At 37.8% G+C, this 144,179-nt stretch overlaps 1 protein-coding gene across 6 annotated transcripts; it reads right to left on the reverse strand.

Moving 5' to 3' along the window:
- Positions 1–30,763: 30,763 nt before the first annotated feature.
- On the reverse strand, positions 30,764–112,349 carry RB1CC1 (RB1 inducible coiled-coil 1). 6 transcript variants are annotated; one of them, XM_049818648.1, is made up of 25 exons: positions 112,186–112,280; positions 102,838–102,925; positions 98,321–98,439; positions 96,208–96,335; positions 93,592–93,718; positions 93,160–93,330; positions 81,743–81,945; positions 80,172–80,607; positions 76,019–76,189; positions 69,122–69,306; positions 66,494–66,680; positions 66,336–66,417; positions 65,395–65,456; positions 64,212–64,315; positions 61,598–61,724; positions 53,324–55,239; positions 47,597–47,756; positions 45,779–45,887; positions 45,420–45,660; positions 41,595–41,646; positions 40,208–40,255; positions 36,931–36,989; positions 35,011–35,138; positions 32,085–32,155; positions 30,764–31,738 (listed from the first exon to the last, which is right to left on the reverse strand). In XM_049818648.1, the coding sequence occupies exons 4-25, from the start codon at positions 96,276–96,278 to the stop codon at positions 31,661–31,663; spliced, it is 4,788 nt and encodes a 1,595-aa protein (XP_049674605.1). In that variant the 5' UTR covers positions 96,279–96,335; positions 98,321–98,439; positions 102,838–102,925; positions 112,186–112,280; the 3' UTR covers positions 30,764–31,660. The 6 variants fall into 6 exon arrangements, with proteins under 6 accessions (XP_049674605.1, XP_049674576.1, XP_049674595.1 ...); XM_049818619.1 differs by having other exon boundaries at positions 35,002–35,138; XM_049818638.1 differs by lacking the exons at positions 102,838–102,925; positions 112,186–112,280 and adding an exon at positions 112,300–112,349 and having other exon boundaries at positions 35,002–35,138.
- Positions 112,350–144,179: the final 31,830 nt, after the last annotated feature.

Below are 144,179 nucleotides of genomic sequence, written 5' to 3' on the forward strand. Positions count from 1 at the left end.
GCATCCCTACAGTCCTTTGAGGCTAAGAGCTGTTTGCATTATGCTGGGCTTGAGCCACACTCCCAAGATCATCTGGAGGAAGCCTGCAAAACTCCTCTATGTTATACTTGTTCCCAGCTAGGTAGCAGCTTCCAGAATTTAAGGGTTCTTTGTTGTTATTTTTCCAGCAGAGATAAAATATGTTTTTACATTGAAAACAGGGAGCAGGGCAGAGTGTGGACACTTCTTGGAAGAGACTGGGTTGGTTTGCAAATATTGGAGAAGTTCAGACATTTGGCTACACTCTTGACTTATCTACAATAGCTAAGAAAAGGTCCTCAGCCTGTAAACAATTTCTTGTGGATCTTACAGCAGTCAGGTCAGGTATAACTATCATTTGGGAAATTAAGGCAGAAGGTAGCCTCCAAATATCTCTGTTCTATGTATTATATACCCCAACTGGGAAATTTTGCGGTTTCTCATTTCCAGACTGACCTCATCAACCAACGTGCCTTTTAAAGAGGCAACAAAACGTTAAATTAAAAATGGTGGGAATAAAAGGTAATTTTCTGATAAGAGGGCCAAACCAGAAATTTCACCTAAAATTCTGTGAAAAATGTCAAACGATATTTGAATAGTTGTTTTAAAACAAGAGTCTACTTACACAAAGTAAGTAGATTTCTGCAGCACCAAGCCAAATAACATTAGTGACAGGAATTAAACCCCCTTCTGTTTTCTGTTCATTTTTAATATGTGGAAAGGGACATTTTTTCCTATTGCAAAAAAATACAAGGTTTTGCATATTTCTGTTCTCTTGCTACTGTATTTATTCTAACAATTAGGATAAAGAGGGTCTTCAAAGAAGCATAACTTTAAGGACATCCTTATGATAAATAACTGAATGCCTCCCATATAAAAAAAAAACCCACTATTTTTTACATGTCAATTTAGTCAGTTCAGCCATTAATTGGAAGTGTCTAATTTCTTCAGTTAACAGTCAGAAACTCAGAAGCTTATACCAACCAAGAATATGGCAGGAAATTATGCAGTTTATTATGATTTCTAACAGAGATAAAGGAATTGAAACAACTGAAGGATTGCCTGGGAAAGTCTGTCTTTTCAATCAAGTGCAATTACACCGAGCTCAGCTGGAATCACTCCTACTAAACTTCCTTTAATCATTCACACTTTTTTTTTTTTTTTAAATCCTAAGTTCCTGTTTGAATATTTTTTTTTCACTTGTACATCAAACCAGCCAAAATTTCTGAAGAATTCTCCCCCCCCCCCCGCCCCATTTAACTGTAACAATTCTGGTTGCTGGTGGCAATTAATGTTTGAATTCCCCTAAAAGAATACTTCAAGGTTGTTGGGAGGGAGATATCTTCAACAGAAACCAAAAAAAATCCAATGAAACAAGAAAAGTTATTTTTATTCAGTTAAGAATATGTAGCTGAATTTTAGCCTGATCTGTCTGCTATTACTACAGCTGAAAAACATTTCAATCAAAACTAACAGAGGTTTAATTCTAGCCTTTGTATAAATACAAAAAGAGTCTTAAATCACTATTTAAAGGTGAGCAACAAACCCAGAAGCTTCTGAAACTCCACCTGCAGTGCCCAGAAGGTAATAATTAGAGGGTGTCTACTTTCTGTGTCGCCAGTCCATTTGTAAGTCATAAGACTTAAGCATCAGATCTGCACTGCATTTATGGAAGAGCTTGAACAGTTCCACAGAAAATGCTGTATCACATCAAGTAAGCAGCCAACCAGCTAAGGAAGGATATTACACACTTAATCAAACAGCGGAATAGGCTGTATTTCAGCTCTCAAACAATTACACGGTTACTTTCATCTGTGTTGGTTTTTCTAAAAAGTTGGGCTCACTCAGAGGGAGTGGTTTGCTCTGTGTTAAAGAGTGGAGGGAGCTTAAAAGACAGAATTTTTCTGAGCTCTTTTTTTTTTTTTCAAGTTACCATAAAGTTTAGGTTTATAATACTGGGAACACAGTATAAAAATTTGGGCATTCTTACAGATATCAGAAAAATTCTGTCTTTCTCGGCTGATGATCTGAGAACCTTTGGCTTATGTTGGTTTCACTGGATAGGCATAAACTCAGACCATCTCATTGCTGCCTGGAGCCTTACAGAATCAAACCTGCATTTGTCTGAAAGTCCCGAGTACACCACTGATGTGCCGTTGCTCTAACTGCCCCATGATTGACTCTGAAATAAAAGCAAGACATTTGATGATCATACAGACGCAGTAATTTTCACACCAAGAGTCATCTGAAAAATTCCATAAAAGCAATAAATCAGAGGAAAAAAAAAAGACAAAACACACCACCACTTTATCTTAATTTACTGTTTAAGCAATTTCTTTTTTTTTTTTTCCCCCTTTTTTTTTTTTTTAAAGGGATAAAAGTTTCCACTTTAAAATTCTTCAAACTGAATCGTTTCCAGATAAAGTGTGGCACCTGATTGGGTACCTGAGAAAAATTACATACTTTAGGTAGCCAGTTTTCACCTCTATTTGCAGATGCTTTCACAGTTTGAAAGCACCGTTGGATCCAGTACTGTCAGATGAGCAGAGCAGTTGCTTCTGTGCCCATAGTGTCACTGCAGCAGAAGCGAGAAGATATTTACTGTCCTGTTGCAACTGCAGGTTTGGAGGCCAGTTTTGGAGGGGCTGTGGGTGTTTGGTTTATACAGGACCACAGGCACTATCTGGTGGAACACTTGTGAGAAATTGGAGTAACCAATAATAATTATTGAACTGTTGCATGCTAAATAATTAAACTCCTGCAAACTTTCACCTGCTCAAGCTAAGAAAGTGGGAATGGCCATATGGTCTAGACAAAGGTCCTTAGCTCAGGTGCTCTGGCCCAGCTAGTTCTTGTGATAGCCAGTAACAAAAGCAAAGGGAAGGAGTTTAAGTGTGAACAGTCTCTGTGCTCAGTTTCCAGCACTCCAAGGTTTAGAGACTTCCTGAGCCAGCAACTATATTGGTACCTTCACGTACAGATCTATCTCATTGCAGTAAGCAACACAATTTTATTATGCTTTGTGTAAAAATCCATACTATCTTCTGCTTTACACTTGCTGCCTAGTAATTCCACTTGGTTGCCCCACTTTTTGTATCGAGAAAAACAGTGAATAATCATTCTCTGTGTATAGGTCTATGGCAGCCTTTGAGACAGGCTGCTCCCACACACAGGCACATCTCAGCATCACACAGCTGGACACCGAGTCACCCACCTGGCTGGTAACAACAGTTTGCAAAGCAATCAGCATCACAAAACAATTACCCTTGTTGGACAGACATAACTAGTGTTTCAGACACAGCAAATGGATTGTTGAGAATAGCTTTCTCCTTCTGTGAAAGAGTAAAGAAATCATTTAAAACAACTGGATACATTCTAAAAACTCTGTGAAAGAGTAAAGAAATCATTTAAAACAACTGGATACATTCTAAAAACCAGTTTCAGATATCCCCGGAACCCAGGTGTGATCCTTTGAAAGAGGGGAAAACACTGCCAGGCACATAACTGGCTCTTTAGCTGCAACCGTTATACAAAAATAAGCAGTACAGGCTTAACTGTGGTTGCAAATGGAGATCACAGCCCTGGGTGGTGCAGGAGCGCGTGTGGTTGTGCTGTGGCAGAATGACAGCAGGCTCTGCCCAGCCCAGCCCATACCTCACCCAACCTCCTCATCAGCTACCTCTGCATCAGCTGCCTCGGCATCCTCACGGGGAGCACCGGTGAGTGGCGTGGCTTGCCAGATGTCATGCTGGCTTCAGGTGGATCTTGCTGCTGCTGCGCCTGACCCCTGTCTCTCTCCCCACAGCCTTTCCCAAGGAAATATGGTCTCATCCACATCTCAGATTTTTTCACTCCTCTATTTCCCAGGTCTGCTTCCCTGTTCTGCAATCCAAAGCTTTGCTTAGTACCATGAATTTTGCCCCTGAACTTCTCTCCCCTGTCCCAGGCCCTCCTACATAGCTGGCCGCTGTGGTGAGTGTCTGAATGTCAATAAAAAATTTCAGTTAATTCAGTGGAGCAAAAGGATAGTAAAATCATGAATTAATACGTGGTTGCAGTAGGGCTACGGGTTAGACCAGGAATCTGTAGTCACTGTCAATTTTAACTGCTCTGAAAAATATGGGGTTTGATACACTTAAATGAAAAATTAATCTCAACCAACAAGAAGCATGACAAACCTGTGGCTATGTAGTCACACAGAAATGGAGCTGGCTGCATTGGAGTGAAGGTTTAAGCACTGATCAGTAGTTTATCAGCCACCAGGTCACTTGTGGTTCATTCGTGACCAGTGGGAAGTGAGGAAGGAGGAGAGCAGGAACTGCGGGAGAGAGACCTCCTTAATCCCAAACTGCAGGACACATTAAATTGTGCCCTCAAGTAAAAATAGCCAGACCAAGCACAAGTAATATGGACACCTGCCTATTTATGCCTCTGTCTTGCACAGACATTCAGGCTATCATGGTTTCAAAGCAAAAATTCTTGATATACCTATAGCATCAGCTGAAACAACAATAAAAGCATTGCCAAACAAACAGCACAGACACACTGTAGGATATCCAGAACCAGGGATGTTACTCTGTATCCCTAGCCAGCAATTCATAATCCCACAAACAGCTGCAGCAGTCCAAAACCTTTCCAGTTTACCAAGCCCAGTAAAACAAGATTGTTCCATTTAGTCTCCCAGGCAGTCATGATCCCTTCATGGTTTTAAGTTAACTGCTGCTTGTGTTTTGAAGCAGATAATAAAAACTCTTTTATACAACTTGGTCAACATAGATAGACTCGACAGACCAATGTGGAAATGCTCCCTGAAACACCACTGTTCTTCATAATGAAGATGCCATTTATCATTTCCTAATTGGATGCCTCCAAATCAATGAAAGGTGATTGCATCCTTTCAATACCATATTTAAAAACTATGTCTGTAAAGTTCATGCAGTAGTTTTAGAACAGGTTTTTTTCTGTAACTGGTGATCTGTAGTCATCTAACACTATGCTGATACTGTAGAACATTACACTACTTGTAGTGTTTATTGGCTCTTGGAAAACTAGGGGGTAAATTTTTCATTACAAAATTGGAAACCGTTACAGGAGGAGGAAAGGGAAGTATTATGAAAATCTATTTCAGCATCACACTTTATAATAGTTTCTTCTCAGACATTTCAGTATTTCATCCCGGATGGGGGGCCTGCAAACTTTCCTGCTTACTCTATCCCTCCGAGCACCTGAGAAATCCTTTCTCTGAGCTCTTCTCACTACTTTTGATAATGATGACATTGCCTCACACTCTCCCATCTCTCTCTCTTCAAGACTTTCTTTGCTGCTCTTCACCCTAATTAGCAAAAAAGCTCTTACTCTGCCTTTGAAATTTCTCCAAATTTACTATGGGCAGCATGTCTCACCTAACACGTTCCTCCTGCCATAGGCAGTCCTGAGCATCAGGGTCAGAGAGATGGGCAAACATAGGAAGTCTAAGAGATGCCCTGAGGATGATCAAACATGAAAAAAACCTCTCGATCATATGAAGTAAGATTGCAAAATTAGCCTGAAAAGGAGATGAAAACATGGTGCTGTGATAACAGCTTACAAAATAACTATCATGGAAATAACCAGTGCTCCAGAGAATGTAGACAAGAAATTTCTCTGCTCTTTCCCTGTTAACACAGGAACAAAGTAGCTTCCAAAGCTGTTTTCACCCTGAGTGCAATTAAAGGGTAGATAACATACTGCCATGAAAAGCTGTGAAGGTTAAGAATTCTGCAAAGTTTGAGGAGAGAGTGGTCATTTCTGTGGATGACAGGAACATCCACAGCATCATAATTCATTACAACTGATTCAGTGAAAGAGACATTAACCCACAACCTTCAGAATTTAAGGCAATTTCAAATGATTAAAACTCAGAATAAGCCTTCGAATGTCTGTGGAGGAACAAAGGCCACGTAATCCCATTTTCGTCTGAAGTATATGACACTAATCATTGCTGGAGACATGGTATGGGATTAGGTGGGTTTTGGACCTAATCCAGGAGGGTATTTCCCATATGTCTCCTCAGTTCTACTTTTAGCTTTTCTGCTACCCCCCCTTCAAGGTGCCCAGAAGCAAAACAACTGTTGCCTACATTTGTCTTAACTTGCAGCCTTGAGACTAAAACACTCTCAAAGACACCCAAAGACACAGTGTATCATATAAGGGTTAGGAAATTAATCCTTCTCTCCAAGGAAGAAACACTATTAAAATATCTCCCAATTTCCATAATTTTCAACACTGCAAAGGGAGAAGCAAACATTCAGGGAAAACACAGAACTGAGCAAAACTTTTTAGAAGTTCAAATGCATTGTCTGAACTATACTTTTCTATTTAATAATGGTTTCTTAACTATGCTTTTTCATGTGGACTTGGATGGAAAGGGCAAAGACCTCTAGCCAACTTTTGCAGAGCCAAGAAGGTTGTTTTGAAATGCATCAGGGTTTGAGAAACCTGGGGAGATCCAGGACTGGCTATTCCAAGCATTCCAGTACTACAGGTCAGATCCCAAAGCAACACTTCATAGGCCTAAAACCAGAAGAATTTTTAAAAAATAATTAACTTTCAATCTATTTGTCATCTGAAATTAGAATGTTTAAGTAAAGCTATTTTTCCAAGTGTACACATACACATAAAGCATTAAATTCTATGGTTCGAGGCTTTAAAAAAAAAAAAAAATCACAAGATTACAAGGCCTGGGAGTTCTCAGTTCTAATGCCACTACAAAACAGCCAGCATGCCAGCACTTTTTTCTTTTTTCCTCTGCTCTGATCAAGCTGTGAAAAAAAATGAAAAAACAGGGCAAAGTCCTGATATCAAATAAAAAACTTCTATTTGATCTCCTGGAGCCAGACTTTCATCTCATGAATTGTTATAACATGGCCAAGAATTATACCCAGCTATTGTTCAACTAATCCAAGATCCCCTTGATAGCAAACCCATGAAATTCAGTATAAATCAGCATTCAGAACTATGAAAGAATTCCTGGGAAACACCTAAGTCACCAATTCTGTTACAAATAAGAAATGTGATTAAAGAAAACAAAAGCATAAGCAGGCCCTCACAATATTGTACTTTTCTTCCTAGAGCTGTTCTTTATCATTCCAAATTAAACAATTCACATCTTTTTTCCTCTTTTGCATGCCCTGTTTGCAAGCATATACTGCATCTGTCTTCTCTTCCAATTTCCTTGCTGCCTCTGGAGCTGCTGAAGACTCATCTTCAGCTTTTTGATATTCCCCAACTGCTAGTATACTTCACACGTCTGTTCTTCCAGACTAACAGATGTTGTTGCTCAATGAAGACAACAGTCTGTATGTTTAGGGTAGGAAGTGCAGAAAAAGCATTTAGAGCTAGTTTCTGCTTTTTCTCAGTAGATGTTTCAACAATATAGTTTCTGTAAATAAAGTGTATTTCCAGTGCATGTGCCCAGGGTTTACAAAGCAGACCAAACTGCAATGGACCTAGATCATTCTTGCTGCTCAAGAGGAAAAAAGGCAGCTTCTTTCTCATATATATAAAAAATTAAGGCTTTAGCCCTCAAGTTGTCATTAATTGTATGCAATTAAATCCACTACAATTATTTGATTTTGAACAAGGTATTAATATATGATGTATTGATGCATACTAATGGCATTAATGCAATGCTGCTCTATTCTTTTGTGTTCTGGTTTTGGACCTTGTTGCTCACTGACATACCGCACCATTTAGCAACAAAATACCTCTGAACCTAGAGAGAGAAAATAGATTTCAACTGACGTCTAGCAACCCAGCCAGAAGTACTGAGAGATTATCATTCGGCTCATGATTGTTATTTCCTTTAATGACCGTTATTTTCATGTATTAAATGAGTGTTTCCTTTCCTGAGATTTTCAACACTGTTGTAACTTAATCCATGTCTTTAATGAAACCACAGGTTTGTCCTATATGTGCTTGCAATATAGCTTGAAAGTTACATGGCTCTGCAGAATAGTTCATAAGTTCTGCTAAAGTGACGTGATTCTGCTAGAAGTTGACATAGGCATTGCTACTCAGTCAGTAAGCCAGAGGTCTGTGAGGGCCAGCAGTTTCCCTCTCATTTAAAAACATGCATCTGATACATAACATGTCTGAGGAAGCAAATGCATCTCTAATCCTATGAGAATCCACTAATTTCTCTATTACTGATTGCTGACATGTTCTGAATGAGGAGGATTATAGTCTTCTTTTGGTTTGGGTTTGGTTTTGGGGTTTTTTTTCCTTCAGTTTTAACTGTGAAAACTATAGCTGCTATATAGCTGTACATATAAAGTATATCAATCCTCATCAAATTCATAGGATCATAGAAGTGCTGGTTGGAAGCCACCTCTGGAGGCCACCCAATCCAGCTCTCAGATTGAGTGGGAGGACCATCTTCAGCACTAGAGGAGGTCAGCCACGGCTTTGTCCAGCAGAGTCCTGAAAGCCTCCAAAAGCTCTTTGTGGCAACCCACTCCAGTGCTGCACCACTGTCCTAGCCAAGAAAGGCCACTCCAAACTTCTCAAGTTGTGATTTGTCCCATGATTTACCATCTTTCACTATCCAAAAAAGCCTGGCTTTACTGTGCTTGTAACTCCCCTTCAAGTAATCCGTGGCTGCCCACCAAGTCCCCCCTTAACCTGCTCTCCAGTAATTGCATGCTGCCATTAACAACGCCTCCCTGCCATAGTCCCTTAGCCCCCTTAGCCCCTCCGCACACGTCAAGTACCTCTGACTATCTTGGTAGCTCTCTGCTAGACCTTCTTTCAGTCCAACAACCTTGTTGAACCAGGGGACCCAGGAGAGGACACACTTACAGCAGCCTCCGCGGTGCCAAGCAGACAGAATAAAACCTTCCTGCTGGCCATGCTTCTTCCAAGGCAGCCCAGTATGGGTTTGCCTTACTAGTGATGAGACACCACTGTTGACTCATATTAGCCTGATTTCTGCTGTAACACCTGGTCCTTTTTTATTGGAGGTATTCAGCTGGTCATGCCACAGACTATGCTGATGCATGGAGTTATACCTCTGATGGAGCAGAGCTTTGCACATCTCCCTGCTGAAATTTATGAGGGGGGTTTTTTTAACCCAAATTTCAGTTTTCTCAAGGTCCATCCTAATTTGGCGTCATCCACAAATCTGCTGAGGCTATGCTCTGCCTCATCATGTGAGGCACATCGTTCATGATCTTTCCAGGAATGGGGGCAAGGCAGCCTAAAGCTCCTCTGATCCTCCGTTTACATTTCCCATCCACCTTCCATAGTCTCTCACCTGTTGCTCTCAGGGATGGCTCTCCCTCTTCCTCCCAAACCATGATGAATTTAGTTTTCCTGTGAAGACGAAGGCGGGGGGGGGGGGGGGTGGGGGCGGGTGGAGAGAAGAGGAAAAAAGCAAAAAAGAAAAAAAGAAAAAAGAAAAAAAGAAAAAAGAAAAAAAGAAAAAAGAAAAAAAGAAAAAAGAAAAAAGAAAAAAGAAAAAAGAAAAAAGAAAAAAGAAAAACAGAAAAAAAAGAAAAAAAGTGTTGAGTACTTCAGCCTTCTCTGTGTCATGCTTTTCTCAGTTGTCTCCCACCATTCACCCAAAGCCCATATTTTTTCTGAGCTTCTCGGTGAGCAAACTTGTAAAATGCTTCCCTTATGACTCTTACTACTCTTAGCTCCAGCTGGGCTTTGGCCTTCCCAATTTCATAACCTACATGTCCAAGCAAAGCTTTTATAGCACACCTCTGCAGCCTGTCATCATTTCCCTTTTTTACATGTTCCCCTTTTCCATTTTAGTTCATCAAAAAGCTCCTTGCTTGGCCAAGTAGGCCTTTTACCAGAATTATCTGTCTTCCTGTAAAACGGGATGATTTACTCCTGAGCTTTCAGGGCATTTTCTTTGAAAATCAGCTGCTTTCCTAGGCACCGTGGCAGCTCATTTTTGCCTGGCCAACCCCTTAACAAGCCAAAGTTTGCTCTCTTTTAAGGGGCATTGGAAGGACTGACAGATTGCCCCTGCTTTTGTGGTATCTTTCTGTAACATCAAATTTTCTGAGTTCTATGTTGACAGAGAAGTTCCTAGCATATCGCTCCACTCCACTTGCTGTTTTATGTGCGCATCTTCCGTTTACATACCTTCCTTCTACACCTTATTACACTTTCCCACTTCCTTCTTGGTCCCCCCCCCCCCAAAATGGAGCCCTTTTTTTCTTCCTGTTGTCTTGACTGTTCTCATAATATCATGTAGAGCTGCCCTCAAGTTCTACAGAAAAGTAAAATAAACTGCAAACATTCCCTCACTGGTACTTTATAAAAGTTATTGAGGGTAAAATATTGAGAAATTTATTATTTTGAAAGATATGGTATTTCTTGTAGTGAGCACCAGCTAGCATTTCCTGATATTCAGTAGTGTATGACACTGGATGTCTGGGAATCCTGGACAAACAGGCAGAATGTGGAGCCAGTGCAACAACACACTGCACAGCATATACATACCTGGTACCATGGATTCAGTCTGTAATGCAGCAGAGGGTCTGCCCCCCTGCATGTACCCCCAGCCCAGAGCATCAGGAAGGCACAGAACCCAGAGACTCCTTGCTTTCCCCAGTATGCTTTCAGGCATCGAAAGACATCGCTCACTATCTCACTCCAGATACGTCCTGGCTGCTTCTTGGACCACGATGCATGTTAAACAGAAGATTATATGGTCTACAGATGTAGGCCAGCTGTCTCTTAAGTAGAGACGTTAAAATACTATAAACAATATAAATGTAGTAAAATGCTTTTTAAGGCTTCCTTAGGAGTAAACGTCTGTGATCCCGTAACTTAATTATCTTATTTGCTTACAACTTTGCTGTTTGCCATTAGAACTTGCATGCGTTTGTAAAAAAACCCACCTGTTTGCCCATTTAGGTTTGTTCAACATCTATAATAAGAACTTCCTGAATTTCTGTACTCCTTCTGTGGAAAAGGTGTCACAGCACTCAACTGAAAATAAAAATATTTCTAGATGGTTGTGGATTTTTTTCCCTTTATAGAAACTTGCTGATTTCCTAATTATCACATTTTGAAGGCTGCAAGCCTTTTCCCACAATACATTTTGGAAAATATTGCTCCCGCCTATGTCATTCTGCTAAGTATCCACTTTTAAGAACATTGTTCCAACTTTAGCCTCACCACTCTCCTGCATTTACTATTAGGTCTACTTTCTCCTATGTCTTAGTTTCTGCAGACCTGCTGCAGCACTGTGGGTTTTTATTACCAATATTTGGGTGATATTCCTTTCAATTTCATTTGCCTATCCCTCCCAGTTTCAAAAGAAAGGAATAAAAAGGCTGAGAAAGGTACACGACAACGACCAAAATTATTCACAGCTTTCATTCTGGTAGAAGGCAATATAGCTTCAAATACTTGATAGTGCTGTTTCAAATCAGCTCAACATATAACTGTTTACACAAGACCTCAAAATCAGATTGTATTTAACTAATTCACATTCACTTATGAGGACTATGATTATCGTAGGAGAGAATTGTTTTTAAGCTTTTAAACAAGGCCAATAATTTCTGTGACATAGCTGAATTCAAAATGTATATACGCTACATGTTACTTCCTAATCTGTAATTTAATCTGTTACATTTATGAACAAACTTAAATGTCAGATAGTGACTTGATATAAATTCATTATGCCATCCTCTGAAAATAATGTCCTCACACCTGAAGCAGTGTAAAAGCAGCACCCTTCACCTGAAAAAACCCTACAAAATGGAAACACAATACTGCCCTCCACTTACAAACTCCCATTGCTCTCAGTGGAGCCCAGACCTGCACTGTTACAGCACAGATTTCTAATATAACAAAATGCTATATTAGTCAAAGATTTTTATAAAAATGGGTCATGTCTGTGCTATGATGCACTTCACAGCTGTGATGCACTTGTATCTAATGAAATAAAACTATCAAAGCTGAAAGTTTCTTGCAGACAGTTTACATTTTGTGATGACATTCCCTTGAATCCTAAATGTAGCAGCCTTTCTTGTTTGTGGGTTTAGAGCTCTCCTCTGGGAATGGAAACATTAGCAACTGATGAAAATATTCATGAACTCTTTGTCATGCTGTTTTTATGGAAGGAAATTCCATCTATATCATGATCATGAACTGACAAGTAAACTAATCTTTGCTCTTATGTATTAGTCATATTTTCCCTTATGTTCTTTGTAGAGCAAGTGGCACATGCGTATTTAATTTAATTCTGTATAAATATTCAACAGGGCCTTTATCATATCACCTTGATAGCTCATTTGGGCTAATAGCATTTAGCCTTAGAGCCAGAAAAACAATGAATTTTTTACACTTAATACAACAGCATGTGACGTTTATCAGCACTCAGCATTGCAGAAATGGATGTTGATTTAAGAACAACTAATCCTAAATCTGCACATCTTAAGAAACTAGCCAATGACAACTAGGATATCCACTTTATTGTTCACTTTCAGTTACAGTATTCATCGATTTATCTGCAGATTTTACTCATTATTGTGTGCAATCATTATTCAAAGACGCATTCAAGCGATGATGCACTTGAATTCTCCAGTAAGCATGTCCGTTGGTTTTCTGTACATTGTTAAATAGTTAATAGTGGAGAGTGTAGAATACATATACATCCTGCATATTATAGTGATTATTGTTTAATATTCAGAACAGCTTTCTGACACAAGAGAAATAAAAAAACACCCAAATCTAACATGCTTATTGCCCTCAGAACATGCCTGCAGCTTTTTGAAGGGATTTGTAGTTCCAGCTCACCAAAGACCTCCAAGAAAGTTTCCTATCTGTTCTGCTTTTTATACATTGCAGAGAGAACTTCTCATTTTCATCTTCATCAGTGGGACACATTTCTGCATCGCTATTAACATTACATTTGCCATTAAAGGTGCAGGGCAAGCATCTTCACTGCATGTAGCTGCACAGTTTTCCTAGGAAATGATGGGGGGGAAGCTTCCCACCTAGTTTACCTCTTCTTTAGAGGATATACCATCCAGTGCTCTGCCCCCTTAAAATGCAATAGCTAACGTGGGTGAGAGGGGAGGGAGTCACAACCATGCAGCTGCACTAATTGCATGTTGGATGGGGCACAGAGAAGCAGCCTAGGAGCTCTGTGCATGAACTTGAAATCCCTGGCTCTACTCCTGCTTACTATTGCCAATATTACATCATTCCACTAGGACAGCCAGACCAGTTTTCAAACTGCCATTGAACTGGAGGACAACTAAGTTCATGTTTCGCACCTGTACTATTTATATGTAAGATTTTCTGGAAAAGTATATTGCACACTGCTTTATTTCTGACCCAAACATATGCTTGCAAGACAGCCTACGATCATGTACAGCTTTGAAATACAGTGGGACGTAGGAAGGAAAAAATTCTTACGTAACCTCCAGCATCATTTACACTGTAATAGACATAAAATTTGCCCTACAGGCCAATGATAGGGAGTTCAGAGTTATCAAAAGTGAGTTCAGACATCTGAGGAACGTGCCTGGGCAGCCAATTTCCATGACTGCCCATTCCGCTCCCCGATGCCTTTCTTACGTCGGAAGACATTCTAGCTGTTTGTCTCCCTGGAATGTGTTTTGCAAATGTTTTAATAAGTTATGACCCTACTTGTCCATGCAATGCAGTTCCTCAAATACTTCAGCTGTGCTCCTCTCCTCTCAGCTGTTTAAGCTGCAAATTCCATAACGCCTGTGATGTTTAGGAAAAAGGGAAGTTTATACCTTGCTAAACAGGGCTGTTGCTACCCCAGTGACAAATCCTCTGACTGGATTAATATCAGATGACTTTTTTTTTTTTTTTTTTTTTTTAAAGCATGTTTTATTATCTTTCATGACTCCTGGGAAGCCTTCAGGCTGCCCTGGATGTTTTCCACCTCCCACAGTGCAAGTGTGGCAGGAGACATAACCTGCTTGCAGATCTCTCCACATCTGGCAGCAGCTGAAGAGATGCTCACAGAGAAAGAGCACACTACCTCCCGCTTAACTGCTCATTCCCAGCGTTGGCATCGTGTCCTGCTTAGGCACAAATCCTAAGGTGTGGGAAGCCTTGCTGTTCACTGGCTACTATCAAGGGGCCTCTGCCTCCAGGAGCAGCTGTCAGAGGGACATCATCTGTGTTTGAATGAATCCTGATATTACCTATACCATCAAAATTCTTTGGTAATCATTCTACTTAACAAAACCAGATCAGAGAAAGATCAAAAGGCTAAAGTGTCTTAAAACCGGGGGGGGGGACGACGACCGAAAAACAACAAACCCCACACATCATGCCCATCACATTTCAAGGCGGCCAACCTGAAGAGACTGTTAAATACTGTTTTGAAGGAGTCTGTAAAGTGGAAATCAAATCAGTTTTTGGTTTACTGAGCCAACAGAAACAAATGCCTTTGAAGATGTATTAAAACCATTACATCTACATGAATGCTAAAAGTGTAAGTTAAGTAGTGATACTTTTCATTAACTGTTACTGCCTTGATTGCTTTGATCCCTCTTGTGTTTTCCCCCTTGTTAAGGCCTTGAGAGACTGCATGAATTGCTTTTTATATGATTTTAAACATTATATTGTTCTGTCTTCTGAGCAACTCAGAGTCTCGTTCTCCAACAACCAGCCTGACCTTCGGTCTCTGCAGCTTTCAGGCAGTAGCAGCCAGTTAGAGACATACTCCTCACAGCACTTCACTACAAAGGAGATGCCAGTGTGGGATGTGGAAGCAAGATTTGTCAGTAGGACCTAGGTTCTCAAAAGGACTTTGTTGCAAGCTAGCACCTGGCAACCTAAATAAAGCTAAGGACAGCCAGCAACGTAGCTATAAGATAAAATACACTCACAGAAGCCAACTCACATAGTGGATGTCCACAGGCATTCAGAAGGAAAAGCAGAGGAAAAGCATGAGGAGTCTCAGGGAACTGGGTTTTCTTTAGGCAACACCCCAGCCACCCTGCTAGGCAAACCCGGGACCATTCCCAATGACTCGCATCTACCACCTATTTCCATTTCTGTGGAATTTAGGAGAACTAAAACCCAACTGTTCACAGAACAACTGTGAAAGTCCTACCCTCCCCCTGTAGAGAGGTTTAAATCCCAGGCCTGGCCAACAGGAGACCTGAAGTTGGCTCTTTCTGGTGCCTAAGGAGACCTGAACAATACTTTTTATAAACTACTTATTTACTGAAAATAACCTAGCATTCCTTTGAGAAGAAAGGCCATCACAGACCAGCAGCTGACAGCACATCAAATACCTCAAGGAAACCTTGGCCATGAACAAGCCTGGAGATAAAATCAAATGGTTGACCAATTTTGGCTGGAGGGAGAAGGGCACACAAAAAATGCATAATATAAAAATGCAGCCCCAAAGCCCTGTTTGTAACAGTTAAGCCATTAAACTCCAAAACAAAGGGGAAAAGCAAAATTCCTGCCCCTGCTTGAGGAGTTCTGACTCCACCTCTTCCACCATCTAACCTTTTTGCCATCACATCTAACAGGATGGACATGGAGGGAATTGTCTCGTGGGCGGTTTGTCAATCGCGTTTGTGTCTCTCAGTGCGCTGACACCCATAGTCACTTTTTATTGATAGTTAACTTGCTCAACACACTGGTTTTGGTTACTGCTTTTCAATGTAATAGGGACTGATTTTAAAAACATTTCTAATATTTCTAAAAAATTACTTCAGTATGATGTCTACATATCCAACACAATGAGTCCCTTCATCCATTTTCTCCCCTGGCAACAGAGCACTCAGCCAATGCAAATCTGCCCTAGAGATAATTTTATATCCACCCCCAGGATGATAGTCTGCTTTGGGATTTCTAGTAACAGAGCTGATGACTGGACAAACACCAACTAGCATGTGCACAGATATACACAATGGACACAGGAACTAGACCACATGTTCCCTCCTGAGATATGTGGAGTCTCTGCCCTTGGAGGCGTATCTGGTTTAGAGTGGTCAGTCTGGTTGGTAGATTTTTGTGAAGGTATCTTAGACCCCCTCCCCACCACAGGCAGAAAAAAAAACCCAACCCAAACTAAAACAAAATCAAACCTCTTACAGTCTTCTAGAGATCAATCTATGCAAGTCAGTCAAAAAGAAGATGACGACACAAGTATCTTCAGGAGAAAAAGATGCTTTCCTGCTTCCCATAGCCCAGTAGACACAGGGTCACTCAAGCATTTTTTGCGTGCAACACACCCCCTGGGCCCTGTCTCACATGCCCTGGGCCAGAGACCAGCAAAACAAGAACATGGGCTGGAAACTAAGCCACATGCATTAGATTTAGAAGTCAGGCACATTTTTTTGTTCTTATTTTTAGAAGGGTAGATTAATCACTGGAACAAATAGCTAGGAAGTAGTGGGAGTCTTGACACCAAGACCAAGTGTCCTTGTGGAAGACAGGCTCATGTTTAAGTTACTTTTATTTAGGGAGGTTGTGTTCATTTCAGTCTTAATGAAGAAAAATATAATGGTCTATAGCACGCCAAAATAAGGTCAAATTAAATGATCTAACCAGCTTACTTAAACACTATAAAATTAAAAAAAAAAAAAAAACAAAGCAGAAAACAAATGAAAACACTCAGTAGAACAGCAGCAAGAAAAATCATCCCCAGCTTTTCTGTCAGATGGAAAAATTGCTTATGCTGGCTGAATATGCAGTTATTCTAAAGACTTTCCTCAGCACTGTAGAAACAGATGAGTCTAAAGAAAAGCTCATTATTTACTTTTTAATATAAGGTCCTCTGTTGAATTACTTAAAAGAAATTCATATTTATCCATAATTGAGACACTTTCTCACCATGAAAATTGCTCTAAGAACATATTTGCTAGCTAAAGTTCACAGCTAAATGAAGTTTTTGTTTTTTAAGGCACTTCATCTAATTAGCTCGTAGTGGAAGACCATGCTAAAGAGCCAGCTCCAAAAATAGTTATGTAGATGTTTAAGCTCATTATAATGAATGTACATTTGCTTAGTGTCACAGCACAATGCCAAGAGATTTTTAACATTACTATTTTAGTTTTCCCAAGATAAATTAGCATCAACTTTTTTACACCCCCACCCCCTCCTTCCTCTTTTCAATACCTGTACTTTCCTCAAGTATCAGAGGTGCAGAATGATTTTTAAGGACACATTTGGCATAAACCTGTGAAGAAGTATTTTGAGTGAGATTAGATTTTTTTTTTTTTTTAAATTGTTGAAAACCCAAACATTAAATTAGATAGAACAGATATTGAGAGCTTTACCTTACACAGGATTAAAAAAAACCACCTTTAAATTGATATACCTTTAATAAAATCCCAGAAGGCAGCCTTTCTCATGAAGTGTATTTTTATTTTGGCACATGTATTTCTTTGTAGATTGTTGTTGGTTCCTTTTATTATTTTAAAGATGTTGGAGAAAGGCTCCAACAACATTTTTTCTGACAAAGCTGGCCACTGCGTGATCCTGCAACATCTCCCATGGTGTGTTTAATATCTAGGACTGCTTGAATTCTTGCAGAACACTCCGTATCAGTTAATAGACTACCTTGTCCATGTCATTGCAGATGTTAGAAGAGTCAAAGGTTCATCTCAGCAAGACACTAATAGAAACCATTCTTATTAAAGATAAGGCTTCTCATGAATAATGAAAAATATCAAAGGCAATTTCATCAGCTGTCTTTTGGCTCGTATTTCCTGTCACAGATGAGTTTTTCCTCATTTGGAAAAAAATAATATTGCAAAGCAACAGCAGGTTTTTTTATTAGTTTCATAACTTCATGGGAATTTCCCACTATCATGGCTGTGATATTCAGAGATTTAAAGTACCCCCCCCCTCAAAAAAAAAAAAAAGCCTCTGCTTTCCTCATAGATACCCATCCAGTTGCCACTGCTTTCCCTAGCAGAAAAATCTCTACCCCTTTCTCCTGCTAGTCAAGAAGTAGTTGTGTAAAGTTACAAATTCCTACTGCGGGGGGGGGGGGAGAGAAAAAGAAAAAGAAAAAAAAAGATAAATCTATGCCTCCTAAAAATTGTCAAAAACCATTCCAAACTCTGCATGGTTAGGACTGGTCCACTAAATTGTTTATAGGTGATGTTTTGCTGTTGCCTGCACTTGCAGGTCTTCCTTTAAATAGCACTGCTCTGCCATCAGGAGGCACTTACATTAATTTCATTTGGCATCACTAGGCCTCAAAGCAAGAGAGATGCTTTCCTCCAGCAGGATGGAAGATCTGGCATTTTTAATTCACTTTCTCATGTGTCTTGAAGTCACTTAATCCTCTATTTGCCTGTCTCTGAAGATACCTTCATTTTCTTACAAGATTATCTTATTTGTAAACACTGTTATCAGAAAGCACCACCTTTCTCCCTGCACACATCATGCTACTGCTGCAGTGTCAGCTGCTGGCATCCTAAATAGCCACAGATTTTTTATTTTTTTTTTTTATTTTTTTTTAAACCATTGTCTGTTTTGATACTTCAGTGTTAAAGGAACAGCAGATAGGTAGGTTTCTAACACAGTTATTCTGGGTTTTCTGTTAAATCGGAAAATGGCAACATAACTTGACAGTACAGACCCTAGATCTTTGACAGCTTTGGGCATCATCTTCCTCCCAGTGCTTTAGGATGAGGAAAACGAGCACCTGGAATCGCGTATCTAAGCCTGGACTTCTCTGCACAGCCCTGCATTTCATGCTCAAACTGTGGCTCATTACAAACATTAGACTACCAGGTATCCTTCATCTGAAGCCGCTGAGATGTTTCTCTGTAGTAGGTGTCTGTACTAGGTAACATTTCAGCAAAGCCTAAACAGGGATAATGGTACAAGAAATTAAGGGTAAAGGCATAAGGCAAGTGCCTATTTCCCCGCCCTGCCGTGTAACACAAACCAGTCAGGATAACTTTGATCTTCTCTAAGCCACCAGCTTGGGCTCTCCTACTTGTCTTGGCCTTTATTTTTAGCATGTACAGCAGAGCCTTGAGCATTTCTTCAGTATCTCTAGTCAAAGCAGTATGAAAAGGCCTTCTCAAATCTCTGAACTAGTCAGAGGCTTTCAAGTATTCTTTGAATATATCTTTATGCAACACATGAGGGATCGTCATTCTGCTCCGGAAATACAGCCCCATGCAGGATCAGATGTCTTTCATTAACTACTACATGTATTTGCATCTTACAAATAGCGAAGATTATTGGAACTTTTCTCCACGCTAGAAAACCAGAGATACCAGGGAAACCAGAGATCCATCAGAATATTTGGTGAAGCACATGGGAGCCTTCAGAAAACACCCATAATCTTCAGCACAAAACCAAAGCAGCACAGCTCACGTGAGCCACGCTATGGCTGCGTACACGGCTGATACTACCAGAGTGTAAACTTTTTGTTGGTGTGGAAACACACGTCAGCAGGCATCGCTCTGCAAATGTCACTGGGCCCCTGGTGCCCTGCTGACTTTCCTCGGGGTCACAGCCATCGCTGGCCTCGCTCCTCTGCACCCAGCAATCTTCCCTTGATTGTCCTTTTAGCTGTGCCAAAATATATCAAAATTTCCTTCGCCCTTCAAAGTTGATGGCTATTTCTGTCACAAGAATATCTAATCGGTGAACTTCCAGGATTATTCTAGAATCTGTATCGCATTGCTAATTTCCACCTCAAACCTGAATAACATCAATTCTACTCTGGTATTTCTTAGAAGTATTGAAGCTTTTTCAAGCAGCTAATACCATGAATTATCAATTTTCACTTTTACCCTCAAGACACTAAAATTTTTCTTGTCTCTTCATAGTTTTAATATCTTCCTGAAATGGAAGCAGCCATTTCCTCCTTAAAATTGCCATTAAAGAGGTACTTAAAGTGTGAAGTCTTCAGGTCAGAAGCAAACTATCAGCAGATGAGCTTTAGCTGCCTGGCATGGTACTGCTCCTTCTCTTCTTTCACAGTTCAGGACTTTGGGGTAGCAGATGATGCAATCTCCTCAAGGCAAACAAATCTATATATTCTCTCACAGTATCAAACAACAGAAATGAGAAATCAGGAGAAAAGGAAAAGAACAGAGGCTAAACATACAGTGTAGAAAGTGGGGAAAAAAATCACAAATGAGAGAAAGAAAAAAGATGCAGAGCAGCTGCACATTGTGAGGCTTAGTCTATGTGAAACATGGACCTGGAGAAGCAACTCAACTGAGACCCTTTTTTGCATCTATCAAAACGTTATACAGAGAAGTGAGTGGAATTAGGAGTAATAGCTATTACTACATGGAACTACAGTACAGTGAAATATTGTTACTTATCCTTAAGAAAGTATCCTCTAGTCCAATAGCCAGTGAGTTACTTTATCCATTAGCTGTAGCTCTCCTTGCATGATTTCTTCTAAAGCTCTGTTATTTCTCAGAAGTTTGTGGGTTTTGCTTCTTCCAAAGCAGAATTGTAGCCTGTATAGTCCCATGCTTTCCATATATTTTTTTCTTTGTAAACAGAAGATATGTTCACTCACAAATCAAAATTAGAACTTAGTGGAAAGAGGGGAAACACAGGCTACTTAAACTAATGCCTTGCAGGAAATTACTCTTTTTTTGATGTCTGTCTTCAACACATGCAACTTTTAAAAGCAGGTCTAGAGGAAGTTAGTCTAATGAAAAGACTGATCTCAAGTCAGACAGAAACAGGCGACAGGAATTACTAGCTTTACATGAAGCACATTCAAAACATCGCACAGCCATATAGCTATCCACACAGCAACACTGTATTGCAGTTTTCATGCTACAACCTATACAGAAACATGTGTTAGAGGAAGAGCACTAAACAGCTCAGGCATACTGCCTTAGAGTCACAATCATTTTCTGAAGGATGAAACACAGAAGAAAGCAAGTAATTCCACTATAGCTGTTACCACATTTATTGTCTACTTCTATTGTTCATCAAATAAACACACACAAAAATTGTCTTAAAACCACAAAGGAACTGTTTAACTACCCTGCAGACATAATTGGATGCAGTTCAATAAAAGAGAACCTTGATTTTTTTAACTCTGATTTTAAAATAAGAAAGCATCTAATTCTGTATCTTTAAAAATAGATTTAAACATTACCTATGTCAAAAAAATTTATGAGAATAATAGTTTGCTTTTTTCCTTTTCATTGAAGTAACCCACGGATTTTGTGTTATAAAAAGACTCCTGGATTCCTGGGACACACTTGAAATAGTAACTTATCAAGATCCATTTTATGTCTTCAAAAATTTAATAATAGACCTCCCCTGCATTGGAATTTCATCACTTTTTTTCACATCTAGGATGGATTTTAAGTGAAAATAACTACTAAATCAACTACTTCAACTTTCCTGTTATAATCACATGCTTGTTTGAAAAGGAATAATTAAACATGCAGAAATGGAAGTGCTACTATTGCTCTGTCATTTATCTAATAACTGTGTTCATAGACTTAATAAAAATATTCTCTCGGAAAGAACCCGAAGAAGGTTACACAACAGCGACAGACATCATCCTGTAGAAACTATTCATTAATTTTAAGGAGCTAAAAATATGGAGATTGTACTTTCTGGAGGTGTACTAAAGATACAGAAATGCCACAACTGCAAGAGGTTGGAACTCTGAATATTTGTGATTGGGAAGAGTTGGAGCTGGCAGAGCAATAGTCTGAATTTTTGAGGGGGCTTGTGAATCACTGCCTCTTGCAGCATCACACTTTGTATAAAAGGGGGTAAGCTTCAAACAGTGTCCTGGGTTTAGTTTCTTTGAGAACATGTGCAGAACTGCTTCACCACTGACCTGGCAGAGACACCCTTAGCACTCAGCTGAAGGGTTAAACTCAAGAACAGTTTCAGAAATTACTTTTTCTTCTGCTGGCCAAATAGGTAAAACCTGTGCTAAAATGCTTTGGACTGCCTGGGTACCAATTCCTAGGATTTATGTTAAGAGGAATCACAGGAAGCTTCTGGCAGAGCTTCTTCAACCCCTCACCGTCCTCCTCTTCCTCATACCCACATCCAGGGGTCAACACAGCCGCAGCAGCCTGGCTCGATGCAAGGAAAGGCACAAAGCAAACTAACATCCTAAAGAACCTGCCTGTCGATCCTGCGCCACGAGTACAGTCGCAAGCCAACGTCAGAGTCAGAGCTCTGGTCTCAGCGTGGTCTACTGCTCCTCAGCGCGTACTCAAACATCCACTCCCTCCCGCGATCCTTTAAACTGCTTCCATCACCTTCACCGAGAGCTCACAGCAACAGGGGTAGGGCTTGTAATATGGAAACAAACGAACTCCAGAACCCGCAAAGCACGATTTTGCAAGCAGGTCGGAGCACTAAAGCATCGTGTGGGAAAGAACATTTTCTAGAAACAAATATTTAATCCACCACAACGCTAACGCAAGCGATGGGATAATAATTACAGTATGAAGCAGGCAACCTCAACATCCGCCTGATAACCAGCTGTGAAAACACATCAAACGAGTCACCCGGGCAGCAGAACTGGCCATAAATGGCAGCTGCGTCGCTCCCCTGGAACGTGCACAAGGTGCCATTCACAAAGAAAGCTAGACCACTATAAAACCAGCACAGAACAGCTGGAGAGCCGAGACCATTATATGCTGGCGCTTTCCATTACAACTGTTACAACCCAGCCTGAAGCCAACGCACTTGGGTCTACAGCAAAGCAGTGCTGCCGCTAATTTCCGACCTGTAAATTCAGCAAGAGGATCACGAGTATAAACAGCGCATGCAGGGAGGCTGACGCCACGTTTACTGAAGGTGAGAAGGTATGGGCATGAAGGAAAATAGCATCCAGCCAGCAGCAAAGTGATTCAGCTTCTGCAGAAATCCCCCATGGAAAAAATAAAAATCCCACCAACCCAGGGAAATAATTAAACAAGTTAAACATAACGAATATGGAGCAACTGAAAACACGAAGCGCAGGTGAAGAGTATTTATGGAAGATGGTGTAAATACTATGACAAGTAGAAAGCAAAAGGATCGCCATTTCTTCCCTACTTTTCCTTTTTTGTGCTGGCATAAGTTTCTCCCCACTGGTCATAAAGCAGCGTTCTTGTACTCAGCACACGTGGGTACAAGCTTTCAGCCAAGTTCTTTAGGCTATGAAAATTCCATTTTATTTTTAAAGGTTTCCAATTAATTTGTCAGTACCGGTGAAGATGGTAACCATAAACTCCTAAGAATACTCTTCTCACACTCCTCAACATGTGAAGTTCAGCAGAAGAGGAATGTAGCCATTAGTACAACATAGCAGGCTTGTCATTTTTCTCTTCTCATCTCTTAAATCTGGTTTCCAAGAACATAAACTGGGCAATGACTGAACAGCCTCATCATGAGATTTATTTAGATTATGCTTAAAAGTACAAGATGTATTTTACAGATTTCTTTCCTTAATAAAATACTAATAATACTTATTAGTATAACTTCGGTTCTCTTTATCTGTATTGAGGATGCTTGAACAAAAATTTCTATGAAGTTGGGAAAAAAATCAAATTCTCCACTGAACACTTGAATAGGTTTACAATTTCATCTTCTATATGTCACAGAAGCAAGGAGATGCACTCATTTGAAGAATTACCAAATAGACAATACTATCTTTAAAATGGATTTTTGCCTCAAAATTTGAATGCCAGTGAAATGACAACAAAATCACCTAAGCTAGGCTGAGATTCAGCGACATCTGAAGATGTTTCTGCAGAATAAACTGCTATGTAGCCTCTTGTTTAAAAAAAAGGTGCAAAACAGATGCATTGATTTCAGTTGTCTGAGAAACACAAAAATAAGTCATTGCCTGACAGGTAAAGGAGCACATTACAAAATTAAGGTGATAGAAAAGTTTAAAAAACAAACACTTTGTCTAATGGATACAGGAAACAAAATTATTTTAACGTCTTTTCCTTCTCACAGTTTCTTAATGTATCTATTTTAATAATTGGTTATAAGAATGCTTTGCAGGTAGGAAAGAGACTGGTGCCACTGATGGCTACTAAACAGCTGTTCTATTGCATAGAAAGTGTTGCAGTTTTGATATCTATTTCTTGTAATTAAGGAAAAAACCCTACCTGTGGGAGAAAGCTATTTAATCAGTGGCCTAGTAGTTAGACAGCAAGATGTCTCCTCTTAACAGCAGATGACTCCCTTCATGCCAGACTATACTGTCGCATGTCTGCTCATGAGAAGATTCCTAAATGTTAGATGTACTTCTATGGGACAATTCAAGTTTGTAAGAGCAAGACCAAAGTGAGATAAAAAGACAGAAAGATTATCATGACAGTCAAAAGGCACCATATACAAATCATAGCTCATCCTAAGTTCCCTACGCAGCGTTAGGTCGTAAGTTTAAGAAAAATTCTCAAGATGATTCCTAAGGAACTACACCCACAGAAAGACTGAAAGTTCAAAATTACACTTGTAGATTAGGGAAGAAGTAAATTGGCTGATGGAGAAACACTAAGATTGATTTTTCCTTCCTTTTTCCAAATATGCATGTTATGGAAGTCTAATATAAAGCTGAAAAATGCACAAGATCGCTACAGATAGAAATCGAAACCTACAAAACTCAGCTGAAAATAAATAACAGCTTTTTGAATCAAGCACTGTAAAATTTTTTTTTTTTATTATTGTATTAGGTCTTACTCAAAGAAAAATTCTAAAAAGGGGTACGTGATTTGATACACAGCACAGTACAACTGCATGCCTTGTATTAATACAGGAAACTGGCTTAAAGAGTAAGAACTGACCCGTGCAGACTACCAACATAGTTTCCAGAGGTACCCGAGAGGAGACTCAAAAGTGTCAAATGGGGCATAGATGCAAGGCTGTAATTTTTCCTCCTGGCACCATGTGCCTCTGCACACATTGTTTTACTTTGTAATAGCAGTTTCCTGCTTACGTAATGCAGAGAGCACAAACTGTGAGAGCACAGTATTTGAAGATACAAACTGCTGCTCTCTGAAACAGCAGTCCAAGTCACCCTGGTTTTCAGGTACAAAAAATAAGTGGATAATCTGGAGACTCCCATGTCTTACCTAAGAGGCGCATAGCAAGCATTCTGCTTGGAAATTATCATCACAAAACGGACAAGAATGTAATCGTACGTTCAAGGCAAGGTTTTAATGTGTAACTGTGAGAACAGATGTGGAAGAGACAAGAGCAGGAAAAGAACACCTGATTAGCAAATTGAAAAGTGCACCCCCATGCACACGAAAGCAAAGTTTGACAAGCAGTCATAAGTGGACATTTCCTAATTTTTCAGTGCTTAAAAACTTGATAACTGCAAAAATTGAGGCATATGCCATCACAGTGTATACACACAACACAATCACACAAAATCACAGAATACTTTGGGTCGGAAGGGACCTTTCAAGGTCATCTAGTCCAACCCCCCTGCAATGAGCAGGGACATCTTCAACTAGATCAGGCTGCTCTGAGCCCCATCCAACCTGACCTTGAATGTTCCCTGGGATGGGGCATCTACCACCTTCTCTGGGGAACCTGTTCCAGTGTTTCACCACCCTCATTGTAAAAAATTTCTTCCTTATATCTAGTCTGAATTTACCCTCTTTTAGTTTCAAGCATTACCCCTTGTCATATCCCATACATAGGTTCAAAGGTTCTGTTATTCTGGACTAGCCACAAATCAAGCATAACACTATATACGTACTTACACTTTACTGTTAATTTGGAAATTTTTTGCAAACTCTACAGTGTATTGTTAGAAAGTCAACAGAAGCATATTTAAACTGCATGCATCATACCTGTGGCAAATTGTGCTTACAAAAGTTCACTTACACATAAGAGCTACAAACATAAGGATTATAAATGAGTATTACAAGGTCTAAAATTAAAAGAGGGTATTTTACTGCTTAGCTGTTTTGTTGATTAAATACTTTTAAAGGTACAGTCTCTGAAAAATTACTTCGGTCCAATTCAAGAAAGCTTACTATATAACCAGGAAAAGGTTATTTCCAATTTACAGCCTTTTTAAAAGCAGACAGTTGATATTAGTCAGTTGGTTTCAACTGAAACTAAGTACCTTTTTTCTGTGTGTAGAGTAGTTACACAAAATAAAGCTCCTTCTGAAGTTTAAAAAATTATCTGGTTTCTGTATTATCAGGAACTTCTTTGCCAAGTTCAGTATACATCATGAACTTTTTCTATTTCAACCACTGTGCTAAAAATATACCCCACCATTCACAAGAAGCATGGTAGTCAATTAATACTGACCAGCACCCTGGGAGAGGCATGGCTCAGCAGTCTCCCGATTACCAGTGCAATTACATTAGAAGTTAAGTGCTAACATTTCAATTGCTTAAATTAATAGAGGCTCAGAGATGCATTGGTACTTAAAACTGACTCTTCCTTTAGTACCCAGGATCTTCAGGCTACTTTATTTGTTCTTTCTTGGTATTTTTCCTACAATGACTATAGAATGGGTAAGCTTATAAATGTTAAACTCTAACAAAACAGAAATGCTTTGGTTATACAAATACACAGGTACTAGTCCCATAGCTAATCCTCGCAAACACACACACACACACACACAAAATTATTGAGGTATTACTTACTGTGGACCTCTAATACTCCCAGCACAGGTAAACAGGACGAAAACATAGCAGCTTTGGCTACAAATATTGGTCTTTGTTAAAGGTGTATATACAAGCATACATCCATGTGTTTAGAATAGGTAGATCATGTCTAGAGATCTGGGGCAGAAACCGTATTTATTAATCTATGTGAGTGTGATGACAAAGGTTCTCTATTAACACCCTTTGGCGAATGGTACAAATTCTTGATTAGCAGGTAAGATAGAAGCAATGCTCCTCCCACCTCAGGAAAATCTGCTCCTTACTCAGTAATTTTGCCTAAAAGTAAAATACACAGTGAAAACTAGCTGTTAAGAAAGTCCCAAGACAAATATGTTTAAGGCAAATTTCAGTCCAACAAGCAAGAGTTAGGGAAAGTAAGGCTGCTACCCACAATCAATTTCAAAGAAGTGAGACAAAAATACGGAGCAACTATTCAGCAGTGCAGTAATATACCATAAAGTCACGGTACATGAAACATTCTATTACAACTATGAAACAGAATTAATATACAGAACAAAAATTTGGTGTGTTTGCTGGGAATAGCCATAGAAATAATTTGGCAGCTGTCACGTTTCTTGCATTTAAAATTGAAAAAACATTTTATAGTGAAAGCATGTTAGAAGCTAGCATCTACCGAAGAGAATGAATTTTCTGAGGGGAAAAATATTAAACTTACTCAAATTATACCATCAGTTTCAACCCAGGCTTCAAAACAAAGGACTAAATTTGCCAAATAGTTGTAAACTCAAGACCTTTAGTGAAAAAGTCACAGCAATTCAGCTTGAGCAGGGGGTTGGACAAGACAACTGTGGGAGGTCCCTTCCGACCTCAACCGTTCTGTGAATCCGAGACTGCTTGAGTGAGTGCATCAACACTGAACTCGGTTCTTAGCCAGTATTTGGAGTCTGGGGACGAGACTTTCCTGTGTTCCTCAGCATTGTATGTGGATGTTGTTAATACGAGTGAGTGTTAATGCAGTGAGTGCTAAAGGAAGTAACTGTTTACCCTTTATCATTTATCATCACTGATCTAGGACTGCAGAATGGTTTGTAAAGTGATCTAAAACCATCGGTGACCTTAAAACGCAGCACTAAGATAGCTCATTTAAGTTTAACAGGCAAATGTAGCTTGAAAAGGCAACAGAGTTCTCATATGGTGAATGCTCCATTTCTAGAAGTATCAATTTGGCACTAAGTAATTCCCTGCATTACAAATTATTAATGAGAAATTTATAGGAATAGGCACTACAAAGTACTATTTAATTTTTGCTATAAGTGTTTACAGCCAATCTGGCTTCTAGATGAAACTCCACAAAACAAGAAAGGATGCAATATTAGGTCGTGGAGAAAACTTGCACTGCAAAAAGGTACAGAATAATTTGCAGAGCAGAGGACAGACTTTCCAGTCCTGCTATGCACCGTATGTAAATGACAACTGTATTTAGAGAAAAGTGTATACTTAAGTGTAAACTGGTCCTACTCATAGACCATCTTAAGATTCAAGTGAACCACAGCTGAATTTAAACAGCACAAGCTCCTGACTTGAGACCTACTGCAGAGCAGTGCAAAATGCCATGTGCTTCTCAGTATTCACATGGATATAGCCTTCCAAGAACACTGGGGGAAAAAAAATCCCTTTTAAATTATGACATCCTTTTTTGTGTTAAGTCTGCAGGATAACATTTGCTTTCAATCAGCTTTCTCTACCATTCATGTTCCTTTTTATGCTTCAAATATATATAGCTGCCTTTGACTAAAGTCAGACTTACAGAATAAACAGATATTAGCAGTAGCCCAAGAGGCTTTCCTAGCAATCAGTAAGTTTCCAACATGCAGCTGCACAAAAGAATTAGAGAAATCTCAGATTATCAAATTTATCCTCCAGCTTCCCCCCATCCCCTCTGAATATACTCCTCATCCAAACTATATAGCTATATATAAAGTTTTATTACGGAGCAAGATGAAACACATAGGTGGTGCATAACAAGCATAGTTTCAAGAACTTGTAAAGCTGTGACATACAAAAGTATGTAAACTACATTTTTTTCAATGACTGTTCAGAATCATCACTGAGTATGTTAGGAGTTTGTTTGACATAATTTCCATTTTGAATATACATACAGATTATAAAATGAAACACATGACAAATATTCCTAAAAACCAAAGTCATTGCTGGTTATTTATATTTAAAAAATATGAAGTCATGTAACAATAACAGATACATCCTGGTATTCTTTTAAGTGGCAGATATCAGCAGGGAAGGACTTTTTCTTCCCTCAGTTTGCATTACAGTACTTTATTTTAATCAATTTATTTAGGTGCTTCACAAGTTCACTTTCATATATTGCGCGTGTGTTTCTAAGTTATATAAACGTCAGTCACGCCTTTGTTCTATCTTAAGCTAGAAATCAAGCCAACTTTCATAGCATTACAGATCATCGCTGCTACCGTCCACATATAAGCTTAAATATATGTATTTTTTAATCTGGGCAACAATAAACTGAGACTAGAAAGATCAGGTTTTTTACAAAGATGAAAGAATTTCTGACTCTTTTTTTTCCTCAGCATTGAGTTCTGTACTCACCTCACTTCTACGCTCATGACACCATCCCAGAGCTTGCAACGAACTTCATGGCATGTCATCCACACAGAGGAGCAAGACACACAGGTCTCAGTGCTTAATGAGATTAGAGTATCAGAAAAAAAAAAAAAAAAGCAGTGCTGCTGGTAGGTACACAGTCCTGTAGGGCCATCATCAAATCTGCAGTTTTATCCACCTTGGAAGAACCTGACACACGCATCCTTTCCTCCATGGAGAAAGTTCTGGGGGACCTTTCACTTATCTTTGAAGTAGACTAGCCATAACAGAAGGGGGGGGGGGGGGGTGTGTCTTACACTGTAGTGCTGGATTGCTACACAGATCCCTTGCTGCTACTCAAGGAGTAACTGTCCTCCCAGAAATGGAAAGACTCTGTGCCTCTTAGCAAAGCCTGGTGGCTTCTGGGAGACAATTAGTCCCTGAAGGACAAAAAAGTATTCACAGAAGCAGGAAGATTACCTGAGGCTGGAAAAGGTTTGTCAGTGCGGTATAAGATATCAAGGCTTCTAAACACTCGGCATATTAGAAAGAATAAATTGTGCTACATCTGCACCTTCTTAAACCACTGACTCGGCTGACTAAAGGAACAAGACCGCACCAAATTGCAGACAGAACTGAATTCCCATTTAGTTGAAGGTCAAAAACTCAGTGATAAAAAAATACTGCATTGCGTTTTTTTGCTTTAAACCTGTTGTATAGATCTGTTATGCACATATTTAACACTGGGCAGTACTCAACTTTGGTAATATTGTTCTTGAAGAACAAGGCACATTTTTTGATAAGTAATTTTAAAAAGTCAGTACATCAACTAGCAAATTTAACCATCAGGTAAGAATGCAACTTGACAAAATGACATTCTGTTTTCCAGAGATCAGCTGTCTTAGATTTATTTCATCAAAGGTGTGATACAATTACAAGCCCATGCATTCCATAAAAATATGAACTTAGAATTGTCATGGAACAAAATTTTAAATAACACACATACAGAAGTTTCTGGGTATTCAAGTGGACTGGTTAGTCTGAAGGAATATTATTTGCAACATATGGGCAGAAGCACTGACACTTCCATGTGATCAGTTCTTTATCTCTTCTCCTCCTCCACTCCACACCTTCTGAAGATAGATCACAGTTGAGTAACTCCATGGATTAAATCCTAGACATAAGCTCATAGTTGAATCCAGAATTTCACTTTCTATTGGCTACACGTTTATATTACATCTTTTTATACTGTTATTAAAAAAATAAATCAGACTACATTTTTAAAATGTAGCCAGTATAACTATTTTGAAAAATGTAATTTATCCATTTAAGATGCTGACAAAATTAATTTCTGTCTACTTAAATTCTTTATCATTACAAGGTAATTCTTGTAATTCCTGAACATTGTTGAATATTAATGCCACCTGTAGAAAATTTAGGTATTTCTATGTAATGAAACTGCTGGAGTAATCGGAGACAAGCTGCAACAGATTAACATGAAATAAGTATTATAGATAGTATTTAAAAGGCACACAAATACTTCAAACACATACAGTTTCAAATCTTTATTGTTTTAAAATTCTACATGTCTTTTACAATTACAATAATTTGTTACTTAAATGACTCTTGTATGGTTAATGTACAATGAGTTTTTTCCTGAAACTCAACCATGAAATACAATTTCATCAATATGATTTTTCTAAATAGATTAATACAAGATTTCTGTTTTGTTGGGAAGAACAAGTGCTTCACTTTGAACAAACGGCACAGGTGACTTCCCTTCAGAATCTGTGATCAATCCATCGAAAGTGCTTTTGAAGATTGCAGATCTAACTGTGGCTGATTTTCAAAATCAGCCTATCAAATTACAAGGGTTTTTTTTAACATTAAAGAGCATTTTCATGTAATGAAACAAGTTGCAGTAGTTATTTTTATTCATCTACTGAGGCAAACTCATGTTGAAGAAAAATTATATGATTATCTGCATGCAATGAACACTCCTCTTTAAATAGCTGATGAATTTTACACATATAAAGAACCTGTTAAAGAGTGCAAGTACTTTGATAATGATTTCACAAAAGGACGTATGCTGGTAATAATGGTAACTAACATTTAACATCTAAATACAAGCTAATGTATATTTAACAGGCAATTAACATGGCTTACAAGCCATGTTTCATGTGGTTGCCCTTTGAGAAAATGAACTCATTTGGTCCACACTCCTAAAGTTATCTGGGTAAAAAAATTGGAACAGTTAGGGCCAGAGTTTTTGATGAAATTCTTGTTTCTAAAATGTGACCTGTTAAAAAGTAAAAGCAGTACATCAATGACATATCTTGTCACATGACCTCAGTATAAAAAGATGGCCTGGTATTTGGAGCGATGAACGAGCACTGAAGGACAAGTCAAAAAAGAATGGAGACAGAACGAACTAAAATTTTGTTGTGTTATACTTTCTTGTTCCATGGTACTGCTTTCACTCTGTAGAATTTTGTACCCAAAGGAACTTTAAATCTGTTTTGTGCCTACAAAAAAAAAATCAGATTATATTAGAAATGTGGGATTATTCCTCTGATTTTTATATTTTTAAGCAGAAACTGATTCCCACCCCTCAGCATTTATGAGACCCTTTGGAATCTGGCATGGTTCTGGGCAATATGGACACATCTACCCATGCCACTGCTCACTTACTCTTTTTTCTAGTTCCCCTTCTCTTGCTATTCACTGACTGAAAAACAGAGGAGGAATGGCAGAACCTGGGGCAATTTTCATCTCACTTATTATGCAGAGATAACTTCACAATTGTTACAAACATTAAAACTATCTTGTCTGTTAAATTTATCAGATGATTTTCCATTACTATTCCCTTACCTTTTTTGCCTGGCAATATTCCTTTTCCATCACTTTTCCTAGCACCCAAGGTCTCCTAGATGCACCTGAAGCTAAGAGACAGTAAATTTATTATTTTAGATAATCAGCTACAGGGTATTACATTCAATATGGTTAAAGATTATTTGCTAAAATGATTTCATTGAAAGCAGAAAGTCTTCAAAAAACCCCCTTTTTTAATAAATTAACAAAAATTAAATAAACTTCAGACATCGAGACAGGTCACTGGCATTTTCAAACAAAAAGCTTATTTTTCAGTTTAAATTTTGTTTTAAAAGTTAACATTAGAGGAGACAAAAGCAATCAAAACTGAAATTCATTTAATGATTCAAAATTATTCTCATTAACCAAGCTTGACCTTTTTGGTCTGATTTAAGGCGAGAATTTCTTGAAGTATTTCAAAGGATAGAAGCTCTTCTGTACTCAGCTATTATTATTGCCCTTACTGAAACATTTGATTATTTTTCTTTTAGTGATGGAAATTAATTCCTCACAAATAATAATTTTAAAGCCCTACAAGTCTGCTAGTTTTGGTTGCAGTCTTCTGAGTACCCAATACTGTTCAGAAAGGAGAAAAATGAAAGACCTCAATAATAAACTGACAGGTCAAGCAAGCAACAGTGGACAAACTTTCAGCTTCTATCCATTCCTGTAACAGTAAGGAAATGCATATTTGTCTTGAATTCCAAGAAACTCTATCCATTTTACTTGCTTTGCTCTTTTCTATCACTAATCACGGCATGAAGAAAACATCAAAACAGACAGAAGGAACAGCTCACATATGCTCTGCATAATACTAAAATCAATGCTTTTCTAAGCATAACTATTTATGAGATACTGTATCTAGTGACTAGAACATGAGTCACACAAGAGCCAGAGTTTGAAATTTTAATCTTACCCTTCAAGATTAATCTGGCTATTGATAATGGAGCAGATTCAGTTCTACTCCACACTCGTACAAATCAGTAGTATTCATGTCTGGCCTGAATGCTCTACAACTAATATCAAAATTACAAAAAAACTTCAGTTTTTTTGAATTTGCTTGGCTGACAGACTTCATTGATGTAACAAAGATAGTGAGAAAGATGCAAGTTTTGTTTTCCCTTAGATTTGCAGATGAAAACTTCCATATCCCGAAGATAAGGGACAACACAGAAACCATGCAGTCCTCAACCAATTTCAGTGCTGTCATACCATTCTAAGCACTCTTAATGTAGGCAGAGACAACCTACAATAGCCTAGATCTCCGACACTTAATACTGTAGGTAGATCTATATGGAATTATTAACTTCATATGTACATGTTGGTACAAAAGGACAGGTTTAGATGCAACATTTTGGCAGCCCTTAAAACAATAATTTGCAGTACCTAGCTCCATGCCAATTTAAATCTACACAAATAATACTAGTGTTCTGGGGTTTATTCTCCCCACTTCCCTGATGCGGAAATAGAATCAAGACACGGTTTCCTGAAGTACTAAGCTAGAAACAAATGTGTTCCTAAAGCAAATGGTAAGTCTTCATGTTAGTTTTATATGCAGTTTTCTCAAATTTGAGACCAATTCTGGTTAGCAAGTGGTAAGGAACGGAGCAAGCTAAGTCCATTTGAAAACAGACAGGTCAGTGAACTGTGTACTCAGCAATGTACAAACTAACATGGCTTTTACCTTATATATGTAAACCAACAGTAAGAAAATCAATTACATTTCACATACTTATGTATGCACTAGTAATGCCATAGTTCAGAATATATTACATCTGTAAGAAATATAAGAGTTCTTCCCACATGTTTCGCAGAACCCACATGGCACAGATCCTTCAGCAGTCTTGGAATTCAGTTAGAGCTTGGTGGTCTTCTGGAGACTACATGAATTTTTTAAGAGCCATCATCTTTCATCATAACTGAAATCTACAATGAGTCTGCTCATTGAAAGTAAGCTGACAGCTTCTGACATGCAATAACGTATAGAAACTCTTACTGATAAATTAGAATTAATACAAAATTTCCTCTTAAAGCATGTTCTTAGACATTTCAGCAAAGTTGGGAGTGTGGCTGGGTTTGTAGAACATACTACATGTGATAGTCTAAAGACGTTTACGTGAATCTATCTCATGTAGCACATAGTTTAGTGCAAAGCATTGTTATTTTTCCTCATTTAAAAAAAAGAATTAACACTTCAATTTAAGTAAGTTTACATAGCTGCCAAAAACCAGCCAACAAATAACCTAATGATTAAGGGAGGAAAAAAGCAAATGTGCCATCAACCTGAACATAAGCAAAACATACAGAAACTGTTCTCTGAAAACTTATGAGCCCTTCTAAACACCATTTAAATTGGGTGGAAAAATTCTGCCAGAAAAAAAAACCATTGCTTGCAAATCCCCATATACTGTGGTCTACATTCTGTTATTTCAGACATATATTTGGGTTCATAAATTTCAGTCACTTTGCAGAAGATGAGCTACAGAGAACAAATTTTATCCAAAGATAATCTTCAAAAGCCATCATAGAATCAGTTATGATCAGTTATGCATTATTATTCATGCTACTGAATAGCTAAGTAGCCTGATGGGAATGGTTTCCCCATAGACATGTTAACCTACTCTGTGTATATACAAAATCGGCATTTTCTCTCCCCTCTTTTTTTTACAGCTTACTTTGAAGATGCACATATTTTTCCCTATTTTTCAAAGATATTAACATTTATATCAGTTTTTTTATTTAAAATGTTCTGCCTCGAAAGATGTTTAGCATCAAAAAAAAAGCAAAATCTATAAAAATAGCTGACAGCTATCTGTATCACATTCTTCTCATATTTATCACATATATTTATAAAATCACTTACTAAGGAGTGTTATTTGTAAGAGTAGATAATAATTGAAAGTAATCTGACACTTACCACACTCACCTGGTTTGAGATCCAGGGCAGCAAGAGATTCTGAGTGCAAGAAATACAAGGTTGGACTAACAGTGAATAATACATAGTTGTCATGCCTTTCATCCAAGATAATGAGAACCAAATCGCCAACCTGAAAACTGGAAAAAAAAAAAAATCAAGGAACTGAACTAAAAAAAGCATAGAAGCTTAAAACTACATTAATTACAGTACAATTTTTTTCCCAAGTATTGCACAGACTGAGACTTAGTTGAACAGCAGCTTAGATATTTCTACTTGTTATGCCAAATCATTATACATTTTATATTTTCTGGTCAACAAAACACTCTACTTTTTGCAGTGTTCTTCTACATTGATCAGCTCAAATTATTATTTAAAGCAAAACTGTCCTTTTGAAAAAAATAAATAGAAGTATCTAACAAAATACTAATGTTTCAATTCTGTATTATTTTTATTCACCAATACTTATGGTAATGATCACTGTACCAATGTTAACACTCTTTTGATGTTTTAAACTGAAGTCAATTAGAACACAGAAAAATACAGCAAAACATTTATGTAGCTATTCAATCTTAAAATTTTAAGCACACAGGACAAAGAAGGGATGAAGTGTTCATCTTTGATCAAAGGGTTAAAAATAAAAGAAACACCATGGTGACTTTACATAAGAAGTTCCAAAAATCTGTTTCTTCCTGACACCAGGATAAAACACAAGAAGCCACCAAGTTCTCATGCCAAGTTTCAGTAACAGAATTCAGAGAACTTTTTCTGGCTCCAACTTCTGTTTTGCAGTACAAATGTGTTGAAAGTAAATTATTTACCCATTAATGAAATGAAGTCTAAAATAGCTACAAATTAAGCATTAGACCATGAGAGGGCTGTAAGAATGAATATTACTACTACTTTGGGTATGGGGGAGCAAGTGGCAAAGAAAGGGGAAAACTCTTTTCCATAAAAGGAGACTGCAGATACATAGTCATAGATAAATAGGTAAATCTAGAGAGAAATTTAGCTTATCTTCTTTAAAGTTCACTTTCAGATTAAATAAACAATACTCCAAGCTTTTCTGCCTGGATTTATTATGATGACAGACTATGCTGACTTAAATAAAGACATCTCTGTTGTACAGATGAATTCTTCTTTCACGACGTTTTCCTCACCAAAGACTACCAAGAGAATTGCCAGAATATTCAGGTGCTCACAGGAAAACCTGATTCTGTAGATATTGACCTTGTTACAATAAAAATGCAATTTGGTGTAATTCAGAAAACATTAAAGGAATAATCTGTGTTGGATTTCTTTCCAAAAACATTTTTTTATATTACTCTATTATCAGACTGATAAATTACTGAAGAACAGTTGTCGATAGCTTTCATGTTTTGCAAGAATTACTATTTCTTTTTCCAGCAACAATTCTACACGCAGCTGCTAACAAGATTGATAATATCTAACAAAATATTTGAGTTAATTTCATTTCAGTCTGTCAAGGTAAGCCAAAAATTTTGAAGACTTCAGGAAGGTAAAACTTCTCTTGAAATATAATGGAGCACTATGCATACTCAGGATAAACAAGATTCCTTCTGATTTTTCTCAGCATGATTTCAAGAAGGTCACAGATAAGCAAAAAGTAATCTAAAAGAAAGGAAGGATTTAGAAGTCCCATGAGGTATTATCCTTATGAACCATGGAAGAAAGGTAGAGAATTCAAGAAAGCCACCACTACACAGAATTCATAAAGGCCTTTTTTTTTGTTTAAAATAAAGGGTTTATAAAATTTATGCCCAACCGACAATAACTGACAGCTACATGTATAGAGTTGACCTACATATCTTTCCACTACAGATCAAGAACAGAAGAATTGTGACACTATAATTACATACTTATTATTGAAGGCATATCCATCTGTTTATATGAACATTAACATGTACTTACTCTCTAATTGCTATTTTTTCAGAATGTCTTGAGGATACTGATGACATGCTCTGGGACATCTATTAAAAAAGAGAAAAGCTATAAAGTATTGGCAAGCTATAATGACATGTACGTTGCAGGTAACAATATGTTTAAGATAAATAATTTATTATTGATTTCAAACAGTGTCTATTTTTGCAGATCTTATATTCACTCAAGAAAACACACAATTCTGTCATCCTGTTCTGTAGCAGGTTTGGTTGTTGGTTGCAGTTTTGGTGGTTTGTGGGATTTTTGTTTGTCTGTTTTTTAAATAGCTACCTTTGAGTATTAAATTTCTTGCACAACTGACTTCTCCCTCATTATTTAAAACTGAGAAGTGCTTTCCAGATCAGTGCCAGTGAAGATTTGTTCTGAGCATACACAAGACCTATTTTATAGCTGTGCACTCTAACACAGAAGCCACTGGCATTCTACAAAAGGCTGATGGTAAAATACTGGAGGGCAAACATGTTTATTGCAGTTAAAATCTGGATGTTGAACTCGATATAGTCTCTCAGTTTTACTAAGGACTGTCACTCAATCTAAAGTTTACTGTAATTGATAGAGCAGCACTCCCTGGCATAAAACTGCAGTCAAATTTACTAAGACCAAACAAAATCTCAGTTATGTAAGGTTTTGGACATAATTCTCATCTCTATATGCACGATATTTGCCTTTAAATCTGTTTAATACTGGCACATGAACCAACTTCAAGAGAATAAACTAGATGTAAAAATGAATATAAGTGTACATACACTTTCTACAGTAACTGTGATAAGAAATGGAAATGGTCAACGCTACTTTTATCTACAAAGGGATTATACAGCCTACCATAAATGCAAGTAGACAGAGGAGCTGATCTGATGTCAATGTATCCATTTCATCACCTTTTGGTAACTTCCTTAGAGGAGACAATTTGTAATTGCCCTGTAGAAACTATGACTAGAGGTCCTGCAGTTTTTCTATAGGTTCCTACTTCCTGGACCATTTATACATGCTATTCAACCCTAGATTACTCATACTTGAAGTTTAGCACATGATTTTTCATCTGTAACTCAAACATTGGTACCTATAGCGTATTTCCTACTGTCAGTCTTCCTCCCCACTTCCCCGGAAACAGTATCAGCCTGTCTTAATATGAGCTTGAAGCCTATTCCCAGCTCGTTTTCTTAATTTCTTCAAAGAAAATGAGCCCAAACTGAATGCAGTACAACACAAAAAGCTCTCAACTTCTGATGACATTTTCAGCAGTTTTCTTTACGGGGCCCAACTTCATATCAATTTTTTGTTGTTGTTGTAGACTACGTTTCTTTGACTTATTCTCATTGTACTTCTCTTTCTTGAAAAAGTTGCAGCTAACATGAAAGTTGTCAAATGTGTATAATTTGCTTAGATTGCTCCCAAAAGTGTTTGAGAGTTCTCTTCACACGCTAGAACCAAAAATTTTCTCACTGTTTTTTAAAAGCGGAATGTTAAATTAAAATGCAAACTAGCTTGATTTCTGTATTTTTCATTCATTTCTAAGTTTTAAGAAAAACACAACAAATTAGAATGTTAAAAATATTTCCATTAAAACGCCATACAGAAATTTTTATGAGTAGAGTTCTAATAGCCTTTACACAGAAAAAAGGTTCCCTTTCTCAGTAATTCATATAAAGTAACAAAAATCCTGTAATAACACTCCCGGTATTAAAGTGAGCTCCTTTTAATTTTTTTATTGCTTGCAGAGGTAACCCACAAGTTTTGCTGAAAAGGCCAGGGATCCGAAAAGATTTTCTTTTATTGTGCAGCACCACTTCTCGGTTGCTTATCTGAAGTAGCTCTATAGAAATAAATATTGGTATTTAAGTGCTGATGTGTATTTCAGCTTTAGAAGTGTATTGGGAAGGAGGGGGAGGAGAAAGAAGGATGAAGAGAAAAAAATAAAAATAATTTATTTCATCTATGATATAACTAATTTATAAGTAAGGAATTGAAAAGATATTATGTTCTTATGCCCATTTAGAAACCAATTTTCAATTGCTTTAGACACCAATGAGCTGCCAATTTCTCCTACATGGCTTGGTATTAATCATAGCAACAAAAAGAATTTTATATTTGTCTTGTACGACACCATGTTTTCTTCAATTTCATTTTACTCTGAGATGGCAAGAGATCAAGAGTTTAATTCGGGAGATCTACAGAGAGGTTTAGGAGACTGTCCAGTATGGTTTGAGTTGTATTGTAAAAACTACACTGAAATACCTTTTGTGCACTTCATTGACATTCTAAATAAAAAAATCCTTTTCTAAAATATGCTTTTAGGTGTCTTGCAGTCCTTTCTTACGCCCTGCACTAGCAGGGTTATTATGTACAGGTTTTAATATGGAATGGAAAGTGTTTGGAAAAAAATTGCAATTTCACACCTGAAAATGTAGCAGTATATAGTAAATTTCAATCCTATACCACACAGAAAAATGGCAGGTCCTACTGGAGAAACTTATCAAACACTTTTGCTCTGAAATGTAACTTGCAACTACACATATATCAGTTCCTACAAAACTCCTGGATATCACCTGTCACTTAAAGTGAGATCTCCATGGCCGGTCCAACAAATAAACTACCAAAGGATTTGTCTGTTTCCCATACACAGTAATTTTTTTTAAGACTTAAGGTTGAGACCTGGCAGCAAGGATAAACTGTGGATAAATAAGAGGAGAAGGATTCAGAGCGCAGGAATCGAGGGAACTCTGTCACTATATTCTTTTTCCTTTCATAGGCATTGACTATTATTTGAGTGTTTCAGTTTAAGATGATGACTGTTTGTATTTCCAGTTGCTAGGCAGAATTAAAGAGTTTGATGCCTTACAAAAATGACAGGTGCAGTTTCTAATCTCCAAGTTATTGTTAACACTCCTAATTATGCTTATTGTACAAGCATATTTACAATCTTGTAAACTGGCCTTCAATATACTGTTGTTAAAAAACTGAGCCATGGCACCACTGAAATTAACTCCCCATACCCCAAGCCTGGATGGTCTGTGTTCTTTGGGAGTATGTCTCTTTCTCTCCAGTCCTGTGAATCTTTTCCATGAGAACACTGCTAAGTTGAGATACCCCTGGAAGGTTATCAGGTTACCTATTTGCCACTTGCCTTAATGCTTAAAACATTTTTGAATTTAATAAAAACACACTTTTAGATTTTAACAAGCTTAATATTCGTAAGCTTTTCTTATTTTTTCATGAGACTTAAAAGATGCATTGCACAAATACTTACCAATCTTTGATTTAATCTCTTATTTTCCTCTTCTTTCAACTGCAAAGTCTGAAAGAAAATCTTATCTGATTATACATTTTTTAAAAGTTTTGATATGACCAGAGCCAGACTACTTATACAACATACATATTTACTACAGCTATTAAAACTATTAAAACAATATCAAAACAGCTTTTGAACAAAGACATGTAAAAAAATTTGAAATCTAGCAATTAACACAGTGCTACAAAACCCACTGCTATGCTATGCTTATCTCCATAATCATCCTTCTCAAGTTAATGTCATGGTTTAGAAAAACATTTCACTGATATAACAGCAAAAGAAATGTAATATATTACTATTTTATAGCTTCTACCCGTGACAAATCCTTTGTAAGCAGATGACAGAATAAAGCATATAAGTGCTCCTAGTCAGAAACATCCAGCCACTTGCATCATACAGTGCCACAATTCATTAACGGAAAACATTTATGTTCTGTAACTGATCACAGATTTTAGTCTAACTGATTATAGAAAGCTGAAAGCTAAAGACACTATTTTTTTTTTTAAAGTCAACTTTTCAAGGTAAGAAAAAGGCAACTGGAATGGAGTTAGATATAACTAGATAGTTAAAAGTTACTAGATCTGAAAGATTCCAGTATACTAACGGTTAGTCTAGCCTTTTAGCAAAAATAACTTCTATTTCATCAAAAATGTTCAATTATTAAGTGTACATTGAAAGCTATGCTCAAAAGTTGTAGTGGAAGTAAAAATCTAAGGTATGTATTTGGAAGAAGCAGCGGGGGCGAGGTAGAAACTTACAATTCTAGCCTGTAGGACTATGACAATTACTTCAGAAAACTGTAACTTTAAGCACATTCACAACAAGTGTTATTTCACTTTTTACAGAAGCAATACTGTCAAGACTATAATGCACCCCAGGTAGAATGAAAGGGATTTAAGTAACAGCAGCCTATGAGGAGAAATTATCCATTTCCAAGAGAAACAGGTAAATCAATCTTAATTCCTGTCCAGCTGCTTTGGATGCCTTAATTTGAAAAAGTAATCAAAACTTTTTTTTGCTACTGAAATTCCCTAGGTCAATGACGTGTCACTCCTAAGAAGAAATATTACACCTGACTCATTCATACTAAAGCCTACATAAACTATAGAATAAACAAACTTTAAGCTAAGCCAAATATAATGTATTAATACTTACTTTGAATTACTTCAACAAATTATACTGATCTGAAACAAGTACAATAAAAAACCACTCCCTGGAATGGTATTTATAAGCCTTGCAGATACTATATTGCATCAGAGTATATAAATGACCACAGCACAACTGCACACGTACATATTTATAAGTACTTAATTGTAACGCTTAACCGCACAAACAACCTACTCACCCTTTCCAACAACATTATCCTCTGTTTTTCTTCAGACATATGGACATTTTCACTAAAAGAGCAAGAAGAAAATGGACAGGTTAAAAATGAAATTTCTTTTCAACAAAAATTATTTTTCCCACCCCTCCATTGTCACTCAGTGAAGAGTGCCATATATTTGCTAGCATAGAGGGAACAGCACAGAAAAATACCTTAAGAATCAGCATTGACATTTCTGGCAGGTTTGGGGGGATTTTTTTTTTCTTTTCTTTTTTTCTTTAAACCCAAGAAGCTGCTTTGTTGCAACAAGCTAGTGAATTTTCAGTCACTGATTAGTTTATAGTTACATGGGGCCATTTCTGCATATTTTGCATTATTTTCAAAACCTCAGGATGAAAGATACAGCTCCAAATGCTTTGGCAGTTAACCCTCAATATCGCAGTTCAGCTCTACAATGTTGTATTTTCCTAAACTTTGTAGTTTAAAGGCTCTGTGCCCTGGGACTCTGGTAGAATGTGAACTTGCTAACCGTCTCTGTTCATCTGAGAGATAAACTGAGCACTGGGGCATGATAAAATAATGCTAACACCCTAATAAGGAATTTCCTAAGGACACAGAGTAATACCTGATACAATTAAAATACAGTTTTGAAGACAGGTTAATAGGGAAGAAACAATGTATTTTGTAGTCCAAACTGATTTGGTTGGAGAAAGAAAACAGACAAGTTTTTGGACATGTAGTCCATTCATCCAGTCTGACAAAACACGCTATAAATCCAAGGAAAATGCCAAGTAGAACTAATAGATTACAACTGAGCCATGCTACTCATTCCTTCATTTCAGTTAAAAGGCTGCTTAGCCTTCATGTAACAGGAAGAAGTCAACAGAAACCTGTAATAATTTCTGCCTACTTACTACCTGACTTTTAGTACATTGAGCCAAAATTTTTTGTTCCCAGGCGTATCTTCAAGGGTTTTTTTGTAAACCTGCCTTGAGAGTTCAGAACTAGAATTATTACTATAAGAAATAGTTCTCCTTCTAAAGACAGAGTATTTAACTGTTTTATTGATTGTCAGTGCAAGTTTAGTTTGGTAAGCAACAACTGTTTTCATCCTTGCTTCCACAAAGTTTAGTGCACTGGGCATATTATTCTCGGTTAGGCAGCATACGTTGTGATAGGCACTAATTAAAGTGAATGCAAGTATATCTAACAACTCTGCTTTTGCTTCTCTGGCAAAACCTCATTCCACTTGTGTGTTTCCCACTCAGGTTCATCACTTCTGTGAGAGGTAAGCAGAAGTCTGGGATTGTTCAAAAAGCTAGTAGCACAAAAGTGAGAAAATGCATAGGTTGCAATTGCTTAAAGATCTTCCACAAAGATTCTAGGTGAAGGGGTAGCAAACAGGAGCTTACAGTCAGTTATTCTGCTTTCCTTTCAACTACAGTAAAAATTTGCAAGCTCCATCAAGTGGGTGATTCAAAGATGCATCCAATTTCTTCAGGTAAGTGTTCTTAATGAGCAAAAATAAACCTTTAATCATATTAGGGGTATAATGAAATTCATCTGGGATTCTAAGCTTTCTCCCATGCAAATGAATACAACATTATACTGTACAGTTCTGAAACAAAATCAGACAGATACTTCGAGAAGCCTCAGAAATAAGAGAGAAATAAGAGCATAAGAACTTTTGTTTTATTTTAAATAAGATGATGAGATCCGTCTTCCCAAAACATCTCACTGCACTGAGGTAACTAGAAATAAGCAGGTTTGCTGTTTATTCAGGGTAACATGACACAGGCTGTGATACTTATCAACTTCACAAATGAGAAAGTCTATGGGAGGACCAGGAGAAGAGAGGAAATCTGACAATGCAATCATAATTGAGGTATTAAAAGTCTATTAAAAAACTACTGCAGCTGTAAAAGCATAACAGAAAAAATTCCACGTGACTGCTAATATTTAGAAGTGCCTTCCAGTTCAAATCCAAATTTCCTTAGACTTTGTAGGAAAGGATCTGAAAATGAGTATTCCTAGTATAAGAGAATTAAAGAAATGCAATCTTCTACCACAAGGAAGTAGAAAGTGTTATAGCATGAAGAACAGTTCTCATGAATTAGTAAAAAGTACTAAATGTTGACTATTTCAGTTTTCTTAGGCTGCTATAGCAGAAATATACTGTAGATATTTTTTTTTCCAGTTTTCCCCAGTTTCTAGATGGAGTTAAAAACACAATTGGAATGCCTTGGACAAAACTTCTTCACCCTTTTTTCTTGAGTTCTCTCCCAGTAGTCTATTCCAAATGGATTCTCATGCTGCACTAAGTACAATAATAGCCGAGTATCTTCTAGCAATGAGTCCTATTTTAATGCACATACATCATGTGCTGTTCATTTTGCCTTATTCTAGTCAGAAAGTACATATAATAGAACATGCTATTTTAAGTAACAGAATTTTTAAGCCTAAAATTCTACATTTGTCAAGAGAAATTTAAGAAAATTAAGAAAATTGAAAAAAATTAGTATTTTTGCATGCATCATCATAACCCCTTCTCTTGGAGCATAAGACAGTCTTCACTATTCAAAAGCCTTTATAAAAATACTTTAGGTACATTTAAATTAAGAATCAAGGCTCTGAACTTGATGCACATTTTCATGGAAGTCAGTATTGAAAAAAACCACAAAATACACCTGCATTAGGCTCGATTTCTGACAACCAACAAGATAACTTTGTACCAGTCAGAATTATTTAAATTCTGAAGACTTTATAGTCATGCACTAAGACCAGATCACAAGTCTACTAGCTTTACATTTAGGCTCTTAATTTACTAGGCAAGGCATTATAAGCCAATAACAAAGTGCACTGCTATTGTAGGGCACCCAAAATAAAAGAATATAGTGAAGTCAATGACCACAGAAAACCTCCATAAATTCCTTCTCATCTCTATAATCACCTCAGTATTTCAAGCACAGCTTCAGACACCTACCTGCAAACTAACTGCTGCCTGATTACACCTCCATACAAGAAGGCAGTTAAATATATGTACCAACATAATGTTATTTGAATCTGTTGTAAATCCAGATAATCAACCAGATCCAAACACAAACGAACCAATCTTAAGTGGAAAGTTTAGTTTTAAGTACATAAGTTGCTTGCCCTAGCTGTTTTCCTCAAGTAAGGGTTTAAATAATTGCGAAGTTTTTTTCCAGTCTCATCACTGCCTTCTAGTAAGTCAGCAGTACCACCACAGCTGACATTACTGATGATTCAGAAGTTATGCAAACAAAGAGATGCTGAATACCTGTCCTTCTCTCCAATAATACAAAACATCAATCCATCAAGGCTACTTAATCAGCCTGAGTCTTATTACTTGTTTGGAATCCTGACGATTCAGCCTCATTTCTACGAAGCATATCCATCACCCCTTCCTCTTTATCAAGGAATATCATTATGCTGTCTTACAGCAGACATGTACATGAACAATCATAAAGGTTTTTTTTGTTGTTTGTTTTTAAGTGAGAGCCAGCCACTGTTCAAAAGATATGCCAATAACATGCAGCCACCCAGCTCATTCACCATTACAGTCGTTCTCCTGTTTGACTTACACTTCATATACTTAGGTCTATTTTTTCACCTCATAATTGTGGGGGCAAGTTTCACCTTTAAGATACTTCTAAGTGATCAAACCCACACACTTCTGATGATTGTGACACCACAACTGTATGCGTACATTTAAAAGAACATTTTTAGTGTTAAGTGCAAATGAGCATGTTTAACAACATCCCACAGCAGACATTTAAAAAACGAAAGCATGCTTTGCATATTTCTACTACAAAGCCCCATACTTACTGCACAGCCATCATACTGGTTTCCATTGTGGAGTCCATTCTTCCTTCAGCTGCAATGTCAGAAACCAATCTGTCTGTGTCAGTGGGAATATCAGCTGCGCAGGCTCCACAAGTTTCTGAAGCTGCTGCTGAGTAGGTAGGTGGAGAAAAATTACTACTTCTCAGTTTATTAACTTCTTCTTCAAGCTTTTTCTTCTCTTCAAGTAAGCGAGCTCGATCTTCAGAAAGCGTTTCAATCAAATCTATGACACAAGCGAATAAAAATTCTTTTAATAACAGCAGCACTAAGGATCAAAACCAATCTGTAAAGTAGATTTATCCTATTAGAAAAGATGAATTCTTCTTCAGAACTTTGCTTACCCTTATCTTTTTCTTGCTGTTGTGTAAGCATTTTTAATTTGTCACTAAGATCATTAATTATGTTTTCTTTTTTCATTTTCTCTCTTGCCAGAACAGTGTTAAAGTTGGTCTGAAAACAGAAAGAAGTATTACTGAAATAAGAAACGTACTGTATAAACGTAATGCAAACTACATCACTAGAACAAAAAAGTACAAAAGATACCACGCATTTCAGTTTCCTACGTTATAGTTAAACAAGGAATTAAACTTGTTTACGTATTACTTTGGTGAAGAGATAACATGTTTGTACATTTTGTTTTGAGGTTTCTCTGTAACAATTTTTTTTAATCCCTCTGGTTCTCCCCAAGCCCAATACACACATGTAGTATAAAGAAATTATCATTAAAAAAATAGTAATTTGTAAGTTGCTGGGTTTTTTAAACATAATGCTTTATATTCCAGTTTATATATGACAGTTGAACGTTTTATATTAAAAACAGTTACTTTAAGGATTAAAATGGTTATTAAGACAAAGATGCACTGCTGTTCTGGTTTCAGGTAGAATAAAGTTAAATTTCTTCTTAGTAGCTGGTAGTGTTTTGGATTTAGGATGAGAATAATGTTGATAACACACTGATATTTTAGTTGTTGCCAAGCAGTGTTTATAATAAGTCAAGGACTTTTCAGCTTTTCATATTGGGAAGGGACACAGGAAGGACAGCTGACCCAAACCAGCCAAAGGGGTATTCCATACCATATTACATCATGCCCAGTATGTGAAATGGGAGGAGCTGGCCTGGAGGCACTGTGGCTTGGGGATTGGCTAGGTATTGGCCAGTGGGTGGTGAGCAATTCTATTGTGCATCACTTGTTTTCTGTATTTTATTATTATTATTTTCCCTTCCTTTTCTATTCTATTAAACTGTCTTTATCCCAATCCACAACTTTTACTCCCCCCTGCCCCCAATTCTCTCCCCCATCCCAGTGGGGTGGGAGGGAAGTGAGCAAGCAGCTGCGTGGTGCTTAGTTGGTGGCTGGGGTTAAACCATGACAACTGCATCAAGAAATCCTTTCTTACTGTTTAAATGCAACGAAGCTATAGATAATAGCTGTTACTAACAGAGATTTACTTTAAGAACTGAAGACTTATCTACAAAATCTGAGAGATTCAAGATGTTTTGAAAGGAAAAAAATGTGTGGATACAGATATAATTATTAATCCAGTGCAATATGATTTTGTATCAAGGTGTGCAGTACATAGTGTTTCTAAGTTTATCAAGTAAAATATAACATTTGCTTTGAACCACCAAAAAATATAACATTTGCTTTTCAAATGGTACCTGCCCAGGCTAATAAAGTTTAAAAGCCATTAAGTAGCATTCCAAGTTAAGTAGTATTTCAAATAATTAATTTTGTGTTGTCCACAAATTTTGTGTTGTTAACTTAAACTATACTTAACCAGTATCTTTCCGGAGTTCAAGAGATTAATGAATAAAAGTTTACAGCACTAGCTTAACTTAAGCAAAACAAATCACAAAATAACAAAAATTGAAACTGGATTGCCCTGTTCACAGATATTTAAGAAGGCATTTTTTTTGATTGGTTGGGGTGTTGTTTTTTTTTCATTTGTTTGTTTAGTTGTTTTTTGGTTTTTGTTTTTTTTTAATGCTTAACTGTTGGAGTCCATTAACACATCATATGCTGGCTCCAGAAAACAGCACAAATTTAGAATGTGCATGTGTTACACAGCAAGAAAACCACCAACTCCGTAACTTCGAAACTGCAAAAGAACACATAATTTTCATTGGAGCAAAAGTAATAAAAAAGAATCAGCTTTACCTGCTGTTCTGCAGTGAGCGATGTTCTGATGTTCTGCATTTCTTCATTCTTTCTTTTCTCTTGTTCTTCAAGTTGCTCTAAGAACTTCATTTTTTCTTCATGAAGCTTCTCTTGAAGTTCAGCAACCAAGCTTGACTCAGCAGATGATTCAGTGGGAGGACTTAAAAGAAAATGTTTAGGCTTTAAACTTGCAGCATATAGAGTCCCAGAATACATGAAATAAGCAAACACACAAGAAGTCAGAACTTCTTTGAGACATTTTTTCTGAAATATGAAATAAATACTGTATTCTAATTAAGTCATTACTAATCTTTAATTCCACTTTTTAATGCTGAACTCTTATCAAATTCTTACTCCCGGGCATTCTGTTTTTTAGTGTACTACACTGGCTTTAATTTTGAAGTTTTTTTGAGGGGGGAAGTTTTTGTTTTCACTTTTCTAACAAAACAGAAGTTGTGGAAAGCAGTAAAAAGAGGAACAATGACAGTCAACTCCCTGAGCATTCTTAGTATGTCAAAATGCAAAGCCTCCAGAGCTGTCAAGTAATTAAAGCAATTCAGCAATAAACCTGATGCTAAGGAATTCAGATGTGAAACTTAAAACTCTGGGTTGCAGAATCTGGCGGACAGCAGTAAAGATCATAAAGAAAGGAAAGCATCAACAGTCATTGAGGCAGGAAGGATAACAACCTTAAACAGCTCTTGAAACAGGCAGTGTTACACAGGCCAAATATTCTCCATCACTGAACCAAAAGCATTAACTACACTCTTCTGTGTTTTGGCTTGAATTATCAAGAACCACCACTGAAAAACATCGGGATAGAGAAATCCCTTTGCTGGGCAACATTTGTGAAAAACTATTATTTTAAATTTCTATTATTTATCTACAACAGAACAATCTTTAATATAAAGAAAATCCCCCCAGACCTAACTCTCCATCTACATACATATGTCAGTGGTTTTCTCTAGTCAGAGCAGCCTGGAGGTATGGTCTCCTGATGTTAGGTAGGCTGTGCTGAAAGCAAAACATCATGTGCTAATATACTAACATTCACAAGCGCAACTCCTAACACTAAAAATGCTCCAAAAATTCTTCTTGCTTCATAATGAAAAGCTGCTCTGTTAAGACTAGGGACTACAGAACCTCAGAGACACCAGAAAGATTCAGCATGGAGAATATGAAAGAAGACTGAATTGCAGAGGAGGCAGGGAACCTAAATACTGATTGCTGCATACTAGATGGGTGTTTGGGCACCCATGAAGCGACCACTTCCAGCCATTTCTAGAGTCTTTGCTTAACCACACGATCCAGCACATACTCACCTACCTCTCTTTCTGCCATCAGTTCTCCCTATCAAGCTAAGAAACCACAGTAGAAGGTTGTCTGAGAAGTGTAAAGAGGTATGCCTGCACCTTACTTCAACAAGCAAGAAAATTCACTCATATTATTCCAGTTTATCTAAATGCCAAGTTAATAGATCAGCCGAAACCCAAAGCTCTTAGCTGCACTAAACCAAAGCAGGTTATCATCTGCCTCTCAGATAGGCTGCCTGGACTACTGACTGCATATGACAGCCAATAAAGAATACTGTTATTCTGCAAAGGATGCTAGCATATTAACAGTTGTTAAACCCAATACCTGATGCAGTGATGAGGTTTACACATTTAATCTACAAAGGTCTCGACAACTATGGCAATAGTGACAAAGCCTAACTTTTTTTAGTGTTTTCAAGACACCAAAAGCACATTTCTTCAGAGATTGGGGTTCCTTTGCAAGTAAACATTGTACTACTCTGCTCCAAGATGACAAATGATGCATTTAGCAACACTATCACTGTTCTATCACATGCACATATACTGAAGATACAAACCGTTATACAGTAGCTAAGCACTCAAAAAGCCTGTAAGAAGTGGTAAATAAAGCTCTGAAAGCCTACTGAAGTCCTCAGAGTGGCAAAACAACCTTTGACTTTCCAGAAATCAGAAGTAAAATAAGCAGAGAACAAAGCAAGTCATGAGACACTCAGGCAAATCTTTTTTGTGCCACTGAGAAAGCATTTTCCTGATGGATTTAATTTCAATTTATTTCTAAATTAAGCCTAGCTATGAGAGAGAGCACGTGCTCTACAGCGAAGCTTCACTACTGATGGTAGTCTGATAGAAGTGGGCTGGACAATACCACGGCTGGAAGACATCAAAGCTGTAATTCAGTTTTCAAAGCAGTGAGGATTCCTATTCTATTTTTAATATTCTTTAAAATGTTATCAATCTTTTTACTAACCAGCAAACTGCTTAACAACGGAAGTCATTACAGAAATTGTATTTTTCAGTTAATCTTGGCTAGTACATGCTACATACATAGAAAGATTAAATAGGAGAGTTACAACTGCCTTGCAGTTTTATTATCTTTCCAAATCATGCTGGCTTCAATTTCAGGCACATTATAAACCAAAACACATTCATTTTCATATGTTGGTAATGCATGGGTCACAAACATTTCTTTGTCACTTCTAATTTTTTTTTTTATTTTTAGTTTTCATGTAAGTTCAAAAACTAAACTCCTGATACCAGTGCAACACTTGGGTCAAATTTAACAACTCATCTCCCTGCCCATGCCTTCTGGATAGCTAATATAACATTGCTCTTGCAGAAAAGGACATTTATCTGACAAGCATATAGGCACATGCCAAATAAAGTGTTTCTCCCATTACAAGTTAACTGCTAAACAATGACTGAGTGAGGATAACAAGTTGACTCAAATTATTGACATAGCTTGGGGTTTTAGGAACTCATAAACCAAACAGCTAGACAGTGACTTTGAAATATTAAGACAGATTCACTTAACATATGCGCCCTCTGGAGTCAAAACACATCATGTCTTTATTCCTAGAGAAAAAAAACCTAACAGCAGATTAAAGGCATAAAGAGGAGCCTTAGGAAGCAATATATATTTTCATGTCACACTGAAAATTAAATTGCTTGACAGAACTCATAACAAACTACTAACACTTCTTTAGACTGAAACAGATAATATTTCTTTGAAATACATTACTATATCTGTTTTATCCAGTTCGTATAAGAATACACACATATGTGCTCAAAAGTTGTTCAAATGTAAGTGTAGATGGTGGCTTTTTTTAAAGTCTGATGACACAGCTACATCCTTTTCCTGTTGAGTCAAGTTTTTAAAACTTCTACAGTGCATTAATACATATAAAAGGAAAAGAACATAAGAATTTATCTTTTTCCTCCTCATTTCACCATATTTCATTAAGAGAATATTTTGTTCAATTAAGGGCAGTTCTTAATTTCATTATATCCCAATCTTAACTCAAAAAACGTATTATTATCTTGATGTATTTTTTCGTACACTGACATACAAGACACAGACACTGATACAACATCATTTAACGATGGATATGTTCGTATCAAAATCCTGAGGTAGTGGGACCGAAGTGGGTAATTCAAGTGAAGCAGGTATTCGGATTTCCCTTGCACTAAGTGAATTGTGCACAGATGTTGGACACTCTGGATAACTTCCCTTCTCCTTCCTTTTTTTTTTTTAGTTTTTTTTTTTTTTTTAACATTACATTGATATTGAAAGTTGAATACAGACTTAAGTTAGCATTTATGTTCTGCAGTACTCGTCTGGCTTTTATGCCCATTCTGTCCATTTTATTGGTCTTTTCCCATTTCACATACTTGGTATATCATAATACCTCGAAAAAAATGCTCCATTTAGGTATTGTACAAACAAGATCTAGCTACTGTGTTCCTTCACACTACAAGAACATAAATGACAAATTCTAGCATTTCAAAATAGAATATTGTTTCTAAGCAGTAGTCACATAGAAAAATTCTACTATTTCTATTCCATAACACCATCATCTACTCTGTTGACAGGCATACTCCTTGAGAAGCTGGCGGCTCACGGCTTGGACAAGTGTACTCTCCACGGGGTAAAAAACTGGCTGGCTGGATGAGCCCAGAGGGTTGTGGTGAATGGAGTTAAATCCAGTTGGCAGCCGGTCACAAGTGGTGTTCCCCAGGGCTCAGTACTGGGGCCAGTTCCGTTTAATATTTTTATCAATGATCTGGACAAGTGGATCGAGTCCACCCTCAGTAAGTTTGTAGATGGCAAGTTGGGCAGGAGTGTTGACCTGCTCAAGGGTAGGAAGGCTCTTCAGAGGGATCTGGACAGGCTGGATCGATGGGCTGAGGCCAATTGTATGAGGTTCAACAAGGCCAAGTGCCAGGTCCTGCACTGGGGTCACAGCAACCCCAAGCAGCACTACAGGCTTGGGGAAGAGGGGCTGGAAAGCTGCCCGGTGGAAAAGGACCTGGGTGTGCTGGTTGGCAGCTGGCAAAATATGAGCTGGCAGTGTGCCCAGGTGGCCAAGAAGGCCAACAGCATCCTGGCATGCATCACAAAGAGCATGGCCAGCAGGAGGAGGGAGGTGATTGTCCCCCTGTACTTGGCACTGGTGAGGCCGCACCTCGAGTGCTGTGTTCAGTTTTGGGCCCCTCACTACAGGAAAGACATTGAGGTGCTGGAGCGTGTCCAGAGAAGGGCAACCAAGTTGGTGAGGGGCCTGGAGCACAAGTCTTATGAGGAGCGGCTGAGGGAGCTGGGGCTGTTTAGTCTGGAGAAGAGGAGGCTGAGGGGAGACCTTATCGCTCTCTACAACTCCCTGAAAGGAGGCTGTAGCCAGGTGGGTGTCAGTCTCTTCTCCCAAGTAACAAGTGACAGGACAAGAGGAAACGTCCTCAAGTTGTGCCAGCGGAGGCTTACATTGGATATCAGGAGAAGTTTCTTTACTGAAAGGGTTGTCAGGTATTGGAACAGGCTGCCCAGGGAAGCAGTGGAGTCACCATCCCTGTAGGTATTAAAAAATCACGTAGACAATGTACTCCAGAACATGGTTTAGCAGGCATGGTTGATGGTTGGACTCAGTGATCTTAAAGGTCTTTTCCAACCTAAATGATTCTAAAATTCTAAGATATGAGAAATCAGAAAGAGTAATTCTAGGCATTTCTGGCAAGGGAAAATATATTTTTCTTTTTAAAATGCAAAACCACTGCAGAAATTAATAATGAAAAACAATGATGTTCGGATGTTCTTCAAAATAACATTGCCCACGTGTGTTTCATTATAAAGCTTAAACTGAAGACCCTGAAATAAAGAACCATGGCAGCTAAAGTCAATGCAAGTCCAGGTAGGCATGGGACAGTTCTCAGTCGGTCATATATATATTCCCACACACTTTCATGCCACCATTAGCACCAACAAGCACGTATAGTTGCCAATAAAAGAAAGTTATCACCCTAAAAGCTAGCCACTGCATGCTCACACAGCGCTAATACCAGACTAAAGGATGGGAAAGGAGAGAGAGGCTGAGACTGTCAAAATTGGATTTTCAAGCAACATGCTATTGTGTAAACACTTCTGCAACGTAACATTACAAGACTGAAATATAAAACCTTCATGGCTGTCTGGAAATAATATCATGTAAGATATTTTACAATCTTTGAGATTAACTACAGATACAGGAATATCACTACCTATAAAATGGAAGTAACTTGAAACTTGAATATAGAAACCAACTCAGATAAACACTATTACAAATATACAGAAATTGTACTTAATGCATAGTGCATCATGAACAAATATATCATAGTAATTACTTTAAAATACTTGGAAAACACAGTAACTTAAGTCTTACAGTACCTCCGATTTACTTGCATCTCAAGTTGTTGTATTTTTTCCAAAAGCCCTTTTTCAGCAGCTTCCCTCTGTAATTCAAAATCTTTACAAGCAGTTTGTACTGCATCCTCTTTTTCAGAATTGAGCTTCTGAATGAGCAACTGCCTGTCTTGTTCTTGGTTAGATACTAACAGTTCTTTCTCTTCTTTAAGCTTATGGATAATAGCTTCATATTTTTCCTGCTGCTCAAAGAGAGACAGTTTTTCTGTTTTTTCCTTTTCTAGGGCATTCACTTCCAACTCTAACTTACTTTGTAGTTCCGTTATTTGGTCTGAAAGTCTTTTTTCTGCCTCAGAAGTTTTTTGATGAAGAAGTGTTACTTTATTTAGTTCAGTTCTAAGCAAATTTGATTCTTCTTCATATCTGTCTATCAGCTCAGAAATGCACTGATCTTTCTCAATTGTCATCAGAGTCCTTAGTTCTGATAAGCCCACTTGATATTCATCACTGTTAATTTGTATTTTACTGTTTAATTTATCTATCTCCTTTTTTAAGCTTTCAGTTTCTTTATCAATCTGAGATTTTAAGGTCTCTTGTTGCTGGTTTCTGCTTTCTTCCAAAAGCAGCTTCATTTCATCAGTTTCTGCCTCTTTCAGGGCAAGTTCAACTTCTAATTTGCACCTCAAATCAGAAAGATCTGAAACCTTGAGTTGTAACTCTTCTACTTGTTGTTGTTTCTCTTGCACAACTATTGCATGGGATTCCTGCATTTGTTCAAGTCTATGCTGGTTCTCTTTTTTTAATTTATCTAAACAGTCCTTGTGCTCAGCTAGCATCTTCTCAAATTCCTGTAAATGCCTGGCTTGCAGTTTGTTTTCCAGTTCTTTTAAATGGCTTTGCTCTAAACTCTCGAGTTCTGCCCTCAGGAGTTGTAGTTTTTCATTGTTTTCAACATGAAGTTTTTTCAAGTCTTCAAGTACTATCTCACGAGACTGCCTCAGTTCCTTAATTTCACAATTTTGTGTCTCCATTTGGCATTCCAATTCAAGTAATTTCTGGTCTTTTTCATTCTGAAGGCAAACTACAGCTTCTTTCTCATTTTTTACCATTGCAAATTCATCATTCTTATTCTGAAGAACTTCCTCAAGGCCTAATAAGTCACCTTTTAACTTTTTAATCTTCTTTTTACTTTCTTCACCATCCTCCAATAATTTATTAATTTTAGTTTCATATTCACTTTTCAAAGACTGTAATTCTTTTTGATGTTTATCTTTTAGTGTTTTTTCAAGTGAAAGTTTTACCTTCTCAATAGTATTTACTATTTCTAACGAAGTGCATTTTAAAGAATTAGAGAAGTCACACTGTTCTCTTTGTACAAGTGTTCTAAAGTGACAAAGATCTTCTTTTATACCTCTTAAATGTACCTTAGAATCTTGGGCAATAACCCTACACTTCTCCATGCAAGCATTGAGAGGTGCATTTTCTACTGAAACGTCCTTTACACAAGAATTTGTATCTTGCATACGTCTACTGTCTATTGCATTGATAACTGAAGAATAAAGAGATTCCACCATCATTTCTGGACTTTGTGGATCACTTATTACATTAGGAGATACGGGATTTTCTTCTATTACAAATTCATTTACTGCTGACATAAAGTCAGATTCTGGACTTTCTGCTAATGAATCCAAGTCTAATGATCCTTGCTTAAGAGCTTGCTCCAAGTTCGGATGAGCAATAGTTTCAAAATCAAATGTATGAGCATCAATGCTGTCCGGAGACAATTCTTCTAATGGAGCTGGGGGACACACAGAAGGACACAGGGGACCCTGAAGACTGAGTGATGGAGGAGTTCTTGAAGAGGTAGCAACTGCAGTTCCTGTTGTACTTTCCATCCTTGGTGTGGTAGCAGATTGTGGCGATGCTTGACTATTGGAGGCCTACAAGTTACAAAATAAGAAACAAACACTTAACGAAGTGATAAGCAAAACTGTTACTATTTTAAATTGAATAAAAATTACCGGGCAGAACAAGAACTTAAAAAGTCAGCCTTATTATCCGTAACACTCAAAAATACACACAGCTAAATTTTAAGTAAAACTTGCAGAAATTCAGAGAGATTTTCCAGCAAGTTTCAAAAAAGCACCATCTGTAAATATTAAATGTTCATCTATCCAAAAGTCCTACATAGAACGCATATAATCGTATTTGAAAGGGCTGAAACGCAAGTTTGGATGATACGAAAACCTGAAGTAGCCAGTTGGAAATAAGCTTTGTTTTCTAACAGCCTATTGATTTTGGTTTTCCTAATAATTTTGTCACTAAAATATCTTTATTTTATGTTGCTAATACTGCTATTAAAAATCAGTGTAGTCCAGTCACTATTAAGACACTAAACCTAAGGTTTACAAAAAGCCTTCTTACTACAACAAAACTGTTGCCTACTAACGTATCAAAAACATGCACGAGAATTGTTCTGCTTGTGAGAATGTAGTAGTACAGTATAATGAAGGGCACATTGTAATTAAAAGCAACATTCTGACTTCTCAGATGCAAGATATCACAGCCTGAGTGGACTTCCTGCCCTATCCTGACCACCCTGCTATTGCTCCCAATTTTTGTCATTTTGCCTCTAGACCTTGGATACCACCAAACCTGATTCTGTAGCACCAGATACTTCAATATTCAGCTGAAAAGCTAATGGTTAGAATAACCACCCATAATCATCCATGAGTAACAGCAGCAGGTAAGCCAATACAAAGATTAAGTAAAGCTTCTCCACCTTCACAAAACTGTTCCCAAGTAACTGATCAATTCCAGTGCTTCTGATTCTTAAACAGCTAAAAACTTACCTTCAAATCAATTTTCCAGTTAATTGTGATAACATGTTTAAATCTCATTATCATCAGTTTTTGTTCATTACTACATGAATTATAAAAACCAAGATCAAGTTCCAGTACATACTTTCCTGAAAAGTGTGAATTCATGCACTATACTGCCATGGAATATATACTTTAAGTGAATTCAGCTGAAGTTTGATTTATCATAGCTATAACAGTTGTAACTGCAGGCCACGTTACATGCACTCATTTGTATTCACCTGAAATTCAGTAAAGCACCATTTTGACATGCTTTAAAAAAAAAAAAAAATCAACCTCAGAAAGGCCTTAGAAACTGTGCAAACAGCTTGTGTTCTGTGATTTTCAAGCTTTTTGTATGTGACTAAAACTCAATTTAACTTACAGTAGGATGTATCTAGAAGATTACACTTCAGTTATAGATTTTCTTATCTTTGCTATTTAATAGATGTAACATAAATAGAAACTAAAATAAATATAAAATAAAATAAATTCACTGCTTTTAAACTTTGTTTGACAGAATAAGTGAAGTGTGTATTAAAGTCCTCTTCCTTTACTATCTTTAAATCTATTAGAACTAGGAACAAATGGTCAATCTGTAGTATCTTATACTATTAACTGTTAAATACAACAGGAAATATAGAAGCCCTAATGCCAACAATATCATCTGCAGATTCTTAGAACAAAAATATAAGCCTTAAGCTTCAGCAAGTGTAGAACACATCCCAGTGGAAGCCAAAAATCAATGTACAGCCTCAGTATTCACCAAGGATGCATTCCTGAACAATTTTGCAGTAAGATGGGTAGTGAAGCAATTTTTCCTAAGAAAATTACAGTGAAATACATCCAGTTAAAATACATAAGGAGACTATCTGTGACATGTAGGATGAAGAGGTATGAGCAGGATCATCAGGATCACAAACTGGAAGAGACAAGTTTTTTGAAAGGACTGTTGTTCTGAAAAATCTCAGATGCATTGTCTGTAACCCCATAGCCTAACCATTACCTTGCTTTTCCATCCCTCACCCTTGAAGGACTTGTTCGATCTTATTCATCGGAGGAATGTGACCATCTTGAAAAGAAACTATTCCTAAAGACTCATTGGAATAATTGCAGTAAAAGATTCCCATAAGATGTTAATTCTCAAAGTGCTGGAGATCTTTCAGAATAGTGCTCTTCTCCAAAAAGGCAACACTGCCTGCAGCTGATAATCCTGATGATGCTGCTTGTGCCTCTTTTCCAAACCATCCACATTCTCTGCATGCATTTAAATGTGTCTGGTGTTCTTTAGGACGTTAGTTTTTATTGAAGAAACTGTTGCTATCCATTCAATGGAGCTACTTCACTGGCAACAGTTAGTGGAGCTGGGCAATAAATGGTCAGCAACAGAACTCACCCCCCCACCCCCCAAACCCAGAAGCAACATGAGACTACTAATGTATAAATAGCCAATTTTTATCTTCTCAATCTTCTACAAATGCCTGGTACCCAAAAAGGGACCCTACTCTTCTCTGTACCTTGTAAACGTTCTCTTAAGGGAAGTGCAGGGTGACTAACTGAATTCTGAAATGAGATTTAGGAAGAATCTATTTCCAGCTCTGACACTCATCTATTTAGCAGAGCTGCATTTACACCTCACTTCCATTAGCCACTGCATCTATATGAAAGTAAATCATACAATGATTTTGAAATCCAGTGATAACAACCCACTGTAAAAAAAAATTATATATTCATTATATACAAAATATTGTCTTTATCAAAAATGAACACAGAACATGAGACAAAAAAACTTAAAGGGAAATGCTCCTTTTCTTTAAAGGTACTATTAGTCCAAGTTTAAGCATTTCCCTTGAGTTTAATTTCTGCTTGCTCTTTATCTAAGAAAACTTAGAAAAAGAAACGCTGAAGGATACTGTATATGCTGATATATGTGTGGATTCAAAGCATATACTTTAAATGACAAACATTTAAGATTGATAAACTAGAACTTTAACAGTAATAAAAGCTAGCATCATGGATGCCAATAAGCACATACTAAAAAAGCACTTTAAAGGCTTTGAATACTAGAAGGCCTTATAGAAAGCCACATGCAAAGGAAAGATGGTTATCTACTTTTGGCACCCCTTCAGAATGAAGAAAACAAAAAGTCTTCACTGTGTAGAACAACACTCTACTGAGCTTGGTCTCCTCATGACCTGGGGCTGTCACAAATTCCAGGATGCCTCTGCAGTGGCTGCTGTGAACTCTGTCTCTAGTTAGAGTACCAGATTACTGCCTAGTGAAGAGTTAAAACTCACATTTTGAGTAGCTGAAACTATATGAAAGACTTTGTTTTCTGTTGCCTATTTCCCTGAGAAGCTGGTGCCTGCCATCTAGTCTATTTAAAATCTACAGGCAGCAAGATATGCCTATGTCATAAACTGTAATTCCTGTGATGAAAAAGGAAAAGGAGTCAAGAGCAAACAAAAAAGAGAGACAGAGAAGCAGAGTTAATTTTTAAGTTCTCGGGTGTTGCTGGATTACAATGCCTTGTTCTAGTTATGTTACTACAATAAACATAGTGAGGGAATGGGGCAATTCTTGGAAGGATTACAGGGTTTGAATTTCAAACTCAACTAAAACAAATGGTAGATTCATAATCTGATTTGAAAAGCAGCTTCTCTTACAAGAGAAACTTTTAATACCAAAGGATTGCATATGTTAATCATCTACTAACTGTGGAGAAGACCCCGTAGTCATCTTACCTGACTCCTATGGGCATCTTAACCTTCTCCTGGACATCTTTAACCCTGTCACTGATCTGCTTAAACTTTGTCCATATTATAGAAATGAGAAGGCACAGCAGTATCTTCGGTGTGATACCATTAAATTACAAAGACTAAGAAGAAAGCTTTAAAAAGGAAAACAGATTTCAAAGTAGTAACAAATTAAACAAAAATCCACAACAATGTTCTTTAACTATTCTGATGTAATACTAAAAAAAGAAATCTAATATCAGATAGAGAAGCATATGATCGTTAATGTTCTATGAATTCGTACGCTAAACCAATAAGAGTTATGGCGACACTTAAAAAGAAATGCTACTAACATCTGCAGTAAGGTATTGGATCTCCTCTCTGACTTGCTCTTTGCTCACTTGTCTGCAGCTACAGCTTCTCTCTCCTGCCTAAAGCAACTATCAAAAGACCATCTGCTGCAGCTGATGCAGTAGGATGAACTCCTACCTGACCTAGACAGAGCTGAACTGCTGCACTACCAACAAGCCAGGGAAACTATCCCAGTGCAACTTAACTAGGCTTCTGCTGCCTCTGGTATGGAAAGGGAGGTTGGGGTCAAATGTGTCTCCTTGGGAGAGTACAAGAGCAACATTCTGCTGTATGGGCAATACTCCCCACCCGCACAGTCATTGCCAACTCTGCACCAAGCTGGGAGGATATCTCACAATTCACCAACAGGATGTGTAGGTGCATGAAGCTGTAGGCATCTTCAGGACTATTACTAAATGTTTATTCATCCTTCTAATTATATACTGTAAATTCCCACCAATACTAAGGATAAGAAATATTTTCAAATTATTTCAGTAATTCCACGCAAAAAAAAAACCACCGGCAAAAAGTAGTGTAATTTAAAAAACACTTCTAGATCATCTGCAGAACAAAGCAACACAGAGAAAGACCTAGTATCTCTCATCAAGTAATAACAAGAGCACTATTACTGAGAAGGAAAAATATCTGACAGATCTATTTGCTTCAATTCCAAAAAAACAGTTGAAATGAATCACTGAAATTACACACAGAGATGGGCATTTTCAAGATGACATCATGAATGGCCCAGCTCTGACCGTGCAATGCAATTTACTTTAAGGAAAGAGACAATTATCCAAACCTCTCTAAGCATTTGAAATATGAGTCAGCCAAGGATCCAAACTGGTCAAAGCACAGCAAAAGAGAAAAGTGGGAAGAACAGATTCTCCTGATTTGGCAAACACCTTTTTGGGAGCCAGATACTGATAAAAATTTCTCAGATAAGCAAGTCTGAACCAAAAAGGGCAAACCATCAAGACCTGAACAAGTAAGGTACCTTATGTGTTTATTTTTCTACTGTTGTTATATATTTTTTAAATTAAAACTTACTCCTTTGATTTATTTCAGTCTTCTGACATTGCAAGCCTTAGTGAAAAATTAACTCGTTAGAACACCTGTCACTATCTTGGTTATTATGAGATAAATTTCAGGATGCTACAAGTTGGGGGTGGACTTCTGTATTTTAGAGCATGGTCTGTTGGAAGAGCATGTTCAGAAAACTCCCAGATTTCACAATATTTACACCACTCCTTGTCATTCTGTTGGCTAATACAGTGGTCAGTCCCCAACATTCTTGCTCTTAATGGCCGTTCATATAGAAAACAATCTTCATAAAGATAGAAAAGAGGTAAGAAACAAGCTAAATAATACACTTTTTCTATATTACAGAACAAAGAGCAGCCCAGGTCTCATATTTTACATAAGTGAAAGACTTCCAGTAAATCTCTTGTTCAAGTCTCAGACAAATAGAAGATAAAGGAATTCCTGTCATCTGGTTTAAGCAGGAATTTGGTAATTCGAAATTGAACATGCCCATAACCTTGGCAGTTAAAGAAGATGCTTCTAGTCAGCAAAGTGCATGCAAACACTTACATTGTAGATAACATGGAGTCCCACAAAAAGTGACACCTTTTTTCTATAGCAAAACTGCTAAAGAACACAAATTTGGAGCAGTCAACTTCACATAAAATTTTAAGCATTGCTAAATTCACCCAGAGTTTCACTGGGACAGGCTACAGAAGCTAAAAGGACCCTGTCTGGTGTATTATCAAAGTTAGAGGCTGAATGCACATCAGCAAAAGTGATTGGCAGAAACAGAGTTTCTAGGGGGAAGAATCTGCTTGACAGGCAGAGTGAAACTAGGAAGAGATCTTTTTGCCATCTGTTCCTTATACTCAAAGAAAAAGACTGCAACATATTTCTTCCCTTCCCCAAAAAGCAGGACTGCAATAAAGGAGTAGGTGACAGACCAATATTCAGGCTAATGGGGACAACCAACCAAGGCACTAAATTCTCCTTAACTGCTTATGCCAAAAGGACTTAAGAAGCAATGCAAAAATCTAGAGAAGTAACAACTTCATTAAATACAAACTAAAGTGACAATAGCAAAATGCACTCATTCTGCACACAGAAGCTTTAGAAAATGGCAGAAAACAGAAATATTAACAGAATAATTCTAATTCTACAATTTCTGTGGAATATAAGCACCTGTTAACTCACTTCACTCATTGAAGAGCTCAAAATTCTCAGAGTATTTACTAGTACGTGATTAGAAAGGAAACTATTATGCAGTTATGAGACCAACTAATCTTCTGAATAGAATATTCACTTTTCTTGGTAAAGAAAAACAAAAATACCTTTTGTTCATTCAGCAGGTCTGTAATGGTTTGTGACATTTCATCCAAACTCTGTGCTGCCTTTACCAGGTTATGTAGAGCACGTACATGCTGGTGAAGAGGTTCAAAGTCACAAAGTATGGGAACCCTTAAAAACAGTATAGGATTAAAATATATTAAATTATGTATTATGTGCACATTCCAACAAAGACTAAGCCTCCTTTTGTATAAGGCTTGTACTTTCTTCATTTCATCTATTTTACATGGAAAGTCCACTAAGACTACCTGGTTTTTGTCTTTTAAATTAAGAACTTGAAAGCTTTTAAGGAGTAGAAAATGATAAACACAATGATGGGGAAGTAATATGTCAGTACTTCCTCCTGAGGAAAACATTTACCAGTAGTACGTAGAGTTACAATAACAGTAACAGAAGAGAACTGATAGTGATTAGATCTGTAACTGAAGCACTTATGTTTGCAAATGACTCTATTCTTCTTTTCAGCTGGATTCTCTCCAATCCAGCTCTTCCTTTGAACTAGCTATTAATTCTCTAATATTTTATTTTAATGACAGGTAATTTAAATTAAAAGACTGATTAATGTGTCATGATCACATTGCAAGTGTTGCAAGATAAGCTTTCAATTGCAAGTTTTCTAAACCTCTGGAAAAGCAACATTTATTTGATTTTTCTTGAGAGTCCGTATACCCAGAATTTTTAATTTGTTCAAGAATAGCTCCACTGAAATTGTGAAGCAGGAGTTCATTTAGACTAACAATATAAGAAAAGCAGATTACACAATACATTGGTCTTGCATTCTCTATTCAATGTATAGGGGAAGTGGTACCTAGTGTATTTTTGTAGAATTAAGATTTCAATAGTTACTCAAACATATAATTTCAGAAGACTGAAGCATTTTAAGTAAATAGAAGCATCATTATACAGCTCAGGGGTTCCGAAAAGGACTGCATGCTGGATCTCAGCTTGCCTGTTGCTTGATCTTTAGATGTTAAATGAAAATACCAAAGACAGTACTGCTCTAAGGTTTCTTCTGAAGCTCAGTGTCTACCAAGGTGTGTTATAGCTTTGCCCACTCAAGTTGCAAGTCCACCACTATCATCAATATTTCCACCACATGTAATCCTGAGCACAGAAACCAGGATGAACATGACATAATCCCACCTCTATAGCCATCAAGTGGAAAGCTATGTCACTACAATTCAGACCAACTGGAAGTTTAGTTAGTGATTGGTTTTCTGACAATAGGAAGGCAAAATTCTTCTTGAACTCAGTCCAAACTTCCCAGGAAGGTTGTAAAATTCTCACAAACCCAAAAATCAGGCAACCATCAGCAATATGACACTATAGTTTGACCTTTTTTTTCCCTGCAGAATCACTGACGAGCAAGCCTAAGAGCATAACAAGAGAAATTAAAAGTGTACATCAACTGTATCATGATCTAGGGCAAATCCACTGTCAAGCAGACTAAGCTCACTATACTTACTGTTAATTCCAGCAGCAATACCATAAGGATGGCCAGGAATTCTGAATCAAAAAGAATGCCAGTACAAAAAAAAGGTGAAAAAAGCCACAGCAAATTCAGCTCCTGCACTGTGCACCATGAACAAGTTTCAGGCTGATATTGTTGGTGAACCTGACAGATGACAGCGGAGCATCCTCCTTTTGGATTCACCTTATTATGCTTTGTGGGACTGTGGCCTTGGGGCTATAAAAAAATGGAATCTCAGCAAACCTCTAACTGCAGATCAAGTCTAGGAGAAGGATGACGGACACATGTAGCATCTGACTGTGGTCATACTGACAGCCAGGTCTCCTCCTAGCGAGAACCTTACATAGAACTTGCTACTGCCTATTTCTTGCCCATTATCTTGGCTGGCATTTCTCTATCTTATTACTACAGGTTTAAGACATATGAGTTTGAAAGCTCACTCTAACAGTCAGCTTTTCCAGAAAGACATCCCCAAGTTCTAGACAAGAAACTAATCCTGTCAAGTTGCCTCTGAGACAAAACAGTAGCTTTACTGTCTACATCTGCGCCTCATTGTTGGGAGATAAGAAACATGGAAATAGAGCTTCTGCTCAAAATGATGGATTACCATAGACAGTAGAGCCACTTAGAAAACATACTTTTTTAGTAAAATCAGTCTGTCAGAGAAAAAGCAGTAATTGAATACAGGAGATCTCTAAAATCTCATGCTGGGCTAAAGAAATTTATTTCCTCCAGAATACCACTTGAAGAGCAAGTGAAAAAAAAATTAATTTAATTCTGATCTGACACAACATAAAGTTATGAGTCTATTTCAGTTTAAAACTGACAAATTTTTTTTGTTCTTTAGCTATGAGGCAGCTCAGAGGAATGTTCAACATTCTTTACATCTCAGTGCAGAATACATGTGTTCAAATTAACCAAGCTTGAGTACATGAAGCATATAGATAATATGTATCTGCATTAAGTCAGTGAAAACCATTGCTTAAGAATGGTATCAGTTCAAAAAAATATCCTTGTCTATTCCTTAGAGAAAATGAACTTTGGGGGGTGGGGGATTGCAGAGCTGAAGGGGGTAGGACCGGGGCAAGGTATTTCCATAACATACAAAGTTTAAAGAGGTGCTTTACCTGAGTAGCGGCTGTACTTCTGAAGGACAAAAAGACTGCAAAAACTGCAAGTCGCTTAATGAGATATCTGGAAGCTCACTGTCAAATCTGCGAGGTTTCCGTGTCTGTGTTAAGAAGAAATTAATTTAGACATTGTTAGTAATGTAAACAATATCAAGATAGCTAAGGAAGGATCAAAAGGAGTTTAATTAATAACAGAAAAGTCGGTGTTAAACTGATATCTCTCTCAAAAGATTTCTTTTTTTTTTTCTTTCTTTTTTTTTTTTTTTTTAAAGGAAACATGTCTGGCCTCACCCCCTAAAAAAATCATTTACATTTATAGTCACTAACTCTATCCATAGTGCCTCGAGCAGTAGAATAGAGTATTTCAGTTGGAAGGGGCCTACAACGACCATTTAAGTCCAACTTTCTCCTTATTACCAAGCTTCATAAACATTAAGGATGTGTTTAAAAAGTTAAGGGATAAGAGATGGCACTGAAGCTTTATTTATTGTGCTGCTAAACATACAGTCAAGTATTAATTCAGTTCAGTATTTGAAACACTGAAATGAGTAGCATTCTTATTTTCCAAGTATTCTTTAAAAAAGATAAAGCTGCAAAGGAGAAGCTGCAAAGGTTAAACAATGCAAAGTAAGATGGCCACATTAGAATTAGGGAGAGTTATCTTACTGGAATTAATCAAGCTGTATGAAATCAAAGTTAACAGACAATGCTTGATTACAACTATACTTTTTCACTCCTTCATGTTATCAGCCAATAAAGAAACAAAAATGCTTTTCCACTCACCCAGTGTTTATAGAAAAACATGAAAACCTTTTACTTGCTTTTACCATCTTATTAATTTTATGGCTTTATTAATCAGAAGAGAGGATTAAATGATCAATTTATCCCTCTTGGCTTCTTTTTTCTGATCATAAACAGAAATTTTTTGTTCAATACCACAGACTCCTTGCTGTAAAGGAGCATCGAGTTGATATTCCCTCTCCCACCACACTGCAAGTTACGAACCAATGTTAATACAGGTCACTTGAAATAAAAAAGAACACTAGGCTCCCAGCTTTTTCATCTGTGTTGGAGCAATGTGACAGGCATATAGCTTGAATCAATTAAGCTTAGGTTTTTAATTTATGAAAGTACTGTTTACAAAAGTGAAATAAAACCCCAAAATATACTGAGTACATACACAAAAGGATGGAGGCCAGGAGTCAAGTCCTCTAAACAAACGATTCCTTAGAAAAGACTTCCCTGGGCAAAGAAAAAATGGTTATTTAAAAGAAAGAAATGCAACATACAAACAATGCCTCAAGAGAAAACAATTAAGTTACTGCAGTTTAACGGCTGAACTACATTTGAAAGAATTACTAACTATGCCATTTCTTGACAACATAAAAATTGCAAGTTACTGCAGAACTTCATGCAAAACCCACCATCCCAGTAGAACTTCTCACTTCATTGAAGCCACTTTTTGCTTGCTGTTCACCCCTGCAAAAGCCTCAACACCTTTCTCAAATTTTCATTGTAACCTTGCTAATCTCCTTTCCAAAATTTTGATAACCTTTTTCTTAATTTGCTTATTTTAGCAGTTCATTCAGAACATCAGTTGCAGACTTTGCAGAAAAAAGAAAAAATAATCAGATTTCTTTTACCAGCAACTTCATTTTTAAGTTTTTTTAAGCTTCTGGTCAAGATCTTTGGACTTTGTTCTTCGTTCTTGTTTTTTTCTGAAGTATTACAGGGGAAGTCGTAGCAATACCCAAATATTCAGTAATGGTTTTAAAAGTGTTATTTAAAAGAACAGTAAGCTCAGAGCACATTCAAACAGAAACTGCATTCAAATGTAATAATTAGAAATCTTATCTTTTAAAAGCATTAAACTAATTAGAACTTTCACAGTATTTTGGATAACCTACATGAAACAGTTCATTAATTTGATTAATAGAAAAATGAAGAGAAAAATATTTTGTTTGTAATAGGACCAACTGGCATACTGTATGCATTTCCTATACAAGTAAAAAAAATAATTATACAGGTATTTAAACTACAACATAATGAAAGTATTTTAAATACAAAGACAGAAGTCATACTCAACTACAATTCTGATTTCACAGAAGAGAAAGTACTTACTGAATAGTTTACCAAAAGATTCCCTTTTTGCCTTTTCAGCTTCATATAGGTGTTTCCCATCTTTTATTAAAGCACCCGCCCACTGTGGAAGGGAAAATAAGTAGTTAGTTTTTAATTTATACACTGACACAAAGGTTTGGTCTCAAAGTTTTACTTACCTCCCTGTAGTGTTTTATGAACATTTTTCTCCTCACAACCTCAACAACAGCTAGACAGTACATTTGAGGAACAGTACTGAGAGCCTCTACGACCTTGACCCTTTCTAGGAGCTCTGTTACAAGACGAAGCAATGCTTGTAGTTTCTCTCCATCTTGGTCAGCATGAAGCATTACAAAGCAACACCACCTACAAAAGTAGGTTACACTTTAAGAAGATAACAACTTAGTCATCTTTTCTGCATTTAAATTTCACTAAGAGTAGCAACGTCTGGATGAACTGAACAACATCATTTTACATGGGATAACAACAGGCTATCTGGAAGTACCAAGCAATTCAGAATTCAGTAGTTGCCTTGCAGTTCCCTGTTAATTTCTCACAGTAAGATATCTACATCAGTGCTCAAAAAATTAACACCACCGTTTGAGTTAAGGTATTGTTTTTGACAAGTAATGCTCTTAGCATACATAACCTTAGCAGAAACGATAATGTAACTTTCTCCAGAAGAATTAAAAAAAGCTGGTACATCCAGACGAAAGAAGAGACTACTTTTTGTTTACAAAACGGAAAAATACTTATTGAAAAGCATTACTAAGAAATATTAAGGGTAGGAATACAGTCAAACAAATGAGATCAAAACACCGTTTGGGAAGTTCACACCAGCTACTCATGCACTACACATAACAGGCCAGTAACATACAAATTCTCACACCTTGTAACCTCATCCTCTGTTATCTTATTGATACAATCAATACATTAATTTCAAGCTTTCAAGCACAACCACCAACATAACTAAATGACAGGACAACTACTGAAAAGGTGATCAACTGGTGTATTTGTGGGGAAAGATTACAGCAACTTTGCCACCAGAGAAGGCATAGGGTGGAGGTATATCCCACAAGTAACAAAAAATAAAAATTGCTTTATTGACAGACGTGGAGTAAAAATGAAACAACAAAATACAAACAAGTCAACATTAAGCAACTAGGAACATATACTAACAGAGAAATTACAAGACATGCACTGTTGACCTTCTCATAGTAATGAGTAGTAAGAAATAAAAAGAGGGCATTATACAAAGCCAACAAGTGGCCAGTTCAAAACACAAAGGGAAATACATTTTCCACACAGCATATAGTCAAGTTGCAGAACTTGCAAAAAAATAGGAGTTTGTGGATTCAAAAAGAGTTGGACTAGTTCATGGAAAAAAATTCCATCAGCAATTAAAAACAGTAGAGCTACTTCTAGATCAGATAAACTTACTTATATGTAAATATTCTTAGAGAAGAATATTCTTATGTTCTTTCCTCATTAGTAGATTCCCATTATGGTAATTTGCTACTACCTGCTACTGAAGACAAGCTAGAGCAACCTTTGGTTTGACCCAAAATATAGTGGTGGGTTTTGCATGTTTGTTTTGATTTAGTTTTTTTGGGGGGTGGGTTGTTTTTTTGTTGGGTTTTGGGTGTTTTGGGTTTTGGGGTTTTTTACATCTATGATTTATTCTCTTCAGAGCTGTCCTCTATGCATTCACTCTCCACATTTCGCTAGCTTATGCCTTACAAAGGGATGCAAGTCTTTTCCTCTAATAACTCATGAATTAATTGTATACTAGACAAATAGTTTAACATATAGGAAATTAAAGTGATATTTATAGCAACCTAGGTTCTATGTACTATCCTTAAATTCCTGCTACAGTGAAAAATGGTGCAAAAAAGTCATCTTTTCATTGGGCTAATAGCAGATGCATAGGCAACAAAGACAAATTCACATTTCAATTTACCTAGCAGTAATTTATTTCACAAACACAACAGGATCTTTGTTGCTAGTGCACTGCTGATTCTGCCGTACATCTTCCTACACCTTGTACCTGCCTCATCTATACAACCTGCAATCTCTTCAAGAAAAAAACAACAAAAAAATCTACTTGATGGATATCCAGCATGCAAGTCTAACAGGGTCACAACGTTGCCTAATCATTAGCTGCTAGCATAAACAAAGTTTTTTCCTCCAAAAATTATTACTCTGTATACTCTTCCTGTATATCTGACATGAAAAATTATCTAAAGCTTAATTAAGTGTAGTAGTGTGAAAAACTATATCCCATTGAGCAATATAGACTACTTACTGCCTTCCATGTCATACAGTAATGAGGCTTACATGAAAAATTGCTATTTTTACTGGCTGTGACTAGATATAATTATTTTCCATTAAATACATGTAAACCAAACTACCAGCATGTTTTCCTGCTTTGATGTGATCACAAGCCACTGAAGAGCATTTCACTTATGATTATAATCCTTTGAAAACATCAAAATAATTGCCAGTCAAATTTTAAATAAGATACTGACAGCTTCTGAGGTTGATGAGAGAAGAGGGGATTGTAGGTTCTTGGATACTGTTTTATTAATATGAAAACCACTTACACTCTAAGAAAAGTTCCTCTTAAAAGAGTATTTTGTATCTCACTTACAAATAACTTCATATACAAACTGAAGTGATGCAAGTTTTATTTTCTCTCCCATTAAGAAAAACACTAAGCATTGCTGAAGATTTTCTTAAGACACCCCATTCTTTAAACAGTCTTGATGCACATGCAAGCAATATAAAGTTCAGAAGTTGTAACTTACTTCAGTCTGACTTGTAGATTATTTGCAAGCTCCTGTTTGGCAGTGGTACATTTCTGTTTAATATCTAACAGTTTTCTATGATTAGTTAACATAATCATCAGCTGATTTGCATGACTCAAACACAAATCAGGCAGCACAGAAGGATCTTTCAAGTTCTCAGCTCTTTTCTGATTAGCCAAAAATCCCTGGAGGAAAAGAGACACATTTGTTACACGAGCTTTGTGACAATCAAAAAGCATGGAAGTGATCCATCTTCTCCGTAAGAATGCAAGCATTTTAATAAATTTACTGTAACCATTGAGGAGTATAACAGAATGCTACACAGAGAAGTCAAGTGTCAAAGTTGCTTTCTTCTCATTCTATAATCCAGTCCAAATAAATCTTATCTGACCTTTCCCTCCCAAACAGTTACAAACACAACCCTACAAGAACTTTACACAACTAACCAACACCACTGAAAGATCACAAAAGTTAATGCAGCAGAAAAGTAGCTATTAGGATGGAGGGGAATCAACCATCATTCCAATTTGTGCAAACCACCAGCTTGTTAACTTATGGCACATGCAAGACTTAACATCAACTTAGAGGACATTCAGTACTACTGTGGGCTAAAGAATATATTTTTTGCATAAAGAAATTCATACATGAAACTAATTCTTCTTGAAAGCAAAGATCGCAGCTAGACATCTTATTTCCACGTAGGAGTTGGGCATGGCAAAGAATTATCTGTTGTGGATGGTAACAGGCAACCCCTAAAAGGGTGGTGGGCAAAACAGGGAAGATGGACTGCCTTAGATTGTTGATTACAGGAGGTAAAATATGTACACATACACAGAAAAGACAGGGAGGACAGGGGACTGCTGGCATAACAACTACTGTGCCAGGCCTCTGTCTCCTCCACATTCAACAGGTGAGATAAAATACAGCTGGGAACAGTGTGGTTCTTTAGGCAAGAAAATACCACTCAACACCACCAATTTTAGCTTTGATTTTGTCCACATTCATATCATGCCTGACATGATCACCACAGTGGTCACTCTCTAGTTCTACAAACTTGTTTATTGAGCCTTTGTTTTCTTAATAAAGAATTCAAAACCAGACATTAGTTTTAAGTGTTTCTGAAGCTGATGAGAACAGTAAACCATAGAGAGTTATACAAAACTGCTGAAAAATAAAACCAGTCACTACTGATTTGATATTGAATGTAAACCAATCTTGTCATAAGATGCCATAAAACACATTTGCAAAGCCTGCAATAAATATTTATATCCTAGTAAGAACAGCACAGAAATCAAAGTATCAAACAATATATTAAGTGTAATGAAAAGAGCAGGAAAATGATGTACACTGAAGATGGAAGAGAATACTGAAGAGTCAACCATTTACTGAACTCCGCAACTTACGTACTGAATGAGCGATGACACTCTGGGAAACAAAAGCAAGTTGCAAGCTTTTTAACTGTACGTATTACCTGAGCCAAGTGAATGGAAACCAGAAAAGGTGTGAAGAACTGTTATTGAGATGAAGAAGAGGACAGCCCCATCAAAAGAACTTGGGTTGTTTAGTCAAGGAAGAAAAAGACATTGAAGAAACCTACTGTGAAAATCGTTAGGGAATTGCCAAGGGAATTGCCAAGCACCAAAATGAAAGGCAATATGGGCATGAGAGCATATAGATTTAAACTAGCCAAGAATACTTTCAGATCTGAGATTAAGGGATGTTTATAAACATTAGGACAATCAGATTCTATACAACTTTGCAACAGGAATAGAGAAGTCAAGAAAATAATTGCTTTTAAATAGCACCTCAGTAAGCTTTTTAAACTAATAACATGGCATGGAGTCTGAAGTTACACCAAACTGGATGCAGTGAGCTAGAAAATCCCTTTCAGCTTTACTCTGTTCCAAAAGACTATTAATTTGAGCATCTTCTGCCACTTCTGTATCCATGGACCCATCTTTAAAATAAAATTTAAACTAAAGTTACCCTAGTATGCAAATCAGAAAGAAAAATTTCAGCATACTAGAAAAAGGTCAGTTAAGAAAAAACTGCAGTAAACTGAGGGGAAAAAAAAAAAAGAGAAGGGGAACCCCAATAAAGAGAAATCCAAGTTCTAAATCATCAATTGTTCTCAAAAGCTCTTGCCTTTATAGCCCTGATCAGATGACAGGATTCATGACATAAGCACCGCAGTCAAACTAAGGGTCCTGAAAAACAGGCATGATAATGCCTTTAGGGATTTTTCCCAACAATATTTCCAAGTCAAAGAAGAAGCGATAAAGAATATATAAACATTTTAGATTGAAGTTCAAACAATCAACAGGGAATGCAGTCAGTGATACAATAAGCAGCTGAGAAGACCCTGAATCACTATAAACCTTTACATCTAAGGTTTTCTTTGATGTAATAAGAAGCAGGAGGAAAATAAAAGTACAGAATGAGTGACAAAGTACTTTTCCCAATAACTTCAAGTGAAAGAGAACAAGGTCAGAATGAAGAAGGCCACCTGCCAACCAGGTTTTTTTACTATGTTTAACAGAGCTAATAGAAGAGGTTCTATGAACCTAATTGATGGAAATGCATTTGCATATAACAAGATGTTTTGAAAAGCTACACTACTAATAGGATGTCGTAGTTTAACCCCAACCAGCAACTAAGCACCACATAGCTGCTCACTCGGGGGAAAAAAAAAAGTAAAACTCGTGGGTTGATATAAGAACAATTTAATAGGACAGAACAGAAAAAATAGTAATGATAATAATAATAATGATAATAATAACAATGAAAGAATTGGAATATATAAAACAAGTGATGCACAACGCAATTGCTCCACCACTCACCAACTGATGCCCAGTTCGCTCCCGACCGGTGATCCACCCCAACAACTCCCTCCAGTTTATATACTAGACATGACATCCCATGGCATGGAATGCCCCTTTGGCCACTTTGGGTCAGCTGTCCTGGCTGTGTCCCCTCCCAACTTCTTATGCCCCTCCAGCCTTCTTGCTGGCTGGGCATGAGAAGCTGAAAAATCCTTGACTTAGTAAAAACACTACTTATTGACAACTGAAAACATCAGTGTGCTATCAACATTCTTCTCATACTGAATCCAAGACATAACACTATACCAGCTACTAGAACGAAAATTAACTCTACCCCAGCTAAAACCAGGGCATAGAGAAATTAAAAAAAAGTAAAATCAAACACAAGAATATATTGTAAAGGATAAGCTATTGGGCAGGATCACACTGAAAGATTAGAGAGGCTCCAAATTTTCTAGAGGCATACTCTTATTACATAATGCCACCTACTGACCACAATTCTATATGCTCATGTTACAAATCACAGCTTCCAGACAGAAAAATAGGTTTTTTTAATTTAACAAAGCAGCTTTCCATATTAAACGTCAGGGACTAGAGATCAACTACAGAACTTGGGATGTAAATTTAAACTGTTTAATGGTAGTTAATTGAAAAGGCTGACTGGAAGCAAAAGAAATCTTAAATCAGGAACAAGCAAATTCACTAAGCCATGAGGCCGCCTAACAGCAGATGACTTTGTTCCATAGGATAAGTTTGGTTTGAATTTTAGTAATGAAACTGAGGTTGGAGTAGGAAGTAAACTCAAATTCTGGATAGAACATCAGCTTTTTCTGGCCTGAGGAAAATAAGCCTACAGCTTCCAGTACAAAAACTGCCAATGGGATTACCATTGAGATGTTCCTTATTCTTGTTCTATAAAGTACCTCCACTTTATGAACAGAAACAGTTCATTGCTGGAAGGCGTGATGTAAAGGAAAATTGTATGAGGTTTTTTTCAGATAACACCAAATATTAACAGTTACCATACAAATTTTGTGCTTTTAAAGGCAGTGCTCACAAGTCCTCATCTATATTTTTAAATATAATTAAACCCTTGTACCTTGCCATTCTTCTTAGATATCTATGTAGGCTATCATTTGAATGAGTCACATGATAACAGCTCTAATATCTTACAAGCATCTAATTTTTTCCAAACACTATCCAAACAACTGTTAAAACTGGTATGAAAATAATTCCTAAGACTCAATTATAAAAATCAAGGAATAAAAGCATCTGGTAGTACACTTAATTACTTGTTTAACCATAAACATTTAATTAACTGAAGCTGAAAAACCAACAACAAAAAACTAAACACTATCACATTCTATCTGACAGTTCTTAAAAAACTCTATATCATAAGTAAAGGAATAGACAATTTATAAAAAGAAAAGATGATGATGAAGATTTGAAAGTTAAAGTCTGACAAGCCTTCAAAAGGTACAAATTCTAAATTTACAGTAGCATTTAAACAGGGCAACAAGATATCTTTCCAACTGACTTCTAGGCATCTCACTCAAAAGTGGAATTGGTAAACTTGAGGTAGGCTCTTCATGCAAATGAAGAGGGAAAACACAAGTAAAACCACCACTCATTGCACTGGGCAACCAAGCGTAGGGATGGAAGAGCAGCTTTTCCATCATGCTAAATTCCCTTGGATTTAGCACTGGCCTACAATATAAACACTGCAAGACTGAGATTAAGTGCAAACTTACTTCTAAAACTTACTCATTGAAATTATCTGAAGACAGGCTCCACTTTTAAACAATGCTGCCAGAAGTACTGGTAGCACCCACCTTTATATACCAGCCAGAAGATGCAGTGGGAAGCCTGGGCCCTACCTGACTGTCAGCCCAGTTCTCGGCTCCTCAAAACGGGCCTCTAACCACCCCAAGACGGGGAGGCAACATTGTTCACTTACTTCTACTAATAATATACAAATGTGCAAGCAGAAATAAGAAACTCATGTCCTTCTTCACGGTCCCAGCTCTGATGTAATGGTGAAAATCTGAACATCAGATTATGACCGCATAGAGATTTCAACATACTTTCAGTTGCAAACAAGGCATTAAAGGACAATCTTAGGTATAAAGGACAATCTTAGGTATAAAGTTAACTAAAGCCCTTCACAGAAACTGTATTTAATAAAGAAGCTTTGATATGGCACTGTAATGTTTAAAAAACCCAACAAACAAAAAACACAGAAGCTATATATATTACATTTAAAATGGTCTTTAATCAAATTTCTTATCACTTCAAATGACAGTCTCACGCAGACACACTAGTCTGTCTCCTCACTACGAGCTTGGTGATCAACCATTAAGCACATTACCTATTCCCTGATCCTTTATCATTGAGTGACAAGTTACCAAGGACTCAGTACTTCCCTTCAAATTAAATTTAGCCACTTGTCTCTTATTCCATATCTCCAGCTGAAGTTCTGATTTTCTAACAGTTTTACTATTTATAGAAAATATTTATAGAAACAAAAAATTCCTCCACAACTCAAACCTGAAGGTCCCCAATTTTTCTAACTCCTGAAGTATATAATGCAGCAGGGTCATAACTCCCCTTTTCAGCTCAGAAAATAAAACAACATGCCCCCTCAGAACAAGAAAAGCTAACTACATGGAGTGGCACATGAGCTAAATAACCTTACCAAGAGAAAGGATAAAAGGACAGTGGAGCAGCTCGCCAACCGTCTAGTTGTATTTGTTTGACTCTGGATCTAGTCAAACATCAGAAGACGACAACATATTAAGAACAAAACAATTAATTAGTTGGTGTGACAGGAAGTGTTCAGGACATGCCACCTGGGCATGATGCCAACTTCATGTACCATTTTCCCTTTCCATTATTGAGGTTTTTTCCACTTCTGTCTTCCATTTAATGAGACTGGATGAACTAGCAAAGATGAATCAATTCACAGCATACTGGTCTCCAGCATATGAGCAACTGCAAACTACAGGCTGTCTTTGATGGTCTACCATTGGCAAAAAGTTGTCTGCTCTTACGTGTAGCTGTAAACCAGGTAGAATTCAGACAGATTTGACAAAGGTATGTACAGGCAAATACTAAGATAATATTTAAGCCAGATGTTTTCTTTTCCTTATGCTAAGAATACTTATTAAACACATCTATTTTTAAATAAGGTTTAAAATAAATATCTACAAAGCTTATAGACATCTTCATCAGATCCTATTTTAATTAGCAGCTTTCTACATTAATGTGCAAAATATTACACTAATACAGCACGACCTGTTCGTAAACCATTCACTAGATTTAACAAGATACACCTTTACACAACAAGACATACCTTAAAAGGTATTTTCAAAGCTGTTAAATTTTACCATTACCAAATTTTCTAATTCTTACTCATCCAGGAAAAAAAATAACTTTTAAAAAGAAAATAAACTAGACGAATTCTATTTCAGGAACAATACCATATACTGACATACCTCAGAAGCCAGCAATTTTACACTGGTGCTTTTACGAGAATGCTGATTGGCTGAATTGGAATTAAAAATATTTTTCCAAATTATAACCAAGAGAATGTTGACAGAAATACTTTTGCTATAAATGTATACAGCTTAATATGCAGTTGACAAAGTTGCAGTGAACTACAGCTCTGCATGTTCCTAGTGCATGAAAGTCTAGGATATTTTAAGTAAGGCTTTTATTTTGTAGAGTGACTTTTTCTCCAATATAGGTAAAGGGACATTAATATAAGCCCTATATTTAAGTTCCAGTGCTGTCCACCACCCACTGTTGCATTTTTAACTAGTCTGATATTTTAAAAAAGTATTTAAATGAATGTGGTTGTTGGAGTTACGAGCTGAAAACATGTCCACAAGATAATAAAAAACTAATATTTAAGTGTCAAATTTTTAGAATATAGCACCTTTTTGAGCATCTCCAGTGTGGTATACTGAAAACTATCTTGCATTAAGACCTGGAATTGTTTCACTGTAATCTTTAACAGCAGGCACATACGAAAAATCTATCATCTTCCAATGTTGCACACACAAATGTGTATTACCTGAGCAAGTTCTTTCTGTTCATTCACCAGTCTGCTGCAGCTTGCTATCATCTGGTCCAATGCATACAGCCTATCCTCAAGGCCTTTAATAGCCTTCATGTTCTGATTATCTAGCTTGGCGATAGTTTGGCGACATTCTGCCAGAAAGGGTTGGATGATCCTTGGATCAAGCTAAAAAAAAAAAATAAAAAAAATTATTAGCAGTAAGGTGATGTGAGCTACCTAAAGGAGTTCTTATAACCTTAATACTTTTTTTTGTTTTTTAATAAAATCTAATGCGTGTGTACATCTGTCATCTGCTTCAGAAAGTTAATGAGTCTGTGGATTTTATATCACAGCATGAATTTCTCTGAAGTATTCCAACCAGGCCATCATAGAAATCAGGGTCCTTACAAGGGGAAGGGACATCAGTTGAGGATACAAGGCAGGGTGCAGGGGGAAGAGGCAGCTTAAAGCTAATGGACACAGTCTACCCTGAAAGAGAGTCCACACAGCTACAATCAAAACAAGTGATGAATGTGACTCAGTGGAAAGCGCAGTAGGGAGGGCAATGGGAAAAAGCTGCAAAACCCATTAGCCTTTTCACACTAAATGAATGTTTTAATTGATTCCTTAGACAAGCAGATCAGTTGTAAGTAACCGGAAAACAAGTAAATAATACATTTGTAATACTTCTTGCTAATCTTTGTCCTAATAAAAACACATTTTTTAAATTGTTTAATCATATTTCTTCACAGGCCATTATCCACAAAAAAAGTGTTTGAAACAAAGAGGTTAACAATGTTCACAGATATTAAGGGTGGCTCTTCAGAGTAGTGAAATTAGTGAGAGTCTTTATTTCCTTAGTTCTAAAAACTACATAGGTAATTGTAATAGCTTATGCAGAACTGAGTTTAGTCTAAACCTGGAATACATTAGTTAGGAACATAGTAAGCGTCGTGAGGTGTTAGCAGAATATGAACAAGCTTGCCCAAATTTATCCAAAATGGTTACAGTATGCCATCTACTACATGAGAATCTAATGAAAAGGACACTATCCTATGAGATCATACTAGTTGTCACAGCACTGGCTTCATTCGTCAACATGCAGGGTTTATGTCACTTACAGAGCACACAAATTAACCCTCAAAAATTGCAATTATAATGCAAAAATGCAATTATATGACACAATATTAACATAAATAAAAGTACTATTTTCCCCTTAATTTATTATTGAACTGTATAAGAACTTTGACACTCAGCTACTTTTTCATTCTGGAAACACCCTTCTGGGGTATAGAGAGAAGAATCTGAAGAGGAAAAGCATTACAAATTAAGGAGCAACTACAAAGAATAGGTCTTTCATTCTCTTCAAACAAACAAAAAAAACCAAACCAACCAAAAGACCACAAAGGGAAGTATGAAAAACTGGTAATTATCCCAGATTTTTTCAGACTAAATGTTATTAATGTGACAAAATAGGTCAAAGTTCTCTGAAAACAGCAAAGGCTAATTTTTTTGTATGTTATAAATGGTCTTATGAATCTTGGTCTTTCTCAAGTGAGTTGTCCATCTTCAAGAACCAGTAATAAAAATAGTCTGTGGGATTAAACCGGATTGGTTTTATAGGATCATCTTCATTGCCATCCTATTCAGGATTACTTGCCTGTGGCATTCTGATTTACTCCACTGCAAAACCCAGAACAGTTTCCTAACAGACAAAATACTAAAGAACAATATGGTGGGTATTTTATTTTTACCTTCATAAACTAGTTGTGTTTTATCTCTTTTTACCAAGATGTCTATTCCTCTCATTCCACCCTGTAATTTATTTCTTCCATCCATTCTGTTTAACCCCTCTTTGACCTAATTGGATCTGTAGCACTCAGCTCTACTTTCACTGGTAGATAATATTGCTCTCCTGACCTTTAAAAGCCTCTTCCTTTTCTAGCCTTTTATTTAAGTGGCTACGACAGCACTTAACAGAAATATCTGGTTAGCTCCTACTTACCCACTGCTTTTACTATAACCTAGGTTTCTGCAGTTAGAAGCATCGTTTTTTAGAAACACCTACAGGCTAGAAGAACCAGATACCTAGCAGCTCTCTGTGCAACACACCAGTTCTGCCAAGCCTACCAGTACCAAAAATATAAAGCTCATACTCTGATATGTTACACTTCCATGAAAATCTTACCTGAATTCAGAGTTTCAAAGAAGAATTGCAATCACAAACCATTTGTATGGTTCATATTTCCAAGAAGGAAAGGGCATGGGGAAAATGCAGGAAAAACAATAAAAAAAATTAGTGCCATTTTATTCTAGCTTGCTATGTTAAAAGTGTCATCCCAAGTAAATACTGAGAGAACAATTGTGTTGCAAGATATTTACTTAGTATTTTCTTTTCAACTACAGGACAACTCTGTTTTCAAACACTTTAAAATCAATGGTAGGCAAAGATTCAATCCTTTGTCTGTGCTGCTATCAAAATAGATTAAATTAATGTTTTCCTAATGAAAAATAGGAACTATCACATTACTTCAAAGTTTGGGGGTTTTTGTGAACCAAAATAGATCAAAATTGATCACAGTTGTTCTGGTGGCAGCCAGAATAGTCCGACTAAAGCTTTTTCCCTACCTGCCAATTCTGCTTATGCCAAGGAAAAAAAAAAAAAAAGAAACTTCATTTTTGCAAGAGCAATCACATTTTTTCCCTACAAAAAATCAGCTTAAGATACAAAACAATTACAATAGTTGAAACAAAGGATTTCTGACTAGTCTTAGATAAGGCAAGGACAGAAAGCTCACAATTACAAGACAGCCTCTCCGAAATGCGTGATGTATGTCAGATAAGACTACAAGCTGATCAAAAAAGGTACAATAAGTATTTAACTTAAGTGGTTATTTCTTTCATTTTTGTATCTTTATTATCACTACAATTTATTTGGAAGCAACTGTTTAATGTCTGTCTCTTAAAATACTGATTTTTAGACACATTACATTTGTGCCCTGTAAATATTGTGTAGAAAGCAAATTTATTCTCTTGCAACTGAACTACTGGGTCTTATTGTTGTTTTAAACTAGTAGAAAGCACCTTGTAGCATTACTGAACAAACAGGACAGAAGATTGTCTCAGACTTCAGCAATCAGCAAGTCTTTCACACACAAAATTGAATATTGTTTTTGCTAAAGAAAAAAAAACTTGTGAAGTCCAATCTTTCTCTTAGCCTTTTTTGTACTACTAAAGTTTAGACAGCTCAAAATCTTAAGCAGCCCTTAATGTTAAGCCCAATCCTCCAACTACTTTTAAGACAGAATCAAAAAATCCATGTACAGAACTGACTGCCTCAATGTTCCCTACAACAGATGGGGTTTAGACATAACAGAGTCTTCCAATCCTACCTTATGGAGCAAATAAAGTGTCAAAGACAATAGAAATTGTTTTCTTTGTTCACGGTATATTGAGTTGTAACAGTATAAAATTACACATATGCAAACAAGTTACAGTGAAAGCAAAGAAGGAAGGAAGTATCTAAGGAAATCTCTAGGCAAATGGATTTTAAAAGGCTATAATGCTCACTGGTTAAAATAATCATTTGTAAAGTAAAGAAAGTGAACAATGTTTTATTCTACCAGCAGTAGAAATACAAACTGGCATGTTGGGCTCTTCTGAGCACATCTGTATCAGCTATATAAGGAATGCATAAATATATTATGTAAATTTATCACAATTAACCACATGAATTGTCCTATATTTTAATAAAGGCTTCAATATTTTTAAGACAAAGAACATTAACTTTGGTCCAGGAAAATCTTTACTTTCATTATAAGCATAATTTCTATGAAAAAGGCAAAGAAAGCATAGCAGTAAAGTCACTTTGGTTACACACTACAAGAAGCTACTGGCTTTCCAACAGGAATTGCTCTTTGAGAAACAAGCAAGATAACAAGCATTAATTGTGAAATTATACATTTTCCTTAAGGTCAAATTCCTAACACTCAAGAACTCTTAAAATACTTCCTACACCCTCCCCCTCCCCTAGTCTCTGCTTTGGTCTCCATTCAGAAAGTTATCTGAGAAACAAGTTACAAAGTCACTTCAAAAGCACCAGCATCTGGAAAATAAACAGCAATATTCAATGCAATATACTTTGATTTTTCAAAACTTGTTAACTTACCCTGCTCATAGAATCAAAACATTTTCTGACCAGCGACTCAACATCGTTAGGTCTATCTTGAACATTTATCCAGTCTAATAAAGACACATTGAAGGAAGGCTGATCATCATCTTTCAATTCTACTGCTGTTTCAATGTCCTGGACAGTAGCATTTTGACCAGTTTCCTTATCATCTTTTACATTTTCAGGACCTGTGCCTTCCAAAGCTGAATGTTCAACTGACTTGCAAAATGAGGCTAACATTGATTTACTGTTCATTTTAGATATATCAGAATAAAGCACCAATTCAGCAGATTTCCCATCCTCAGTTTCTTCGCTTTCTGCCCCTCCATGCTCAGCTGAAGAATCCAGTCTTCCTAAACACTCTCTGTAACTATGTCTCGTTAGGCACTCCAGCAGTGGTATCTTGGCCATGATAGAAACAGCAGAACCCAAGCTTTTTTTAAAAAGGGTGAAAAGAAAAAAACATCAGTAACTAGAAACTAATACCAGTATGACATAAAAACTTAAGATATAAACCACCCATAATATAAAGTTTTATTTATTTCAGAACTGAAGAAGATTCCAAAATGAATTTGGTAACTACCCTTTCAAAATACTGTGTTCAGTATCAACATCATGGAAGGAGAGCTAAAAAAGTTATAATTTTTGCTTTCTTCCCCTGCTGAATATGAACTTTTCTAAACTTCCAAGTAAGCTTATGTTTATAATGCAGTGAAAAAAAGGACAGTTTGATAAACTGACACATGCCTTTTTTTTTTTTTTTTTTTTAAACACACAACTGGGACTTTTATATTCCAATCTGGGATACCAATGCTTATTAGCAAAGATTGACTGTTCTCTGGCTGACTACTTTTGCAGAGTTTGAACAGTTTCTATATGTTTGGTAAAAGATATGAAGTTCAAGTTTTGTTGTTTTGTTGTGGTTTTTTTTTTTTTAATAAAGGTAAAACATATTTATGCTTTATTTCTTTAAGTAGCCAACATCCACTTACATTCTATTAGGCAAAGTACTCAGAGAAATACCATAATACTATAACATCCAGAAGGATGTCAAATATTTTCCTTGGAGTAACATCCAGAGTTTGCAGGATACAAGTATACACACACATACGTACATACACACCCCCCTCAAAGGTATACATATGCACCCGAAATTTGTGTTATGACTTCATACTTTCAACAAAGATCACCATTCTTAACATCTGCTCAAGTGTATTAAAAACAATTAATTCAAAAGTGCAGATATGTATTTAAAAACGTTGATTAATGTCTGAATTTATTATCTAGCTATTTCTAGTGCACATTTGGAAGGACTCCAGCTCTTAAACAGCTGTTCATTAACGAGTGTATCTTCCATGTAATTCAATACAGGTTTCTGTGTGCTGATGAATACAAGGAAAAAAAGTCAGTTAAACAACTAGCACAGAACAGAAAGAATGTTCTCTGTGACACAATCAAACAAATACATGCTTGATTAATTAGAACTGGCACCAAACATAGAACACTCAAAAAAAAAGTTTAAAATATAGAACTTTGGAGGTTGAGGCTGAATTTAATGGCAAACCTACTGTGTAAGTTTCAACTTGATATCATCTATGGACTGCAAATAGCTTGAATATACATTTTCAAACTTGAAAAGTAGCTTTTGGTAAGAGTATGTACAATCTTCCAAGTTGGCCATTATGGCAGCCCAGCCTTGATGCTGAAGATGTTCATCATGTACAAGACCTTCACAAAAGGAGCAAAGTTTCTTGGCAACCTCATACATTTCCTAAAAAAAAAAAATTCCAACAAAATGCAAATCACTTCAGGTTATTATTGTAGTAACTGTATAAAACATTAAAGTGAGACATTTAGAAAACATCAAAAAAGTGTTAATTTTACATAGCTAGAAGGCTGTACACCTTAAAACTTCATTAAAAATAACAAAACTTCCTTTATTCTAAATAAAAAATTTAATTAGATGACAAAAAACCATACAGACTATTTACTGAGAAATATCTTCAAAACAGGCAGGTGAAAGTTGCAGTTGCAAAATAACCCTTATAATATTAATTAAATGCTGCTAATATAAAATATTCAGTGCAGACATACATGAATAATAATGCTTGTACTAATCTGATAGGAGCTGGCAAACAAGGTCCGTTAAGGAGGAGACTATTGATGAGCCAAGCAGAAGCTCAGAACAAGACAATGAACTGCAGGATCAGTCAGCAGAAGCACAGGTGCATCAGGTGCAAGAAGAGATGCATGAGGAAAACAGCAAGGCAGATAATTGAAGTCTTCCACTGATTAATAAACCAGATGCAACACAATGAGAAGCAGTGCAGAGTGTCCACAAAACTCTAAAACACAGCCTGAAACTTTGTACATGCAAACAAACGTGGAAGCTTTTCTGTTAAAGAACTGGATGACACAAAGGCATTTTGCTGCCATAAGGTGAGAATTTAATTACCACCCAACCTGACAGAGTGAAGAGACCTACACATGGCAAGTACCGTATCTTACTAAAAGTGTGCCAACAGCAATGCCTATTATATTCAATTCCAAAGTTTTAAAATAGTTACTCTTCCTACTAGTTAAGTTTACCAATTTAAGAAAACAGGCTGTTCCCCTCAAAATGCCTGCTACTTAAACACCAGTACAAGGAAGTAAAACAAAAGTCATACAATAAATCCTTCAGCTCAATACTTTATCAATAACATACTATGCAGAAAAATATTCTCATGAGCATACTTGTATTTTGGGTCCTAGTATCTACCTATCCTCGAAGGAAAAAAATCTTACTACTTTTTGCAGGTTGAACATACTGTCAAACTAGGACTGAACACATAACTTTGCTGTGCTATAGTACTTGTGAGAAAACCATGCATGGAAAAACACGTTATGCAAATACAGTGAGAAAGCAGTGTTAAAAACCCAACACATCAGTATATTTCAGAACGCATTTGCTGCTGAACACATAGTTAGCAGCACATATGCATATGCAAAAAAATTTAGAGCCCAACAACACTTATCCTCTAGAAATAAACCACAAAAATGCAGAGCATTTAATCCAAACATTTTAGAATTAATACTGACAAAACCTGAACGTTATGAACACCCTCTCTTTCTTAACAAAAAAAAAAATAAATAAAAATCCAAGCCTTGTCTCAAGCAGCATGACAAAATTCCACTGTCCTTCAAATCACTGGTAGCTAAGCTATCAGCAGATGAAAAATGAATATACAAAAACTATGCAACTCCAAGGAAATCAAAAGCTATTACAAATTTCTATCACTTTGTAGTAAAGATAGTATTTGTTGTCTTGTTTTCCGAACTATGGTCACTTTCTGTGCACATGAGAGTAAGGATTTCCGGTTTGAAAAGAACAGTTATTTTATGTGCTGCATGAGCTCTAACTTCCTAAGTCAAAATCACCCAATAACACAACTGGGACAGTATCCAGATAGCGCCAAAATCTGCAAGTCATTTTCTTCAGACTACTTCCAGTTTGTGCATACAATTTAAATTCACATAAGCTGACTAATGCAATATTGACAACTTGATCAATTTTTTATTATATTCTTAAATTCACTTTGCATACAAGTTACTCAAAGGCAAATTCCACAGCATATAAAAAAGCACAACTACTGCTTCTTCAATTACCATATTAAGAACCCAAACAACAGGCTGTTTTACCCAAAGGTATACTAAAAAAATACATCAATAATATTAAGCTGAAAAGGTAAGTGAATGCCCCCACTGGGTTCTAATGTATTTCCTGGGAACGTACACAAGCATTTTACTTTCAACTCACAAACACTATTCTCCTCCCAAAGTCAACCTCCCTCCAACCTACTGGCAATAATTCCAGAAGAGAGAGCATATGCAGAACCACACATCAGTTTGAAGACTAAAAGAATATAAGCCATCTACAAAATCAAAACTGATCATAAAGTCTTTTTATGCAGTTGCTTCAAGTGAGCATCACAGTTTACCAGCGAAAATAAAGACTGGACTTCTCCCACCTCCCCCCCCAAAAAATATGCTTCTTTAAAAGCTCTGGGTAGAGGCTTTTGTTAGTTCTATTTTCCTTTGGACAAACTCACTTAGCATACCAGAGCTCTAACATACAATAAAGAAATGTATATACTAAGGTTAATCTGACCAGACTTTCTGCCCCGAGACATACTCTTAATTAGTGGCCAATGTTTGCTTTTTTCACTCTATTTATTGTGTTTACACTGGAAGGAAAAAGTTACAAGTTGGAGTTGTCCTATGAAGCTTTATTATATGTTATTCTTGATGCTCCACTGAGAACCTAAGCATTGTCAATTTAAGATTTTAGTTTTAACAAGGTTGCTTCCTCAGCAAAACACTTTCAAAATGCGGCTGGAGCACCTCTCCTATGAAGACAGGCCGAGAGAGTTGGGGTTGTTGAGCTTGGAGAAGACAAGGCTCCAGGAAGACCCTATAGCAGCCTTCCAGTACCTAAAGGGGCCTACAAGAAAGCTGAAGACGGACTTTTTACAAGGGCATGTAGTGATAGGACAAGGGGTAAGGGCTTTAAACTGAAAGAGGGGAGATTTAACTTAGACATAAGGAGGAAGTTCTTCACTGTGAGGGTGGTGGGGAACTGGAACAGGTTGCCCAGAGAGGTTGTGGCTGCCCCATCCCTGGAAGCGTTCAAGGCCAAGTTGGACGGGGCTTTGAGCAACTTGGTCTAGTGGAAGGTGTCCCTGTCTACAGCAGGGGGTTTGGAACAAGATGACCTTTAAGGTCCCTTCCAACCCAAACCAATCTATGATTCTATGAAACACAAAACAGAAGTCACAAGTTTGGGGTTTTTTTTTTGGGGGGGGGGGGGGGGGGGGGTGGGGTGCGGGGGGGGGAATTACTGTTGAGATCACTTGTTACACTACTGATGACCAGCACTGACACTCTATATCTAGGAGTCTAACCTCTGGCAATTTGCCTAAATTTAACCAAATGAGAAGCTTGTCCCAGCAGTCTGACTCCTAAAAAAGTAAGAGTAAACAAGAGTATTTCCCAGAGTGGCAAATTAATATTTCTTTATTTTTTAGAAACCATGTAACAGAAGGGCATTCTAGTAAGTGTCAGGATCTGTCATATGAGACATGCCCAAAGGAACTGCTATATAAAAACACCCCAATGCTGTCAAAGTATTCAACCAGGTATTCATTATCAGATGACCTGCAGCTCCTTGTTCTATACACAGGAGATGCAGACATTGAAACAAAATATCCCCTTATGAAAGCAATCATAAATGCAATACTGAGAGACAAAAAGATTTTTCCTGAACTATTTAGAGCTCAAACTGAATTAATATTGAGCTCAAAATTCATTAGCCTGAAAACACAGCTAAATTTCTTTCAAATGACACATTTTCAAAGTTACCTGTAAGCTAATAGACTACAAGTCAAATTGTACAACTAAACAGAGACATGACTGTTTCAGGGCACATATGCAAGATGTTACAACAGCATTCCATATTATTATCCTCCCAAAGTTATTTTTACATGTGTATCCCAAGTGCCAAAGAAGTTCTCTCTGGGTGGTGGGGGGCAAGCAGTAGAATTCTTGTCTGCATGGATGAACCTGAATGCAATTAAGAGTCCGCAGGAACCCAGTACTGCTTTTGATGCTGGTTCCTTAGGCAGTATCATGAAATAAGCTCATTGCATTCAAATAGTAAAGAATATTACTCTGAATTCAAGGGGGTCCAAGTAGATGGTTCTAACAAAGTTCAAACCACATACAGTAACTATTTGTCCACCTAATCAGAACTGTTTCAGTCTTAGACGATACTAAGCAGATACCAGTGCAAGGAACAAGAACATTATGTTAAACCATTTTTTATTGTTGCATGGAAGGGTCAAGAATAACACACTGTTTCAGTGAATCCTACAACCCTGCTTTCAAAGTGTGAGGGTGTACAGCAAGAAAACGAAGTGGTGAAACTTCTTGGTTCCTTTGGAATATCTATGTAGCTTAAATGTAGTTAAATTAAAAACTACACAAATATATCTTTCTTATCATTCCATCACCACTGAAATACATCTTAAGTTATTTGGCTTGTTCTTCCTACGATCTCCACAGAGATTTCTGGGAAGACCTCCTAAGGCTACTTTAGAAGGTTCAAGACCTATCTATTTCACATAACCAGTATGTCCGTATGCAGAAAACAATTAAACACCTCTCTGCTAAATGAATAAAGTCTAAAACCTGAATTATGTCAGGCATATAAATAAAGGCCTGCAATCCAACATATGTTCTAACACTTCTCTGTAAAGTTGCCAGCTCCAGCACAGAAAATGAAGCCTGCCTAACAGGCTTGCTTTTGTCATTGATTTTTCACAGATCCACTCAAGGGTAATTGGCAGACACCCAACGGTTCACAGCACACAAAAATTAACTTGCAGTTGCCTTGTAGAGAGCTATGTCCATCTTACTCAGCCATACCAGCATACCTAGAAAACTGACAGCTTCACCGTACCACTGGAATGTGGACCTCAAGAAGCACCACTACCAGTACAATATTAGACAAACCCAGGCTAATCTCAACTTGCTGTTATGTTGAAGAGTAAAAAAAGGCACCTTCACTTCCTAATTTGTCAAGAAATTCACAGGCCTACCAGAAAGATTTTTATCTTTGGCTGGGTGCTTTAACTGAATGTTTATTTGAATTATTTCCCTTGATCATCGTAACTTAAATTTATGTGATTCTTCTGATTGTAATTACTTCCGTTTAGCATGTTTCAATCAAAATCAGCAGAAGTAATAAAGTACATTTCATCTAAAATGTAAATTAACTGGTAAAGTGTTTCCCATCAATTTCAATACTTTGTCTTTGCATCCTACTGTCGTAATTCTGCTCATCTGAATGAAAAAAATCCAGGGAAGGTCTGCCTTAAGTGGGCTTTGGACTTACCTCTAAAGAAAAAAAGTTCTCAGGAAATGCAGGGTTCTTTCCATTCTCTACAACCCTGTGGTAAAAGGAAACAAGTCATCAAAGTCCTCTATTGCCATGTGTCTGAAATCTTGTAAAAAGGACTCCTTATAGGTTTCAGTCACCCTAAAAAAAAATCAACCTCAGGCCAACAAAAAAGATCCTTGAAATTACACACGCCCATACACCGTAACAGCAGATAAACGCTTCCACAAAAGGTAACCGTTATCTTGCTTACCAAAATTAGTAACCAAGACTGTTATCTCTAACTCATACACCTCCAACTAAAACTCAGTAAAGATACTAGATTAACCACGTCAAGATTTCAGCTTTTACAGCCTGTAATTAGAACAGTTAAATTCACTGAGGGAGACTGATATTTCATGGCAATTTCTCTCTTTTCATTAAGACAACTGATTATTCCATTCTCCTTTAATATTGGTCATCTTTGGTGAACGCGTCCTTTGGACACATGTCCACACAGTTCATGACTTATTACATACTCAGAAATGTCTTTTCATCAGCGTAATACAGAATAATTTATTCTGTAAATCATAGATTAATGACTGTCTTCAGTACTGTTTTCACTAGCTCTTCACTCTGACATTAAAAGCAGGCTTGGAGAAGTCAAGTGGCAGAATTTACCACCAAACAAAAAAAGTACTGAGAAGCTGACATAAGCCACCACAGCCAGGGAATCAAGCCATGGTACAAGGTAAGTGGTAACTTCTACTAGCTTGATTCCAAGCCACCCAAGTCTTTTTCTCCTGGTGAATTTTCTAAAAGCTTGATCTAGCAGTTCTGGTTACAAAGGCCAACTCAAACAAATGCTGTATCTTTTAGTATATCATAGGGTAGATCTTTTAGTATACCTTAGGGTAAACTAAAACTTACTCCATTTTAACCCCACCCAGCTCAATTACTTTAAAAGATTACAAGATTAATCACTAAATCCAAGTTACAAAGAAGTCTGGACTTCTGTGGAGGAGCTAGAAGCATGTCTGGCTATTAAGCTAATAAATCAGCCAAAAAGAATGAATAGCATTAATTTAGCTACACAATTGTTACAAATATTACAATAACTTAAAAAACATTAAAATTTTAAAGTAACTCTTTCCAGAGGGTGTCAAAACAGCTTTCTAGAAGCGAAAGAGCATTTCTCTAAACAGTAGATATGCAGCTTTCAGGAAGTATGACTCTACTTCTTGGCTTAAGTATTACGAAGCGTTTGGAACTAAACCAAGAATGATCTAGGTACTATGACTACAGCCATGGTTTTAGGCAACCAAATGAAATGACCGCGCATTTTCTCATCCTCGTTCCCAGTTCTCAAAGAAAAACTGACTGGAATTGACAGTTTGATGATGACAGCAGCAGTATCACATGAAATGTGAAACCCAGTAACAGAAAGTCCAAGTTTCCAATAGCCTTCTTCTGGGACAAATAACATGGGAACTTCAGCTAGATCACAAAAAAAAAAAAAAAAAAAAATCCTTTCCTAAAGGCCAAACTACCAGAAATTATTTTAACCAGTAGTGTTAAAAGACCACAAGATTAGACAAGATTCATACATCATAGTTTATTGCACAATGTGCTGTGCCGGGAACAGCTTGTCTTCTCCTAAGCTGCTGTGTACGTAACTTTTTGCAAACACTCTGTGGACCTTATCATCCGCATACTGTAGCTCAAGGACGAAACTGCTGAACTGGAAGAGAGGTGGGAAACCAGGCTAGTTGTAAAAAGGCAAGCTGTAACCCTTTAGGCACAGACATCAAAGGTAAGGTTTTAGTTAAAGGGAAACTAGTATACTGAGACAAAATGAAAACAGGTTTAGAAAGTTGCTTTAACTGAGATTTAAAAGCCAGACAGTAAATGCAACAAACACTGACCAAAAAGGATCTGATAAAGTTTATAAAACAACGACATTGTGCCATATATGACAAAATCTATGGCAAGAACTTCAGTTTAATTGGCAAAAGAACAAGTTAAGGTAACAGACACAGCTTCTTTAAAGCTACCTAATCTTTATACTGTGGATTCTACGTAATGAGATCCCAGGTAATCAACAGGAACTTAAGAAAATATGTATAGAAGTTAAAATCATGAAAGCAAAAAGAAAGAAAGATGGAGATATCTTGATATGTTAAGTAGTAAGTTTCCTACAGGAATGATTTTTCGTTAGGAGGTATTAAAATCTAAAAAATGCTATATCTAAGTTAATGAAATCCGTTTCAATTGTATAAAAAAAATACAATGCTGTTTTTTACATATACCTATACATATATGGACAAATGGCTATAAAAATGCCAGAGCCTCCACTGTGAACTAAAAGATTACTTTTGTTTATACCTGAATAGTAACTAAAGATATCTGAAAGTTACGGCAAAAAAATGCCGAAAGCAAAAGCAGAATTGAAATCAATAATGGTCAGCTTTAGACAGGCAAAAAACAACAGAGAGGAAATAAAAGCATGGATTAATAAAAGTACCTGCTAAAGGAGAATCTAGAACTACTTGTTATTATGAAAAACGTTAAAGGCTGTATACAAAGTATGCATCAGAAAAAGTGCATCAGAAATATCTGTCCACCTTTCTCCACATGGTTCAAAATAATGTAAGGTAAAAAAACCACCTTTCATACAGTTGTACAGCATAGTTGCCAAGTAGTATACAGTTCAAGTCACAGATGCCAAAATTTGATTAAATTCAACACTTTTCAGGCAGGCTTAAAATGAGGGACAAACAAGATGGAAATAAAAGTCTTCACACCCTGAAATATTCATAATCTTCCACACACTGAATTTGTCTATTACTAAAGTAGACATAGGGCATGAGGTATGAGATAACCAAGAGCTCTTGCACAGTAACTTAGCAGCCGTCTTCTAAACAACTTTTACTACTTCATATGCTGTTTACAACTTCATATCAAGTCTGATTTTAAAATCATACTGTATATCTTCTCACCAGAAGAGATACCAAATTAAATAGTAACTGGTAGCTATCAAATATTCTCCCCTACTTTTATATAGTTACACATCACTGTTTCTTATTTTTGACAAGAATAGGTAAGGCTTTCTATCATGAGCAATAATTTAGATTGTAACTTTCGTTTTCCTAACACAGAACATTTTTATCCTGTATTAGTACATGTATTAGTAGTAAATATTAATTAAATTTAATTAAATTACCCTAAATAATTACAACAGGCAAAAACTCTCCATCAAGTACTGTCACTCTGCTTTTCTGGTAAAGCAGGTTACTGTCTCTCTAAAAAAATCAATAAAAAGACAAAGCTTGGATCATTAAGGCAGATTTTTCATGCCCATTTTGCAGGAAGTCTCCCATACAGTACTCTCAGTGTGGCTTTGGATGCATCAATCTCAAAACTACAGAGGTTTAGAGCCTTTCTAGCTCTCCCCAGATCTTAATCAATTTTAAGAAGGATTAATATCCCGCGTTCCCTCTTCCTCCCAGCCAAGAGACTTATGGTGAACCTTGAAGAAGATTAATGTTCTAACCACATTCCCTCAGTCCTCCCTCAGTTTCTTCTGAATCACTGCTCAATATGCCTCAAGCGGGCATCATGAAAAACTGCTTTAGTACAATACTCCTTTATACAGTTTTTACACCTTGGTACATCTAAAGTCACGATAGCCTATTTACTAATCTCCTACCATACATGATGGTGGTGTTATTCCCCCAACCTCCCAAAGAAGTACCCAATGCATTTTCACAGCCTAACACAGAGCCTATGGTTTTGAAAGATTTAAAATCTTGGATAAAATTAACTGTGGGTGTAAAGGTGTATCAGATTTAGGAATATTACCACCTATTTAATCCTTAAATAAATTTTTAGGTTTTTCACAAAAGATTCTACTATCATTGTAGCCCTTTTACAAGGAGGAAAGAACTGGAAGAAGTGGGGAATAGAATAATCTTCTTCAAAGTAAATCTGCAGGCTAAAAATAAAAGCTCTATTCTACCTGGATCCATGTTTATAGACCTTTAAATACTAAATTCCTCCCCCCATCCCATAATAATATTAATATAAGTGCCATCAAGTATGGAAAAATTTATTTTCTTCTTGCAAATCAGCTCAGGATCACTCTCTCTAGATAAATTTTTCAGTCACTAGCTAAATATTATAGCTTCAGTTGGCCAATAAAAGCTGTACTCCATGCAGAGACTTTTAAGAGTATTTCAGAAATATGGGCTTCCCTTACAGAAGACTTGCCACTAGAACAAGCCAGTAAAGATCTAAATAATTAATTTAAAAGCAGAAACACTGCAACAATCTTGCTTGCTCTGCATAGTAATACATTCTTCAGAATCAAGGGGGGAAAGAATATAGCACTAATAATTCTTTTCAAGTCTAAGTAGGAGTAATTTTTATAAAATTCCCGGAATATAAAAAGCTTACTCCAGAGGAATTAAATCTGTTCTATCAGTGTATTCCAAGTTCACCAGACTAAAACAAAAATTGAGAATCTTCAAGAGCACAAAATCAGAGATGGGATGAAGAAAGATGATAAAATATCAACAAGAAATGCGAGACCAGGAACCACCACCTTTCACTTCCATTACCCTAAGTAAAGCACAAAGACCATAGTAATTACTACAGCCCCCTTTCATATCAAATCAATTTTAAACCTTTAACAGATATCAGTCTTGCTGACTTTTATAATATCCTCTTAACACCTCACAAAAAATGGTTTTAAAGCACTTTGAGTTTCAGCTGCTAAAACCAGAATCCTCACACTCTTGGAGGCGCATAGATGAAATCCTCCCACTCCTAGCTGAATTCACATCGATATCCATTCTTCTCTGTATGACAGTCATATGATTCACAGATCCCTAATAACTCAAGGTCCTATTTACTAAGTCAGCAGTAACTGTCAACAGGTGGTGGAGAAAGGAAGAGAGCCTACTGGGCTCAATCCTTGCCTTAAATCTGAAAGTATGTCAAGGTCAGATTATTCAGGCTAACTTTCCTCCTCCTGACAGGTCAGGAGACCAAGGGGGAAAACAAAAAACCCTGTACTATATATGCAAGACCGAGCACTTTTCTATGAATTCAGTTGTACAGTACTAAAAACCAGCCACTAGAAGTGCTAAATATTCTTTTGGATTGCATTAAAGTCTTCACTGAAACTAAGAAACTTTACTACCAAGATAACGTGCTGAAAACATATTACTATTCGTTTTGTGCTAAGTGCTACACATAACCGTTCCCCAACTACCAGCTGCCAAAAGTTTAAATAATAATCTTTGGAGACATGAAAATTATTTAATGCATTGAAGTATAAAATTTGAAAAGGAAAATGAGGGCAGTATTTCCTAACATTAAGAAAAGCAATCAGTCCAGCTACTGAAGGCATTGTGTCACTCTCCAAGCTGTTCCTACTGCATGCACACTTGATATCTTACTGACCATGTTGCAGGGAGCTAGTTCCCCCTATCAAAATAATACAGGTGTAATCAAATTGGAATTCTGACAAAGTTTGCTTTCTATGCAAGTAAAAGCCAACACTCAAGAAAGAAAGACCTGAATTTTAGGAAAAGAAAGCTTAGTTTTATTAATTCCTCACCAGTTGTTTAGATATACAAGATGAAAACAGAAGCTTAGCAAGGTGCTTTTAGAAATTATACTGCTAATTTTCTACTTCAGTTAACAACGTTTCCACAGTAACTTTTCTGTTTTCAGGCTGAAGCAGACTGAAAACATTGAAAATAAGGCAGAGCATTAAGGCACGGGTCCAAAGCAACCAGATTGCTTTTATTTTGTAAATGCTGTAAACATATGCATCCATAAAGCTGTATTACAATACACTTTTGAAAGAAGCTTTGAACATGCTGAAGAAGCATGCACATTTCAATACTTACCTTGAAACTTTGAGACAAAGGCTCTGAAAAATACATCATCACTAATATGCCATTCGTACTATCTTGAACAAACTATTTAATAATTTATATCAAGCAAATAACAAAAAGGTTATTTTCCTTTGGTGTGCAAGTACAGTAAGAATTTACTTACCACAGCAAGTTGTGTCCGTGATGCTACCGTATGAAACACTGCAGGCATCATGAGAGATTCTTCTACTTTCAATTCCATCTCATTCTCTGCTGAAAACGTGGTTTTGGGGATAGCTGGTGGACGTTCACACAAGATCATTTCTTTGTTGAATAAAAAAATTGGATTGGTATCCTACACTCAAAAAGAAAATGAAACCAAACACTGAATAAAGGCAACATACTGTTCAATTACCAATTATTTCATCATGCAGGTAACATGTCAAGAACATGTCAAAATCTACATGTGTAAGCTAATATATAACCATCTGTTTCTCAAAGCAAAGAAATCCAGCAAACAGTACATTACAAAAAAATACTTAAAAATCCCTTAGTAGAAAGTCTTTTTCTTCCCCTATAAATGACAATTTAGGCAAAGAATGCAGTATGCACTTACTGTTCCAGCACTGTAACTACACACTCTTCTGTCTGGTGCCATACACTCTCCTCCATTGACAACCAGTACTTGGTGCTGAATGGCAATCTTATACTTTGTTTGAATTGCATGTTTCAGATCAGCCACACTGGAAAAAAAATGGGAAGAGATGATTTTACATATTCCTGTAATAGAGACAAGTGACTTGTCTGTGTCAAAGCAGAACTTTTTTTAAAGAATTATTACTTCTTATTCTGCGCAATGACATATTTGTAAGTTCTGTACGTGCTGTAATGTGTTGCATTCTGGATATCCAGCTTTTAAGCTGATAACTTATTAGAAGACAGCCTCTGCATTACTGGGAAGTCATCAGTAATCTTTTTCCAAGAAGATCTGATAGCACGTTGAAATTCTGGATTAAGTCATATCAGGCATTTAGGATAATAACTACAAAAGTCATATTATGTTCTTTGAATATACACTTTATGAACAAACAGCTGACTGAAACCCTAGAAGACAAGAATATTAGCACTTCATTATGCATAATGTAAGCACAATTTCACCTAATCAACTCTGATTTACTGTACATGAAGTGCACTACAGCAATTAACGATAACAGGAAATTAAACAATCCATATATATATGTAACAAATTCATATAAACATTACAGACACTGTTAATGCAGAAAGTAGATCAATAAACCATCCCTGTTTTCATTCACCATCCTTGTACATTTAATTCTGGGTGATGACATCTTCACATTACCGCTTATTTTAGACAGTTCTAGACTTTGTCTTGAAGACACAGGCAAAGAGAAAACTAAACAAGAATTTACTAATATAATACAGTAACTGATCCAAACTATAACACACTGGAGTAGTACCTGTGCAAAGCTATTAAAAAGCTTCAGAGTATTCAGTGAATAATCAACAAGCATCAAAGGCTTTGATATAACTGGCAGGAAACAATGTTACGGGCTATATGGTACTTGAAAAATAAAGATCAGTTATCTAAAATAACCCTGATTCAATACGATGTCATGAATTCACTACAAATATCTCATGAGCACAAGCTTGTACTCGCTAGCTGCGTTAGAGAAAGCATTCACCTACCATATCCATGGTCTTTGGGAAGATAGCTTGGCCTATCCATGTACAAGGAGACAGGCAAAGAACTCAAGATAAGTTAGTCTTGCTAAAAAGAGCAAGTCTAGATATACAGAATAAGAAGTTAAACTGTTCAACTGAAGAGTCTTGGATTTTGTGCGGTTCAGCTGTTGGAAAGTTTCTTTCTCAAAGAACTATCTAACTGAGCAAAATATCAGCCCATGCCAGACTATTAGGTACCTGGTCTGGCAGCTCAGATGCTGTACCTCACTCACCATGATTTGGGAACAGAACGTCTCAATGTACCAGACAGCACACAGGAGTACTGACACATCTACAAATGACCTGGTAGATCCAGAATGGCTGAGATGGAACACTACTTCATGCTCAATGATACCCTGAGTGTCAGTAGGCTTTGCAGAAGAGCATACAAAAACAATCAGTGTAGACAGTCTTAGGGCCCTTCAACCCCAAACAAGTTTCAAAATCCAAATTCACTTGTTGAGTCATGAAAATTACAAACAGGAATTCAGGAGAACAGAAACAATGGATTTGAGCACAAAATCCATGGTAGAAGTCTTTCAAACACAATTACTTGCAGCTCATTCATCACTGATAGAATATAGACAGAAGGCAAGTAAGCTTGGCTCTCACTAGCTCCAAGATGTATGGGCTATCATGATATTATATACGATTTACTCATTAGATCAGAGTCCCACATGAGAAGAAAGAAAAAGGATACAATACAACCAGTATATCTAGACCGCTCTAGAAGTATCTTTACATTTGCAAGATGCTTTTAACGTACAGTGAAAAAATACAAGTAGCAAATTTGCTGGGACTTAACAATGATTCTGTAACACTGCTCATGTTTCAGGCAGCTGGGCATTCAGAAGTTCCTGTTTTACATATAAAATGCTGTAAAACATTTTGGAGCCTTACAACATAGAACAGAACCAACCAGTCCCATCCTGGACACGAGACAAAAACCTATATGCCAGTTCTTTAGCATCCAATCTAAAAATATTAGAGCGCATATTTTCTTCAACATAAGTATATACTGACAGGAAAAAGCGCAATCTGCAGAATTTCTTCTATGATGCCAGTCAGTAAAAAATAAACCTTTTACACAGGAATCCTAAATAAAAACACCATCCAATAAAAGGTCACAGAAGATCAGAAGTCATTCTGACAGTTTTTCCAAAAAATCCACCAAACATAACACCAGACTCAGCTAAGAGCAGGTCATCCTCTGTCACACCCCCAGAAAGTAGATAACCTCGCCACTCTTTCATGGGACCTCAAATACACACAATCACCTGCAAGCCATTGAAAACGCTAATAAAAAAACCCAACCCAAATTCACTGAAATACATGAAAACCAAGAAGACGACTACATGGACATACTAAAAAACAACTGAGTATCATGTCTCCAGAACTCAGTATACAAAAAGTATATATACTCTTTTTTTTTTTTAACTTAAAAAAAGCCAAACCAAAAAACAAAAACACAATTAATTTACTTTCTTACTTTTGTACAGCAAGTTCCGTATCAAAGGTAAGGGTAGTTCCAGTGTTGACCAGAAATACATATAGCTTCATGATGATTTCTTTATGTCTCTGAAGTTTATAACTTCCACTGCTAAAATCATTTAGAAACTGAAAAAGAATTAAAGTGTTAGTTTCACATACAAGTTACAAAAACAACACGTATATCCTTTTGAGAAAATACTTTTAGATATATAGTGGGTGAATACATCAATCCCACATTCCACGGTTCTTTATTCATTTCCAAACACAGATGCTCCTCTGACCAGAAACACGGGCAAGGTAAGCCTCCATACATGCAGATGGTTAGGAGAACACACAAAAATATACACTGAGGAGAATTAAAAAACAAAAACAACGAAACAAAAAAAAAACTCCAAGCCACAACTTTCAGTTGCAGAGGTTACCATGTCAGAACATTACCTGGCTTTTCTCAATTGTGAAATGCATTTTTAAAGCCCCAGATACAGTTATTTCCAGATGTCTTTTCTAGATTTTACAAACAGCACCAGATCTATGCTGTAAATATTCATTCTTCAACTTACAGCTACAAAGTCTATCTGCTCACTACTATCCCTATCCGTATTTTTTGCACTCAAGACGTACAGAAGCATTAGCAAAAAATAAAAATTAAAAATAGCTAAGATTTTGTAGATTTTCTTTTTGTATCTCTCCATAATTAAGTAATAGTTTTAAAAAAATGTTTTCCTGTTTTCAGCACTAGATAAATCTGTAGCTACTTTCTTCATCACTAATAGCAAATATGGAGTAATCAAAAATGAAAGTGCAGTCCAACACGTTGGATGCATTTTCAGTCCTATGCCCTACAAGCATCTGCATGAGTGACTGCACGTTTTTCCAGTGTACATAACACATGAGAAACATTGAACTACTTTGTAAAACATTGATATTTAACCTGAGATTTTACCACTGAAATATTCCGTACTTCTGAGACTTTTTCTCTTCTCCTCCACAGGAGCTCAGAAGTTTATGAATAATTTCCTCCACACTAACAAAGCTACTACAGAAGTACAACTAGCACTGCTGCCACTAATGACCTGACATTTTTTTAATGGGAAAGGACTTATGCAAATTTAAGCTGTAAAAGTTTCAGCCACTAAGCAATTTTCTTATATCATTATAAAAATGACTTTTTGGATTAAATTACTTCACAGGAAATATAAGAAGTCCCTTTTTCTCTGGAATATGAACAGGACACACACACACATGGTCTATACAGCTAATTGTATTATTCCAAAATTAGTCTGAATTTGCATTTATCTCTTTGCCCACACACACAGAGCAAAATTGACAAAACATTGAGAAAAGTAACAAAAAAAACATCAAAATGCAGAGGGGGGAGAGGTTTTACCAGAATAATAATTCCAAAAATTCAAAAGAGCTTTATTTCAGGAGAGTGGCTTTCCGCACACTTTTCAAGCACTACTTATCATACATAAACTAATCAAAACATGCATTTTCACAACAAGGCTTCAGAAACAGAACCATATCAAATAAAAAAGCCCCAGTTAAATAATTTGATCTGAATTGAGTTTTGTTGTCCTTGCACTTGAACTCTACTGTACTCAATGGCACCAGTTCCAATTTATATTGGAAAAAGAAGAATATATTCTATAAACAAAGTTATTAGACAAAAACTGCTGAACACCAAGAACAAGCTAGAAAAATTTATTACTAAATTCTTTTGCCTAGGTTTCAGAATTAATCACTTATGTGTACAGAGAAACTTCTTTTTACAAAGGGTGTATTTGTGACTGTGGTCCAGGTAGAATTAGAAACAAATGTTAAATAAAATGCTTAAAGCAAGCACCATGGAACACCCACCAAAAAAAAAAAAAACAAAAAAAAAAAACAAAAAAACCAAGCTCATTTCCACCTAAGCAGAGTAAAAGGCTTGTATAGTATCTAGTTTTCATATAAACATTACTTTCCAAGCTGCTCCATACCTTAACAATAAAGCAACTTAAAACACAGAAAGAAAACACATTATCAAGATCAAAAATATTTATGACAGCATCTCCCATGCATACAGCAGCAGTCTCGAACTTTTTAACTTCAAGCAAAGAAAGAATTACCTTCAGGCACTATACAAAGCTACCACTTTCTTCAAATTCAAGAGGACAATAAACGCACACATTCGCTTTACTCGATTTTTGGCAACAGAGTAGCATGGCTGTTCAAAGCCAGAGAAGATCTGCAAAGAAAAGATACAGAATACAATTACAGGTTTTATTAAAATGTCAGGATTTTATGGTCATCATTGCATCTAGCCCAGAAATCTGTGTATGTCAATGCCAGAAAGAATAATTATGTGGTAGTATTTTTTTTTTAATTAACAATGCTATCCAGTTACAAGTCTGCTCAAAACTGCTACATACCAGAATATTTTTGCCCACAAGTTTGGTTTAAAATAACCGTTAGTGATATTCTTTAGTATTTACAAGGAGGTAAACTTAGTTCACTAAAAAGAACTGCTCATATTTCCATTAACTGAAAGTATTTTTCAGAACTGGTGCAGAACGCTGATATGACGACACTAAGAGCAATAAAGAAAGTCATAACAAAATACAATTTATCTAAGAAAATCCCGTGTAAAAAAGGCACACATGCTACTGATGTTGAATGAACAGTCTTATCCTGCAGCTGTATCCAACAGGTTCCTTCAGGAATCAGCATCATCTTCCTTACATGAAAAAAGGTAACCTTGTTTGTTAAGCCATTCACCTACTTTCAAAATGTTTGTTAGATTATTTTTTAAAATTTTTTTTTTTAATAAACTGAAGAGGTCACCATTCCCAGATGCTTGTCACTGGCCTCCTTGCCAGGGGCTTCCTCTCCCACATCTGCTGTTTAAACTTGTATTGGGTTTAGGTGGCAAGACTTTTGTAGAGGTGGGGGGGCTACAGGGTTGGCTTCTGTGAGAAGCTGCTGGAAGCTTCCCCTATTGTCCGACAGAGCCAATGCCAGCCGGCTCCAAGAAGGACCCGCCACTGACCAAGGCTGAGCCCATCAGCAACGGAGGCGGTGCCTCTGAGATACAGATTTAAGAAGGGGAAAAAAAAAGTTGCTGGGGCACAGAAACTGCAGCCAGAGAGAGGAGTGAGAATATGTGGAAGAAACAACACTGTAGACCCCAAGGTCAGTGAAGAAGGAGGGGCAGGAGATGCTCCAGGCACCGGAGGAGAGATTCCCCAGCAGCTGGTAGGGAAGACCACGGTGAGGCAGGCTGTCCCCCTGCAGCCCAGGGAGGTCCACGGTGGAGCAGATATCCACCTGCAGCCCAGGGAGGATCCCATGCCGGAGCAGGTGGGTGCCCGAAGGAGGCTGTGACACCATGGGAAGCCCACACTGGAGCAGGCTCCTGGCAGGACCTGCGGATCTGTGGAAAGAGGAGCCCACGCTGGAGCAGGTTTTCTGGCAGGACTTGTGACCCCATGGGGGACCCACGCTGGAGCAGTCTGTGCCTAAAGGACTGCAGCCTGTGGAAAGGACCCACGCTGGAGCAGTTCATGAAGAACTGCAGCCCGTGGGAAGGACCCACATTGGAGAAGTTTGTGGAGGACTGTCTCCCATGGGAGGGACCCCACAGTGGAGCAGGGGAAGACTGTGAGGAGTCCTGCCCCAAGGAGGATGAAGCAGCAGAAATAACGTGTGATGAACTGACCGCAACACCCATTCCCTGTCCCCCTGTGCCACTGAGGGGGGAGGAGGTAGAGAATCTGGGAGTGAAGTTGTGCCTGGGAAGAAAGGAGGGATGGAGGGAAAGTGTTTTGAGATTTGGTCTTATTTCTCATTACCCTACGCTGGTTGACTGGCAATAAATTAATTTTCCTTAAGTCGAGACTGTTTATCCCATGACAATAATTGGTTGAGTGATCTCTCCCTGCTCTTATCTTGGCCCACAAGCCTTTTGTTCTATTTTCTCTCCCCTGTGCAGCCGAGGAGGGCAGCGACAGAGCAGCTTTGGTGGGCACCTGGCATCCAGCCAGGATCAACTGGCCACAACAATCAAAATTAACCAGATCAACAAAGGTGGTCTTTTTAGGCTACCCTAGTTCATTTTGGTGCCAAAGGAAAAGGAGTCCTTGGCAAGGAAGGCAGTGATGAGCAGTTGGGCTCAGGGCAGTCAGACGAGTGTACAATCAACCCCCAAACTGCAAACAAACATTATTTCTATCATGTTAATGCCCTAGCAAGCTTTCTGAGAAGATGATCAGGCACTATAAAGGGTGATAATCCATTACTAAAAATAGGTTTGCCGAAGCCTGAAAACCATTAGGACGTGTAAATCATTTTATACAACTCATGCTACTACCAGTAAATCAAAAAACACTTCATCCCAAATTTGAAAACCTTATGACAAACGAAAAAATTACACAACTAATACACATTTTATGTGCATGTAACACTTTGGCTGTTACTTGAGCTATTATCTTCCTCCCTCCTGTCCACTCCATCATGCAAAATGCACACGTCACCCTGTCAGAAGCAAAGGTGCAATAAAAGGGAAAAAAAGCAATGTGTTTAAGTACCACCATTGGAAAAACAGTAACTGAAGTATCCTCTTCCAGATTAGCTATCAGCAATCAGTAGTTGCACTCGAGCAAAATAAATTTATGAATACTTGCTTTACATCAAAGTAATGCACATTAACACAAATAGCAAGAAACTACTGAAACACTTCTGCCACAAAATAGGACTGCAACATTATAACCTCTATTCTTCCAATTCCTTTGCAACCATTAAGAAGTCAAAAAACAAGTGTTGTTTCTTCCACCCAACATTTCAACAAACAATCCTGGGGGAACACAAATCCACCTAGACAGGCAGGACAAATTTGTAGTAGGTTAGTCTTTCAATAAAAAGAAGAAGAAAAAAAAAGTTGAATTCATCCACTCTCAAACTTGCCACAAATTTCAGTGAGTACTTCCAGCAACTTCCAGGAACATGTGAAAGGTTTCAGAGAATACATGCCTTTAACACCAAGCTCTCCTGCAGATTCACTGATGCCCAATAAAGGCAGGCTGCAGCCCTCCCTTTAGCAGGAATTATGTCAAGTGCCTCTCTCCAGCTGCCTGTTTTCACAGCACTGGAAGAAACTGAATTTTGAGAGCTCTCCCTAATCTTGCATCTCCAGACAACATCTGGCTGAGTCTGGCCACAAAGTCCAGTATTAAAGGGGGAGATGCATGAAAACCAGTCTCAGTTGCCTAAGTCTCTTCTTTCAAAGGTCTGGTTACAGCAGACTATTACAAGCAAGGTCAGCTACATATCAGAAATTAGCCTTTAAGTTTGTTCCCAATATTCAAGAATATTGTGAGTCAGCAGTAAGACAAGTTTTTAACATAAGCTTGGAGTGAAGGCAGGCACCACCAAGCTTCAACACAATATATCCATAAACACATACATTTTATTATTCTTCTGTTTGTATTACCTCAAGAGGCCATTAAGAGAATTTCAGGCTTTTTTAGCATTACATTAGATCCGTGCCATCATATAAACTAGATCCTTCAAATTATGGGATGGAAGCTTGTATGATCAACACCATGAATTATCAGTAACACCACTGAAAAATAGCTGAAGAGGAAACTCCTGTAGCAGCTGCCAGAGCAGATAGAATATGGTAGACATGAATATAAGAAAAAGAATGAGATTACAAAAATTATAGTAAGAATAGCACAAAGTAGAGAAAGCTTCCAGAATTAATTCAGAAGATGTATATTTTGTTACATTAGCTAATAAAACACCAAAAGCAGCCATGAATATGTTATGCTGGTTATAACATTTATTTCACTGCTCTACATTGTGTTTACATTGCAATGCAATTACTACATCTGCTTCACTTCATGAAAATATTGCAAGCTTTTCCTGTCCAATATGAACTCTTCAACAACTGAATACTTTTGAAGTCTATGCTGATCAATACTTTCAATGCATGTTGTTTAGAAGTTCTGAAATGTATCTTATTTAGTTCAGAACATGCTCATTGTTACAACTGTAAAAGGAAATGAATGCCTGTTTACAGACCTCTCCTTTTTGTAATTACAGTACAGGAGTCATGGGTTTCATAGCACTCCACAAACAATCCTATGGCTACATTAACCACCTTTTTCTACCATTAAGTGCAGAATCCCTGCTCCATTATCCAGTTCTGACTGTTCCATTGTTTCATGGCACAATTCCTTCCAACTTCACACTGAAATATGGCATTCAGGGTAGGACAAAGACAGAAAACAACATTTATGCTGTTTGGGTTTAAAGGGGCATTATCAACTTCACTTCAAAGTCATTAAGCTTCCTCTACAGTATCCCAATATTTAACTTCATGCGCATGTTTCTGACATCTCATTTCCCATGCCTCCTTTATAAACTGGATTACGAACTAAACTCAAGCAAACAATGACATTAATACATTTTTCTTTTAACTACCTGGAATTTAAACTGACCTATGCCAAAGTCATGGCTTTCCTTATAACCCAGTGGTTTAAAATTCCATCGTCTACAACAGCAACACACCAGCGGTATAAGGTACCTTGCTTTTTGTGCCTAGAGAAGTACTGCTTCACATCTGTACTCTAAGAGCCATACTTACCAATGCTTCATCTCCCAGGTCATAGAGGACCAAGAGGCCCAAACTCTCTCCCCACTATGTTTATCTTCAGGTTGGAAGGGGCTCAACTCTGAAAGCAGACAGATAGAACTAGCTTAACTACCTAAGCAAGGCAAGACTCTCACTGTTCACTCAAAAGCCTGCAATTCCACACTGCTAATTATTAGACATTCATGTGGCTCTGTATGAACATCATCTGTATGCTGCTAATAAAGGAAGTTTCTCTTCTCTTACTACAGACCAGCTGAGGCTATACTACAGGTAACAGTGCCTCCAATATGAATCATAAATGTTACCCCTGATCACAAGGGTCAGGCGTCTCACAGCACATCGCTGCAGAATTCCTGCCTGTCAAAAGGGCAATTCATCCAAAGCAAAGGCTGACAAGTCTGTCACATGCTTAAAAGACTCAAGTGCTATTCCTCATTCACTGAGTATCTTATGTGGAGAACATCTCCCCTCAAAGAAAATATACCTTTATTACCTCTGGAGATGGAGCGCCAACTTTGGGGTGCATTAACATCTTATAAAGCTGTGCTTCATTTCCATACAGCAAATATTAAGGTTTGCCATTGAGATGCTGCAATTCCTGTGATTTCACCTTTCTCTCCTCTCCATTTAGAGCAGTATTTCCTGTTTCACTTTGACTTAGGCAACTCTACAATAGACAACGGTACAAGACTAACACAGAATGTTCCTTCCAATTAATTTTGTTTTCTTCTACAAACCTGTCTTCTACCTCTACTTCCCTTGTTTTTTCAGGTGCCTGTCTCAAAAAATGCTCTCTTGATCCAACTTGCACACCTCACCTCATAAGCAAAGGATTTTATAGCACATAAATCCTAGCATCAAAGGAAAATGAACATAGAGACTGAAGCTGAGTTCAAGGAAACAAAAGATCTCTAAAAGCAGACTTCAAGGAGCTTTCTTCAATACTGCAACCAATGCATCTAACCAGAAATATCTTAATTTTGCAGAAGACTACTACCCCACCAGAAGAACAGACAGAATGACCTCATTATGAGGGCACACATTCTTTACTAAAGCTTTAGCAACAGAAATGGCACAATTTCTAAAACACAATGCAAATGCATACTCTTATCTGGACAACAAAGTGTTGAAAGGAAACATACTTTAAAAACCTGAAGTAAAACTTTAAAAAAAAATCCTAAGCTATGTGATGAATAAATAGTAGGGCTCCTCCTGACCCAGCTGCAGAGAATAATTTCATCCCCCACTCCTCCAAAATAAATTTAACCAGAAGACCACATCTAATCACTGAGACACGTTACTTCAGGTGGAGATCCTATCCCATTACCACTTCATATCAAAGCCTATAAACCTCATGTTCAAGCCACACTGTAGTCTTAAAGAAAGGCTGTCAATCCCTGACATCTGTAAGGTGCCATCTGGAGCTCTATTTATACTTTGTTGAGATGTGCATCAGGCACAGAGGCAGTTACTTAATTACAGCATCTCCAACAGTCACTGTGTTAACAGCTCTCGAACTCAGCTGCTGATCAGTAAAGCAAGTCTTTTCCACTCAGCGCAGCACAAGAACCAAGCTGCAATTCTGCAGAGCAACCAGGAAACATGCCTAAGTCCCTACTTCCCAATTCACTAAAGAGGAATTTCAAAACTCAGTAATTCAGTATACAGTATTTCATAGTATAAGAGGCTTCCCCCTCCGCTCCAAGATGAATCATTTTACATGTAAGAGTTACATATGACCACCATATTCAGAGTTGCTCCTGCAACTCAATTGCATGGAAGCTCCTCATAAGCAAAGCAGGTGCAGAAATACTTTCACAGATGCTCAACAACATCAACAGTGGAACAGCAGAAGATCAAAAGAAACTGCATCTGGGCAGGTAAGAAAACATTGTGCATTAAAGAGTAGCTTTGAAATTGGTGAGGCCCAAAACAATGCAGCTTCTTACAAGTTCAGACACAACCTGTATTGTGAACTCTAGGAAGGCAATAGTTTCAAGCATGTTTATGAGGCAACAAGCACATTATTAGGCATTGTGTCATGACTCCATATGTACATAGTTATCAAACTTCAGATCTGAAGGTTAGCATCTATTTACACTGCTGTTTTCACTGATTTGAGGAGCTACCAAAACACTACCCCTATAATATATCAGGCAAAGGTTTTTCTTTCTCCTCCAACAGCAACAAAAAAACCCAAACAACCACCCACAAAAAAACCCAAAACAAACAAACAAAACCCACAAAAACAAAACAACAAAAACCCACAATGCTTTATCATTTTTCAAAACCCCACATCTCTTACCTGACAGAAAGTGAGACTTCTGTGCCTCAGTTAACAGGTACAATTCAGAAAACAAACCAAGGGTTTCTGACATTCTTATTGCTAGGAAAGAACCCACAGCCTGCAGAAGTACCCTTTTTCTTTCTTTTTTTTTGTTTCTAATTGATGGAAACAGTCTTTCCACAGCTGTCTGTGACTTGGTTTTTGACAAAGTTAAAAAAAGCTGACAAAACCTTCAGTTATGTGTAATTTTGCCATTTCAAAAGCATGTGCAGACTACAAGTCTCCCTCCAATTACAGAGATTAATACATTCACTCTGCAAAGAATGGTGCTCCTGGGTATGCGGAGCTTCAGGTGGTTCTATTCAAGTTACTGACTGACTCCATACTGGTAGGAAGGTTCTCCCTGTAGACATATACTCTTTAAAAATAATTAGCATGTAAAAATCTTAGTGTTTGCAAACAATTCTGCAAGAAACAACCACGAAAAATTCCTTTATTTCTTACATCAAACTCAGACAAGTCGGCACCAATACTTCTTTCACTAACACTCTCTCTCTGGTTAACCAAGACCACAATCACATAAACACTGGTTATAGTAAGAGCACCAGACTTATGAATCCCTTTCCTCAGCCAGTTCTTCTTCTGGTCCTCTCCCTGCACCAACTTTCAGTGGTGCAACTTTCCACAATTCTATGGACGAAACTGCATTACTTTGCTGTAATTAAGTTACAAACAGTATACTTCCCCAAGTTACTGCTAGGTCAAATTAGGTCCATGATCCAGTTCGCTACACAGCTCCATAAACTGTCACACTACAAAAAAGGCGAGAAAGAGGCCGATGACTACAGGGGCTACTGAACATCAGCACCATCATCCAAGAAGACAAGTGAGAATTTCCAGAAGGCATCATTCACATCCATAACTGCCCATGCCATCATCAATTACCAATAGATAACTTCTTATAAATGGTACCCTTTTAAAAAAATGCCAGTATCCTCTGAAAGAGCAGGCTAAAGTAACTCAAAAATTACTACAGACAGAATTGAGGACAGAGTTTCTCAAAATATAGACCATGAGGCCACTTTTCCTGCCCTTCTCTCTCCAGATACACCATCATAACAGCACCAGGGTTTTTTTTCCCTCTTTTATGTGGATAGTACAAGGTAACTTGGCCAGACCTACTTTAAAGGATGAAAGCACAGAAAGTAAGACTGATTAAATGGCATTTATTTCACAGGAATGGAAACACTAGGGATAGAAAAGCAAGTAAAATAATGAAATGTAAGACAAGTAAAGATCCTTGTGATTTAGTCTGGTTGCCTACATAAAAGTCACAGGTTGTTCCTTCATTAACCATATTTTAGAGTAACATTAAAGTTTTCTAGTAATAAGGAAATCCACCACCATCTTGCTAATCATTTGAACAGTTTACCAACTACCAAATTTGTTTCAAATTTTTCTTATTCATGTGGATGTTTATAAATTTAGCATTTGAACTTTCATGATCTAAAGATGGAATTTCTCTAATTTCTTATTTTTAAGTTCCTTTATAATTCACATCACCTATGAACCTCTTCCTATTTATCAACATTCTTTTCTTTCAGTGGTATCTGAAACAGACAAGTAAAGGACCATCAGCGACATGCAGAGTCAACATAACCCCTACCCTCCATATGAATACATGTTCAAAAATCATGTCTAGATTTTTGGCAAAGCAGCTTACTACTCTATTTGCATGTTACATAGTTACAAATCCCCTTCAGATCTCTATTAGTATCAATCAGAAAGACAACAACAGCAATGTATTGAGAAATCAGAAAAGCTCCAGGATGGGTTTGAAGAATGTTAAATTTCATCTTATCTTAAGAAAGTGTTTAGTAATGTTCAACTGCCCTTCTTTAACTTTCTGGGATAAATCTTTGGTAGTTTAAAAGAGCTAACAAAGTGCACTAATAAAGCCCTTTATGGAATATTACCAACTGAAGCACTACACAACCTCACAAAAAAAAAATAAATAAACACAACTGCTGAGATATCGTAACTGTACTTCTACCTTATTGAACCCTAGTTGTGCTGTCTGCAGCCATAACATGCATGTGAAATTGTTGTTACATTACATTTGCTTTTTGAAATTTATAGTTATATTATGTGAAAGTCTCAGAGATAAGTAAAGGAAAGTTTACACATTACACCCCCTCTTTTCGTTCAGACAGAACTGAGAATTTTGAGTCATATTTTCATTTTTTGTTTAAAGAACCATTCACTGGGTTTGAATCAAGTCTCCTTCAATCAGCAGATAATACAAGTATTTGTAAAGAGTATTTTTAATTACATTAGACAAGTCATCTTGAGTTTACTACCAAAATACTTGCAATATAGCATAAGCATAATAAATTAGAAGAGTTGGTGCAGTTACACAATATATTCTTACATAAGAATCTCCACTTCATCTGAATTTAATAAAAATACACACTCTGGAGGATGGAAGGAAAACTGTATAAATAAAAGCACCATTTTGTCAGTATGAACTGTCTATCCTAGGCACAACTACCCTAAATAAAGGTCAAATATCCACACTTCTGACACACTAGCACAGCTACTTGGCATCAACAAACCCAAAATAAAATTTGAGATAAACCACTGACATTTAAAGCCCCTGCAATATCAGGAAAACACCACCATTCAAATAATAAAGAGCAAAAATTGCTGCAGCCATATGTGCAATATACATAATGCACAAAAGAGCGTATTTTACAGAAGGTAGCATGAACATATTCAAGCATGCAAAAAAGCAGCAGATAAGTCAGTTACAAAAGAGAACCTGAACACTAAATCAAAACAAAATTTGGGAATTTAGGAGCAGCTACCTCAAAAGTTCAGAAATTGGATCTCAGTGAAGTGCCATTCTTCACAGAATTTATATTTTATCTTTGCTAAGAGTGGTCTGATTTTTTTTAATCCATGATAGAAGTAAAACTTTCCCTTTAATTAGTTCTTCAATGCTGCTTCCTACCTCTAAAATACAGTTTTCAATCTGTTCAAACTGAAAACAGCATACTGGCCTTTCAAACACATCTTCAAGAAAAATAATGAAGATTGATGTATTGTGTTTCTATCATACAGACACTAGTGTCACCTAATCCCTCCAAATAAAAAGAACAGGCAATTGAAATACTTAACATGCTATTAAACCACCACAACTTTCCTACTGTCCTGAAAAAAACAAAAATACTGTTTCAAAAATAGGTCTTATGAGGTAAGAAAACACGAGCTATTTCATAACAAGAAAATAAAAGTATGTTCTGAAGTCAGAGACCAATCAGAACATTCCTTAAGCAGAGCTGCTCGCAAATACTCACACATCATTCTTCTCATTGAACCTATGGCACACAGCAAGACAGGTGCAGGACATTTGGAACCCAACTAGTCAACAAAGCAGTTTTACATTTTACTTTCAATCAACAGGTAATTAATACAAGTCAGATTGAAATTCATATAACACTTGAACAACTCATTTCACATAGAAAGCAGGCTACCACATTCTACAACAGATAATCTTCTAGATGCACAAACTACTGGAGATTTATATATAGCACACTGTAATCATTTCACCTTGATGCGATACAGACAGCAGGCCCAACTGTGAAATCTGTTCCCAAAAGAAACTGTCAACATCTTAGAGGCATGTAAAAAGCTACGCTGAGCTGTTGCTTGAGCTGGTAGTTCTAGCTGATAGTTTGAACTCAGAAACCTACTGGAATCATGGACTGCAAACATGAACAGTAAAAAGAAAAACACACACCTGGAGGTGGACAGAAGACAAGCAAGAATTGCCCTGACATCCCAGGTGGTTCTCCTGATGAGCCAACAGTAGCCAGCCCCATCTGAATCTCTGAATGAAAGTTTTGTATCAATAAATTTATTTTGATATTTTTATTGACAAATGCCAACAACTGAGACTTAGATATTATTTATGTATTATTAACCATTTAGTTATGCTCAAATCCCATTAGAAAACACATAATCAAAGTATATCCACTTCCAACCCTGCTTACAAATGGGGATAGAAAGAGCTGATACATGGCTATGATGTGTTCCAACTTCTCTTTCAGCTGAACTCAAAACTAAATTAGAAGTCGATCTGCAATATGAATTAACTCATAAATAGAAAAGTGACTTTCACAATAACCACAGAATGCTAATTAGCTCACAAAAAATCATTGTTAGCAATTTCTCTATCACCATTAATCATGCTGTAGGCTTTTACAACAAAGAATTCATGCAAGGATCTTTCAGCTGGTACACTGAAATCATTACTCTGACAAATCAGCTACAAAATAGACACTTTGTAATTTTAGCAATTAGATTAGTAATTTACATATTACTGATACTTTTTTTTGCCCCCCCCCCCCCCCTTGGAATCAGTGCATTCCATCAGACCCTGCAGTATAATACAACATTATTATTTAAGTTGGCATCTTGTAATCAAGTGTTTGCTACTCAGTGATACTGATCATCAACTTTGCATCACAATGCTAACCATTAGCAGGGTTCTTTAAAGTAGTAGGGTGTTAAAAACGTCTTTATTTCCTGTTCAGAAACTCCATATATAACGTCACTGAGCTGTGGACCAAAATGAGGAGCACAACTTTCTTGAGCAATATGCGCATGTAGAAGCAGACACATGACTGCCTGGACACTGTCCAAAGTGACTCTGAAGTAGCTCGTGTGACGGCCAGTTACGCATGCTATAGTTTTTCATTTTAACTTGCTTCACTTTACCACAATATGCGAATGAACTCAATCTGTGCAATAGAAGTCTCAAGACCCTCACACCACTGTAAGCCAGCCTTCCACAGAAACTAACTGCTGGCTTAAAACCAAATAAAGATTTATGAACACATCGGTAACAAGCTACCCTGCGGGATAACATACAGAAAAATTCTTTCCAATGATCGTACTGTAACTGCTACTCTCTTATCAAAAGGAACAAATAGACATGTGCTATTCCTATCCCCTCACATACGCTCACCCGTTACTTAAGGAGAATAACAGAAATTCTAAGAAATGTACTAAGAGTTTATAAATTATTTTCTTCACCTTAATTTTTCACAAGACTGTGTAACCTTAGCTGTGTTCGGACAACATGCAGGGACAATGTTTTAAACAGACACCACAAAAGACCTCAAAATAACCCTTGCCCTCTTCTCCAGTCAGAGTGCAAGTCTGCTGCATACACTTCTAATTATAAATATGGTAACACGACATGGGGAGAGAGCCAGCCCCTCGAACATGGTCTCAGAGACTACTAACCCAAATCTGTGCTGAGCACAAGGCTAGATCAACGCAATACAGCATAAGATAGGTTTGCTTTTTTTTTTCTCTCTAAATCTACAAAAAAACCCCAGCTACTTGTACAAAGTATACAACAATAATATACTTCCAAAGTAATATTAGGTCTATCTTACACTAATCTGTCATCCCAAAAGATCCCATTTGTATTTCCAGTTCTATAACTGGCACAGCTGAAGTCCCTTACCTCACATTCTTCAGTAAGATGTTTTCTTTACTACTCCCAACATAACATAACCATTTTGAGTTCCAGACAGCATTTAGAATAAGTACAAATATATCCTCTGCACACTTTCATTTAAACTAAACTTAACGATGTTTAAACACCTAATTTCTTTCTTGTTAATATTACTTCTTGGCACTGAAGTTTACATTAGAACATTAGATAATAGCAAAGTCCTTTCTTCACGTGCGCTTCATCTTCTAAAAACTTCCCAAGGTACTAGATATTAAACTTTCTTAAAGTTCACAACTTAAATGTACCACAATAGCACACAAGTTTATTATTATTAAGTATCTACAGTGCCTAGTATTCCTTACAGTACTTCCCAGCTGTATGAACTTCAGCTGTAAGCAGCATGTTTTTCCATGCTCATTACTTCTCCAGCACCACTGAAGTATCCTTTACCATGCAGTCCACCAAACACCTTCAGAAGCGTAAGTTTTTCCATAAAGCCAACGGCACGAGCTACTTCTAAGGCACGTTTATATGAGCGGCACAAGAAAACAATCAACCTCCTCATTCGCTCCCATAAAGAAATAAAGGTGAAAGCTTTAAATATGAACCACGGGGAACGAACAGCTCACGGCCAGAACATACCACTTAATTACTTCAGACAAAAAAAACAAATAACACAAAAAAAGATGCTGCTGGAGAGACTACAAGAGAACTAAAGTAATGCTTATGGGTTGGTTCCAAGTATCCCGGGTTCAGACACGGTTATTTTAGGGGTTTTTTTCCATCTCTAGATGAAGTCAAGAAAGAAACACGGGTGTTACAATGATCAGTTCGTTTCATTTTCCCAGCATTCATATTAGCATTTCTACCTCAGGATCAGTGTCAGCCAGAACTTTCGGGGTACTGAGAAAGAAATGCCAGCACGGATCCACAACACGGCCTGAAAAGTCTACTAGAAAGCAATAACGAGGAACCGACAGGAAAGCTCGGCACACGAGGTACGCTTCCTCGGGAGCGGAAAGAAGTAAACAACCGAGGGAAAGGCAGCACAACGTTTGTAAACACAACGCTTCTGCACGGCGCTCCGCCGACCGCTGCCGACCGCGAGCACGGAGGCGCAGCCGGGCTGAGTCATTCCTCGTAGTAACTTCACCGCCGATCCCTCGCCCCGGCAGCGGAGCCCCGGGCAGGGAGGGAGGGAGGGAGCGAGCCCCCCGGCCCGCCCGGCGCTGCCCCGCCACCTGCCACCTGGGAGCCGCCGCCCCCCCTTCCCTCCCCCGCCGGCTGCGCGGGGGTCACCCCGCCACCCCGGGACCGGAGCCGGCCGCGGGACCCCGGTCCTCCCCACCCCCGCCTCCCAGCTCCTCGTCGCCCGCCCCACGGCTGCAGCCCCGCGCCCAGAGCTGGGACCGCCGCCCCTTCTTCCCGAGGCCGCCCACCCGCCCTCCCCCAGTTGGGAGCGGCCGAGACGGGGAGCGAGGCGGCGGCGGAGGGAGCCCGCGCCTTCCCCGGCGGCACTCACCCGAGGGTTCCCGGCCAGCGCCGCGCATCCTGCGGCGGCGGTGGCGGCGGCGGCAGCGGCGCGTCCCCCCCGCCCCGCGCGGCCGGGCCCGGCGGCTTCGCGGGGGCAACGCACCTCCTCGGCGGTCACCGCGCCCCGGCAGGGAGGGAGAGGCGGCGGACTGGCAGGCGGGGAAGGCGGCGCGGGGCCAGCAAGGCAGGGCGGGCAGGGCCGGGCCGGGCCGGGCAGCGCGGGGACGGGGAGTCCTGGCGCAGCCGCCGCCGCCGCCGCCGATGTTTGTTATTGTCGTCAGCCGCTTCCGGCGCGAGCGCATGCCGGGAGAGGGCGGCCCGGAGGAGGAACCGCGCGGCGGAAGCGGCGGCGGCGGCAGCGCGCGGGCCCAGGAGAGGCGGAAGTCGCGCCCTCGCGCTCACCCCGGGAGACCCCGGAGACCGTTGAAGCGCGGGGCGGGGGGCGCTCGTGACCGGCGGCCGTTAACCGTCCCGGCCTCTGGCGATGCCCGTTCCGAGGTCTCCCCGGCGGGGCGGGGGGGGAGACGGACACACGGGCCGCCTGGGCCTCATCCCGGCACGGGTAACGAAGCGACCAGGGCTCCTCCTCCGCGTTTAACGAACGTTAAATTCATCCCCCCCCCCGTCAAGAGGGGGCGGCTGCGGGTGTACTCACCGGCCAGGCCGGGCTGCTTTTACTGTCTGCCTGCCCGCCCGCAAGGGCCGGGGGGAAGGATGGGCCCCTCTGGGGGCTCCCAGAGCTTTCGACACAAAGCAGACCCTCAGCTGTAGGGTAGGAACCGGCCTCGTCTTCTTGTCCCGAGAAAACGAAAGTGAATCTTGCGCAGGTCACTTTCAGGTTTCTCTTTTATTATAGGTTTCTTCAGAGGCTTAGCCTGCTGAACTTTTCTTTGAGATGTGGACGTAGCCACATAAATCAGAGAAGGGCGGATTGTTTCACTCAGAACTGCAGGTGGGGGTCACGATGCTGGAGTTACGGACGTCCTCCAGCAAAGATCCTTTCATCACAGCGTACGGCTGGGTCATACCTTCTCTGCTGCCTCACCGTGATCTCTCCTTCTTCCATAACATATACTATAAGCAGCAGGTCATGGAATATAAGAAATTCAAAGCACAATATCGTGGCCAGAGTGTGAAGCAGAGTGTGATGTCAGAAGAGGAATGCAAAAGAGAGCACAAGCATCTCATCTTCAGCCTGCAGGACAGATGCATTCAGTAAAATAGATAGGTTCATTATGTAAAGCATTTTCTGTTTCTTGCCTAAAGTTACCTCTTAGCTCTGTTTAAACCTCATATGTACAGCCCTTCACCTAATTCTATTTTTTACTTCTAATTCATCAGCTTGTAAGTCTACCACTTCTCACAAGCTGGACCAGGCTTACGGATTTCACAATGAACTCTTTAATAGCTACTTCTGCCACGTTGAAGAGCTTGCTGCCTGTCTGTCATGTTAAAGACAATGTTGAATGGTCACAGCCTGTCCAGACAGGTATTTGCTCTTGGACAATGTCACTGCCATGGGCTTTGAAAGTAAACGTGGCCTCGCTACCCCCAGTTGCCACCTTGTGGCACCTGATAAACAAGTGCTCTCCAATTTTGCAGCTTGTTGGGAGACCTGTCTGAATTACATTATGAAAGACATCTTTGGCACTTCAGACTGCAACAGTGAATGGAGCTGAGAAGACACTGGTACTCAGATGAACAGACATAATGGGAAATACGAGTTTCTAACAAAGCAATTCAAGTCATCTTTGTGTAATATAACACTGATTATATCAAAGTTAAGTGGTGTTTTAGTTCTCTAGGTGTCGACTTCTGCTTTTTGCAGGATGGTTGTCGTCTTCATAAATTCTTTGAATGTGATGAAGGACTAATCTTTAGGGTGAAGGGAATGACATCCAGCTAGAAACATCACAAAACAAGTGCCATACATGCTCTAAACAGGGAGATAAGCCAGAGGTGACAAACAACTTTGAGGTTTAGTAAGCCTGAAGCACCAGTAAGCCTCATTAAACTTGTCTTGAGAAGATACTACTGAGAGTGGCCTTTTGCAGTTTGAGGATCTGAGAGATCAGCGAGAGAAGCAACAGCAACTATTCCAACACTGAAACTGCAGCACCAACAGGGTTTGTAGTTTTCTGGCAAAGCACCTTTGCCACTCAAGCTCTCAGCACTTGCATAAAATGAGGCTCCAGGCACTTAAGCACCGTTCGGTTTTTTACAGCATGTGTGGGACAACTTGATTTGAGAGGGAGCTCAGGCAGGACTGAAGCAAGAACTGGGGAGTAAGCAAAGTGCTGCTAGCAGAGCAGGTTGGTCTGGCTTGTTCTTGTAACATTTCATTATGTTGCTTCCTCTCAAAATGATCCAGAACCACTTCATGCCAAGCAACTAATTACAGGGTTTTTTCATGAGCCTGTCTGAATAAAAACTTAACATTGTATCTAGCACTTCTATCCTGAAGAAAAGCAGTATTTTATGAAAATTATTTTGCTCCAGGATATATGAAAAGAAAGCATTAAATCAGGGCTGCTGATAATTCTTCACATTTTCAAAGTGCTGTACCAAGTGTAGGTTATTATTCTTCCAACATACGGTTTAGGATTCACCTGTATATTTTTTTGCACATTCTGTAAACTAGACAAGAAGGTTGAAGAAGTTTTTCACTGTGTGCTTTTAATTTTGGGTGCTAAATTTGGTATACAAAAGAATGTGTCTCTCTTAAACTACATGTTTATGCAGCTGTAGTCAGGGAGCAAAAAGAATTGGCTGCTCAGCAAGCTGAGAGCCAAGGCTGGCAGCAAGGCAGCAAGGGGCACCATCATGGACAAGGGGCACAATCCCACAGTACCAGAGTGAGGTCTGGTGACAAAAACCTGGTTCAGCCACGAGTTCAGTGACTGGCGTACAAGTCCATGGTGAGAAGGTGGGTCTGGGGTAGAGCCAGTACAGTGCAGCAGGATCAGTGGGGTCACAGCTACAACCTAGCTCAAGAAAGGGCCAAGGCCAAGGGCTGAAGCTTGAATGCAGCTCCTGAGCAACGGGGAAGCAGCCCCCACACAGCGCTCCAACAGCAGCCTGACTCGGCCCCATAGCCACAGTCTGTTGGAGCTGGCCTCGAGCTGGGGCAGCCAGGCCCCTTGGAGGGGCAGAAGGGGTCACTAAGCGTGTTAGTGCTTCCAGAGCTGTGACAGCTGCCCTGACTGGAAGTAGATTTATATGCAAAGTTAAAACACAGTGTAGATACAGAACCCAATATGGAATAAACAGGTTAAACCTATTTCTGTTAGAGATTACCATCTACTACTTATAGTCAATCTCAAAATTGATTTATCTGTTGTGAGTATTCATTCCCCAAATTATTGTCAGATTACATCCAACCTAACGCCTTAATATGGTAGTCCATTCTGCCTTAGCTGTTGCATTCATGACCCCTTTTAGCTTATGCAGTGACTCTGCTTCTTTTAATTTGAATATACACTTCTCAACAGATGTTGTATATTAAACTGGATACTGTAAATGTGATTTAAAATTAAATATTCCAATTGTAATCCAAAATTTTACATATAAAAAAATTGGAATCATGGTTGATCAGCTACTACAAACTATGGGGGGGGGGGGGGGGGGTGGATTTCTCTAAGTCAAGAATGCTTTTTAAGACAGAGTGATTTAGAGAAAAAAAAAAAAAAAAAAAAACAAAAAAAAAAAAAACAAGTTATTGAGTTCATTCCATTCCAAAAGAAAATTAGGAGATGAGAGTTAGTCTGAGCACTCCACTTTCTTCCGAAAACAAATGGGACAAGACTGTGAAAACTCCTGTTTGTTTTACAGTGTGTTTTAGGAAAAACATTGAGTGTGAGTCTAAACTTTCAAGGATTACAGTGATTAATGAGCATCATACTATTACCTCAACAGGGCAGTTTCACTGTCAGCCATTTAATTTGTTATATGTTTCTTTCTGGAGATGTCTGTTCACATGTGGTTCCTTAACACCTCTTAGTTTTCTCCATGGCACCAAATAAACTAAGCCTCTTAAGTTCTGCTCTTAAAAGTTTATTCCCATAGTTCATCTGTAATATTCTTATAAATCAAGCACCCCTCTTAAACTGATAACACCGGATCAGAAAAATTATTTCAGTATCAAACAGAGAAGGAGCATATAAATCTTTCTGTACAATTGTAATCTGCCATGCCAGTAATGCACCAATACTGTCAGTATTTATTTAGTTCCAAATGTACTTGAAAAAACACATCTTCCTATTTTCTTTAGCTCTACATGTCATAAATTCTCCCAGTGTACTTCTGCTTCCCTTACAGTTGCTATCTTCATCAACTTCCCTTCATTTTTGTCTTTTTTTTTTTTTTTTTTTTTTTTTTTTTTTTTTTGATATTGGAAACAGTTGCATTCAGTTCCCTGCTAAGCCTGGCTACGTTTTAAACCCAAGTTCCTTCCTTCTCCATTGAGGCTTTGTGGCATCTTATAAAGTAATCTTGAACAAGTATTCATTTTCATTTTAAGTTTTCCTACAACTAAACAACTTAATTTTTTAAAGCACAAGTATATATTATTGTTCTGAACTGGAATATACAAAGTAAACACCAGTCTCCAACAAAAGTTCTCCTGCATGTTAGGGAGAGATATTTCAGGAACTTCGATTATTCTTTCATGTACCCTGACAGTCCATAGCAAACACCAAGTACTATCTCATCTCTTGCTTCTTTTCCAGAGCACTGACTGGTCCATAAGCTTTCAGTAATTTGTTTTTGAATGGTCAGTGACTCAGGAGCAGCTGATGCCATTTTTGAAAGCATGCCACTCCCTCTGACCCCTTTATGGATCATTCCTAACCAGTGATTTTAACATTGTGTGGCTTCCCACTATGTTTCAGTAATTCTGACTACACAGGTTTTGAATTCACAAGTGATTTTTCTTGTTTATTGCCAGAGGTCCTTGCAGGAAGGGGATAGTTAGCTTCAATTTAACATCTAGGTCATGAGATCAGTTCTTGGTCCTGGGCAGAAACATTCAAAGGACATTTAAACCTCAGATAAAATAGTCACAATGGACATACCCTCAGAAGTGGTTAAGGACAGAAGCTCTCAAGAGAAAACAGGCAGCCTGAATAAGCCTATAACAATCCCCAGCTGCACATTTTGATTTAAGAAACACCATTTGTGTAATGTAGCAACTAGACCTTCCCACGCCACCACCTCTCCACAACACATGGATGATACTGAATGCAACAAGGCCAAACAAGTAATACACTGAAGACTACATGGAACAACAGTAATATTACATATATAGAAAGGTATTGCTGTATTAGCATTACTGAATATTTAATGTTACTGAGAATAGAGTTCCCATTTTTTACTGTGTAGCAGCTTTGGGTTTTTTATAGTGCACTTAAGTCATGTTCATAGAATCATAAAATCATAGAATGGTTTGGGTTGGAAGGGACCTTAAAGATCATCTAGTTCCAACCCCCCTGCCATGAGCAGGGACACCTTCCACTAGACCAGGTTGCTCACAGTCCCATCTAACTTGGCCTTGAACACTTCCAGGGATGGGGCATCCACAACCTCTCTGGGCAACCTGTTCCAGTGCCTCACCACCCTCAGGGTGAAGAATTTCTTCCTTATGTCTAAGCTAAATCTCCCCTCTTTCAGTTTAAAGCCCTTACCCCTTGTCCTATCACTACATGCACTTGTAAAAAGTCCATCTTCAGCTTTCTTGTAGGCCCTTTTAGGTACTGGAAGGCTTGTCTTCTCCAGGCTGAACAACCCCAACTCTCTCAGCCTGTCTTCATAGGAGAGGTGCTCCAGCCCCCTGATCAACTTTGTGGCCCTCCTCTGGACTCGCTCCAACAGGTCCATGTCCTCCTTATGTTGGGGGCTGCAGAGCTGAACGCAGTACTCTAGGTGGGGTCTCACCAGAGCAGAATAGAGGGGCAGACTCACCTCCCTTGACCTGCTGGTCACACTTGCTTTGATGCAGCCCAGGATACGGTTGGCTTTCGGAGCTGCAAGCACACATTGCTGGGTCATGTTGAAGTTCTCGTCAACCAACACCCCCAAGTCCTTCTCCTCAGGACTGCTCTCAACCCATTCTCTGCCCAGCCTGCATTTGTGCTTGGGATTGCCCCAACCCATGTGCAGGACCTTGCACTTGGCCTTGTTGAACTTCATGAGGTTCACACGGGCCCACCTCCCAAGCCTGTCAAGGTCTCTCTGGATTGCATCCCTTCCCTCCAGTGTATCGACTGCACCACACAGCTTGGTGTTGTCAGCAAACTTGCTGAGGGTGCACTCAGTTCCACTGTCCATGTTGCCGACAAAGATGTTAAACAGCATCGGTCCCAATACCAACCCCTGAGGAACGCCACTCATCTCTGGTCTCCACCTAGACATGGAGCTGTTGACTGCAACTCTTTGAGTGTAATCATCCAGCCAATTTCTTATCCACTGAGTGGTCCATCCATCAAATCCATGTCTCTCCAGTTTAGAGACAAGGATGTTTTGCCATACAGTATCAAATGCTTTGCACAAGTCCAGGTAGATGACGTCAGTTGCTCTTTCCTTATCCACCGGTGCTGTAACCCCATCGTAGAAGGCTACCAAACTTGTCAGGTAAGATTTGCTCTTAGTGAAACCATGTTGGCTGTCACCAATCGCCTCTTTATTTCCCATGTGCCTTAGCACGGATCTGCTCCATGATCTTGTCGGGCACAGAGGTGAGACTGTCTGGCCTGTAGTTCCCAAGGTCTTCCTTTTTTCCCTTTTTAAAAATGGGGGTTATGTTTCCCCTTTTCCAGTCAGTGGGAACTTCCCTGGCCTGCCACAACTTCTCAAACATGATGGATAGTGGGTTATCCACTTCATCCACCACTTCCCTCAGGACCCTCAGATGCATCTCATTCAGGTCCCATGGACTTGTGCACCCTCAGGTTCCCTAGATGGTCTCAAACCTGATCTCCTATGACGGGCAGTTCTTCATTCTCCCAGCCCCTGCCTTTGCCTTCTGCGACTTGGGCAGGCTGAAGCACATGTGGGTGAAGACTGAGGAAAAAAAGTCGTTGAGTACTTCAGCCTTCTCCATATCCCGGGTAACTAGGTCTCCTGTTTCCTTCCAGAGAGGGCCCACATTTTCCCTAGTCTTCCTTTTATCACCGACGTACCTATAGAAGCTTTTCTTGTTGCCCTTGATGTCCCTGGCCAGATTTCATTCTATCAGGGCTTTAGCTTTCCTAACCTGATCCCTGGCTGCCTGGACAATCTCTCTGTATTCCTCCCAGGCTACTTGTCCTTGCTTCCACCCTCTGTAGGCTTCCTCTTTGTGTTTGAGGTTGTCCAGGAGCTCCTTGTTTATCCATGCAGGCCTCTTTGTTCATACGTACAGTCATGGTTTTAAATGTTAAGTCTAACAATAAAATTAATGCCTGCTAACAATAAATTTAATTACATAAGCAGGTATTTCAGTTGAAGAAGTTATACCAGGGATTAATTTGGCCTGCATTGCTAGAAACATGATTTATTTTTCTTTTTACAGTTATGGCACAGGATATACTGTCCCCATTTGCAAAATAACATTCTAAATATCTAATGGTCTTTCTGTTCACAGATAACATACCTTTCATGATCTGCATCAGTCACTTTCCTGGTTCGGTAACCATAAAGACAGAATTAATAAACCAAGGGGTGCCAGGCCTGTGAGGTTTCAGCTCCTCCCGTAGCCCCGGCAGTGAACTCTGCCTCTCACTATAACCCCCGGAACAGTACAGGAAGCCAGATGCAAATGGCAGTATTGTTCCAGGAACAGGGATTTGGGACATCTCCAGCTGAAATCCCAGGCCACAAGCCAGCCAACATCACAGCAGCTAGCCTGGAAATGTACCTCATCAAGTACTCCAGTGAGACACACTCAGATGCTTCTAGACTATGTCCACTCCTATATTTAGATTTTAATGTGCAGTATATTTTTTAAAAGGCTAGAAAAGTCTGATTATGTTTAATTTAGATGGTTGTGGGTTTTTTACATTTTGTTAATAAGGACTAATTGCCTTTTAAAATAAGCATGCAAATTCCCCTCTCCTCCCCAAGCTTTCTGTCAACACAGACTGGAAATTCAACGTGCAGAAACTCTTAATATATTTCATTAATTAGACTTAAATAATCTACTAAGAGCCTTAAACAAAATATATAAAACCCACTTCGTGCTTACATGAAGATGAATTTTTAAATGAAAATATTAGCTATTAACATATTGAATTCACTTTTTGTCCTTTGTTCTAGTAACTTATAGCATTCAGGCTTTTTTGTTTCATTGTTATTCCTGAATGGAATAGAAACAAAACCATCATTTTTTTCCAGCTCCCAGAATCTCAATTCAAAGAATTAGTCATTGACCTCAATTAATGGAATAAAGTGAAACAACGAACTAAGTAAACTGAAACGATGATTCTTTGCATCTCCAGAAGAGACTACACCTGTCAAACATTCCTAAGTACCTAGTTACATTAATTTAAAAGATACTGTAGGAGCAGACTAATTTAAACTAGGGTTTAAATCGTTAAAAAAAAAAAAAAAAAGAAAGAAGAAACCTGACTATTCTGAGTGCACTTACACTCATTACTCATTCTTAGGAGCTTTTTTATATTCATTGATGAGATCAGGCGTGGGTGCTGGTAGAATCCTCTTTCAGGGCCTTGCAGCTTTGGAATTTGCATTTGAGCTTTGCAATACAGCAACTCAGATGACTGCTGGTTTGATTGCATCATTTATGTTCCCTGTGCATTTTAAAAGCATGTATAGATTATTCAAATCAGTGTAGACAGAATTGTTTAGAGGGAGGGAGATTGTGGTAGGCTATTCTGAAGTTAAGAATTAGATGTCTCTCTAAAACATATTTCTAAAGTGATTACATTCAGTGTATTTATACTGCAATATGTGAAGGACACCAAAATGGAAACTAACATATAAAATTCTCCACTAATTACAAATTACTCTTTTCTACTGAAATAAGCAAGTTGGAGATAATAGAGATCAATACCTGCATAATTATTTGGCCACAGTAAAGAAAGAAAAATATGTCAAAATTGTAATGCTCCCCCCAATTGGGAAGAGGATTCTTTCCTTGAAGACTGGTTTAGGGGTTTGCTTTTCTTTATTTTTTACACTGTACATACAAAGTCAGATTTGTGCATAAAGTTTTACCTTGTTCCTGATTTAACAGTGAAGAAATTAACTTCAGTAAGCAGTATGTGTGTTGTTCCTTCGAATATGTAATCCCAGTCAATTAAAATTTACTGGTTTGGATCCATTTTCACAGAACCTTTGTGAGAATATCTGTGTTCTTAATCCTTTTAGCTGTATGAACTGAATTGAACTGCTGGCATCATAAAGAAAAAGGGTGGTATAGGCGTCACATCAAACTACAGATTAAGCAGTTTTACCTACTTGCCCTTTTTGAATAGTATCTTAACATTAGTACTTTTTCAGTCTTCTGAAGTTCCCCTGATTTTCATATTTTATATTAATATTAACATCAGTAGACCACAGTGTACAACCCCAAGTTGCCTGGACTTAATTAAATTCTGTGAGTGTCTAGTAACTTTATTAATTAGCAGTATACATTTTTCATGTCATTAACATGTTATAGGCTCAGTGTTTCGTTCTGGGACTTCAGGAACAAAAGAAAAACTGACCTCTGCCTTGACTGGCTATGGACTTTAGCTTTCCAGTGTTTCATGTTTCATAGCTTCCAGTTCACACTGTTCCTACCCATTTCTCTTTTGCTCTGGTGTGTTACATAATACTGATTAGTTATATTGTTGTTTGTGTTGTTGAATTTTGAACTATGTCTTTTATATAACCGGTGAATCTGGGTAGGCTCTTAGCAGTAGCTCTCTCTAGATTGTGTAGTTGGAGCTTTTTGTCTGCTTATTAAATACTTTGAAAGAATACTCAATATTCATCCACATATTTCTTTGTATGTTGTGTCTTTTCAGATAATTTTGCTCATTACCTTTAACTCTGGAAAATTAGGCAAAAGGAGTTGCCGAGCTTACATACGTCCCCTAATCTGAACAAAATAAACCTGTTCTGAATGTGAGACAAAAAGTATTGGTGGTCACTAAACGGTCACAAATACCAGTTGAAGAATAAGTTAATCTAGATTTATCTGCAGGACGAGTTGTTTTTACCAGCTTAGTTATAAGAGGTTATTTTTGAAAGACAGAGTTGGAGAAACTGTCAATAAAGAATTTTGTATGATATTTCTCTAAACACTAACTCAGCTTTGGAATTTGCTTAGGATGCAGAAGAGAAACCCCTGGTCTGTCCCAAATGCTTCTAAAAATCTGAGTCTGCTTAAGCTCGTGTTTGCATTATGCTTTCCAGAGCCATACAGAAATTCAAGCATTTTCTGCTGTGCTGGGTTGACCCTGGATGGATGCCAGGTGCCCACCAAAGCTACGCTGCCACTGCCCTCCTCAGCTGCACAGGGGAGAGAAAATAGAACAAAGGGCTTGTGGGTTGAGATAAGGAGAGATCACTCAACCAATTACCGTCACAGGCAAACCAGACTCGACTTGGGGAAAATTAATTTATTGCCAATCAACCAGACTGGGGTAATGAGAAATAAGACCAAATCTCAAAACACCTTCTCTCCACCCCTCCCTTCTTCCCAGGCACAACCTCACTCCCAGATTCTCTACCTCCTCCCCCCTCAGTGGCACAGGGGGACAGGGAATGGGTGTTGCGGTCAGTTCATCACACGTTGTCTCTGCTGCTCCTTCCTCCGCACGGAGGACTCCTCACACTCTTCCCCTGCTCCACCGTGGGGTCCCTCCCATGGGAGACAGTCCTCCACGAACTTCTGCAACGTGGGTCCTTCCCACGGGCTGCAGTTCTTCACGAACTGCTCCAGTGTGGGTCCCTTTCCACAGGCTGCAGTCCTTTAGGCACAGACTGCTCCAGCGTGGGTCCCCCATAGGTCACAAGTCCTGCCAGAAAACCTGCTCCAGCGTGGGCTCCTCTCTCCACAGATCCGCAGGTCCTGCCAGGAGCCTGCTGCAGTGTGCACTTCCCGCAGGGTCACAGACTCCTTTGGACATCTACCTGCTCCGGCATGGGATCCTCCCTGGGCTGCAGGTGGATATCTACTCCACCATGGACCTCCATGAGCTGCAGGGGGACAGCCTGCCTCACCAGGGTCTTCTCCACGGGCTGCAGGGGAATCTCTGCTCCAGCACCTGGAGCATCTCCTGCCCCTCCTTCTTCACTGACCTTGGGGTCTGCAGAGTTGTTTCTCTTACATGTTCTCACTCCTCTCTCCGGCTGCAGTTTCTGTGCCCCAGGAACTTTTTTCCCCCTTCTTAAATCTGTTATTCCAGAGGCGCCACCACTGTCGCTGATGGGCTCAGCCTTGGTCAGTGGCTTGGGTCCATCTTGGAGCCGGCTGGCATTGGCTCTGTCAGATATAGGGGAAGCTTCCAGCTGTTTCTCACAGAAGCCACCCCTTTAGCCCCCCCCACTACCAAAACCTTGCCACACAAACCCAATATACCTGCAATTATCTTTAATTCAGGAATATTCCAGACTACCATTTCAAAAAGCCTTTGTTTTCCACACAGCCCTAAAATCATTGTGCCGCTTAGTATTTTGTGAGGTACAGTCTAGCATGAATCAGGGTGTTTTATGATTTTACTGCAGACAGCTAATCTTAGAATCAACACACAGCGCTCTATATGGGATTTCAGATCGTAGCAGTGGAGTGGAACTTGCTTTATGCAACTGTCTCTTTTATCAGTGACAGCACAGCTGAAATATCATATGGCTCAGCCAAGGCTGAAAAACCAGCAAAGGGGAAATTCACAATCAGCTGACCCAGCCTGAGCTCTGTGTTGCTGCAGCTATGGCACCGGCAGTGCTGCAACCAATTTAGGGCTAGCAGAGTCAAACCTTTGATGAGAAGTTTTATGGTGACTTTCTTTCTAATGATAGGATTACATTTCTGCAAGTCTATGATAAAAGTAATCTCAAGTTGCAGATAAAGATTGGCTAGAGTGTTGCACAGATGTACTCGGAAAAAAACATCTTTACATTGATACGGGAAGTAGCAATAAAATGGAGGCATTTAAAGAAAACTAAAGAGCTAAATAGCACAGGAAAACTCTTAGAGCTGTAATGAATAGCTCAGCAGTGTGCTTAATGTTGTTAGGAAGAAAAAAAGAAAGAAATATTAAGAAGAAAAAAAGTAAGAAATATTAAGAAGAAAAAAAGTGAGGAACAAGTGAGAGCAAGCCAGACCCAAAAGAGAAATGTTACATTCTTCAGTGCTTAGTGACCAGAGCAAGCCCTGGAAAAACCTGGGAAATTACTTTAGTGATTTCAGTTTTCACAGGAACTTTTTAACCATCCTGCTGTGTTGATTTGTCCCTGAAGACAATTTTTCATATTTCACTGAATCTGTGGACTTTTTTTTTTTTAATATTTAGTGGAAATAATTTGATTCCACTTCTTAAATAGTTGCACAGGATAGCGAAAAGCAAGGTCCGAGAAGTAAGAGTTAGTTAGGCCAAGAATTCTGTGGTGTTACCAAAGAGAAGTATTGTGTTTCCTCTCAAGCCTAAATGGGCAATTGATTTAGGTCCTAGTACTGTCTTTTTCAAACCACATCTGTGCATCTAGGCTTGTTCTTTTCGTGCTCATGGCCAATAAAGCCAATATGCAACAGTGACATTCGCTTGTGTAGGGGACAGTAATGGCCTTATCTTTGCGTGAAGGTCATCTTAGAAAGCAGCACTGCTCTGTCCTTTTTCCACAAATGGTCCAAAGGATGCATATCCAGCAATAGTATGGAATATAATGGCCTCTCATTTGCTCTTCTTTTTGGGATTTAATCCACTTTCTCCCACTCCCTCTCTCTGTCCTAGTTTCGGCTAGAATAAAGTTAATTTTCTTCTTAGTAGCTGGTATAGTGCTGTGGTTTTGATTTAGGACAAGAATATTGATAAAGCACTGACGTTTTAGTTGTTGCTAAGCAGTGCTTACACTAAGTCAAGGACTTTTCAGCTTCTCATACTGCCCTGCCAGCAGAGGCTGGGGCGGGTGGTGGGGGTGGTGGCACAAGAAGTTGGGAGGGGACACAGCCAGGGCAGCTGACCCAAACTGGCCAAAGGGCTATTCCATACCATGTGATGTCATGCCCAGTATATAAACTGGGGGGAGTTGGCTGGGACGGGGTGGTTCACTGCTTGGGCATCAGTCAGTGGGTGATGAGCAATTGCATTGTGCATCACTTGGTTTGTAAATTATTATTATTATTATTATTATTATTATTATTTTCCCTTCCTTTTCTGTCCTATTTAACTGTCTTTATCTCAACCCATGAATTTTACTTTTTTTTTTTTTTTTCTGATTCTCTCCCCCATCCCACTGGGTGGGGGAGTGAGCAAGTGGCTGCGTGGTGCTTAGCTACCTGCCAGATTAAACCATGGCACTGTCCTACCTGTCCTGGGCATGTCAGCCAGCCAGAGTGGCAGCTCATCTGATACATAATCCTTGTTCTTGAACCAGGTGCAAAGAAGAGTACAGAAAGCTCCCTCCCCTGCCATCGTCAGAAACAGATGCTATCAGTCCAAACAGCATTCCAATAGTTTTTACTAGCTTTTAAGCAAAATGGCAGAGTATTTCTGCTGCTGTTAGCTTTGGTTAATAGGCAAAGCGTTTTGTCGTCTCTAAAAGAGCTGCCTCTGTATTACACCACATAGTTGAATAACACAGTCTAGGGTGATTACCTGGCTGTTTCATCCATTCTGCGGTTTATTGCAGTACTTGAACGGCAACACTAGAGGTCATTGCTAGCCTTTACATTTTTAATCTGTCTGAGCAACTGTTGGAACTCTCAGAGTTTAATGACAGGATACTTTTTTTCTTCTTTAATAATACATGGTGTGGATTACGTCTGGGATCCGAATCCTCTCTTGCTATATGGTTTCATAAGTTTGCACACTTCATTTTGTATTTTTTTTAAGATTTTTTTTTTTATCGTTTTTTTCTTGTTGCTTTGGGTTTATTTTTTTTGTTTGTTTTTTTTTTGTTTTTTTTTTGTTTTTTTTTCTTTTTTTTTCAGTAGGACAGCAATCCTAGAACAGACAAGAGAATATATATAAATTAAAAACAACACAATGGTCTAGCAACTTGCTTGTCAGTCCTATGTGATTTATTTCTTACTCTCTAACTGGTTCTTAATTATTTTCCTAATCTTTCATTTAGCAAGGATGAATTTACCTTTTGATATTTTCATTAAAGGCCAATATTAGAAATTTCTACTGTATTCTGGTGCAGAATATAGTATGTAGATGCCTTGGCAAGGTTAGGACCGTTTTCAGAAAGAAAGTTTATCTTTGTTCTGTTTCTTTTACAGTCCAGTGATTGCAAAGTTGTCTGAAAGTCTTTTACTATATGCAAAAAGGCATATCCTTGAATATTTCTAATGCTCTAACAAAGAACAAGTAGAAATTTAGAGGTCCAATGTAGCATGACATCAAATGTTTAAGTACTGATACTTAGATATTTTACTAAATACATATACTTAATTTCACAAAGGATTGAAGTTGTTGAAACTGCTTAATGGGTGCCAAGGTTATGCTCTTATTGAAAATTACTGTGTTCAAAAATCAAAGGTAACCATAACAAAAAAAAAAATCGGAACAAAATTATTTTCTTAAAACAACAGTCATCTCTGGTATGGTATTTTCTACTGAGTTCCAAAGCTGTTATTAGATTTTGTTTCAGCACACTTTGATGCAAGGAGGAAATTACAGTTTAAATTTACAGAATAAATTGTTCTCTTTACAGAAAATGAGTTAAAATACTTTCAAAACCCCAAGCTACTGAAATTAATTTAGTTGGTAAGTGAAGAAATAGACAGGATAATAAATAATGCACAGATTTCATTGGGTTCCAAATGTCTTTGCATTTGCCATATGGACCTCTCTGAGGACATACTGGGACTTAAAAATCACCTTCTATTCATCTTACTCTAACACTAACCAGAATTCTGTAGTCAAGACATCAGCACTCATTATGATAAGCTGCCAACTGTCATCCAAGACAGTGTGGTCTTTCTTTTGCTCACTAAAAACTGGTAAACTTGTTTGTTTATTTATATATGTAGTAAATACAGGAATAAAACTTAAAAGTTAAGAAAAGTCCTATTAAAAAGGTTGAAAACTTTATTGCGCTTACCCACTTAAAGTCAGTATCTACCTTAATCAAGGATAGCAAGTTTATTTTACTCTTGCACTAACTGCCGAATAAATATTTTCAAATTAAATTCTGGTAAGGGCTTTATTATTTTTTTACTCTTAAATTGTATGGACACCAGGATTCCTTCAGCTGAACTTGCAAGAATATTGCTGCCATGTTGCAAGGATGAGCAGATGGATATGGATCTGTTCTTTTTAAGCCTTTAAACCAGTGCAACATTTACCTGTTCTTTCATTATTACTATTCAAAGAATAATTGTAATGTTCTGATCAATTTTTCTGCAGTCTAAGGTGGCATGAATCTGATTTGTAAAGATTGAAAGTTTCTTTTGAAACTTTCGTACCTTTCATAGATCATAAGAGGGTGGAATTAAGGTTGTTTCTATATTTGAATTACCTATTCACTTACAGAAACAGTATTGGGTTTTATTGTTTGGTGGGGTTTTTTAAGGCAACTTTTAACATATTTTTTTAAAAAAATCACCCTTTAATTGAAATGTTTTGTGTTTATAAATTGTCCCTTTGTAATTTTGACTTATTTAGCTTCACTGTACTGCCTTTTACCCTTGGAATAACATTTACAAAGTAAACAGATAATGTACATTTGGCAGAAACCTTACATTCAAGAAGAGATATTAATGCCCTGTGTTAAGTTTGTAATTTTAAGAGTCTGGTGCCATGGTTCCTTAAGGCTAATTTCAGCAGGGCTAAATACATTAACAATATCTCAGGTCATTGACGTTTATTTTTAAACCCATTTCTTTTTGGATATGTGAGCATAGTCCCCACTTTTCTTGGAATATCTTGTGCAGTATTTGAATGTTGTGAAATGAAAACTGAATTTGATCATGTGGCTGTGGCAAGCACATATAAGTAGAAACAACAGTTTCATATGATCTTTCACTTTGAAAACTAATAAATATTTCCTTGAAAAGGTGATCAGATATTCTTAGTGCAATATTACTAATCAAAATTATAACCATGGGTGTTTATGAAGAGTAAGACTTATAATAGCTATGAATATGGCTCTGTTCTTCACTGTACAGCCTGAAACTGTGCTTTCACTGAGATAGCTTGCAAGTGCCCTAAAGAGCATGACTCAAACCTGTCAAGTTTGCTTTCTTGTTACTTTATGTAAGAAAAAGGGACAATTAATGGGAAAGTATGAAATATATTTAATGCGTGTTCTGGTTTTGGCAATTTAAAGTTTTAGTTGTTTTTGTTTATTTGGGATTTTTTTTAGCAATATGTCCTAATGTTTTTCTTCACTAGATATATTTACTTATTTCTTCTGTTCAGTTGCACTGAGATATTTTGGCTGTGCTTTCTTCTAGTCCACAATTCCTTTAAAGCCCTGACACAATGGGACCTGCAGTCCCTGTTGCTTCCACTATCTTCTGTAGTAGTATTGTTTTTTAAAGCCCTGTATTTCCTCTCCATTTCATATTTCCTTGCTGAGCATACATGTTCAGCTGCATAGGCTTTTTCAAGGCTGAGTAACTATACAGACAGAAGAAAACCTTGACTATCCAAACTATGAATTACTTTCTGATTAAAAGTTTTTAAATTAATTTGGGAAAAAATAGTATTTCATTCTTATGTGTAACCACCAAACACTTGCAGAAAGTTTTTTGGACACTAGATGACAGTGGAAGATAATAATTGCAAACAGGACTTTGCAGTACAACATAACTGGAAACACATATTCAGTAAGGTTACGTGTTATGATCATTGAAACACCACTAATGTTTTTTTCTGGAATTAGGTATTTTGCATGTAAAAGGGAATATTATTGATCTTGTCAGTTTGGCTTAATTTTCTTGTAGTTTTAGTGTTTAGAATGTTAATGCCCCAATTTTCTTTCTTTTCTCAGAAAGTTATGGTGTGTTTAATTCAAAGATAGTTGGGATTTCTGGTTTTCTGACACAGCTGAAAGCCCAATTTGCACAACGGAATGATAATGGGATCACTGCACTAGAAGCACAGGACTCATACTCCACTTTCATTTCATATTAGACTTGAGAGAAGAAGTTGATAACAGAAAAAAAAAGTATCTGTATGGATATTAAAGAAACATTATTTTTATTTCTAATTGTCATATCTTGATAAGACCAGAGACTTCTGCTTATACTTAGTGGGTATTTCTGAAAATCACAGCTTCTGAGTAAAGTGATCTTCTGCTTTGGCTCATGATCATTTTTAAAGGAGATGTCCATCTCTGACAAATGATCCAGTATCTGGAATCTTATATGTTGAAGGTCTACATCAGTTCCTGGTAAGGTACTATTCAGTCATTTCCAATTTCTCTTTTCCTGCATGCAGCTCACAGCCAGATCTAACAGTTGGATAAATGTAAAGTATACTCTAGTAAAAGATCTGCTTTTGAATTCTTTATCTGTAGATCTTCAGGTCTAAAAAAATGTTCCATTGTGTATGTAAAGAAAGAAAACAAAATTTTGCATCGCTGACAGTCTCATCATTGAGGACTTTGAAAACTAGATTAAAACACGTACTTTAAGAATTCACATGCAGCAAAGCTCTGAAGTCTGAAAAAGCATTTGTCTGAATTTTTCATGCCTTAAGCCATTGCTATTCCTGCTCTCAACAATAAATCCAGTGTATTAATAGATGAGTAAAAGTACAATTTTATAGGAGCAGCTTTGGAAGGAGCAAAATAAAGAGGGTCAGAAGTTAAAAATATGGCAGAGCCAACAAACTGGCAGCACATTTGTGTTTCAAAGGAAACCAAAAAGAGTAATAGGGCAGATATAAAAGAAATATGCTATTCACAATAAAAATGAAAAAGTTATATAAATTATAGGAATGGGTCCCAGAACACTGTATTTTAGATGGATGAGATAGCCTATCAGAACTTTAATTTAAAAATCATGATGCCTTCTGGTGACTGGAGACAATATGTTTTGGTAAGCACAGTCTTAGTTAACAATCTTTGCTACAAACATATAGTTGACACTGAAGAAGAGAAGCTACTCTAGAAGTTTGATCACAAAGGCTTTTCCAGGTCCCATATCAGAACACTTCCTCTGAGAGGCAGATGATAGATTTAGCCTGTAAAGGGGAAACTAGAAATACTGTTCCCCCACATATCTCTCTCTGAAAAGGAAGTGAAACTAGACGAGCACAGAGGTATCCTTCTAAGCCACATGCTATTTTGCAAGTCTGTGAGGAGTCCTTACAGAAACCCTCCCAGGGAGTGTCAAAAGTCTGGCTGTATTCAGCGGTAAGCTTGCACCAAGTTGTGGAGGGCAACAGAGTTTATGCAGAGGATTTGCACCTCTTTGAGAGAAGGCTCATCCCTATGACACTGTCAGCTGGACCTCAGCACCTACAAGCAGCAGGTAGGTAGTTTGAGAAAAAATCAGTCCCAAAGCATGGGCAGTAATAAGAAGTGAACCTCCTCCACACTGCTTCAGAAATAGAATTGATATTGCGTGTCCATAGTAAACGAATATTTTCTTTAAGCTGCTTGTCAGTCCTCATTCCCCAGTTGCTTTCCTAGGACCCTAGAAGAAAACAATTCTTTTCAATTTAAGACTCAATTTTAGATTAAATGTCTCAGCATGGAGAATGAACATGTTACTGGTGCACGTAACGCTGAAGCATCTAAGCCTGCTGTCATGGCAGCAAGGGTAGCTGAGGCTGAAATGCTGTTGCTCTGGGGCTACGTACAGCCACAATCACTGGCTGGATAGCAAATTATTTGTGTCAGGGATTTTTCCTCGGGATTAATTGCCTTTTGCTCAAAGTTTTATATTATAGACTTAGAACCCTAAAACTGTTCGACAGAGACATGGTTTGGGCCAGGAAAACTTCTCCAGGAAATGAAAATACAGTTCAGCTGCTTTGTGTCATCATTTGGTATAGATTCAAGTGGAGACATTCCTGACATAATGCTTTTGTAGGTATAGAAGCAAGTTAGATACGGAACAAGAAATGTTTTATAGATAATGTATAAAATAATGCTAAGCTCAAAACATTTTTTGCACACTTTTTAAAGCATTAGTAATCTCCTGATGACAGAACAGGAAACCTGCTATTGCATGGACGTATATCCCTTCATTTCTACAGTTTTGTGGTTAAATAGCAGAGCTTTCTGACCTCCAATGTATGATACAGTAGCACTGTCTCCAGTGGAATTGTTTCTAAACATGCATTTTCAGAAAGATTTTCAGAGTCTGATTTATAAAACTGCTACAGCCATTAGTATCAAACAAATGGCTGGGGAAAGCATCATTTGTTCATTCATTTGGGGTGTTGCAAATCATTGTGGGTGTTTCTCTCCAGACTCTTCTCCCTCCACCATTTTCATGAAAAGCGCATTGAAAGTTTCTAATCCATATGGAATCTGAAAAAAGCAAATTTTGTGCCAAGTCAAAATATTTTTTCTTGTTTCCATCTATTCATATTATCTTTATTAGCTGCATACTTTTTTCTCTTAGACATCTGTGATGTGCCACAACTCTTACAGCTGAGAACTGAAACTCAGAATTATTTTGAAGAAATTGGCCTAAACTGTTGGTTTTCTCTTGCTAATTTACACAATATAACCTATGGCTCAAACTTTGCTAGCCCAGCAATGATAGCACTGTAAATTTTTAGATTAAGCAGAAACACCTTTCTGTTTTGTTTCTTTTGTTTTACCAGTCCTTGCCTTTGCTGCTGTCAAAGGCAGATATGCTTGAATGTCAGAATTAATCCAGGATCTGGACCAAGCACTACTACTGCAAGCTTGTAAAACAGAACTATAATTTCACTTATATTTGAAGCTCCAACCAACCACACTAGTTGTCAGTTCTAAGGTGACAAATCTGCCAAGAACTTTCTTGGACTAATCATATATAAAGAGAGCACAAGACTCCTGGGCATACATTTTTAATGTCATGTTGTTCAGAAACGTTAATATAGGCCTTTGTACAAACTCCTTAAATGTGGTACAGTATTGTGAAATATAAGATTAGCAGCAATTGTCATTTCTGTGATGCAGGGGTCTATTTTTAGTTTGAAATTCAAATTACAGTGTGTAGCTACGCAGAGTTGGATACAAGCTTTGTGATCGTGTTTGTAAGTAGTGAGAGACTTACGTGCATGCCCATAGAAGTCTTATTTGTCTAATGTATTCATCAGCAGTTATTCCTAACCACACATTAATAGAAATGGTCTTCCAAATAAGCCTTTGTTGAACAAAATACTCCAGGAAATGCCTGCCATTTATCTCATATTCTTAAAAATAAATTTTGATTTTACAGTAGATAAGATATAATAGGAATAATATAGGTGTAACAGAACATATAGAGATACAAATGCTGGATTTAATCAGTATAATCTAAAACCTGAATGTACAATCTAAATCAAATAACCTGTATTGCCTATTAATCTGATCCAGTTGCTAAAGAAAATGTTAACAGTCTTTCAGAGGTCTAAAACATTCCATTGAATTTAACAGATGTCAGATAAATATAGTACATTTCATAAGCCATGAAGATATATGTATATACACACACACACCTTACATTTTAGATATCAAGATGGACTTTTTTTCACCTAAGAACTAATACAGGCCTCAGCAAATAAAAGCTTACCATAAAAATCATCATTTTATATTGGAAGAGGAAAGACTTTGCATTATGAGCATGTTGGTACTGTGGTATTTTGTTGAAGTTATTTCTGATTTTCCTTTTCCCACAGAGGATGTCATGGCAGTTAAATGGATGTATTTAGCATATCTGGGGAAAGAAAACAATAATGGATTCAATAGTATGAGAATACTGAACTAGCATCACGACTGAACTGAATACTTTTGAAAATTAAGGAATTCTAAAATCACTTAATTCAGTTTTCTCTTATGATCTGTTTCACGTTAAATTTCTGACAATGAGCTTGAAACCTACTGGTCTGTGTGGTACTTGTTTCTTGGATTTAATGTTGTCTCTTAAATGTTTTCAGAGTTAATCATTGAGTGTCCAAATTATACAGTCTAGGGAAAATACAAAATACTTCTCAACAGCTGAACCCTGTTTTCAGTTCACCATTTGTGCTTGACCTCAGAAACCATAAACTGTTACCAGTCTTAGCAATGGAGTATGAGAGGCAGCATCTATTGCCTTTCTAGTATGTGAATCTGACTGCTTTTCAGCACATAAAGGGTTAAGTAAGCATAGTGGGTTTCTAACTTTCTTGATGTGCATAAATTGATAAAATAAGTTTGCATGCTGTATATGAAAGTCAAAGATGCTTAGTAATGCACTAATGCAAGAAAAAATGTTTCAGATATCACCGTTATGTCATCAGTGTATATCCTCACATCCTGGTACTGGGCAGTGCCAGCACAGACTCTCTAATTGTTCTTTTAAGTGTCAATAAAAAAGGTCTTGGATGCATCAAACTGCATAATTCACAGAAACCTTATTCTTTGTCAACAGGGCAAAATGCTTTGCCAAATTCTCTGTAAAGCACCTTCCTGAGGACCAATTCTAAGATACCAGTCCTGCACTCCTCTCTTTTCTGTATCAGTAACTATTTTAAAACTTTCAGAAAACAGAAGGATCATGAGACATGGAAATATACAAGCCCCCCATTTTGATTAGTTCTTTATCTCTTATCAGCAAAGGTCCCCTGGTTCTTATGTTGTGGAATAGTCACCAAACGAACATCAAGCTCTTGGAGCTAATGCATCAGTGGATCTTCGGAAAACACTAGGGTGAAATCCTTAGTACAATTAGTGGGGATTAACCACTTGTTTCCAATAAGGTCAAGATTACATCTTATGAACACCTATATCCATAAATGATAGTAAAATGCAGTACAATAGTGCCTGTGCCATAGTTTTAAAAATGTAGGAGGTGCACAAAACCGTTCAATTCTGAGACAGACTAATTGTAAGCATAGTACATGGATTGCCAATAGGACAAGCCTAAAGGGATGATATAGATGTTCAGGGAAGTATCACTAAATGGAACAAGTTTCAGCCCTGCAATTGATATATTTATCTACTAAATCACTAATGCCAAAAATGTGTCAGCAGACAATAAGTGGCAAAGAGTAGTCAGATTGTGGTAGCTCTAATGTTGTGTTAGCTGAAGGCAGGGTTTAATCCGTTTTCAGCAGTCCTAAGGAGGCGTTTATTGCTTTCGTTGACCTTATCAGAGTGACTAAATGTAGCCATTTATTACTTTCCTGGGAAAGAACAGAGATCCTCTCTGCTTAACTTGAGCTTAGAATCACAGAATAATTTAGGTTAGAAGGGACACCTGGCACCCAACCCACTCCCGCATCCCCAGCCTAACTTGCAGGGCCGACTTCAATGTTAGATAAGGTTGCTCAGGGCCCTGTCCAGTCAACTTTTAGATATCTGCAAGGATGGAGATTTCACAACATCTTTGGGAAACATGTTCCAGTGCTTAACCACTCTCATTTTGATATTTTTTTTCCTTATAGCTGTCAGAATTTCCCTTGACAGCTTGTGGCTGTTGCCTGTCATCCTATACACTTCATAGAGAAGCTGGAGTAAGAGTCATCTATAGCCTGCACTTAGGCAGCTGAAGACTACAGTTACCCTCCCTCACCTTTAGTCTTCTCTTCTCCAGGCTGAAATAAGCCACCTTCTTTAGCCTCTCCTCATACGTTATGCTACAGCAACCTAATTGTCTTAGAACCTTTCTGCTGGACTTCCTCTGGTTTCTCAATCTCTATTTTGTACTGGGGAGGAAGGGGACACAAAAGAGGACGTTGTAGGTCAGACTTACCCTCACCAATGCTGACTGGAAAGGAATAATCACTTCCCTTGACTTCTCAATATACTGTTGCTAACGCAGCCATATCATCACTTCAGGGGCACACTGCAACCTCACCTAACTCATCTACCAGCATCCCAGGCTGTTTTCTGTAGGGCTAAACCCCAGTCAACAAAAGCCCAACCTCTACCGTTGCATAGGATTATTTTGTCCCAGGCACTGGACTTCCCCTTTATCTTTGCCAAACTTCTTGAGGTTTCTCCTAGGAAACCTGTACCTCGTGCCTGTGAAAGCCCCTCTGACAGGTGGCCTTTTCTGCCAGCATATTGACTACTCCCTCCAATTTGGTGCCATCCACAAGCTCGATGAGGGTGCACTGTATGTTATCCCATCATTCAGGTCATAAATGGAGGTGTTAAACACTATCTGCTGCAGAATCAATTATTTGGAATGATGCTTGGCACTAGCCACCATCAGGCTGCAAACTGTGGAACTCTGCTTTGAGCCTGCGAGTACTGTTAGTTTTCCACCGGCCTTCATGTACACCTATCCAAACCCTCTCCCTCCAGTTTGCCTGTAAGGATGCTGTGGCAGACGGTGTTGAAGGCCTGGCTAAAGTCAAGGTAAACAAAATTGACTGGTTTTCCTCTCGTTCACAGAGCCAGTCACTTCCTCATGGAAGGTAAGAAGGTTGGCCAGCTGCCTTGGTAAAGCCCTGCTGGCTGCACCTGCTCATCTGCAATGGCTTCCAGGCAGATTTGCTCCAAACTGGTCCCAGAGGAAGGCGTGAGGCTGACCAGCCTACACCTTCCACCTTGCCCTTTACGAAGGCTGGCACAATAGCAATCTTTTCGCTTCCTCATGATCTTCTCTCTGGTTCACTTTCAAAACAGGCTATTATCTTATGGCCACTTTGCTGCTTCTGTAGTATTTGTATCTGAAATTGAATACTCTTTCAGTAGTATGTGACCTGCATAACACTTCTTGGTAACTAATGGCCAAATTTAAGAAAAATACTTAATCTTCAGCCCTCCAATGTTCTCGGAGGAAAGCTTTAATTCTTATGTTTGTGTCTGTAATGACAAGAGTTTATAGAGCTACTACTCCGAATGATCTAAAAAAAAACCTCCTAAGTACAAAAATGTCTAAGCACATGTGACATGAATTGCATCAAGGAATAACACTTCTCTTGGGAACGGCACATCCTTAATTACATAGCAGTAATAAAGCCCAATATTTGAATAAGAAATAAGATGATAAAAAATATTGCATTTGTTTAAGTAAATCAGGTCTAACTGAGATTCAGAAATACTATCTCATCGTTGTACTGACTTTTAATCAAATAATTTCCTGGGTGATGGAAGAGCAGAGAATTTTGCAAGAGCAAATCAGACTTTTCCCCAAATTATATCTAAAAATACTTGAATTTTAATCTCAGTGTCTTGACAGGTCATGAAAATCAATGAAAGTAGGGAGTTTGGTTATGGAACCTAGCATTTTGTTAGCTAGATTGCATAAATACAGCTTATTTTTCATGAGGATAGAAATTGCACTATTGAAATGAAAACTTACAGTTTTAGAGTTACAGCTGAACACATTTCTAACCACTTCATAGTTCAGCAAATGTGTTAATGCAAACTTCAGGAGGTGTGGATTGTCTCGTAAAACCTCTATTTGTACCAAGCCAGCTGCTCAGCAATGAGTCTATGCTATCAGCTGGGTTGGTATAGCAACCACCAACGGTTGTTAACCTGAATAACCTTCCATTCAAACAGCAGCACCCTGGAACAGTGCTGGCGAGAAAAAGCTGCTGTCCTGCAAGAGATGAGACAACACTAATGGAAAAACCCCAAAAATGTAATATGCATGTATGAAGAAAAGGCACATTCACTGATTAGATCCAAAGTCTTGACTTGGCAAGCTATGAGGAAAGATGTGTAAAAGTTGAAAAAATTGCTTGAGTTACTGAAACACATAAAATTATGGGGAGGGGACAACATCAGTTTTGGTGCTAGAGCAAGTAGCACATTAAATCCCTCCTTTGAAAGTGGAATCAGGCAAATAGACCCACTAAAGCCCATAGCTAACTCTTCCCAAATTGCTGTTTGCATGGAAACACCTAAAGCTAGCCAACAAGTTCAAAAGCGGCCACATCATGAGAAATGAAAAAGTTGAACTGTAACAGTGACAACAGGCTATCTTCATTTTTTCATCCCTGAGTACAAAATCCATTTAGAAGCATGTTTTTCCTCCCCTCCAGATATTCACCCTGCCACTAGTAAAGGTGAATGAAACTCAGCTCAGTGGAAAATAACTTCTTAGTATTGAAAATCATTGCCAAATTGGTTTAGAGATGCCAAAATAGAGAACAGCTGAGAAATAGTTTTCTAAAAAGATTTTGTCTTCCCATTCATATGGTTTTGGGAAATAGATTGGATACAGACAAAGAAAAATTATTAAAAGGGGAAAATTATTTTTTTTAAAACTCTTTCTCTGTTGTTTCTAAATAATAGTTAAAATAATTTGGGTAGTTTCTTGTTCCAACCTCCTAAATAGATTTATTTAAAGATATTAATACTAAAAACCCCTGAAAATTGTAATTATACTCCTTCAAATTACAGCATTAGAGAAATGCTCAGAAAAAGCATTTTCAAACCTGTTCTTTTAAAAAAAAAAAACCAACACTTAAAATGGGAGAGAATTTTTGAGAAATAAGGGGAATATACTGTAGTAACATAGAGCTTGCAGAAAGGAACACAGACAGAAGGAGAGACAAATGTGGAAGAAGCAGAAGAGAGTTACTCTGTACAGCTGTGGCTAGAGCATAAACCAAGTATGTAGTACTTTTGCAAAGCTTCACTGAAGACAGATTTATGATTACATCCATTTTGTATGAGCAAACCAGACCTCTTTCCCTCAAAACTAATTGCTCAGTCAAAACCAATTAAAAATCCTACTCCTGTATACATTTGATTTAATAGTTAAAAAATTTACCTAAATTTAGATTTACCTAAATTTAAATTTTACAGTAGAAAGCCAGTTGAATGACTTTTTTGAGTTACAAAAGACAACTGAAAAGAGAACCTTATCTTATCGATTTCCAAGTGGAACTAATTTTCACAGTGGAAGTTTTTAAGGGTTTCTTTGAGTAACAGCTTTTACATTTTTTAATAAGAAATACGTCTTCATAACAATAAGATACACTATCTGATATTAGCGAGGCATTCACATGTTTTCTTGGTGTCCGGTAAATATGTCTGGTAAGTGTTTTATGCAGGCTTTAGAGGATCTTACAGCTGCAAGTTAGTGTGAGCAGAAAGAAACCATCTTGGCTCCTACATCCATCTTTTAGTTGGTGCCAGGAGCTCACTGGTATTTTGAAATATGCAGCCATCAAGACATTACAATAATCATATCAAACAGCACAAAAAATGGAACTTGGAGAAAAGCTGAGGAAACTAAAACAAAGGAAAGCTACTTTTTTAATAAAGAGAAAACTATGGTATTAAGAATTACCCATGAGATTAATACGAATTTCTGGAAAGTCAAGATGGGACAATACCTACTCAACCGTAATCTTGCACAAAGATATGTTTAGGAGCATGAACCGATATTAATACCATTTCACCATATACATATATATATATATTTAGGAAACTTTTGTATTTTCAGTTGTTCAGTAACAGGTACATGAATTGTGGGAAGAAATAGAGTGAGGGAACAGGGACCTGAAAATGTTTTGGTAATTTTGATGAATGTTTTATGTGCATTTGATTCCTAAATGCTTGGAGTGGAAATGCAGGATTGTGAGAGGATCATGTTTGCTGGCTGCTTCTGCTAGGGTGATAAGTGATGAAGCAATATGCAGTATGAACTTTTACTCTGACATCTTTAGATTTCAGAGTTGATGTTTCATTAAAATTAATTGACATTTCACAGCTGTCAGAAAGATTATTTCAGCAAGGTAAAGCAGACTTACAAGCATTTGTACCCAGCTCATCATAGCAAGGGAAAATCATTTGTTTACACTTACATTTCTTTGAACAGCCATGTCAGCTGCTGCTCCAGTGTCTGCTCCACTTGCACCACTACAATTGTTTGTGGAGCTGTGTAATAGACAAGGAACAGGGACAAGTTAAAAATAGCCTTTTTTCACTGCTGATTTTATTTTCAGCCATAAATTTCCCCTTCTAGTTAATCAAATATATAAATAAGACAGTAGGACAGGAGCAAGGATCAGGGCTGGAAGCAGCTTACTCTTTCATTGAAAGAAACATGCTGATAACTGTACTTGGAGGTTAGAGCTCAATTTGGCATCTGGAACATGCAAGGCATGGGAATTCCTGGATTCAAACACAACTCCAATTCTTGTACTTGGGAATCTAGTTACAATGTTTTCAATCTGCTAATTGTCTCCACTAGCATTTTTCACCACTTGGCATCCAGCTATGGACTTGATCAAATTTTTTACCCTCTCAGAACGTGACCAGGGAGAAATGTGGAGAAGACAGTGACTGGGTTTGTAGGTGACTGAAAAAAGGAAAGCCTGTTCCACAGATAATTCCAAAATGAATTACCTTTACTTTCATTCCACATCAAATCCTCCCTTAGCTCAACCAGAGGGAAAGGCCATGCTACACTGAGGAACTCTGTTAGATACTTGGCAAGGTGAGATAAGTTGATGTCTTGGGAGACTGAAAGTGTGAATAAACAACAATTTTCATGAAATACAACAGCAGTTGACCTGGACAAATTGATTAATATTGAAAAATATAAAATTCAGCGCACATTTTGAGTCAACACAATGCAACGCTCATGTCATTTCTTCAGAGAAATTCCATTGAATCACTTCTTTGCCCATTAATTTTTTTCAAATGAAACTTTATCACTATTATTAAGGAAGAGAAGAGCCTGTTAAGAGAAGAAATTAGCAGAGATTTTATGGTAGAGAAATGAAATTCTCTCCTTTTTAGAAGATCAGTATAGAGCGATACATTAGGGTTTTTTCAAAGCCTTACAAAATGCATAAATAAAATGTTCACACATAGTCTCTGCCATCTGCTTTAGGTATCTAAAGCATCACTAAGGTGTTTGTGTTCTTAAACTACTTTGCTTATAAATTCTAGAAGAAAAAACATCATCTTGCATTCGATCCAAAAATCATTCAACATTTTAAGCATTTTCCCTTTTAGCATCTGGCAAAGAGCAAAGCAAAGACCCAGATATCTCTGGGGACAAAACGTATTCTCTACTTTGGCATCCAACAGTCCTCTCAAAGCCAAATGTTCTCCCAGACAGGCTAACGGCTGTTATTACTTGCCTGAGGTGCCAAAACTGGTGTTTGGAGAACGATGTTAGAAAATGAAAAATTAATCATCATACATTAGTTTTCTTTGTAGCTGTCTATGTTAGTAGAAACTGTGTGATATCATATGCCAGACACCCACACTAAATATTTGTTTTGCATAAGTTCTCTTAAGTAACATTTCTGGTGAGCATCAAGTTAAGGCTCAGTTCCTCTTACAGAAGAGTACAACGGAAAAGGAAAGGACTAAAGGTATTACTGACGCTTTCCTCCCCTCCATGCATCAGCCCACAGAATATCCAATTTTCAATATCCTCTTTGCACTACAGACCTGAGTGCAAGTCCTATAGCAGTACCAAAGTCAGAGAAAAGTGTGTATCTCACAGGAAACACAATACTTAAGGTAGCTGCCTCAAAATCACACTGTGGCTAGGAAGCATATGTCATTTATTGATTGTTGCCTTGTTCTGTCCTCAGGCGCCATGGGTATCAGGTGTGAAGTATGTCTTGTTTTGTAGGACAAAATATTTTGTTCTCCTTTGCACTATAGAAAAAAATAAAGCACATGTGATACTGTTCATTATATTAGAGAAGGTGAAGTAAAAAAAACGCATCTTGTCATTGAAAAGTGGGTGGTTAGATCTGTGATGGCAACTAGCTCCAAGTAATTTTCTTTCAGAACCTGTTTCTTAAAAATTAATCCAATTACGATCTAATCATGCCACGGTTAGTAATTGTTGCTTTCTTATCTGGTTAGTTAATGAGAAGTCCGAAGTCACGCATTCAAAATTCCTTAGCTTGTCTTAGCAATTTTCTTCAACATTTTAATACTAACTCCTTTTTCATTTAAAACCCTGCTAGAGGTACCTGTTCTGGAGTCTGGCAATGTCTCCTGACAGTATTAAAGAGATATGTAAGAAGGCATTGTCGTGGGTTGACCCTGGCCAGCAGCCAGGAATCCACACAGCTGCTTGCTCGCTCCCCTGGCAGGACAGGGGAGAGAATAGGAAGAGAAAAACCTAGGAAACTCCTGGGTTGAGATAAAGACAGCTTAATAAGTGAAGGAAGAGAAAAAACCCAGTGATTTAAAGGTAGTCACCCCCTCAAGCAGACAAAGGCCCAGCTGGTATCTGAGCAATGGCCCCAAATCCCCACCCCCTTTTTTCTCTACCCCAGTTTTTGTTGCTGAGCATCATGATATATGGTATGAACTAGCCCTTTGGCCAGTTGGGGTCAGCTGTCCTGGCTGTGCCCCTCCCACCTTTTATTTGCTCCCAGCCTGCTCACTGCAGGGGCAGAGTGGGAAAAAGAGAAAGCCTCGATGCTGTGCAAGTACTGCTCAGCAACAGCTGAAATACTAGCGTCGTTTCAACACTGTTCTAGCCACAAATCCACAGCACAGCACCATGTGCACTGCTATGAAGAAGGTTAACTTCATCCCAGCTAGAGCCAGTATGGGCACTTTTCAGTGTGAGTGTAATGACAACACCCTTCGACAACTCCTTGACAGTGTTGATGAAGAGAAGAAAAAGATGATGATGAAGAAGAATTAGCTCTTACTGACAGCCTGGGGCCTCACACCAAAAAGCCCTACACTTTTAAGCCTAAAGACTGTACACCCTATTCCACTCCACCTACACAGTGAAATTTGCTATCATTAGCTCTGCAGCATACAGGTCTGCTGCAAGGTCAGGAAAAACTTCTGCTCATATGGCATCAGATCCATCTGCTAGAGAACCTCTTTCTTCTTTTTAAGGATTATTTGCCACGTGTAGCAACAAGTAAGCTCTATCACGGATCAAGTCTGGGCTGAGCATGCAAACCCACACAAGGATTGAACAGATGGCTTCTGGCCCTCAGTGCTTGCAGTTTATGCAGAAGTCAAGAGACAGGTCAAGGAAAGAGCAAGGCACTATTCATAGTCCCTGGGCAGAATACATTTTGCTGCCTATTTTCGCAGAGCACCTAATCTCACCCAACAGAAATGCTTTCTTACAAAGAAGATGTTACTGAAAATATACCAAGCAATCCTTTTGAGAGTGAACAAAGACGGTAGTGAATATGAAATGTGATCAACAGCATGAACTAATTTTTTTCAGACAACAGTTCAAAATAAAGGCATTTTTATGCTAGTGTTTTATTTTCATCTGGAGAATTATTTTTCAACTGTAACACAATTCGTTTTAATGAAAGTGTGCAGTACAGAATACAAGGTTTCATTTTACTTGAAAAATTTTTTTACGTGTTTTAATTACTGAAAATCTCCATTAAAAGTCCTTTAAAACACAAGAAAAATAGTATTTAATGGGAGAAAAAAAAATTTTAAGGAAAAATAATTTAAATATTCTTCAAGATTAAAAAAAAAAAAAATAATCGGACTTGCTCTTGATTAGAAAACAGATGCAATAGGAAACATTCTCAGAGTTCTTTAGGAAGATCTGAGACCCTCCAAAGGACTGCAGCATTTCTTATATATCCTGATTTTATGTGTATAAACATATGTAAGTCCAAGAGTAGCGGTTTATATTCCACACAGTGGACCTGAACAGGATATACATTACCAGATCCACATAAGCGACTGCCAGTGTTATCATGCTGAAGAGGCTTTCTCTGTATCCAGCCGGCACCTCTCTTGTGTCAGGTTGTGTCCGTGGCCTCTTGTATTCCCACTGCTCCACTATGAAGAGCCCAGCTCTGTCTTCTTGTTACGGTATCTTAGGTATTATGCATGAAAGTAAAAAACTGCTTTCTGTCTGCTGCTAGTGTAAAAATATATCCATTTAATATGGTTAATGCAATCACATTTCCAATTGGTTGTGCTATTTTTGAAGAAGACTAGGAATACACAGTAAATAGTAATTCTGACATTTCCAGAGGACCAAAACAGACTCACATACTGTTAGATATATAGTGCTATTTGGTTAATGACTTAGGACATTAACCTAAGCTCACTTAAGTCACTTTTATTTTCATTAAGAAGTGCTGTTATACCTTTTCCGCTTCACTTTCAATGAGAAGTGGTACTAGAAACTGTAACAGGTCTCACAAGAACACTCTACTGAACAAACGAACATTAAAATGAGATGTTTTATTGAGGTAACCTATGCCTAAACATTATCATAAAGTAAACATCAAATGTTTCATAATATATAAAAAATCCAACTCATTAAGAACTAAACTACACTTCTCTGCTGGAGGAACTACAGCAAGCCAAGAAGCAGCCATGATTTCAAGCTTTGTTTTACTTGTGTTTACTCCACAATTCTCCAAATGTCAATAATCTGCAGAGTCTTCCAAATACTCAGGTTGTAATTTTGTTCTGCAGACTGCACAAAAGCAAGAAAGGCAAGGTTGACATTAATTTAAGCTTGTTAGAGCTCTGATCAAATAATAGAGCTTAGCCAGTCTATCTGTATTCTTGAGATGAGTCAACCCTCTATCAGTGTACAGATGTGTTTAACCAAACACACCCTCTGCATGCACCAAGCTGTAATCCCCCTGAGACTGGCAAGGGACTATCCACTGCAAGCTTTGATTAAAATGTTCCCGATAAATTAGCTTAGTTGGAATAGCCCTGTAAAATAAAATAAAAGCCATTAACTTCAATGGTGGGTGTCTGTGTGTTGGAACAAGGAAATTAGATGATCTTCATACCATA

Source organism: Accipiter gentilis, chromosome 2 (genome assembly GCF_929443795.1).
Source record: "Accipiter gentilis chromosome 2, bAccGen1.1, whole genome shotgun sequence".
Taxonomy (NCBI): Eukaryota; Metazoa; Chordata; class Aves; order Accipitriformes; family Accipitridae; genus Astur; species Astur gentilis.

Excerpts from the sequence above, each read along its gene's own strand:
- RB1CC1 (XM_049818638.1), bottom strand. The coding sequence starts at position 96,278 with ATGAAGCTATATGTATTTCTGGTCAACACTGGAACTACCCTTACCTTT. Across the intron at positions 93,331-93,591 it reads GTAGTTACAGTGCTGGAACA|GATACCAATCCAATTTTTTT; the intron begins GTAAGTGCATAC and ends TTTTGAGTGTAG. Across the intron at positions 36,990-40,207 it reads AGAGATTAAATCAAAGATTG|ATGTCCCAGAGCATGTCATC; the intron begins GTAAGTATTTGT and ends CTTTTTTAATAG.